Here is a 144,179-nt window from a genome sequence, read left to right as displayed (position 1 = left end):
AAAGACAAGATATTTTCTTGCGAAAACATACAAAATCAGCAAAAATTTTCAATGTTCCTTTAGTACCCTCACAATTAGACTAAAAATGAAGATATCTATGCAGAGTTTCAACTATCTATGGCTAAGTTTGCTAAAGACAAGCTATTTTTTTGCGAAAACACACAAAATCAGAAAAAATGTTCAATGTTCCTTTAGTACCCTCACAATTAGACTAAAAATGAAGATATTTATGCAGAGTTTCAACTATCTATGGCTATGTTTTCTAAAGACACGCTTTTTTCTTGCGAAAACACACAAAACTAAAAAAATGTTCAATGTTCCTTTAGTACTCTCAAAATTAGTCAAAAAATGAAGTTGTTTATGCAGAGTTTCAACTAGCTAGGGCTAAGTTTGCTAAAGACAAGCTATTTTCTTGCGAAAACACACAAAATCAGAAAAAATGTTCAATGTTCCTCTGGTACCCTCTCAATTAGACTAAAAATGAAGATATTTATGAAGAGTTTCAACTATCTATGGCTAAGTTTGCTAAAGACAAGCTATTTTCTTGCGAAAACACACAAACTCAGAAAAAAAGTTCAATTTTCCTTTAGTAACTACGCAATTACTATGAAATGAAGATATTTATGCAGAGTTGCAACTATCCATGGATAAGTTTGCTACATACAATCTATGTTATTCATACAAAAAATACACAAAGAAAAAAAATGTACAAGATTCATTTAGCACATTCGCAATTAGGATTAGATGAAGATATTTATGCCGAGTTTCAACTAGCTATGGCTAAGTTTGCTAAAGACAAGCTATTTTCTTGCAAAAACACACAAAATCAGAAAAAATATTGTTAGGTTAGGTTAAGTTAGATTAGGTAGGTTAGCCTACGTACGCGCGCATATAGGTTAGGTCAGGTTAGGTTGGATTACGTTAGGTTAGGTTAAGTTAGGTTAGGTTAGATTAAGTTAGGTTAGGTTAAGTTAGGTTAGGATAGGTTAGATTAAGTTAGGTTAGGCTAAGTTAGGTTAGGCTAGGTTAGCCTACGTACGCGCGCGTACGTAAGCTAACCTAACCTAACTAACCCAAACCTAACTTAATCTAACCTATCCTAACCTAACTTAACCTAACCTAACATAATCTAACCTAACCTAACTTAACCTAACCTAACTTAATCTAACCTAACCTAACCTCTCTGCGCGCGGACGTAGGCTAACCTAACCTAATCTAACTTAACCTAACCTAACAATATTTTTTCTGATTTTGTGTGTTTTTGCAAGAAAATAGCTTGTCTTTAGCAAACTTAGCCATAGCTAGATGAAACTCAGCATAAATATCTTCATCTCAGCATAATTGTGAGGGTGCTAAAGGAACATTGAACATTTTTTTTTCTGATTGTGTGTGTTTTCACAAGAAAATAGATTTTCTTTAGCAAAATTAAAAATGTCAATTTGAAAATATGAATAAATATCTTAAACTAATCAAAAGTTATTAGGTACTAAATGAACATTGAACATTTTTTGTGATTTTGTGTGTTTTCGCAAGAAAATAGCTTGTCTTTAGCAAACTTAGCCATAGATAGTTGAAACTCTACATAAGTAAATTCATTTTTAGTCTTATTGTGAGGGTACCAAAGGAACATTGAAATTTTTTTGTGATTGTGTGTTTTTTTGCAATAAAATAGATGTTCTTAATCAAAATTATCACTCGATATTTTAAACTAATCATATCCAAATAATTATGGTTAATAATTTTTTGGTTCAGAAAGGATAAGTGAACATTTTTTTTGATTTTGTGTGTTTTCGCACGAATAAAGCGTATCTTAATAAAAAAAGTACATATATAGTTGAAACTATTATAAAAAAAAAAAATTTTTAGCATATTTTTGTTGGTACTATAGGACAATAGAACATTTTTTCTGATTTTGTGTGTTTTCGCAAGAAAATAGCTCGTGTTTAGCAAACTTAGCCATAGATAGTTGAAACTCTGCATAGATATCTTCATTTTTTGTCTAATTGAGATGGTACTAAAGGAACATTGAACATTTTTTCTGATTTTGTGTGTTTTTGCAAGAAAATAGCTTGTCTTTAGCAAACTTAGCCATAGCTAGTTGAAACCCTGCATAAATATCTTCATTTTTAGTCTAATTGCGTAGGTACTAAGGGAACATTGAACATTTTTTTCTGATTTTGTGTGTTTTCGCAAGAAAATAGCTTGTCTTTAGCAAACATAGCCATAGATGGTTGAAATTCTGCATAAATCTCTTCATCTTTAGTCTTAGTGCGTATGTACTATATGCATATTGATAATTTTTTCAGATTTTGTGTGTTTTCGCAAGAAAATAGATTGTAGTTATAAAACTTAGACATAGCTATATGAAAGTATTTATAAATAAATTCATTTTTAGTATAATTGTGAGGGTACTAAAGTAACATTGATCATTTTTTCTGATGTTTTGTGTTTTCGCAAGAAAATAGCTTGTCTTCAGCAAACTTAGCCATAGCTAGTTGAAACTGCGATTATATATCTTCATTTTTAGAATAATTGAGTTTGTAATAAAGTAAAAATGAAAATTTTTTCTGATTTTGTTTGTTTTCGCAAGAAAATAGCTTGTCTTTAGCAAACTTAGCCATAGCTAGTTGAAACTCTGCATAAATAACTTCATTTTTAGCCTAATTGTGTAGGTAATAAAGGAACATTGAACATTTTTTCTTTGATTTTGTGTGTTTTCGCAAGAAAATAGCTTGTCTTTAGAAAACTTAGCCATAGCTACTTGAAACTCTGCAAAAATATCTAAAATTTTTGACTAGGTTCTTATTAAATAATTGATAAATTATATTTTTTTCTGATTTGTGTGTTTTCTCAAGAAAATAGATTGTCTTTCGCAAATTTAGCCATAGATAGTTGAAACTCTGCTTAAATATCTTCATTTTTAGTCTAATTGCGATGGTACTAAAGGAACATTGATCATTTTTTCTGATTTTGTGTGTTTTCACAAGAAAATAGCTTGTCTTTAGCAAACTTAGCCATAGATAGTTGAAACTCTGAATAGATATCTTCATTTTTAGTCTAATTTCGTAGGTACTAAATGAACATTGAACATTTTTTCTGAGTTTGTGTGTTTTCGCAAGAAAATAGCTTGTCTTTAGCAAACTTAGCCATAGCTAGTTGAAACTCTGCATAAATATCTTCATTTCAGTCTGAGTGCGTAGGTACTAAATGAACATTGAACATTTTTTTCTGTTTTTGTGTGTTTTCGCAAGAAAATAGCTTGTCTTTAGCAAACTTAGCCATAGCTAGTTAAAACTCTACATAAATATATTCATTTAAGCCAAATTGCTTAGTTACTAAAGGAACATTGAACATTTCTTCTGATTTTGTGTGTTTTCACAAGAAAATAGTTTGTCTTTAACAAACTTAGCCATAGCTAGTTGAAACTCTACATAAATAGAGAAATTCTTTAACCATTTAGGGTTAACTTACCTTTTTAGGGGTGAGCATTTAGGGTTCTCCTACATGCTGAACCTGAAAATGTGTTCCCCGACATACTGGATCTGAATGTGTAATTTCAGAAAAATTCTTTAACCTTTTAGGGTTAACTTACCTATGTATGGATGACTATTTAGGGTTCTCAAACATGTTGAACTTGAAAGTGTGTTCCCATGGCATGTTTAATGTGAAAGTCTAATTTTCGTGGCGAAGGACTATTCTAAATAATAAAAACGTCTCAGGCTTAAGATAATTTCAGAAAAATTCTTTAACCTTTTAGTGTTAACTTACCTTTTTAGGGGTGACTATTTATGGTTCTCCAACATGCTGAACTTGAAAGTGTGTTCCCTGGCATGTTGAATCTGAAAGTCTAATTTTCGTGGCGATGGACTATTCTAAAGAATAAAAACGTCTCAGGCTTAAGATAATTTCAGAAAAATTCTTTAACCTTTTAGGGTTAGCTTACCTGTTTAGGGGTGACTATTTAGGGTTCTCCAACATGCTGAACTTGAAAGTGTGTTCCCTGGCATGTTGAATCTGAAAGTCTAATTTTCGTGGATAAGGACTATTCTAAAGAATAAAAACTTCTCAGCCTTAAGATAATTTAAGAAAAATTCTTTAACCTCTTAGGGTTAACTTACCTTTTTAGGGGTGACTATTTAGGGTTCTCCAACATGCTGAACTTGAAAGTGTGTTCCCTGGCATGTTGAATCTTAAAGTATAATTTTCATGGTGATGGACTATTCTAAAGAATAAAAACGGTTGAGGCTTAAGATATTTATTGCTTAAACATATTTAAAACATTTGAGAAAAAATAATGAAATATTTAAAAAAAAAGAAGCTTAATCCATTTGATATGAGGTTGAGCATGTTTAGGACTTTGGATATCTGATGCATTTTTCCATGTCAGGTATCTTTTCCGGTAACCATTTAGCGAAATATCTAACTTCATCTTCTGGGTCATGGACTGAATGCAGGTATTTCTCACATTTGAAGTCTTCTAAATTGAATAATGCTATGTTTTTATCACATTTTTCGAGTAAGAGTTTATCAGTTGGTACGTTTCCCTTAACATAAACAGCTTGCACACCAAAAAAACTGAATATTTCCTGAATTTCCTCTTGTACATGTTTTATTTCATAGCCATTTTCATTATGTGGTCGTATGGTTTTAGCGTAAAAGCCATTTCGATTTATAAAATTTAGTTTTGGACTCCATCTGTTTTTCTCGTACTTATACATATTGTATCTGATGTTCCATTTATAGCAATGAATTTCACGTCGTTGATTGTCTAGGAGTAAGAAAGCTGCTTCGAATATAATGCCAGTTGCGGAATATTTCTGACCAATATATTCTGTGTCAATCACACCAAACATTATTATATCTGAAAAAAAAAGAGTTTAAATTAAATTTCATTTCTATTTTGTCACTATTAAAAGTGCTAACCCCCTCCAGAACAAAAATCATGGATTCACGCCCCCTCCCCTAAATTTAGGAAAATTGTTATAGCTAAAATCGCTAAATTTCGAAGACAAATGGTTAGACACTTAATTAAGAAACAATTATCTTTTCATTTCTATTTTTTCACTATTAAAAGTGCTAACTCTCCCCCTCCTAAAATTTTTTTTTCGGCGCTTTTCGGAGCCACAGCGCATCCCTGTGGCGCTTCTCGGGCCCCCGCATCGCTTCCCTTGATGCTTCTCGGGCCCGAGGCGCATCCCTGGGGCACTTTCCTGACCCGTGGCGCATCCCTGTAGCACTTCCCTGACCCGTGGCGCATCCCCCCGGCGCTTCCCTAACCTTGCCCCCACAGCACTCCCCGGACCCATCGGCGCATTCCGGGCTCCGGTTATTTACATAATATCCCAAAAAACCGTATTGTTAGGTGGCATAAGTCGTTTCGCCTACTCCCCGTACAGGTTGTCTATGACTCCAAATGAGCCTAGATTATTTTTAATCTCGTGTCTGCTCTGTTTCCAAGCGTATTCTCTGGGAAACAGTACAATTAAATTCGAGAACCGTTACTTCTTATTGAGGAATGTCTCTCCATCACTAAAATTTTGGCAAGACTTTGTAAGATTGAAAGTTATTTTAAAAAATCCTTGCGCAAATTACGGGATTCATATGTGACAAATAGACAAATGTGAATGATCTCACTCAGTTCCTTCTGTTGAAACTATGTGATAATCAAATGTGAAAAATATGGGGATTTTGAGTTTCAAAGGCAGTGAGCATTAATAGAAATTACCTAAAAATATTAGCTTATGATATATCGAAGCGATAGCAAAGATTAGAAAAGAGCGGTTTCTTTGCAAAAAATTACATTTAAATATATCCGAGGGAGGGGGGGAGCAGATAAAAGAGTGGTTTCATTGTAATAAATTATATTTTGATATCTCCGAGGGAGCTAAATTTAAAACAATGGTTGGGGGGGGGGGGGGTTAAAAAAACAAAGATATAATTTTATATTGGGCTTTTAATGAACTAAAAATTTGAATAAAAAGAACGGTATGAAAAAATGATGACGGGTTTATATCCCGGCTGCACTTGTGCATCCGAAGGACCAGGTAGTGCATGCTGGAGAGCCACTTCCTGACCTTGCATAAGTGGGGCAGCTCTTGAATGCCCAGGCACTGTATGATGGAAGGTGGACGGGCCGGCTGCGTTACATTCTTGTACAGATGATTGCACTTGTTTTGGAGGCTTCGGCCAGCTACCATATTGCCCTTAGCTCAGAAAAGCCTGAAATAGCAAACTATACATCCCAAATCATAATTTTCTGACAACGCATACCTATGAAAGGCTAAGAAATCCAGCTCAGAAAAGTCGAAAATAGCAAACTACACATCCCAAATCATAGGTTTCAGACACCACTCACCTATGAAAGACTAAGAAATCCAACTCAGAAAAGTCAAAAATAACAATCTACATATCCCAAATCATAAGTTTCACTCAACACACATCAACGAAAGGCTAAGAAACCTAGCTCATAAAAGCCTGAAATAGCAAACTACTCATCCCAAACTATTGGTTTCAGACAACATTCACCTAGGAAATACTAGGAAACCTTAGCTCAGAAAAGCCTGAAGTAGCAAACTACACATCCCAACTCATAGGTTTCAGACAACACACATCAACGAAAGACGGGTGCTCGGGGAGAGCCTTTGAGGGTCTGTGGGCCCCTTGAGGGTCGATGGTCCTTTGGGAGCTCGGGGGGACCTTTGGGGACCGGGGGATGGGCTTTGGGGTCCGGGGATGGCTTTTGGGGGGCTGGGTGGGCCTTGGGGGCGCCGGGCGGGCCTTTGGGTGCCTGGGGGACATTTGGGGACCGGTGTAGGGCCTTTGGGACCCCGTTGGTCTTTTGGGAGCTCGATGTGCCTTTGGGGGGGCCCGGGGATGGCATTTGGGGGTCTGGGTGGGCCTTTGGGGCGCCGGTGGCCCTTTGGGAGCTTGGGGGGCCTTTGAGTGTCCGGGGGGACAGTTGGGAGCCTGGGGGACATTTGGGGCCTGGGGATGGCCTTTGGGGGTCTGGGTGGGCCTTTGGGGGACCAGTGGAGGGCCTTTGGGAGTTTGGGGGGCTTTGAGGACCGGGGGCTTCCTTCGGGGTTGGGGTAGGAGGATTGGAACCCTTTGGGGTTGGGTTAGAGGACCTCACAACACTGTTCAAATGAAACTTGTGTATTATAACGACCACACTCAAATTCTCTTCTAAAATCTCTTCAAAAATCTTCTTTAAAAATGTCTATCTGTTTCGCCGAAACAGTTCTATAACCTGTCTAAAACGGTTTCGCCCAAATAATCCCTAAACGTAAATTAAGCGTGTTCCTTTGTTATTGGCATATCTGCGCTAACGCATTTCAAATTAATAAGAAACCTTTTCGCGCGCTAAAACAATTCATCGCTAAGATGTTTCTTGCCTAATTGTTTCCATGGCCTTTGGTTATTAATATCCTTTGGAGTTCGACCAGTAGAACTGATCCCGAGGCAAAGACATTAATGATTTGGATCTATTCCTGGAGAAATGTTTCTAGGCGAAAATTTTTAAAGTCTGACAGATGATGTCATTGATTGATTGATCTGTCAAGAAAGGGGAAATTAATTTGTTGTTTCTAAGGGGAATTATTGATTCACGATAGGTGAATTGAGGTCGACAGCACAGGTGTTCTGACTCGTGACAGCACCATGTGGTTTATGGTTTTCTCAGTGAGAAAGTTCCTGTTTTTTCAAATTCTCACTGACAAAAACCATAAAAACATACAAAAATGTAAGAAAGTTCCTGTTTTTCAAATTCTCACTGACAAAAACCATAAAAACATACAAAAATGTGAGAAAGTTCCTGTTTTTCAAATTCTCAGTGAAAAAAACCATAAAAACATACAAAAATGTGAGAAAGTTCCTGTTTTTCAAATTCTCACTGACAAAAACCATAAAAACAGACATAAATGTGACAAAATTCATGGTTTTTCAAGTGAGAAAATTCCTGTTTTTTCATTCTCACTGAGAAAACTATAAACCACGTGGTCATCGTCGGACCTCATGACCCCTCTCTACTGAGGGCTCCACTTAAAACTACGAATAAGGATCCGCTTGAAATCCTATTTTAATTTCCTAGGGGTGACTTTAAAAGCACAGTGGCATTACTACTCAAACCAAGGGACAGTAAGTATTCTATAGAGGTATTGGACAAGGGGCTTCTAATAAGGAATTTCTTTTTTGATCTAATTCTATTTTTAGGAGATATGAGCTATTTTATTGTTTATTATGGGACGTGATCGTCTCCTACTAGGTTGCTAGCTACCGCAAACCTGGATACGTAACACGCTCAAGAATTACGCTTAGGTTAAATCTCAGAAAACCGGTTTTATAACTACAAAAACAAGTGATGGATGATTCAATGCATTGGACTTAGACAGAATGTATTAGACTAGTATAATTTGGGCTATCTATTTGCACATTGGGAGGAGGGGGAGGTAGGTTGCTTTACCCCACCCACCTCCCTGATTTGCAAATATATAGCCCAAATTATATTATCATATAAACTAAAGGTCATATAAAGTTTACATTTCATTAGGATTAACCTAACCTGACTTCTTGGGTGCGTTCCGTATTATTAAGAAGAAGCAAATTTTGTTCACAGATTTGATTTCGGAAAAGCAATGAGCTTTGCATAAATCAAAGTGTAACTTCTATTTACACTATGAAGTGATGGACAAGCTATTTACTCTGTGATTTCTCATTGTTTTTTGTTTGGCACAAATAATGTGGCTTAATGTTATTTTAAATTCTGTGTTAAATAATCTTCTTTAGCATATTGTTCATCGCTGAGAATAGGCTGAGTAGATTGTGAACGGTACTTATAGGTCAAAAATAAACAAGGGTACTTATAGTCATACTAGGTGAAAAGTACGTAAAGGTCGAAAACTTTAAAGGTAAAGCATATTTACCAAAAACAGTCAGCTTCCATAGAAAGACGGGACGGTGGTGCATTACAAATTTTCATAAGAAATATTATGTCTAAACAGTTCATCGCAATAGTACCAGAAATACCCCCTTCCCTTTTGCTACTACTTATAAAATTCTTGTTAAGGTCGTATTTAGGGATGCCTCCACCTTCTAAAGTTGAAATAAAGTGTCTAAATTTATAAAACCAGCACTTCACCGATTTTAAAAGTCAATTTTTATTTTTGACAAAAGCTAGCTGAATAAAAAACGAAGATATGCTGAAATATTTCCTATTTGCTACTTTAACCAGCATTTATAAGTAGCTACTTTAAATTTTTACCCGATAAAAACAAATATTTAATATAGTACAGTATATAGTGAATGAACAGATACTTTAACAAATTTTGGGTCTTTACCTACTGTAAAGTCAATTTCATTCTTGACAAAAAGATAGCTTTATAAAAAAAAAAAGAAGAAGATTTACTCGAACATTTCCTATTTTAACCTGATTTATTTGCTACTTGAACATTATACTATTATGAACATTTGCTACTTTAACCTGATTTATGAGTAGTTATTTTGAATTTTTACCCCTCAAAAAGTTTTTAAATATAGTACAGTATATGATAAATGAAACGGATGCCGAAAAGCAAATTTTGAGTCTTAAGTCATTAGACGATCCCTGGTCAAGAAAGGTTAAAAAAGGGCTCTGGAACTTAAAAATGAATAGTCTTAGATGTCAGGTCTAAATTATAATATGTATGACGTGTTTTCTTAAGAATGCCTATAGGGGGAACTTACCTCGGCATTTCTTAGGACATGGTGACAATTTGTACCATAATATATATGACTTGTTTCGCTTGAAATTAAACATATATTTATCAATTCTTTTTATTAAAGTTCATAAGTTTATTAATCCACATTCATAAACAAATAAATAAATTTAACAATACTTTCACGCTGGAGAAAACCTATGAAGATTTGCGGTCGCGTGAAAGTCCACGTAACTACTTACCTATTAACTCAACTATTTACATAAGCCTCAACTATTTAATTAAAACTATTATAAATAAACCAAAATTAGATAAACTATAACCTATCTATAAAAAAAATAATAAAAAAATAAAAAAAAATATGGAAAAATAAACAAATAACTGAATTAAAAATAATAATAGATAAATAAAATATAAAAGAAAATAATAACATAAAACATAAAACAAAAATAATAATAACAAATCCAGTCTCCATCACTCATTATATTAAAGGGCGTGGATCTTGGCTAAGATAAGGATACATCGGAAGGGGAAAGGTTAAAATCTTAAAAAGATATAAGAGGTCAAATGATATAGCCAAGGAATTGAGAATCGGCCCAAAGAATCAGCCCCTTCATGCGTGCCTAGTTGCATTCTACTGGAATGCTCATTCATTTCAAAACGCTTTAAGTTCGGTGCCTCTCGGACGTAATTATAAATGCTAAAATAAACAACAGAGAACAAGTGTTTGTATCCGTAAAAATATCAAAATTGCCTAAATATAGTGCGTATATTTATTTGAATATTTATATTTTTTTCACTTCTTGTATTGCAAATTTTATTAACATTTTAAATTGTCTGCTTTTTGTGTGGTTACAAAAGCAATGATTCCAGATGCTGTAGAGTGTTGTAAACAGACTAGAATTTGCACCAGTTTGATTTTTCAATATTTTCTCCATAATTTATATCAAGAGGAGGCACTTCTCCGGAACAATTTAATTAATGGTAACGCGCTCTTCGAAAATTGCACCAAATTATGTACAAAAAAAGAACAAGGATGTAAAACTGGAAACTGGAATTAGTGTTACTTGCACTTCATCAATTAGTGCAGAAGAACTAATGCATGGATTGTCCTGCCAAACTTAAACGTAAGAACATTTTAGATACACCGCACTTTTTAAGTTAAGGAAAAAAACCTGACCCCAACAAAGTCCTGCTTTCTTCCCCAAAAAGACAATTTTGGCCATAAAGATCCAAATAATGTCAGATGGCAAGTCAAGTTACAAGTAAAATTTCAAAAATCTGTATTTAATAAGCTATCTCAAAATTTCAGCAATATTCTGCAATACAGAGAGGTATAATGTCCCTATGCACTTAAATAACAGCTTACGGCTGACTAATTAGAGGGTCGGAAAACAGAGCAGCAGAATCACCCTGGTAAAAGACATGAATGGAGTAATTTTATCATATCCTGGTAAAATTGACGAAAGGTGGGCTGACCACTTCGAGAAATTATTAAATAGACCAAGACCCAGTGACCGAGAAAATGTACCTGATACCCCCTTTTTACAACTTAATATAAATACAGACCCGCGAAGCTCTGCCAAGGTCATGTATGCAGCAAAAAAGCTGAAAAACGGACCAGCTCCTGGCATAGACGGATCCCAGCAGAAATGCTAAAGTATTCAATAAGCACATGCCTCTCTGTGTGGATCACCCTTTTCACCAATATATGGAATATAGGGAAGGTTCCAAGGGAATGGACCAAGGGATATTGGTGAAAATCTTCAAAAAGGGAGACACAATGGTGTGCGGTAATTGGAGAGGTACCAATCCTTCTGCAAGTACCGTGCAAACTATTGGTTTCCATTCTATTGTACAGGATACGAGAGGCACTAGATACACATCTGCGAGAAGAGCAGCATGGTTTTAGAGGTGGCAGATCGGGTTCTGACTTGATATTTGTGCTGAGAATGTTTGTCAAGGAATCAAACGAGTGCAGGGTTAAGTTATATTTACTATTTATGATTTTGAATAGATATTTGACTCAGTTGGCTAAGAATATTAATGGTCAGTACTTAAGTATTATGGGGTGCCAGAAAAACTAGTGAGCATGATAATACCCTATACGAAGAGACCGGGTACTGCGTTAAGACCGAGAATGGCACAACCATATTTTTCAAGATAATTTCTGGTGTCCGTCAGGGATTCGTACTTTCCCAATCTCTTTTGTAATTATAATGGATTACATATTAAGACGAAACTCTGGATATGGCGTAAAAGTAAGCAGCAAGCAACTATGTGACTTAGATTTTTCGGATGACGTAGTCTTGATAGAAGATTCTAAACAGAGGTTGCAGCAGCTACTTGACGCAATTACAGAAAATGCAGAAAACGGCGGGCTAAGCATAAATGTTGACAAATCGAAGAGCATGTCCATCACAAGCTCAGCGCTTGTTCTGCAGCACAAGAATAAAATTATATAACAGGTGAAAGACTTTAAATACCTAGGTGGCAGGATCGATTGTGATGGTGAAATAATGACCGACATTAAACGCAAAATTGGTCATTCAACTGGTGCTTTCATTAGACTTATGCCCATTTGGAGAAGCAGCAAATATTCCTTGCAACTGAAGCTACGTCTCTTCAGTAGCAATGTGCTCTCCATACTCCTTTACGCTAATGAGTGCTGTAAAATGAATCGGCAGCTCTAAAAGAGAATTGTTACATTTGACAATATGTGCCTGAGGAGAATTTTAAACCTAAGTTGGCAACGGAGAGTCAGTAACATTGAAATCCGGAATAAAACGGGACAGCCTCTCATTACTTCTGTTCTGAGGAAGAAGAGGTGGTAATATTTAGACCATATACTCCGAATGAAAGAAGGTCACCTTCCTCGGACAGCGTACTACTGAAAAACAGGCGGCAAAAGAAAACAAGGTCGTCCGAAGAACACTTTGCGGCGAACTTTTGATCGAGATGTGAGGACGGCTGAGACCTTATTAATATCTGAATGGGAAGATGTCACCGCTGCAGCATTGCTTCGGGACGAGTGGAGAGGCTTCGTCGACGCCCTATGCGCCACCAATGGGTCAGGAGGAACTAAGTTCTAAGTAAGTAAGTTATGCACTTGAATAGTAGTCACAAGGCCTGAAAATGGTGGCCAAATTACTAGCCTAAAATGGGACTGTGTGCTATTTGTATCTATTTATTTAATTTTAAATGGGAAGGGCAACTTTTCATTTGCCAACATTTTTATTTTAAAATAGAAGAAATAGCGAACCAATATTATAAAATTATGGGGTACGAAACAAATTCGGAAACTGGAATAACTATTGGACACGATTTCAATTGCTCTTATTAGGGAAAGAGCAATTTTATCGATTAGCAATGTTTTAGGGGTTGGCAAAAGTCTTTCTAAGGCATTATTATTAGATGTTTGCTTAAAATTTGAACTGATTTTACTTGCATACAATTTTTTTTTAATTTGGTATATTAAGCAATAATATTGATTTATACCGTTTTATTTGTACGGTGAAAACAGACCCTCTTTTCAAGGCTATACTTGTTTTATGCTTCGAAAAAGAAAAAAAATGCTTCATTTTTATAATTAGCGCATTTTCAAGTGTTTTTAGTATGACAAAAATTGTATTTCTCCTTATGTATATCTATCCCTCATAGAGGCAGCGACAGCTGTAACCTAGTAAAGAGCTAACCATGGATCACAATAACTGAAACACGTTTTGAAAAAAAAAATGATGGAACAATTTGGAACAATATTATCATTTGAAGCTGATTCATGAATGGTAACTATTGTGATTAATCTTAATAGTAAAAACGTTCTGCAAAAACACGTTTATGCTAATTTCGAAAAAGAGCCTGAAACCTCTCAAAAATGGTGTAGGATGGAAATAAAAATACACCACTAATGATCAAAAACCTATTGCAGGAGAGTTACGTTTCACCATCTTAAACAACCAGAAAAATCATTTTTTTTTTTGCATAGGAATCACTGGTGTGTCTCCTTTTTTGTTTTTGATTTTCTTCTCCGTTTGAAAAGCACTAGAACAGAGCAGTTTATGCTCTCACTTGGAAGCTAATATGTATATAAACGTGTCATTTTTATAAAGTGGTCTTAAGAGCCATCATAAAGTGCTATATAACACCAAAAATGGCAATTTTTGATGTCACTTCTGGAGGCGGAAGGCTGGGAAGGATAAAAAAAGGTCCAGCCATAGTAAAGAAAATCTTAAACTTAAGGTTTACAATCTCTCTCTAGTACACTCCCCTCCCAGTGCCCACAGGGAGTTACAACAAATCGTCTGCTGATGGCAGGACTAGGAGGTTAGTGCAATCTAGTGCCGAGATTTAAGTGCTTTTAGTGCTTCACTCCTTGTTGTAATTTTTGAAGTTGAAAGACTGAAAAGCACAAAAAGAGTAACGGACAGAAATTATACCATATATGAAGGGTTGCCCCCTCCCCAATACCTTGTTCTTCACGCTAAAGCTGTTAGCACTTTTGAAAAGCTTCCTATTCTGATTAAACGGCCTCCGTGTTTCAGTTTTAGTAAACATTCAAACTTAGAGTAAAGAGTAAGGTATTGAGGAGGGGGCAACCCCTCCTCAATGGAATAGTTTCTGTTCGTTTTTCAAATAATACTGGTAAATCTTGCTCACCCCCCCCCCGCCCTAAAATACAGACTTTAATCTGTAATCGATTTCTCAATCACTCCAGAAATGCTCCTTCCGTGGAAATGTTTTCCCATAAAATAAAACACGCGGAAAAAAGCCCCTGGATAATTCCCCCGGAAAATCTCCAGATGAAAAATTTGGCAAAGAGTATATAAGACAATAAAAAAGATTTTCGTGTAGTAATTTTGTCAAATCCCTCAGTGTAACATATATCCCCCTGGGATATTCATCCCCAGTAATTTCCTTCCCCAAAAAATATTCTTCCCATAGAAATCCACCCCAAGCACACCCCCCCCCCGCCGAAAAAAAGTCTGTATACTTCCCAAAAACAAATACTATATGTAAACAAAGGTCAAATTTCATACCTTACACGCCTCTCCCCACGGACTGTGGGGCTATTTTTCACATAAAGGCATAATTATTTGATCATGGAACTACACGGAACAAAATGGCTATCTCAAAATTTTGATCAGATAATTTTGGGGAAAAATGGGTGTGGGAGGGGACTTAGTTCCCCTCCAATCTTTTTGGTCACTTGAAAAAAGAACTAAAACTTTTTATTTCCTCTTAAATGAGCCCTCTTCTGATATTCTAAAACCATTGGGTCGATACAATTACCCCTGGGAAAACAACAACAAATAAACACACATCCGGGATCTTTCTTCTGGCAAAAAACACAAAATTCCACATTTCTGCAGATGGAGCTTAGAAACTTATACGGTTTCAAGCTTTATAATAGATTTCTCTGATACGGTGAATCTGACTGTGTGATTTTCATTAAGATTCTATGAGTTTTAAGGGGTACTTCCCGCCTAGTGTTGCCACCCTGGTCTGAAGGAATTTACTAGAACTGGGAGGGAAAATTTACTAAATTCTATATTTTTTTACTAAATGCTCCAAAATTTTTTTACGCACCGTCAAGAATCGATTTTATTAAACGAGGATAATTAATTGCATTTTCACAACCTTTTTTTTCCTTTCTTCTTCTTTTTTCCTCTTTTCTTCTTTTCTCTGTCTGTTCCTCTTTTCTTTCGTTTTCATTCAAATAAACCTGCTTCTGTCCCTTGTCACTCAAATTTTATTTAATCTTTTCTTAATTGAAACTACAGATGTCACTTCATAGGCTGACAACATCAATTCGTTGGAGTTATGGGAAGCGGAATATTTCTTTTCCCTAGAGCCGTAGAGCTACTTCTGATTGGTCGAGGGTAGGAGCGGGCTTGCGCAGCACAGAAGCAATATCCACCTTGAAGGGTCTCTTTTTTACTACTTCATTAGTCTGTTGCTAGACTAATTTCATTCGAGGGGGGTTGGTCAAGACAGTTGGAGAAGGAGAGACAACAACCTGCTGCGAATTTTCACCAGTCGGTAAACTACTGTCCTGTTTGTTCAAATCACTTCTTGCAGACCTGAACAAGTCGGACAACAGTTGTCCGTTTGCGCCTGCAAGAAGTGAATTCAAAAGGGCAACAGTTTTCTCATCACCCCTACAGTATTTTATCGGGAGAAAAGATTCTACTGGAAGCAGATTGCGAGTGATACACCGCCTAGTAAGCCCTGTCTGTACTTGACGGCTTTTTCTTGTCATCTCCTTACGGGATGCTGTCTTGGCACCGATGAAGCACTCAAGAACCTCGAATGAATCGATCCTTCTGTTGCTTTGTGCAGCTTCGTACATTACACAATGGTCTACTGTCTGAGTAGACTGCAGTTTACTGCTATTGGTAGTTTCTGGTGCCTGACAAACGACAAACTGCCGTCAAGACAAAACTTTGAAGATTCTAGCATTGATTTGAGCAGGACACTTCTTTTTTATGATGAACTTCTGGCATAAAACTATTTCTTTTACTACCTAGAGGCTATCATCCTTCTAGAAACTTTATTCATTAAAATGGTCATCTTCTCAAGATCAGTTGTTAGAACGAACCACAAATCAATTTCAGTAAATATCAGAAAATTTTCGAATATAGGATAAAAAAACGAAAGACATGCCCTTTTCCATAGTTTCCATGAAGACGAAAAAAATTCTAACCTCCCAGATGATATGACATAGGCACATCCAGACACGCCATGCAAACAGGGGCTACGTAGCAAATGTAGCAACTATTTTCTGGTAGCCAAACCACGCTCGAATGAAAAAGTGGCAACACTTTTACATCCAATTGTATGCCTGGACGAACCGTCATCCGCATTCGGTTTTCCAACAAGGTTGTTAGCTTTGTAAGTGCTCCAAGAAACGATCGGAAGAAAAAAAAACAATCTGAGCTATTCTTCAATGTTCACAAAATCTATAACCTCCTCCAGAACAGTTAAGGAAGGTGCTCGTGGTTTCCAGCTTGAGATTCTTGACACTAACTGCGGTGGTATAGAAAAAGTCGCTACTCCCCCATTTTCATTTTGTCTGCGCACCATTTATTTTGTGTTCATCATCGCAGCAACAGTTTCCGTATTTAGCCTATTCCGAAACTTTATTTTCATGTTTGATAAAACTGAAAAATGCCGTTCTGACTCAACAGACAAATGAAGGAGACAGCACAGCTGCAACATAAATTCACAAAGATCATCAAACATCGGTTCCCTCTACGATCTTTCACCAACCGCAAAATTTTCCAGAATATACCAGATTCAAAAAATGTCACTTAGTCTATTTTTCACAAAGTCTTCCCTAAGCTCTAATTTTGACCACTGCACATCAAGGATGTCTCTTTTTCCCTCTATTTTAACCAGCGGTCCCCAGCAAATTTGGAAATCGAGCCATGAGTTGTATGAGTGTTCTGACTGAACCACTCAAAACAACGGCAGGATCAATACTCTTGAGGTTCTTGAGCGTTTCATCTTCACTGTTGAACCTCTTAAGGATCTGCCTGCAGAACACTATATAATATAACCTGTAGCTTTCCCTTGTGTTTTAATTCCTCAAGCTTCAGCAGAAAACAACTGTAACAAATGACACCCTGTGTTTGGCCCGAGGTTCAATTCGCTCAGAGGAAGAACTACACTCTTTAGTGTCTGATCCTCCAGGGAGAGTTTCAAAACTTTCTCATATGCAGCCCTTTCTATCACACTGGGCCTAAAAAAGCACTTCAATAGCGATGTGAATGTAGCTTCGTTGCCATTCAGAATGCTGTGAACACGAACTACTCTGCTCTGAAACTCCAGATTGAGCAAATTGATCTTCTTCAGCGTGAAAGACAGAAAAAAAACATATACTTTGCAGAAGGCATCGTTCATGAAACGGTAAATCGTCCTTAGCTTCTCCCGACTAGCCCAATCAGTGTCAACTTTATTAGATTGATCACCTAGGAAAAGAACCAATGCACTCCACTGATCTAAAATCCTGTAAACCGTTGCTTCAAGAGAGAGCCATCGTGTTGCACTGAGAAGCAGGTTGCCTGTGTTTTGCAATATTTCTAAAGTCTTGAAACTGTCCATACTCCTTGACTCATTTTGGACTAAAACCAACATAGTTGACTAGGTCTCTAATAGCGTCTTCCGTGCTTTCAGGTAAGAGTTTTGAAGCGTCAGAAGAGCACAGTGCCAAGGAGTGACTAGAATAGCTTAAGATAAACAGGGAAGTCCCTGTTCTTTGAGTGTATAACAATTGTTGCCAAAACAAGTTTTTTGTCAGTAAGTTAAGAATTTATTATTTATTGCAAATAATTTCTTTTTCTACTTAAAATTGCATGCCTTGCCGGAGCCACGTAATAGGTAGAATTGCAAACTTAAAAAAAACTATGTAGAAAAGTTGCTAGGTAGTATTTTCTAACGTTTCAAGTCAATGTAGGGGGTCAAGCACCCCTTGGAGCTACCTATTCCTGGGTATAATCACAATCAGCAGGTTCAATATCATTGTATTCAAAACTGTCATTAAAAATAAATTACTGACTGAAGAATTGATTCCCCAATAAAAACGAAATTTGTTAGTTTTATCCACACTTCATATTTTCAAAGCTTCACGCGATAAACTGATAGTGATGAAGAGGTGGGACGGACTGAAACACAAGTTTTTGGGGTTCAACCCCTTTTTTTCTTTTCTTTTCAGATAAATGACTCATTTCCTTTTTGTAATTATATTTGCCTATAAGATAACTTTTAATCTGTGTGTGACCTTTGGGAGATTACAAGTAAGATATTTTCTACAGCTATGTAGACCAATTTTTCCAGGAACCTAGACAGGTTAGGAACAGAGTTACGAGATACCGTCATTATTATATTGACAGAGGGGTTCATTACCTTCAAGGAGATAGTTAGAGATTTTTAGTGGTGACCCGGGTTGGGCACACTCTTGGCCTTAGAATTTGGCCATTGGACCGCTCCATCACTTTATCGTACCCTGGAGCAGGGTATATTGTAAATTGTTTACTAGCAAACCTATATTACAGAACGGTTGGGGTAGGCGTGGGCTTCCAATTACAATGTTTGGCACCGCCGGGGGCTTTTCCCTCCAGCAAGTGGTGTAGCACCATTTTTGCACCAATAACTGGTGACACCCGTAAATTACTACACGATTACTGGTGGCAGTCATGGCTTACCAGTACAATATTGGTGGCTACGAAAAAGAAGCTATCAGCGGCACTGGTAGCAAAAGAACGAGCGTTTCCGAAAAGACTGGTGATAATTAGCCCTACAGTATAGGCTATAGGCTGTAAAAATAGGCACCGAAAGACAGAGTTGAAAGACCGCGAATTTAAAATTTGATGAGCCAGGCCTACCTAGGAACGACTTAGGAACGACCTAGGAACGACCTAGGAACGACGCAGTGCATGAGAAAGGGTAGAGCCCCCTTTCATTACCTCCTTTCATCAAGGTCTGGGCTGGGCCTAAACGGAAATTAGAGAGAAAAAAAACGGAAGTATGAAGATCTAAAATGGGCTGTGCCTTGTTAGACAATAATAAAAAAAATAACGTGAAATTAACTGAGTTTGAGTTTACAGCAAGGGAATCTCCGTATTAAAAAGTATTACAGGGTTTAAGAACAGATAAGAAAACGTTAAAAGTTGGGTTATTATTCGAGTGAATTGGTGGACTTAGATATAATTTTCAGTGACGAAGGTTATAAGATTATTGAAGACGGCAAATTAGGAGGATTTGTCAATTTGTGCGCAAATTGAGAAGGAATGTGGGAGGAACCTGTCCTATTAAGTAATCGGCCTAAGTGGAGATTACATTTGGAGTATGAGTATCCAGCGAGGATACGTGATTTGTTTTACAGGGTAGTTCCCCTGTTTGAGTCTAGTCCAGCTAATTCACTAGTGAAATATTCGCGCGGTTTTCCAGTTTACTTTCTCGTCCAGCCCCTGTTAATTCGTTTTTCAGAGATATATTTCACTTGCACAAAATTGTTTACTGTGAAAAAAGTTGTTAATCCTTAATGAAGTCTAGATATTCCGGTTATTTGAAAATTTGATGAATATTATTACACGGAGCTGATAATAGACAATAGTAATTGTGTATCATAATTTTTGCGTGTGCTAATTGTTGAATTTGCCAAGATTGACTAATTTATTAAGAGATAATATAATCGAAAAGGAGTATAAGCGGTAAAATGAGGGGGTATGAAACAAATAAGGAAGATATAATATGTGAAAAAACAAGACGAACTCACCCCTCAGAGGCTGTGCAAAATGAAGGGGATTTGCGGGTAAGAGATAACAGAGATACAAAACGAAGAAATATGGACTGTAAGATGCCGGTTTATTTATGGAGTAAAAGTTCGTCCACAGGTTTTCCTTCGAACATAGTTAATAATTTCGAATTTCTACAAATGATTTCTGACATCGGAGTTTTTCTTATCTGACCTTTGAACTTTTTTTTTTTTCACAAAATGTTTATCTCAAAATTTTCATAATATGGGCTTGGAAAAAGAAGGCATAAGAGGGGAGGGCTAGTTGCCCTCGGATCTCTTTTGACTATTAAAGAGTGAACTTGAACTTTCAATTTTCATTCAAATGAGCCCTATCTGAAGTTTATATGAGTATCCCTTTCATGAGAACCATATATACCCCAGGGCATAACGTACAACGTCTGCCCTGGGACCCTGGGGGTTTTGTCGACACCTGAGTTTTTATTATATAACTTTTAAACAATATTTAACTTAATGGCTATCTCCAAATTTATATCGGATGCATTCGGGATAAAAAGGGCTGTTGGAGGGGGGGGGGCTAATTGCCCTCCAATATCTTTTGACTCTCAAAAACTGAACTAGAACTTTCAATTTCCAATCAATTTAGACCTCTCTTAAGAACTATAGCATCCCTTCCATAAAAACCATATATTCTCCCAGGGCATAACTTAAACCGCCTGCCTTTGGGTCATGGGGGGTTGTGTCGAGCCCGATGTTTTCATTATATGGTCTTTCAACAATTTTTAAAAAAATGGTTATCTCAAAGTTCTTATCAGATGGGTTTGAGAAAAAAGGGCAGGGAGGGGGGGGGGTAGATGCCCCCAATCTCTTTTGACTCTTAAAAAGTGAACTAGAACTTTCAATTTCCAATCAAATGAACCCTCTTTGAAGTGTATACGACCATATCTTCCATATTACAACGCCTGTTCCTGGGCCCTTAAATTACAACGCTTGCCCCTAGGCCCTTGGGGGTTGTGTCGGCACCGGAGTTTTGTTATATGATCTTTGAACTATTTTGAACAAAATAGCTATCTCGAAACTTTTATTGGATGCATTTCGGAAAAAAAGGGCGTGGGTGGGGGGGGGGGGTTGGAGGGGGGGTTAACCTTTAGTATCTTTTGAAGCTTAAAAGGTGAACTAGAACTTTCAATTTCCAATCAAATGAGCCCTCTCTGAAGTTTATACGAGCATTCCTTCCATCAAAACCATATATGCCCCCAGGGCATAACTTATAACCCTTGCCCTGAAGACCTTGGGGGATAGTGTCACGCTCAAAGGTATAATTTTCAGAATTTTCAACTACGTTGAACAAAATGGCTATCTCAAAATTTTGCTTGGATGTTTTTGGGGAAATCGTGGGCGTGGAAGGGATGTTAGTTGCCTTCCAATCACTTTCGACTATTAAAAAGGACACTAGCCATTTAAATTTTCAATCGAATGAGCATTTTTAAAGTTTCTACGGCAACGCTTTCTATAAAAACCTTATCATCCTGAGAGTTGGTGTCCACGTCTGTGGACATCCTCGTAAAGTATTTTTTTTGCAGAGGCCATGCCGTCTAGCAAAGGTTTCGTTGCTTCAACGTGCTTTTTGGACCTGAAATGCCATCTTTGATTTTTTTCAGAAAGTTTCTGCCACTTTTAGCGGTGGTTTTACAAACTGGAGAAGGCTAAAAAAGGAGATGAAAACAAGCAAAGGCAAGAAAAAAGAAAAAAAGAAAGTTATGAGAACGAGTTGTGAGAAAAATCAGGTGTACTCTCTTGATTGTAGATAGTGCTTAGATAGTTTTAAAAGCAGTTAATTTAATACGTGCCATCTTTTGAAACTTGTAAAGCCTCCATGTCCAGGTCTATGGACATGCGGTTCCAATCGAATAAAAAGCTAGGGTTGATTTTTCGTAGTTCAAATCTCGATTCTAATGGGGATAGCAGAGGCCAGTGATTGTTTTATTTACTAAATTGGTAACAACCTATTAGTTTTAAGCTTACTGAAGCTGTTCCTTCATTGCAGTTTCCCTTGATGACGCCCTCGGAATGCTCGATGAGAGCGACCTGGACCTCTCTGATTTAGATGATGATTAGGAATGGATCAAAAACCACTCTTTGTCGTCTTCAGACTCTGATGGTGAATCAGCTGTTGCAGCCATTCCGTCATCAAGAAGTTATGCTGTTCTTCCAGATGTTGAAAGTGAGCAATCTGATCATGACGTACCCTTAGCAACCCATGCCAAACGCTTGAAGGCTGACAAAGTAGCAGTAACCTTGTCATGAGGAAGTCTCGACGGTTCAATCATCATCATGGCCCAGACGTGGGCCCCACTCACTTCCAGGACCAGGACGTACTGGTCTGGGAAGTTCAGGGTGGAAGGCATACCGCAAATGACAAGTCTAGACAGATTCTTCACAATCCGGTAGAATCTGAAGTTTGTTGTTGATTCAGAAATCTCAGACGAAGAAAAAAACAAAAATAGACTTTAGAAGATGCAGCCGATCCTTGACAACTTCAGGAATTTCTGTCTCCAGTTGCCGCGTGACAGGAACTGTTCAATTGACAAACAGATGATACGCTGCCAGGGTATGTCGACAAGCCCAATCCCGTTGAATTAAAGAATTTTGTCCTTGCCGGCTCCTCGGGGCTGATACTTGACTTCCAAGTCTACCAGGGAGCCACCACCTTGGGAGGAGAGCTGAGAGCACATGGCTTGTCAGCTGGGATTGTACTGCGCTTGTTTGAGAGCATACCAGAAGGTACATACCTCTATTTTGACCGATTCTTCTCGTCTATTAAGCTCCTCGACATGCTGGCTGAAAGAAAAATAAATGCGACCGGAACTATCATGAGCCGTTGGGCGTTGGGCACGATTATCATGAGCCGTTATCAAGAACCGTTTTGGTGCCAACGGCCCAACGCTTTTTACCGAAACAGAAATGAAAAGAAAGGACAGAAGAACCTCTGTCATGTTTGTGTGCTCAGATAGAGAAGTAGCCTTGACCCAGTGGTATGATAACAAAGTGATTCTTCTGTCTTTAAACTGCAAAGGCATAGAAGAGGAGACAGGACAAACGGTATGACAAGTGCCAGGGGTCTTACGTGCAGGTCAAATGTCCACGAGTGGTCTCCGACTAAAACACTTACATGGAAGGGGTTGACCTTGTGGACCGCATGGTTAGCTATTACCGGTTTGAGACGCGTACTAAAAATGGACTGTGCGTCTGTTTCATCATGTTGTGGATGCTGCACTAGCCAATGCATTTCATGAGCTGAAGTGCTATGGCCCAGAAGCTTCTGGTAACCTCAAACAGCTCATTGGCCTTCGTTTCAATGTGGCCGAGTGTTTTGTCAATTCAGGAAGCTCGGAGTGACGAGGTCAAGACAATAGCGACAAATAACTCTTGGGTGAAGCTCAGCACCGTATTTTGAGCGTGAAAAAGAGGCCAATCCCTCCACCACATGCCAAAGCTGCACTGCATCTGCCAGAAATTTGTGACTTGGCGAAGGCAGCCCGATGCAGAAGGTCTGGATGCTGCAAAAGGTCAAAAGGGATGTGCTCGCAGTGTAACCATTCTCTGCTTGACACGAGACAGCATCTGCTTCAATAAATTTCATGAAGAGTAATGTTTTGTTTTCAACGTTTTGACAAATCTTTTTTAGTAGACGAAACAGTTTTTACTATACATTTAGCTCGACCTCCTGTTTGACCCTGTGGACCTCCACCAGAGATAGAGATGAGGGGTCAACTTTTTTTTAGTTGATCAATGGTCAAAATTATTTTTTTTAAGTCAACTTCAAAGAAATGAACATAATCGGAAAAGTATTTCTATGGTCAAGTCTCAGGAGGTTATATGCCCCCAGGGCATAACTTACAACCCTTGCCCTAAGGGCTGTGGGGTGTTGTCATCCTCACAGACCTAATTTCCAGAACTTTCAACCACGTTGAACAAAATGGCTATCCCAAATTTTGATTGGACGTTTATGGGGAAAAGGTGGGCGTGAGAGGCGGGTTAGTTGCCTTCCAATCACTTTCGACTATTAAAAAAGGCACTATCCCTCTCAATTTCCAATCGAATGAGCCCCTTTTGAAGTTTCTATGACAAAGCTTTCTACAAAAACCTTATACGCCGCCAGGGCATAACTTACAACCCTTGTCCTGAGGGCTATGGGGGGAGTGTCCTCCTCAAGAACATAATTTCTATGTGAAAATGAACTACGTAGAACAAAATGGCTATCTCAAAATTTTGATTGGATGTGTTTATGGAAATGGTGGGCGTGGAAAGGGTGTTCTTTGCCTTCCAATCACTTTTGACCCTTATAAAGGGCACTAGAACTCTCGATTTCCAATCGAATAAGCCCCCTTTGAAGTTTTTACGAAGACTCTTTCCATATGAAGGAAAGAGTCGTTTTTATTATTCGTTTTTTATTATATTGTTTTATTAGAATAATAATAAAACATTGGAGCCGTATGGCCTTTACTATAGACAACACTATAACGTTGCCTCTGATTGAAACTCCTCCTAAACGTTCCCTAAGAGTTTCAACTTAATGTCATTAGTGTCGTTAGTTACAGTAACCGTAGAAGTAGCATCAAATGAATATACAGAGTGTCTTCTCGCTAGCTCAAGAACCACAACCTATGCAGGTATGAAGGTGAAATTTTTAGAAAATATTTCTGTTGTACTGATGACAATCTGCCATCCGTATGTAGGTTGTCAAAAGGGCATATCAGCAATATCTTAGGAACAGTTTCGTTTGCGAAATTAAGACTTACAACTTTTGTTATGGGCGATATTGAACTAACCAAAAGACAATATTTGTATCACAATACTAATGCTTCTACTCCTTCAACTACCATTACTATTACTACTGCTACTACTACTGCTACTAAAGCTAAAACTACTACTTTTAACTGTACTCCTACTGCTACTACTATATTTACCGGTGCTACTACTACAACTAATAAACCTAAGGGTATTAAGGTGAAAATTTTGGGCTATATTATAACTTATTGAAATAAATCGAAACACACTATTCCCATACAGGTTATCAAGAGGACGTATCAGCAATGCTTCAGGACCAGTTGATGGTACTAAGTTAAACAATTCATCGTGTGTTGAAGGCTATAGTGAAAAAAAGGTGCTATGTGCCTACTCTTACTAATGCTACTACTGCTACTACAACTATTGCTAAGCATAATTACTGAACCTTTGAACAATTGTCAAATAATTGATGTCTCAAAATTTTTTTTAGATATTTGTTATGGGAAATGATGGGCGTAGGGGGAGGTTTCTCTCAAATCACTATTGACTCTTAAAAGGGAACTTGTACTTCCAATTTCAACCAAATAAGCTTCTTCTAGACATAAATAATCACGCCTTCCGTAAAAACCTTAAATACCCCCTTGGCATAACTTACAACCCTTGCCCCTAATCTCTGGGGTTTGTTTCGACCCCAAAAGCCTAGTTATATGGTCTTTAGACTATTTTGAATAGAATGGCTATCTCTATATTCCTATTAGATGCATTTCGGGACAATACGACATGTGTGGGAGGGGGGGTAGCTGCCCTCTGATCACTTTGACTCTTAAAAAGAGCAATAGAGCATCTGATTACCAATCCAATGAGCCCCTTCCGATGTTTATGTGACCACGCTTTCTATAAAAACCTTATATGTCCCCTCAGCATAACTTACATCCCTTTCCCTGAGGGCTGGGGGGATTTTTTATCTTCAAAGACAGAATTTCCAGACCTCTCAAATACGATGAACAAAATTTTGATAGGACGTAATAGGGGAAATGATGGGCGGGGGGGGGGGGGTATTTGTCCTCTGGTCACTTTCGACTAATATAAAAGACACTAGTCCTCTCAATTTCCAATCGAATGAGCCCTCTTTGAAGCTTCTACGCCAACAATTTCTATAAAAACCTTATATGCCCCCAGGACATAACTTACTACCCTTGCCCTGAAGGTTGTTGGGGGTTTGTCATCCCCAAAGACATAATTTCCGGACTTTTTAACTACGTTGAACAAAATACCCATCTCAAAATTTTGATTGGATTTGTTTGGGGAAATGGTGGGCTTGCGAGGGGGTTAGTTGCCTCCAATCACTTTTGACTATTAAATAGGGCACTGGTTCTTTCAATTTCCAGTCGAATGAGCCCTTTTTAAAATTCACACGACAATGCTTTTTATAAAAAAAACCTTATATGCCCCCGGGGCATAACTTAAACCCCTTGCTCAGAGGGCTGTGGGGAGAGTGTCATCCTCAAAGACATCATTTCCAAACTTTTCAACTACGTCGAAGAAAACGGCTGTCTCAAAACTGAAAGCCCGGTGCGGGCTATCAGTAATAATATCCAACTCCTAAGGAAATTCTCAATCAAGTAGCAAAACTAAAATAATCCGCTTATTCAAATTTTAAACCTTTGTTACACTGAGTTAATTATCACCAATATATTATCTGTAGGTCGGGAAGAGACTATAATCCTTTGTCAGTTAAAAACGAGTTTAATCCAAAAAGAGGTCTTTACACAATGGACTCTGAATCACCAGTTGACACATAAGCTGAAGTTTTGGCACAAATATTAACAAATTCAGCTAATCATGCTATCACTAGGACAACACCCAGGAAAACAATTCCTAAACACACTCCTAAAGCATGGTGTACAAACGAGTGCCAAAATAAATGGAGAACAAAAACGGCAGCTAGAAAAAACTATCTAAAAAACTGTCTCCTGCTACACATTTAAATAAATTATAAGCAGAGGCTAATCTCAAGAGGGCTATAATAAATCCTGAATTATATTTTTTTTATTTAACAATAAATTTCATAAGCAAAAACAAAAAACGACTTCAGCACAATCTCCCCCATAAGGCTCCATGGCCGGGAAAGAACAGGGGGAGAAAAAAATACCAACATAAAAAAAGTACAAACAAAATCGAAAAAAATCAAGTTGCCCACCTTAATAATCCCCAACAGGACAGGCTAGGGAGGGGGTAGCGCATGATTTTACCAACCCAAATAAATTTCCAACTCAATCCAGAGACATCCACTCCAAGGGAAGCAGAAAAAACTTGCTTACTAGCTAGAAATTCTCTAACATAATTTTTGAACATGCCAGGCGAATGGCAGCTTCGTGCAGACTCGGGGAACGTGTTCCAGATCCTTTTGCAAGCTGTCAGAGGGTTGAAGTCAGACCTCACTGATGGAGTATGAAGAATCTGTAAATTATTGGAAGTGCGGAGATGACAAGTCTATCGATCAGAAACAAAAGATATATTATTACATGGGGCAGCAGGCCGTGCAACTGTAAAAAAATGAAAGAAGAACAAGAAAGAAATTAGTGAGATTTCAAATCAAGCAAGAGTTTAAGCGAATCATCGATTTGTTTCCTGAATAAGAGTCCTTGCTTCATCGTAAGGTTTTAAAAGTAGCTTCAGAGACGAGGGAAAAGTTGAAATCCAAATAAGAGAACAATATGGAACAAAAGACTGAACTAGGCTCCAGAACAAGATTCTAAGAATCGACCTTGTAAATATTTGAATTAAAATAATAACAACGACAAGTGAAACGAAAGGGAATTGATCTAAGACAATGAACTTTGTTAAAACCTTAAATGAGTACTTTGGCTCTAAGTATAAGTAAAATAAGACTTATAATAAAACAAATTATATTAAAAATATTTTCTTTTTGCTTTTTACAACATTGAAAATAAACATAAAAATTAGAGGTGAATTAAATTGTGAATTGTTGAGCTTTCAGCAATTAATATCATTATATACCAAATATTCAGTTTAATTTTATTAGCTCTTTCCAAGGCTGTTTAAGAAAAATACAGTTTCACTACAAACAAGAGTTTAGATACTGCCCCCTTCTTTAACTATAAAAGTCTAAATCCTACTCCGTCATTGGTGCTTCACTGAAAACGAATTATATTTCAAAAAAAAATTCTAGTTATTACAGTATTGATTATTACAAAATTTTTATTGTATATTAGGGGAAAAAGTGTAGGGGTTGGGGGGCTAGTTGCCCTCTGATCTCTTTTGACTTAAAAAAGTGAGCTATAACTTTCAATTTCCAATCAAAAAAGCCCTCTCTGAAGTTTATACAAGCATCCCTTCTATAAAAACCATATATGCTCCCAAGTTATAACTTACACCGCCTGTCCCTGGGCCTTAGGAAATTTTGTCGACCCCGGAGTTTTTATCATCTAGTGTTTGAACTATTTTTAGCCAAATGGTTGTGTCAAAATTCGTATCGGATGGGTTTGGAGAAAAAGAGTGTGGGGGTGCGGGGCAGTTGCCCTCTGATCTCTTTTGACTTAAAAAGTGGACTAGAACTTTCAATTTCCAATCAAAAAAGCCCTCTCTGAAGTTTATACGAGCATCCCTTCTATAAGAACCATATACCTTACAGCGCCTGGTATAACTTACAACGCCTGTCCCCGGGCCTCGGAGGGTTTTGTCGACCCCGGAGTTTTTATTATCTTATGTTTGAACTAATTTTAACCAACTGTATCTCAAAATTCATATCGGATGGGTTACGGGGAAAAGAGTGTGAGAGAGGGGGCTATTTGCGCTCTGATTTCTTTTGACTCCTAAAAAGTGAACTAGAACTCTCAGTTTCTCATCAAATGAGCCCTCTCTGAAGCTTATACGAGCATCCATTCTAAAAGAACCATATATGCCTCAAGGGCATAACTTACAACGCCTACCACCGGGCCCTAGGGAGCTGTGTAAACCCAAGAGATGTTATTATCTGATGTTGGAACTATGTTTAACAAAATGGCTATCGCAAAATTTTCATTGGATGGGTTCGGAGGAAAAAGGCGTCGGGGGGCTAGTTGCCCTCCGATCTCTTTTACTCTGAAAAAGTGAACTAGAACATTTAATTTCCAATCAAATGAGCACTCTCTGAAGTTTACACGAACATCCCTTCTATAAGAACCATATATGCCCCAACCTATATATGCTTTAAAGCTACTTTTTACATGCTTCAAACTTTTAAATGATTCAAAGTTCATAGATTATGACTGCACAAAAGACAAAAGAAAATGCAACAAGCACACCATAAAAAATAAGCTTCAACAGTCTGTTCTTGTCCCGCTTATCGTCCACCCTCCGAAAATCTCTCTCTGTGCTGCATGGCCACACGCGCGTACATCCCCACATTCTTCATATCCACTTTACACTTACTTTTTAGAATTTAGAACCATCTAATCCCTCCCATTTACCGAATCCCAAAAGTTTCTACCCCCAAATCCTTCAACTCTTTACAATTGCACATAAAGTGCTCTAAGTCATCATTTTCTCCGCACATCGGGCAAAAATATGGACCCTTTCGCGACCTAAACCTCCCCAAATACTTCCTTCTTTCACCGAAAGGCAAAAAATTACCCCTTATTTAAATGATCCACCGTATATCCTCCCCCTGAAGTCCCACATTAAAATATGACATATTTTTATGACAAGTTTTCTATCGTTTAATAGTTGAGACTCAGTTTTATCCATCTAACAAATTTATATTTGAAACTTACTTTGTGTTTTATTGGGGAGAACAGAAGCCAGTACGTCCTCCCGAAACATTCATCACCCCATGAAAAATCCCCTCCCCCGAAAGTTCCACCCCCCCCCCTCTCCGCGGAACCTGGACTTTCTTCGAACTCTTGTTTTTTTTTTAGCTCAAAGCTCGTAAAGCTCCCAAGAAACGCTAAGAGGGATGTTGAGCCAAACCAAAAGACGCTGTTATCATCCAGATTGCCAAAACAGCGGATCTGCTACGTTTCTGAAATGGCTATTTGAGGTTACGGAAAAAATACTGAAAAAAACCAGTCTGGAAAAAATTTTGTATTTTTGCTTCATATGAGTTGCTTCATAATTGCTTCAAAACAATGCAATGGGATTTCGAAGTACGAATTGGCTATTATAAAGGAGGGTTGGTTGGTCAATTTATAGGCGGAGGTGAGTAGACGACTTGAAGTTTGCAATTTAATACCCCAACCTTCCCATTATCATTGAGCCTTCAAACAAATATAGAATAAACTACGGGGAAGGAGGGTGCAGAAATTGATATTTAACCCCATTTCATTCCTATGAATATTTTTGGCTCACATCTTTTTAATTGGTGCTAGCGGGGCAACAGTTGCTCTCCCATTGCGATAATATTCTTCTATGTAGCATAAAATATTGCGTTCGCGTTCTTACCGGGATTGAAGTAATAAAAAGCGAGGTAGGGCATCCTGAGCTTTGCCAAAACATTTCTTGATGGGGAGGGGGCCTGGTACGTCCTACCAGAATCTTTGTTCTCAGCAATTTTTAATAGTAATATGTTGCTTTTAATATTTTAATAGGCTATAATGTTCCAGTGCATTTAAAAATGTGTGTAATTGTTGCAATTTTTAAACTGATTGATGATTTAGTCTCTTTTCGTATGAGTCCAATTTAAGTGACGCTGGTTATTCTCAATTTTGGTGTGTAAAGGGATCTGTGATTGAATAATTTCCTTGTTTCTGATATCTATGTATATTGGAGCAAATGAATCATTTGTTGAGAGTGATCTGATTTCAAGACCAGCGGGCAAAAGTGTTGTTTTACCGTTTCTTGTCATATTTGCACTAGTTGATATGATTATCTACTGTTTATTTATAATTCACTGATGATTGTTTGGTTTATCTTTTTTTTACCAATTCCGGCTTGATGCAATGATGTTCATATTGCTTATCTTTTTTCAGTATTTAGAAGCCTATAAAAAGAAACATGTAGCGTACCTGCAGTGCAGTGTATAATTGAGTTTTTCTTTCTCGTTTTTGTAATTTGTTCTAAGAACTGATTTAGATCTTAGCTCCAGCGTTCGTCACTAAAAACCACATGTATAACTCCTAAATTTATGTGTATTTCTTCTTTTTTTTCGCTTATTGCTCCGTCTATTCCTTTTCTGTATGACGGGTTTTCCAATAAATAATGATCATAATAATATCTTGCCCCTTCTAAAGTAACGCTCTCTGATGTGCTTAATATTAAGACATCGACCCCCTTAGGGGTGTTTTTTCCGTTTTCCAAAATTAGGTAAATATTCTCAGGTTCATAACTTTTGATACATAACGTTCAACTTGACAAATTTTATACATTTCAAAACACCGTAAGAAAAAAATGCTTTTGATGTACATATTGTTGATAACATTCTTCTTTAAAGAGTTTAGGTTTCTATTGGTCCGGGCTGCTCTTTACTTACAGTTTCTTTCCAAAAACTGTGTGGTTAGATTAAACTATAGGCTAAATTTGGAAGGACTGATATACAAATATATAATTAATCATTAGATACATTAAGTATAAATTAAAATTAATTAATTTTGATTTTTCGATCCTGCCTTAAGGCCCTGAGTTAGTCCAAAAATCCGCCTGAAAAAATTATCTTCAATAAAACAGGCGTTTATACAAATGATGCTACAGGATCTATATATATATATATAAAAACCAGAAAACTAGAAAAACGTCCGTAATAATAATCAGTAATAAAAGTTCGGCAATAAAAAACAAAAAAAAATTATTTTAAAAAAACTACTTCTCAACCCCTCTTTCTCTACACTACAGAAGCTATTATGTCTCATTGCTTCAAGATTGAATCCTCTCACTCAGGGGCGTAGCTCCAGCTTTTTCATTGGGGTACAAGAGGGGGTCGGCATTTGGATAGTCACAAGGCATGGGCTATCCTTTAGGGGAAAGCAGCTGCGGTTCTGGCCTCTTCAATTTTCTAGTACTTACAGTAATTATTAAGTATTTTTATACAAGTTTTACAGTAAGTAAGTAATTTGCTGCCAACTACAACCTCTACTGTATTTTAGTAAAGATAAAATCTCAAAAACTACCAAGTAATAATAAATGTTAGACTATTTACTTCAAATTTGTGGTCCTAAAATTTCTGCACCTGGGGCGAGTGCCCCCTTGCCCCCTCCTCTAAAACCACCTGGAACAAAGGGTTGTTGCAAAACACCCCTTTGCCGACAAAGTTTTGACAAGGTCAAACGTTTTCTTCATTTCAACGACAACGAAAAGGCTAAGAAACCTGGAGAACAAGGATTAGACAAGCTATACAAGATTCGACCCGTGCTGGGTCATATCCGTTCCAAGTTTCTCAAAGTCAGCCCGAGAAAACCATTAAATTGATGAGCAAATGATTCCTTTCAAGGAGCGAAGCAGCTTGAGACAATATCTTCAAAAAGAAGCCGACGAAGCGGGGAATAAAAGTGTTCACAAGAGCTGGTGTCTCAGGTTTTGTTCATAAGTTTGAAGTTTATCAAGGTAAGGACACTCTTGTTGAAAATGACATAGAGCCAGATCTTGGAGTTGGAGGGAACATAGTTGTACGTCTAGTGAGTACATTACTAGAGAAAATGAACCACTAGATTTACTTTGACAACTGGTTTTCGAACTTGAAACTAATGAGTTTGCTCAAAATTAAAGGGTTCAATTGTATTTGTACGTTGATCAAAGCGTGACTGAAGGTCTGCCCGCTTCTCACAGATGATGAAATAAAAAAAATAAGGGAGAGTTACTACCGATTACAAGAGTGACATTCATTCTGGTATTATTGTAGTAAAATGGTTAGATAACAACACGTTTTTTTTGGCTTCGACGTATGCAGGAATAACGCCACAGGATGCGTATAAATGCTGAAACGTTGAGGGTAAATCCAGGTTTGAAGTTTCAAGGCCAGCCGTTGTTTATTAGTACAACCGTCAAATGGGTGGCGTACAATTAGCAGACATTCTGGTAGAGATGTGGCAAACTCATATTCGAACACGAAAATGGTATATGAAAATCTTTTGGTGGCTTATTGACACAGCAGTCTGCAATAGTTGGCTTCTTTTCATGTCAGACCTCAACGCGCTCGCTTCAAGGACAGGTGAACCAATGATCCTGAGAGCCTTCAGGTCTGAAGTTGCAGCAGGGTTGTATTCATCGGCACGTGTGATGAACCAACGTAAACGTGGTAGACCATCCACAGATGTCAAAGAAATTCCCAGCCCCAATTCGAAGTTGCAAACGAATCCGGCAATACTCAAATCGATGGACTTGATCACCGGCCAAAAAAAAACTGAGAAGCAGAGCCACTGCAAACAGTGCAAATCAGAATATATCACTTTTGAGTGCGAAAAATGGGAATTTCCATTGTGCCTTACTACAAAAACAATTATTTTAAAACCTTCCACAGCAAGTGAAAATGCCCTAATTTTATATACTTGCGAGGTTTATGTCGTATTTTTACAACATGGTCTAAAATTGACAATTTTTAATAAATAGTACAAAAACATTTTTTTTTTTTTGTCAATAGTCTGACCTAGAGATTGTATGGGAGGCGTTGGAGATTTTTGCTAGTATTCGTTCCTATAGTGGCCTAACTAGGGTTAATTATCACTGCTGAGCTCCAACCGACCCAGAATTCTATTTGACTTAGCGTAATTCCATCATCCTAGAATTTTTTACTTAGTATTATACAATTTTTCAAATTCCCTAGTTCGGAGGTCGTTCATACATAGCTTCTGCTTAGGCTTTCAATTGTGCTAGAACAGAATAACTGAAAATTCAATATATAGCTTGAAGATCCAAGGACATTGAAATTATTGTTAAAATGGAAAGCTTATATAACCAAAAGTAAAATTAAGAGTTAAGAAAATATCAAGAACTCAAATTCTGATGAAAAAGACCAGTGATGCGTTATTATTTATTTATTAGATAGATACATTTTTTTATTTTTTCAACAAAAAAAACAACTCAATAAAACAATCAGAGATCCCACAAAGACTTTATGGCCTGTAAAGTAGGAGAATCACTAAATCAATTAAGCACATAAATTCAAAAACATGTAATGACAAAAATAGAAAGAAAACAAAAGAAAGACCAACAACAAAAGAGAAAACAAGCAACAAAAAAAGAAAGAAAAAAGAAGAAGAAGTGACAGAAGGAAAGAAAGTTCATTCACAAAAGAAAAAGTCGACAAATGACATACATTGTATGATGTTACATTTGAGTAACTCTGCTTGGGGTCGTCCTTTACTATATATATCCAGCTAAGAAAAGTCGAGGGTCTTTTCCTAAATAAAAGATACAACAGGAGAACTAGATTAAATAACGTTGGATGGCATCTAATCACATGTAAGCAGCACAAATAATTGACTAAAAGATGCAACAAAGTAATGGGTCTATACGCATTGCAAAGATGAGAGAGTTCAGCTCACTTTATCACTCGTATCAGTTTATTCCGCAAAAAATATTTGGCACTATTCCAAAGGAGAATTTCATTTTGTACAACAAGCTCAGGTGATGAACTAGAAAATCAATACTAAAATTAAGAGCCATCCCGCAAATACCATCAGTACCCATACTGAATTTCTTGTTAAACTTAATTATAACCATACTTCCCATCACAACAAAGTTGCTATTTATATGGGACTGAAAGCTGAAGTTAAGATTTTCAACATGTTCTGCACTAAGATTGGAAAAGGTTAGAAATTAAACTATAGAAAGTCAGGCATCAGAAAAATATTAAATAAATAAAAAACAAAAAATTCTAACTATTTATAATTTAAATTTACCCTTTAAACAATCAACCACCAGACGTTTGAATGTGCCAAATGAATGTTATCCCGGAGCAACAGCTGGAAGTGTATCCCATACTCTTGAAGAAGCAGCCAGAGAGATAAATCAAACACAAAAATAGGAGGCTGATATATAATTGTAAGAGTTCCATGTAACCGTGCAAAAGTACACGAAGCACATGCAAGGACATAAACTGAACAGAGATTTAAGAGGGGTTTAACAGCAGATATATTTGAAAGCTTTACAACTAGTCTGGCCTTCTCATAAACCCCCCCCCCCCCAAGGTCTTTCTGAAAACCCCCCCCCAAGGTCTTCAGGGCAAGGGTTATAAGCTATGCCCTGGGGGCATGTATGGTTCTTATGGAAGGAATACTCCTATAAATTTCAGAGAGGGTTCATTTGATTTGAAATTGAAAGTTCTAGTTCAATTTTTAAGCGTCTAAAGATATCGGAGGGTAACCTGCCCCCCCCCCCACGCCTTTTTTTCCCAAATGCATCCGATAAAAATTTTGAGATAGTTATTTTGTTAAAAATAGTCCAAAGATCATATAACAAAAACTCCGGTGTCGACACAACCCCCCAGTGCACGGAGGCAGGCGTTGTAAGCTATGCCATGGGGGTATATATGGTTCTTATGGAAGGGATGCTCATATAAACTTCAAAGAGGGCTCATTTGATTGGAAACTGAATGTACTAATTCACTTTGTAAGAGTCAAAAGATATTGGAGAGCACTTAGCCCCCCCCCCTCCACACCCTTTTTTCCTCAAGCCCATCTGATAGGAACTTTGGGATAGCCATTTTAAAAAAATAGTTCATAGACCATAACGGAAACTCCGGGGTCAACACAGCCCCCCAGGAACCGAAGGCAGGCGTTGTAAGTTATGCCATGGGGGAATATATCGTTCTTATGGAAGGGATGCTCGTAAAAACTTCAGAGAGGGCTAATTTGATTTGAAATTGAAAGATCTGGTTCAGTTTTTGAGAGTCAACCGCGATTGGAGGGCAACTTGACCCCCCCCCCGACGCCCTTTTTCTCCGAATGCATTTGATAAAATTTTGAGATAGCCATCAAGTCAAAAATGTTCAAAAATCAGATAACAAAAAGTCAGGTGTCGAAACAACCCCCAGGGCCCGGGGGTAGGTGTTGTAAGCTGTGACCTGGGGCATATATGATTCTTATGAAAGGGATACTCATATAAACTTAAGAGAGGGCTCATTTGATTGGAAATTAAAAGTTTTAGTTCACTTGTTAATAGTCAAAAGAGATCCGAGGGCAATTAGCCCCTCCCCACGCTTCTTTTTCCAAACCCGTCTGATGAAAATTTTCAGACAGGTATTTTGTTAAAAAAAATAGTTCAAAGCTCAGATAAGAAAAACTCCTGTGTCAATACATCCCCCCAAAGCCCGGGAGAAGGCGTTCTAAGTTATGTCCTAAGGGCGTGTACGGTTCTATGAAAGGGATGCTTGTATAAACTTCATAGAGGGCTCATTCGATTAGAAATTGAAAGTTCTAGTTCACTTTTTAAGAGTCAAGAGATTTAAGGGAAACTACCCCCCCCCCCTGCACTCTGTTCTTTCCCCAAACCCATCCGCTACAACCCATCCCGGGGGTAGGCATAGTAAGTGATGTCTTGGGCGCGCGTATGGTTCTTATGAAAGGGATGCACGTATAAACTTCAGAGAGGGCTCATTTGATTGGAAATTGAAAGTTCTAGTTTGCTTCTTAAGAGTCAAAAGATATCCTAGGGCAACTAGTCCCCCCCCCACACACACACACACATACCCTTTTTTCCAAGCCTATCCGATAAAATTTTGCAAGTGGCCATTTCATTAACAATAATTCAAAGGTCAACTCCTGTGTCAACGCAACCCCCCCCCCCAGGGCCCGGAGGCAGGCTTTGTAAATAATACTCTGGGGGCATATATCGTTCTTATGGAAGGGATGCTCGCATAAACTTGGGAAAGGGTTCATTTCATTGGAAATTGAAAGTTTTCGTTCACTTTTTAAGAGTCAAAAGAGATCGGAGGGCAAGTGGCTCACCCCCATCCACGCCCTAAATGCATCAGATGAAAAATTTTGAGATACACATTTTGTTAAAAATAGTTCAAAGTTCAGAAATCAAAAACTCCGGTGTCGACACATCCCCCCAGGGCCCGAGGGTAGGCGTTGTAAGTTATGCCCTGGGGCATATATGGTTGTTATGGAATGGACGCTCGTATAAACTTCATAAAGGGCTCATTTGATTGGAAATTGAAAGTTGTAATTCACTTTTTAAGAATAAAAAGTGATTGGAGGGCAGCTAGCCTCCCCCAGCACTCCATTCATTTTTTTTCCCAGAGGCACTTCATACAGAAAGGAACGTCATATAAAATTCAAAGGGGGCTCATTTCAAAGGGGGCAAACTTTTTTAACTTTGATATTGCTACTTAGATACGAGTTTTGATACTTTGATGAAATTATTTTTTTTTAATTTTGATTTTGAAATAAGGAATTTTTAAAAACTTAAAACTTTTTGTAATCAAAAACGAACAAAAATTCATTAAAACAAACTTTCCGAAAAATAAATGTTTCAAATAAAAGTAAAGGCCATTTTAAACTTAAGCTCAGCAGATACAAATACCAGTTAAAATTCATACTCAAAACGACAGTAATTATTATTAAAGAATAAATGAAACCCAAAACGAACAGAAATTAAATAAACAATCATAAGAAAAAACATACAAAAAGTACTAATATAAATGAATAAAAACATCTTAAAGCGAGTATTGCTTAGATTGAATATGAAAATCAAGCTTAAAACAAAAAAATATTCTGCTATTGAAGTATAAATGAAACTTAAAACGAACAGAAATTATACAAGCAATCAATGCAAACAAACATACAATAGATATTAATTTAAATGAATAAATGAATCTTAAAACGAGTGAAACTTAAAGTGAATATGCAAATTCAGCTTGTAACGAACAAAAATCACTACAAACAAGAGTTTGGGAATCGCCTCCTTCTCTCACTGTAAAAGTCTAAAACCTACATGTTTCATTGTCGCTTTATCGAAAACTATATGCGTCTTGAACAGTCTTGGAAAGTATAAGCAATATCAAATTGAACATTTGATATATAATGATATTAGTTGTTGAAAGATCCATCAGTTCAATAAGTTATTTCACTCTAATTTTATTTTTATTTTCGATGCTGTAAGAGCTGGAAAAGAAAATATTTGTAAAATAATTCGTTTTCAGTGAAACGCCAATCAAGCAGTAGGCTTTTGATTTTTAGTTACACTTAAGGAAGGGGACAGTATCCAAACTCTTGTTTGTAGTGAAACTATGTTCGTCTTGAACAACTCTAGAAAGAACTAACAAATTAAACTGAATATTTGATGTATAACGATATTAATTGCTGAAAGCTCATCAGTTCAAAATTTTACTATAATTTTAATGTCTATTTTCAATATTGAGTACAAAAGAAAATATTTGTAATAAAATTGGTTTAAAAAGCGATGATTCTTTTTAAAAGAGTCCTTAAAAAGATTAAAGGGAGATGAACTCCCTTCCTTACCCCATTCTTACCTAAAGACATCAAAATTTTTAAACAACAATTTGATTTCAGCATAGTTGAAAGGTCCAGCTGAAAAGAAAGGTCATAGTTGGAAGAATGTCATTGATGAGGACATGAGCCTCATAGTCTGTGGGGAAAGGGATATTATTCATACGTAGTATCTGTTATTCGGAAATATAGACATTTTTTGGGGGAGGTGTGAATTTTATACCGGGGGAGGATTTTCCACGGGCAAATATGATGCAAGGAGTAAAGTTTCCTTAGGAATTTACTAGGAAAAATTTTACACGGGGAAGGGGGTGATTCTTTAGCATGATTTTAAAGGTGGTGAGAAATCAAAGTTAAAAAAGAGGTGTATTTCAACTGAAAGTAAGAGCAGCATTAAAACTTCAACTGAACAGAAAATAGTCCGTATACGAGGGGGGCGGGGGTTGCCTTTTCTTAAGCCCTCTTTCTTTCCGCTAAAGTGTGACTTTTTGTCGCAATTCTTTAAGAAAGACCGGTCAAGCACAATGGTTTGATTTAAATGAGAAGCATTTTAGAGAACCTTAAGAATTTAGTATAAAGAGTGAGGGTTGAAGAAGGGGCTATCCCCTGCCCTCCCCAATTCTTCCCTTACTTAGCTGACTTTTTTTTTAATTTAATATGAACGGAACATTTTAGTAACAAAAGAGAAATACAATGCAATTCCTCATTCAATAGTCTTTGTCTTGGCTGGTCACCTTGGCTCGTATTTCCATCCACGTAGAAATTACCTTGGAATTACATCTCCTCAAATAAGTTCCTTGAAAATAGTGTCAAATTATAGAATTATGTAAATATTTTATGTTAAGATTAGAAGATGAAGTAATCATATAAGTGAAACAAAAATTCATCTGGTATTATGTTTAAAAAGATTGTTGAAAAACACTGAAATAATTGAAAGCTATAATAATTAGAAAAATTGGGAACACTGGAATCGTATAAATTATGAAAAGCATGCATTATTTTATGATTGGATGTTATGTGGTATTTATCATTTACTTGGTTTTGCTTTTTCATTTCAGTACTTGGTTGGCCGATTGGAGAGTTGGTCGATAATTTCAACGAGATGGTAAAAATATATGGATGCTTTTGAAACTGATGATTCAAATAATATGCGAAAATAATATGTGATTAGACATTTATTCAGATTTTCAAAAGCATGTTTAGTAAGAAGTCTATAATTTTCCACTCCTATTTCTTTTGTCACAGACGAAACTAGCTGGTTTTCAGCAGAAGGTTTCAAAAATTTCGTTGAGACTTCTCGCAAATTCTAACGGACATAAAGCTAGAAAAGGGTAATTTCATATCTCTTCTGCTCTCGATACTGTCCAGGGTACGAGAGCTAAAGACCAGATCGAATACTGTTCTGGTATTGGAAGAAGAGCGAAACTATTATGAAAACTGCTTTTGTTTTTCACAATATCGACGACTAATAAATATAGAATCAGTATAATAATCAAGATGGCTGGAAAGAACTAATGAAATTAAACTGAACATGCAGTATATAATGTAATTCCTAGAATTTCGGTGCTTCAAGATTTCATTTTACTATAATCTCTATTTTTATTGTTCAAAATTGAAAATATAAAAGAAAATATTTCTAATATATTTTGTTTTCAGTATGCTGGAAATGACGCAAAAAAACTTCAGACTTTTACGGTTAGGGAAGGAAGACAAATGTAGCAATGATTGATGCAATTTTTATTTCTTTTTCAGCAACAAAATTTAGTGTACAAACAATAAAATGAATCTAATTTTTAGACTTGTACCAAATAGCAGCCAGTAAGATAGGGTACGAATTGGGACTTCCATATTCAGATAGTCCAACGTCTGTGATGAATTATCATCGTGACGATGTCAAGAACTTTAAACTCCATGAACATAATATTCGGGCTATCCAGTTTAATCTAATTTTTTATTCACTTTCGATTTGCCTTTTGCCTTCTATCCACTTGCTATTTTGCTAATCTTTATTCAACTTTCAGTTTGAGAAATTGAACATTTTGGAAATAAAACTGTAACTTCAGGTTGAACAGTTTTCAATAAAGAGGATGTGACACTTATAACTTTATGGAGGTTTGCTTTAGTTTGCATTCATTTGGAGTGATTTCTATTCGCTTTGAGTTTAATAAATCCATCCATTGTATTTTTTAGGTTATGCTTTAAGACATTTGAGTTTCAATTTCATCCTCAAGTCTGTGATTAGTGGCTTACAAACCTTAATGAACCAAATATGAGGCAAAACAACCACTGTTTGCGGAATTTTACTCTCATACTTGTAATAACAAGAATTTTTTGAACTTTCCGAAGGTTTGGGTCCCAAGACTTTGCTTCAGATCTTCCAATTATCCAGACGAAAAGATTTTTTTTACTAAATTATCCTTCGATTAAACCACTGTGAAAATAGAAAGAAACTAATTTAGGAAACTCATAGGCCGCTGGATGTTTTTGTTTTTTGAATTCCCATAAGAGAAAACATTAAGAATGTTTGTTTTCTTTAAAGTGCAAATTGTGTTCTGGTCTTTAGAACTCACGGGGCCTTTGCCCTACTCCTAGTTACTGCTCGTTTTGTGTTTGTTTGAATTGGTTATTTATCGGTTTTGGGTTTCTTTTATTTATTGATGTTGATTTGATGATGATCGTGATAATAATTTTACGCTTGAGAAATCACTTATATTTATTTATGCTCATCTTTACCTTAATGTAGCTCTTAACAAAGAGAGAAAAATCTCAAAATGAAAAACAAACAACGGGTCAAGGAAAGGAAAAAATAAAGCTAAACGACAGTTATTTCGAATGTGTAAAACTAGGCCTCTTCAGCACTAAATATAGAAGACACTAATTAAAACAGTAAATATAAATTCTAAATGCTCAATAAAATCTAAAATTAAAATGGATAAAAATAAAATCGAAAACTAAAAGCCATAAAGAAATAAGAAACAGCCAAATATTTAAATATAAAATTGATACTATTGTGATTGAATATAACAGAGTATTTCTATCAACAAATAAATGCATACCTACTGTCAAAATGATACATCAGCAATATCTTAGAAACGACTTAGTGTGCTAATTTGACACTCCCAGGGCATAATAAGGATATTCAGGCAGATGTTCAACTGAACAAAAGGTAATTTATGCATACTACTACATACTACTAAATATATATATTTTTGGAGAGGGGTGAATTTTCTACGAGGTGGGGATTTTCCAATTGGAGAATTTTCCATGGAAACTAAAGTTTCCTGGGGAATTCATCAGGGCAAATTTAAACAGGACAGGGAGGAAAGGAAGGGAATTTTCTGGTTGAATTTGAAAAACGGTCAAGAACTAAACTTATAAACAAGTATTTCTTCGACTAAAAGCAAGGACAGCATTAAAACTTAAAACTAACAGACATTAATCCATATATGAGGGAGAGGGGAGCTCCCCCTTCCTAAACCCTATGCGCTAAAGTTTGGCTTTCTGGGGAAATCTCTAAGAGAGACTGCTCAAACACACAAACCGTTGAATTTTAATGAGAAGTGTTTTTAGATAACCTTAAGACTTTAGTGTAAAGAGCGAGGGTTGAAGAAGGGTAAGATTCCCCCCCCCCCCTTCCTCCCATTTTTTATTACTATTAGCTGAAAAATTGTGTTTTTCTTTTACTTAATTTGAACTCAACACTGGTTCAAGAAATGAAATTATCATGATTTACGGAAGGGCTTAAATTCTAATTACAAATATGACTCTTGTTTTCACGCTAAGAATATATAATGAAACTATTAATTTTAATTTTTCTCGTTTAGAAATGTATGCTATTTACTTTTTAAAAAAGTGAACAATAAAAAACTAAAATTCTAACACATATACGAAAGAATCTCCTGAAATTGGAGACAGTTTAATACGAGGCTTGACTTAGAATGCAATTTTTTTGCTTATATAAAGGCGAAGTTGAGGACTCTTTTCAGTTTGAAAAGCATTTGAGATGGAGAAGCACATAATTCTCTCTGCACTTTCAGTTGTTTTGTGTAAGTTTCTAAAACTTTATTTATTATCTTGTACTGCTTTGTTCCTCGATAAGAAATGGAATGTGTTAAGGAGAAAAACCGAAGTGTAGCCTACCCATCTGCTGCATTTTGCTTTTCCGTTGAGTTTAAGCTTTGAGATAGAAATTTTCTGAGTAGAATTAAGTGTCAACTTAAATGTTTTTTCATAAGTACGGGGATGAACTTTTATCAACTTCTTCAAGTTTGCTAATCAAACCTGACGCTCTGAGGCGGCCCATTTTCACTACAGAGCCTCTTTTTTACAAATCGATTATTACTAAATCATTTTAGAGGTTGGGCTTTCAAATATTGAATATAATTATTTGCAGAGCAAATGCTCCTTATTATTATCATTCACATAATATTTCTTTAAATTTATGGCTGTTTTGTAGCTAAAGGATGTAATCCTTATCCTTGGCTAGAGATCCACCTTATACAAGTACAATTAAGAAGAACGGCAGTTATTTGAGAAAACTCAGATGTAGCCTATTTTGTATTTTACCATGGACAATAAAAGTGAAATATAAAAACCATATATTTTTAAATTTACACAGCCATGTGTATCTTAAAAAACAAACTAAGAAAAGTTGAAGATTCTATTTTTGATGAAGAAGAACTTCATATGCAGTAATACACACTCGATGTATATAGCTTCTTTGAAGGTAGAGGCAAAAGCTAATTCTTCCATTGCTTTAATTAGATAACATTTCCACTGAATTTAAAAAATAGAGGTCTAGCATGCAAGGTATTCACTCTAGTGAAGAAATAAAAAAAAAGTCTAGTGAAAATTCCTACCATAGTTGACAAAACAAAAAACTAAGCTGAATAAGAATCCATGGTGAAATAGAGATGCTGAGCATAAAATACATATGAATTCTTATCCGTAAAAATGATTTACACCAAAATGTCTATAGTTTAACCAAAAGCGTAGGGAACAATAAAAAGTACAGGGAGCATTTATGATTTTTAAAGACATAAGAATCATGTAAGTCTTACAATTTATTGAAAAATAATTTCTTGACAGCATCAAACTACCTCTGTGGCTTATTTCTCCCTCCATCCCCCACCCCGCGGTTCCTCTCTCAAAGAACCCCCTTAAAAGTATTCTAGAGATAGCTTTTGAATGAGCCATTAAGCAGCTCTCTATGATGTTTTGTTGACGCGCTAGCCCTGAAAAAAAAACAACAAACAAACAAACAAAAATGGGAGACAGATCAGTGCTACCCTTGCGAAAAAATTAATTTTCCTTGTTGTTTATGGTAGGAGACTGTAATTTCCCTTTTAATGGTTCTCGACTTTGCTGAATCCAATGGTACACTTTTTATTTTGATCTGACGCCATTCTTGAGGGGTTTTAGGCTGTTTTTGAAATCACCATAAATTTCTTTTTGCAATAAACTTTTACTTTTAAGACGAACGGAAATAATAGTTACCTTGCCTGAATCAGACTGTGCTTACTATGGGCTGTGGTTTGCTCTTTACTAATGACCCCTCTCCTATTTTTTTTTTTTTTTTTTTATTGGTAGTCAAGTGAAAAATGAGCCGTGTAGTACCATAAAGGCAGAGGTTTAATAAAGAATTTGATCTGTTTCTGTGGATATTTGAATTCCGTAGGCTTAGGGTGGTAATTACCCCCCCCCCGTCCAATACCAAGTTACACCCTGCAGCAGTAAATTACAAAAAGAATGTTATTCCTTAAAAGCAAATTACACTTACACCTGCAAATTACGCCCCCTCTTCCCCTCCTTCCTCTAGAACAACAATAAAAATGCCTTTTGCATGGAAAGTAGTGATTTTTTTCTCTCTGCAGCTAGGATATAGGACATGGGAAATAGGGCCTAAGCGTTTACTAGCCCCGTCCCGCGGAAAAAAACCCTTTTGTGGTTAATGGGGACTCAAATCAGTGGCACCATTTGGGGGGGAGAGGGGCATGACCCCACGCCCCCATTTTTTGAGGAGTCCAATTTTCAACTCTTAAGCTCTTAGTTTATTCTTCCTTTTCCAAATTTGTTTTTTGTTGCTTTTGCTTTATTCGTGAAAAACCAAAAACCAGGTCATTAGAAAGCAGCAAATTGAAAATACTCAAAGATTTGCAGCAAAATTACCCATTTGAAGAATATCTCCTTTGGCATGGTTTTGTTGGATTCGGCCTGTCACATTATACACCAATCCCAAAGACTTTCAATGAAATGGCAATCTCACTGAAAGTCTTAGAAAACTTATGCCTACACATAAGAATGCTGCATTTTATGGGTGGATGTTACTTTTCTAATGCATTCTGAATGCATCTGATACATATAGATGATGTAGTGTCGAAAAAATGTGTGATAAGAACTCTGCTCAGATTTTCAAACGCAAGTTTTGTAAGAAGAATATGATTTACAACCTAAAGGGACCCCTTATTTCTTTTGCCACAGACGAAATTAGCTGGTTTTCAAAAGAAGGCTTAAAAATGTTTCGTCGAGACTTCCCTAAAATTCTAATGGATATAAGCAAGGATGTATCCAGGGAAATTATTTCGTGAGGGAAGGGGTCTCCTCTGGTTAGACCTAATCCATGTCTTACGGTAAAAGAAGACAATAGACTGGAACACAAAATATTGTATATCGAAGTTAAGAGACGTAATAGTTACACAATGAATTCACAGAATAAAATTAATTCGAAGTTTTTTTTAGCTACAAACATGTCAATAACTGCATTAGTGTTAATAGCAACGCCCCTGTGCAATGACAATAACGCTAGATCTATCAAACGTTTTTCGCCGGTTGTATTTCGTAACCCTCTTTAAAGCCGTTCCAAGGTAAAGAAAGTCCTTTTCGGTGTAGCAGTTGAAAAAGGCTAAGTAGCTACAATTGTAAGAAGGTGGCTGATGTTTGGAAAGAAATCAGCATTGCACGTATCAAGTGCAGCCGAAGCCGAGACTGGTCTTTCTTTGTTGTTAACGTTCTGCTACTTTGTTTTCCACAATTTCAGTTCGTGGCTTACGGCATCTGGCTCTGGTAAAAGGTCGGAGTAAATATCAGTATTCTCACTGATTTGTGCGTCAGACAAGTTTCTTTTGTCTAAGTTCGCAGGTATGAAGCCGCTTAAAGTTGTCAAAATTGTATGATACACCGTAAATCTCTCCTTGATTTCTGACATGAAATAGTCCATGAATGGAATGTATATGGAAGCTCTGTACGCATCTTCGGCGAACCGATGTCATAGTGGTCGTTTCGACGACGACCAACTCTTGGAAACGTCAACTCTACCTTCAGATCTCTGGCAAAATCTTCAATTTTTGAAACAACGAGTCAAATAAGGAATCTGCGTCTTCGCGTAGGCCCCAAACTGTCTGCACCACAGTTTCAACGTGGTCGATGTAAAGGGGAGATGTGAAGAGAGATGTAAAGTTACTAATTACTGTAAAGATAATATGAAATAAGGCTAAAACAAGGTAACTTTACAACTCTTCCGCTTGGGCTCGATACTTTCCAGACTACGAGAGCTGAAAACCAGACATAATTGAATATCCAGGAGAGATTAGTGATTGTCTGCAAAGTGTTATGGAGAAATTTGATGTAGATTACTAGAATTGTCATTTTTTTATAACACTTGCGCGACAATCTTCAAATCTTCAAATTGCTCCAAGCTGCAATTTAAGGTAATTTTGATCTTTTGGCCAGTGCTTTTACTTTTTGATTTCAATTTATCCCACTTTTTTTTTTATCAATTTTCCATAAAATTCCCTGTATTTAGGTCTGCTTTCTCCCTATTTTTCTAAATGGAAAAAAGAGATATTTTGCTTTACAATCTACACGAAAAAAACATAGCGCAGCATCAAATTGTTATTTTTACTTCAGATAATGATGCGTATAACATCTTTTACACTATCGAGAATACACAAAAAAACTCAAATAAGTGTCATCTCCAGAACCTCATTGCACGTAGTGTTTACCTTCGTCTTGAAGCCAGCGAAAGCTTTCGGTATGTTGACGGTGGATGAAGCTTTATCTTCGTTTTTCAACCAGTAATTGACTCGAATAAGTGAGACTTGTGTGAGATTTTCGACACTAGCTCGGATGTCTGTTCCGAATAATTTCAGGAGATTAAACAAAAGCTTAGCTGGTACATTGCTAAAAGGTAAAGAGAAGATCCGTGATATACACTTTCGCAATTCTGGGTACTTGATTTCGCCACTGCAAGTCTTCAGACTGAATATCTTCATCCATTACTGCTAAACTGGCAGGTCTTCAACTTCAGCATCTCCCAAATGAAGCTCAGTGACATCAGTCATTGCCTGTGACCTCCATTCTACGTCTGTTTTCTGGAGGCAACACTATTCTCTTAGAACAGGATATCTCCTAAATAGTGGCTTTAGAGAGTTTTGCTATAAATTTCTTGAATTCCTTGGTTCAACCAAAGCCAAAATGTCATAAATTTTGTCTTCAAACTTGAAACGGTCTTGGATCTGCTTGATTAGGACTATATTGTGTTTTCGACAAGACTGGGAAAAGAGATCAATATTATCACTTGGCTCTTGAGCATATACGAGTTCTTGCATTGAATCGGGTGCATCTATACCCATGTCTGTTTGGTCTAAAGGCAGGTACTCACTTGAAAGGTAAGGATCCAGTTTGGTAGACAAACCAACACTGCGAATATAGTCCAGTCCCTTGGAGTTAGACGCAACATCATTCACAAGTTTGGTGGCACTTGTCTTTAGGGAGTGAAGAAATGGAACGTTAGATAAAAAAAAAACTGTGTTGAATTCATTAGAGAGGCCGAGAGAGTAGTCCATGAATTCAAGATATGGCTTTGTCAACATGCTTTGTAATATTGATAAGATAAGGTTATTGGTTGCAGTTGGGTCATCAAACGTGGTTTCTATGAAATACTGAATAAAAACGACCCAAGGATCAATAAGCCTCTTTTTGCAGGCCTGAAGGAACAACCAGTGGGTCTGTACTGGTGCAAGAATTGAGAGTGCTTTGCATTGAAAGAACTCCTGAAATTCACCTTACTTATCTCATCTGGAAGCGCTTCTGGAAAAGTGGGCATGGATATTTCGCGCCAAGTCTTCTAGTGTCTTGGGAAGTGACATGCATAGGATGAACATAAGTGAATAAGATGGCATGAGCATGTCACATTCAAGATATGGGGCACCATGGCTTTCATTAGCGTTGAAGCAGATCTATTGGCTCCAAAATCACGTTAGTAGTGTCTGCACAAAATCCAACAATATTTTGCCAGGGAATCGAGTTTTTTTCAATGACTTGTTTGATGCAGTTAGTCAGACCCTCAGCCGACCAATCACTACACTACACTCACTAAAAAAAAATACAATGATAGCTAGTTGTTCATCATTAGTACAATCAGTGGTCTCATCAATTGTCACGCAGAAAAAAACAGTTTTGAGCAACTCGACTAACTGGTTGTGCAGTACCAAAGAAAATTATGTCGCAACATATATGTAGCCTTCTGTTTACCCAGAGTGACTCCTGCTAGGGCCTGGTCTTATGGAAATAACTTTTTTAGGAGAGGGATCAAGCTGTCTGCAAGACGTAATGGAAGATTATGTTCTGCCGAAAATATGCAGATGCGCTGTTCAATTTCTTTAGAATTACTGCCTACAGTCAGAAGTTTTTCAATGCTGCCACGGCCAATCTTTGTCTCAATTTCATTGCTTGCTTTTATATGCTACTTTTTCAGAGCATGCCGGGTCAACTCTGATTGTTTGACACTCTTTTATCTATCCAATTTTTAAACATTGGTAGCTGAAGCAACTTGTGAACAAACTTTTGGTCGATTTTTTTCTTTTTCTTTGAATTCTAATTCTAAAAATCATTAAATTACCCCAGATTTCCCTGATAATCCTTACTTTACCCCACATTTCCCTTTATCCCTAGACTCAAAATAAGTTTCCCAAAAAGAAGTGATTTCTCCCTAAAATAGGGTAATCTCCCTAGAATTGGAAGCCCTGCTTTTGGCATTCATTTGAGCTTCATTTGGGAGATGCTGAAGTTGAAGACCTGCCAGTTTAGCAGTAATGGATGAAGATATTCAGTCTGAAGACTTGCAGTGGCGAAATCAAGTACCCAGAATTGCGAAAGGGTATATCACGGATCTTCTCTTTACCTTTTAGCAATGTACCAGCTAAGCTTTTGTTTAATCTCCTGAAATTAATCGAAACAGACATCCGAGCTAGTGTCGAGAATTTCACACTAGTCTCACTTATTCGAGTCAATTACTGGTTGAAAAACGAAGATAAAACTTTATCCACCGTCAGCATACCGAAAGCTGTCGCTGGCTTCAAGACGAAGGCAAACACTACGTGCGATGTAGTGCTGGAGATGACACTTCATTAAACTTTTTTTATGTGTTCTCGGTAGTGTAAAAGATGTTATATGCATCATTATCTGAAGTAAAAATAACAATTTGATGCTGCGCTATGTTTTTTCGTGTAGATTGTAAAGCAAAATATCTCTTTTTTCCATTTAGAAAAATAGGGAGAAAGCAGACCTAAATACAGGGAATTTTAGGGAAAATTGATAAAAAAAAAAAGTAGGATAAATTGAAATCAAAAAGCGAAAGCACTGGCCAAAAGATCAAAATTACCTTAAATTGCAGCTTGGAGCAATTTGAAGATTTGAAGATTGTCGCCAAAGTGTTATAAAAAAATGACAATTCTAGTAATCTACATCAAATTTCTTCATAACACTTTGCAGACAATTACTAATCTCTTCTGGATTTTCAATGATATCTGGTTTTCAGCTCTCGTAGTCTGGAAAGTATCGAGCCCAAGCGGAAGAGTTGTAAAGTTACCTTGTTTTAGCCTTATTTCATATTATCTTTACAGTAATTAGTAACAGACCTTGATGAAATCACACACTGACTGTAAAGAAGACTGTAAAGTCAGTGTGTGATTTCATCAAGGTCTGTTCAAAAACATCGTACAGTTCTGCCAAGTCATCGATATCATTTTTTTTTCGACCCACAGCTGGTGTAGTTTACAAAAACCGAAAAGGAAGGGATTCAAGGATTAAGAAACATCCGAAGACAACGTAAAACCCGATAAATGATTGGGTTGTGAAAATTAAACATAAAAGGACAAAAAATGCTTGGCAGCGCAGCTCTATAAATGAGGGGTCAGGGTTAAGAGGATTCCACCTCATCTGAAGTAAAATTCTAATATGAAGCCGTATCCAAGCACTAGGTAGGGTAAGCTTGAGAGGAAGAGCTCCTAATTCATTAAAAGCTGCAATAGCTACAACCTAATAAAGAGCAAACCAAGGTTCAAAGCAAGGTACAATAACTATAACGGAAATTATCCCATATTTTAGGGGGTTGATCCCTTCTCAATACGTTACTCTTCACGCTAACTCTCTTGAGGACTTAAAAAAAAAACAACTTTGTATTCCAATTAAGCGGCTTTTGTGTTTAACTAGTTGTTTTTAAGCAGTTGGGACAAAAAGCTTAAATTTAGCTTAAAGAGCAGGGTATTGAGAAAGAGACAACGGAATAATTTCTGTTTATTTTAAGTTTTGATGTTGAACATTACTTTAAGCTAAAAAAGAAGGCTGGTTTCTTGTATTCATTTAATGTCATTTCCAGGGATACCGGGAATTCCAGGTCCTCTTCTTGAAAATATCCCTCCACTCACACTAAGACTAAAGTTCTAAAATTCCTCCCAGGTAATTCCATTGTTGCTGAAAATCCCTCAGATTTTTTTTTTTTTTTTTTTTTTGACGATTCTGTCTCAAAAATTCTCTTTAGCAAACTTTCATTTGAAAAAGAATTTCATTTCTAATCGCTTTTTAAATCATGTAAGAAATCCACCCTCCATGGATTTTTTCCCTGAAATCCCTTCAGCCCCAGTGAAAAAATTTGCTTCAAAGAAAAATTCCTTAACAGAGAATTTCACCAGCAAAAACTGCGCTGCCTAAGTAAAGAACGATGTGGGTACATTGTATTATTTTTTTTTTTTTTTTGGTTTTTGGTTTCTTTTAGACCAGGGCACATCGTATCGAAAGAGTTGTCGTAGAAACTGCAAAAACAGCTCATTTGATTGGAAATTGGAAGGCCTTGTGACTTTTTGACTTTTTCAATAGTTGAAAATGATTGGAAGGCAATTAACACCCCTCTCACACCCACACATTCAATCAAAATTTTGAGATAGCCATTTTCTTTGACGTGGTTGAAAGGTTCGGTAATTATGTCTTTTAGGATGAAACTCTCCCCACAGCCATCAGAGAAAGGGTTTTAAGTTGTGCCCAGGGGGCATCTAAGTTTTTTTGTTTTTTTTATAAAAAGCATTGTCGTGTGAACTTCAAAAAGGGCTTCTTCGACTGGAAACTGAAAAAGCTAGTGCCCTTTTTGATAGTCGAAAGTGATTGGAGGGCAACTAACCCCCCTCGCACGCCCACCATTTCACCAAACAAATCCAATCAAAATTTTGATATGGGTATTTTGTTCAATGTAGTTAAAAGTTCCGGAAATTATGTCTTTGAGGATGACACTCCCCCCACAACCTTCCGGACAAGGGTAGTAAGTTATGCCCTGGGGGCATATTAGGTTTTTATAGAAAGTGTTGTCGTAGAAGCTTCAAAAAGGGCTTATTCGATTGAAAATTGAGACGACTAGTGCCTTTTTTATTATTTGGAAGTGATCAGAGGGCAAATGCCCCACACGCCCATCATTTCCCCAAACAATTCCAATCAAAATTTTGAGATAACCATTTTGTTCACCGTATTTGAAAGATCCGGAAATTATGTCTTTGAGGATAACAAATCCTCCCAGCCCTCAGGACAAGGTTTGTAAGTTATGTCCAGGGGGCATATAAGGTTTTTATAGAAAGCGTGGTCACATAAGCTTCGGAGGTGGTAATCAGACGATCTAGTGCTCTTCTTAAGAGTCAAGGTCATCGGTGGGCAGCTATTCCCCCCCCCCCGTCACACATGTCGTATTGTCCCGAAATGTATCTAATAGAAATTTACAGTTAGCGATTCTATTCAAAATTGTCAAAATATCATATAACAGGGCTTTTGGGGTTGAAACAAACCCCAGAGATTAGGCGTAAGGGTTGCAAGTTATGCCCAGGGAGTATTTAAGGTTTTTATGGAAGGCATGGTTGTTTAATTTTAGAAGATGTTCATTTGGTTGAAAATTGGAAGTTCTAGTTCCTTTTTAAGCGTCAAAAGTGATGGACGGCATTAAGCCCCCCCCCACTACCTCTTTCACAACCCCTTCTTTTACCAAACGCATCTGACTGAAATTATGAAATAGCAATTTTTTCAAAAATAGTTCAAAGAACATTTGATAATGTCTCTAGAGATGACACAACCCCCCCCAGCGCCCTAGGGATAGGGTTGTAAGTTATTTAATGAGAGGATATGAGGTTATAATTGAATGGGCGGTAGTATAAACATCAGATGGGGCTTATTTGATTTGAAGTTGTAAGTTATAGTTCCCTTTTTAAGAGTCAAAGTGATTTGAGAGCAAACAGCTCTCCTCCATGCTCAACATTTGCCTAAACACCTCCAATCAAAATTTAGAGATAACAATTTTATTCATCGTAGTTGAAAGTTTTGAAAATTATGTCTGTGAGGAAGACCATCCCCCCCCCCCCCTACAGCTCTCAGGGAAAGTGTTGTAGGTTATGCCCTTGCAGCATATAAAACTCTTATAAAAAGCGTGGTCGTATATGCTTTGGAGGGGACTCACTAAATTGGTAATCATAAGTTCTTGTGCCCTTTTTAAGAGTCAAAGGGACCAGAGCACACCTACTCCCCCCCCCCCACACACACACAGGTCGTGTTCTCCTGAGATGTGTCAAATACGTATTTTGAGACAGTCATCAACCTTTTGAGGTTGATACAAACTACCAGAGCCTGAGAATGAGGGTTGTAAGTTATGACCCTGGGGTATTTAAGATTCTTATGGAAGGGATGGTTGTATAAGCTTTAGAGGTGGCTTATTTGGTTGATATTGGAAGTTCTAGTTCCCTTTTAAGAGTCAATAGTGATGGAGTTCAATTAGCATCCCCCCCACCCAACTACCCCTCTTTTCACCAAAAGCCTCTGAGTGAAATCGTACGATGGCAAGTTTGTTTAAAATAGTCTAAAGAACATACTACAATATTTCCAGGGTTGGCTCAACCTCCCAGAGCTCTGGGGCAAGGGATTTAAGTTATGTCCTGGGTGCATATAAGGGTTTTATGGGAACATTGTTCTCATTTGATTTTAAATTGTAAGTTATAGTGCCCTTTTTAAGAGTCTAAGTGATTTGAGAGAAACCTCTCCCCCCACCCCCAACTTTTCCCATAACAAATATCTATACAAAGTTTTGAGACATGAAGTTTTTCAGTATTGTTCAAAGGTTCAGTAATTATTATTAGAAATAGTTGTAGTAGCAATAGTAGTATCTGTAGGAGCATGCACATAACACCTTTTTGTCAACATCCCTTTCAACACACGATGAAATTTTTAACTTAATACCATCAACCGGTCCTGAAGCATTGCTGATACGTCCTCTTGACCACATATATGGGCATAATGTGTTTCGATTTGTTTCAAAACAGTTATAATATAGCCCAAAATTTTCGCCTTAATACCCTTAAGTTTATTAGTTCTAGTAGTAGCACCAGTATATATAGTAGTAGCAGTAGGAGTACTGTTAATAGTAGTAGTCTTAGCTTTAGTAGCAGTAGTAGTAGTAGTAGTAGTAATAGTAGATGTAGGAGTAGGAGCATTAGTATTATGATGCAAATATTGTCTTTTGGCTAGTTCAATACCCCCCACAACAAGTGTTGTAAGTCTTAATGTCAAAAACGAAACTGTTCCTAAGATATTGCTGATATGCCGTTTTGACAACCTGCATACGGATGGCAGGTTGTCATCCGTACAACAGAAATATTCTTTAAGAATTTAGAATTTTTTTTTTAGAGTATAGTTTTCATTTTCAAGACTATAGGGAAAGCAATTTTAGGTCTGGAAGATAAACCCGGAGATTGGAGCCAGGAAATAGCTTCATCCTGGTGCTCAACCATCCTCAGTACAAATAATAAGAGTAAAAAGTAAAAAAGTCCCCATAACAGTGTAAAAAAAAAAATAACAGTGTAAAACACAAGCCTAAAGAAGAAACACAAAATGAAAGAGAAGAAGCTGCTTCTGAAGTAATGGCCAGAAAGCAAATGAATAAAAAAAACCATGCTGAACTGAATTTTCAGTTGATGATTAATTTTGTCTATAGCTTTTCTGAATAATATAATAATATAATATAATATAATATATTGAAAACCCGTCGTATACAATAAATGTACAATGACAGAGTATACAAAAATAAGAAAAGAGGAAACAAAACGATAATAATAACAACAAAAGCAACAACCTCTTAAATAGTATACAAAATAGTACGAAAAGTGGAAACTGAAAGATAGCATACTCAAAGATTACAACAGAAACAACAACTTCTTCGAAAATAGCAACAAAGACAACAACTTTTGAAAGGAGAAAAAAAAAGTTGCTATTCAGTCTCTGACCTGTTAAGAGCTATCTGTGTTAAAAAAGGATTATATTTCGGAATCAATTAGTGACTAAATATATTTCGTCATTGACATCTGACCGGTATACACTAGTTCAATTTTAAGCCTGATTAACTTTGGAATATATTACAATATTGAGAGTGCAGACATATGATGCCTTGCTTGATTGGATTGAGTTTTCATTTGGATTGAATTATTTCATTTGGATAATTAGAAGGCGTTTATTGGAAAGATGGGGAACTTAAAAAAGCCTCCTTGCGGTCAAGTCGTTGTTTTGTGACTTTACTTTAAGATTTAATTACGCTTAGAACTACGATGGCTGAAAGTGAAAAAATTATTTTGAATCTGTTACTGAATTGTGTAACGAGAGCACTAACAGATGGAATAAAATTGGAGTGTATCGTAAAAGCGTGTGTTGCTTTCTGTACACATGAAGATTTTATAAAGGCAAAGCGAATCCTTCATACTGAGTTGAATATTACGAATCGTCTTGTTATCTACTCTAAAGATGAAGACAATATCATTGAAATATGCAAAATTCTAGTTTCAGCTGCGAAAAATAATGTGAGCATGCCAAAATTTGTCATCTTTAACCCCTGCTCGGTTCCGGTCATCGGAGATGCGGCGAATGCAACAGTTACTGCGAAAGTAAATGAACTCTCTCGGAAGCTTGATAATTTTTTGGCCACCCAGTCCGCTCCAGCCACCAGTATTTTCACAAGCAGTCGTAGTGCACCTGAAACGTCCAAGCCCAGAAACTCTACCTATTCTGTCGTCTTGAAAAATCCCCCCAAGGAGCTCAATGGCCCAAATGGCCGGAAAGCTTTCATAGACAGTTTCTGTGAAAATACAAATGACATTCGTGAACTTCGCAAATCTGCAAACGAATGGAAGCTTGTGGTCAGGTCGAAAGCTGCAGCAGCCAAAATCGTTGAGAAAGCGAAATCTTCCAAGCCCGATCTCAAAATTACTGTTCGAGAACCCCTGCACATAGCAGTGCTTCGAAATGTCCCTGAGGATATAAACTGTGAAGGACTAAAAAATATAATCCCGAATAGTACGAAGACTGAACAGTGCGGAAAATCCCGTACTTTCAAAGTGTATTTTAATACTCTCAGTGAGCTCCAACCATTTCTGAGTGTTTCGGTGATTATCGGCTAAGAGCGTCTACCTGCTGATCCGTTTAAGTTCTTGCCAAGACGATGCTATAACTGTCACAAAATCGGTCATCTCGATTCCCAGTGTACGGCTGAACCTGTATGCTCTAGATGTGCCTGAAGTGAACATCGTTCTGCGCGAGATGAACCATGCAGACAGCCGACATTCTGCGTTGAATGCAAAATCGGCAGTCACACGTTATACAGTGTAAAATGTCCCTAAAATAGTAATCCACAAAAGATAGGACTTTTGAATCTTCTGCAGATAAATGTTTATCGTGGGCCATTAATGGCTCGTTCACAAATAAAAATCCAATCGTAGAATGTTATTTTTGAGCAAAATTACGTTGCATTTTTACAAGAATATTTCGTCACAAGACGCAGTAAAAGTATTCTTAGTTTTAATAATTCAGTATTGGTTTATTCAGTTTCAGTGAAGCAGCTAAGCGGAAAAGGGCGACCCTCCAGTGGCATTGCCACTTTTGTTCGTTCGACTCTAAGATCTAGTGTATTTGAAGTCAATGATAATTTTCTAGCGATTCGTGTTGAGGTTTGTGTTTTTATTAACGTATATTTGCCTACAAATTACCATGATGAGCGTTCGGAGTGTGCTTTTACTTATTCTGGTGATAAACTCGGCCAGTGTATTAACCGTATTAGATCCTTAAGCCTTGAATGCATACTAGTTGGTGACTTCAATTGCGACTTGAATGAACCGCTCTTATCTAGGTCTTTACGTTCTACGTTGTTGCTTAGTATTTTTGGAGACCAGTTTGACCTCAAGTGCAAAGATTTAAATTTTACACATGTACACACCTCAATGTCCACATCAGATCTCAATCACGTTGTTGCATCTGCAAATCTCAGGATTTTGCCTGTCAAGGTTGTGCTTGATTTTGAACTGTCTGATCACTTACCAATACAGTTCTCAGCCGATATTCCTTGCCACAGCTCAGATACACAAACGCAAACAACTTCAAAAACACCTCCTAGGTTTCGCCGTGATTGGCGTAAAATTAACCCTGTTTTATTTCAAGAAGAAGCCGCCAGAGTCCTTAGTAAGATCCGTGTCCCTTTCCATCTTCTCTCTGGATTAACTGCTCTTTCAAGGGAGTAAACACAACTGTCAGTTGACTTTTATTGTGCAGAAATTGGCCATGCCCTTCGCTGTGCTGAAAAAGCTGCCGTCCCTTTAAGTAGACCCCGTCATCATACCCTTCCAGTCTGGTCTGAAAATCCAGAGTTAATGGATACCCATTCTAAGTCTAAATTTTGGCTTCAAATTTGGGTTTCTTGTGGACGACCCCGTTCGGGGGTAGTCAATTCAATCCTCCTGCTCACAAAAAGAAAATTAGCAAAGGAGCTAAAAGCTCACAGAAAAAAGATGATTGATATCGAATCTACATGGGCCAAAATTAATCCTTCTCTCCTTTGGCGTTTTCTTTCCTCTAAAAGCGATGAGTCTTTATCCGCATCTGCTATCCCTGATTCTGAATGGTACGCATATTATGGGTCAGAATTTTTGCCTCCTGACCCAGCCCTCAACGAAGGATACGAAGCTGAGTTGGACGACTTCTTAGATAGTTGTCCTCGGAGAGATTTTCTTGTAACGGAGGGAGCTTTATGTAGGGCCATCTCTCACCTAAAACCTAAACAATCTTTTGAGATTGACAGGATCAGTGCACTCCATCTAAAAAGTGGTGGGCCCGCTCTCATCAGTCATGTAACCCTCCTGATGCAGATTATCCTCATTCAGGGTATTGTCCCAACCACTTTCTCAATTGGAGATCTTACGCCAGTTCCTAAAAAAGGAAAAGTTACCATGCAATGCTCCTCTTTCCGTCCAATCACGGTTGCTACCACTCTCTGCAAGTTATTTGAACTTTTGTTCGTAGATGAGTTTGAAAAACTGTGTTGTAGTCCACCAAGACAATTCGGTTTCCAACGCGGCATTGGTTGTGCGGAAGCGCTCCATGTAGTTGCATATGCACTCCTGGATGCACACAAATCAGGAGAAAGTCCAGCGATCGGGGGCTTAGACCTGCAGAGAGCATTTGATTCATTGATTCATGCACGTATGTTGCTAAACTCAGCTAAAAGAGGAGTGAACTCAAATATCATCCGGGCTTTCCGTGATATTTATACTCACCTTCGCGTGAGACTCAAGCTCCCTCCCGATAAAGGCCTTCCGTCAGCCTAACGGTCAGCTTTGATACCAGTCCGTAAAGGTGCCCGTCAGGGAGCAGTTTTATCCCCCAATTTGTTCAATAACTACATTATTGAGCCTCAAGACAGCTGTCCTTCATCATGCATTCTCAGTTCCATTGACATCTCCCTAGTATGCTATGCCGATGACACGCTGAATCTCAGTCGGACGCTTAACCGCCTTTCAGAAATATTCTCATGTCTGCAGTCCAACTACGAGAAAGTCGGTCTGAGATTTAACTCCCAAAAGTCGGAAGCTTTACTTTATAATTGGAAGAATGACCCTCCTACTAATATCACACTAGGTGATTGCTCAGTAAAACCAATTGATAAAATAGTATATCTGGGGCTTCCAATAGGTTCCTCATTACAGTATACCCGTTCCCTCCTGATCTCACATCTTGAACGGCGAATATCCAGCTCCTATGCTTTGATTGTTAAATCCACTCTGAGATTTAACCGTCCACTACTGGCAAGTATTTACAACGCTACCGCTCTGCCACATATATTAAATGTGACCCCTTTCTGGAATTTATTGGCAAACCGTGAAAAGTCTAAAATCCGCTCTATATTTTTTCCGTTTTGCAAAGTACCTACTAAAATTGCAACCTTTGATAAAAAATAGTTTTCTGATTCGCCGCGATAACCTAGCGGACCCAAATCTAGCTGTTGAGACACTTATTAGCGGGCAAAAAACAAAACCAGCAATTTTAAAGCACGAGTGGGCAAGTTTGCTTGTTTAATTTTCCCTCTTGGTTCCCTTTTTATTTATTTCTTTCTTTTTCTTTTTTTTTTTTCTTTTTTTTCTCCTTTCAAAAGTTGTTGTCTTTGTTGCTGTTTTCGAAGAAGTTGTTGTTTATGTTGTAATCTTTGAGTATGCTATCTTTCAGTTTCCACTTTTCGTACTATTTTGTATACTATTTAAGAAGTTGTTGCTTTTGTTGTTATTATTATCGTTTTGTTTCCTCTTTTCGTATTTTGTATACTCTGTCATTGTACATTTATTGTATACGACGGGTTTTCAATATATTATATTATATTATATTATATTATTATATTATTCAGAAAAGCTATAGACAAAATTAATCATCAACTGAAAATTCAGTTCAGCATGGTTTTTTTTATTCATTTGCTTTCTGGCCATTACTTCAGAAGCAGCTTCTTCTCTTTCATTTTGTGTTTCTTCTTTAGGCTTGTGTTTTACACTGTTATTTTTTTTTTTTTTTACACTGTTATGGGGACTTTTTTACTTTTTACTCTTATTATTTGTACTGAGGATGGTTGAGCACCAGGATGAAGCTATTTCCTGGCTCCAATCTCCGGGTTTATCTTCCAGACCTAAAATTGCTTTCCCTATAGTCCTGAAATTGAAAATTATAATTTAAAAAAAAATACTAAATTCTTAAAGAATATTTCTGTTGTACGGATGACAACCTGTCATCCGTATGGAGGTTTTCAAAACAGCATATAAGCAATATCTTAGGAACAGTTTCGTTTGTGACATTAAGACTTACAACGCTTGTTGTGGGGGATATTGAACTAGCCAAAAGACAATATTTGCATCATAATACTAATGCTCCTACTCCTACATCTACTATTACTACTACTACTACTAATGCTACTAAAGCTAAGACTACTACTATTAACAGTACTCCTACTGCTACTACTATATATACTGGTGCTACTACTACAACTAATAAACCTAAGGGTATTAAGGCGAAAATTTTGGGCAATATTATAACTGTATTGAAATAAATCGAAATACACTATGTCCCTATATGTGGTCAAGAGGACGTATCAGCAATGCTTCAGGACCGGTTGATGGTATTAAGTTGAAAATTTCATCGTGTGTTGAAGGGGATGTTGACAAAAAGGTGTTATGTGCATGCTCCTACAGATACTACTATTGCTAATACAACTATTTCTAATAATAATTACTGAACCTTTGAACAATACTGAAAAACTTCATGTCTCAAAACTTTGTATAGATATTTGTTATGGGAAAAGATGGGGGTGGGGGGAGAGGTTTCTCTCAAATCACTTAGACTCTTAAAAAGGGCACTATAACTTACAATTTAAAATCAAATGAGAACAATGTTCCCATAAAACCCTTATATGCACCCAGGACATAACTTAAATCCCTTGCCCCAGAGCTCTGGGAGGTTGAGCCAACCCTGGAAATATTGTAGTATGTTCTTTGGACTATTTTAAACAAAATTGCCATCGTACAATTTCAATCAGATGCATTTGGTGAAAAGAGGGGTAGTTGGGTGGGGTGGGCGTTGCTAATTGAGCTCCATCCCTATTGACTCTTAAAAGAGAGCTAGAAATTCTAATATCCACCAACTAAGCCCCTTCTAAAGTTTATACAACCATCCCTTCCATAAGAGCCTTAAATGCCCCAGGGGCATAACTTACAACCCTCATTCTCAGGCTCTGGTAGTTTGTATCAACCTCAAAAGGTTGATGACTGTCTCAAAATACGTATTTGACACATCTCAGGAGAACACGACCTGTGTGTGTGTGGGGGGGGGGCGTAGCTGTGCTCTGGTCCCTTTGACTCTTAAAAAGGGCACAAGAACTTATGATTACCAATTTAGTGAGTCCCCTCCAAAGCATATACGACCACGCTTTTTATAAGAGTTTTATATGCTGCAAGGGCATAACCTACAACCCTTTCCCTGAGAGCTGTAGGGGGGGGGTGGTCTTCCTCACAGACATAATTTTCAAAACTTTCAACTACGATGAATAAAATTGTTATCTCTAAATTTTGATTGGAGGTGTTTAGGCAAATGTTGAGCATGGAGGAGAGTTGTTTTATCCTAAATCATCTTCAATCTTAGGGCGCTATAGCTCCCAACTTTAGACCAAATAATCCTCATATCAGGTTTATACGATTACTCATACCGTAAACATCCTATAGTGTTTAATAAAGCAACTTACAACCCTATCCCCAGGCGCTGGGGGGGGGTTGTTTCATCCCTAGAGACATTATTATATGTTCTATGAACTATTTTTGAAAAAATTGCTATTTCATAATTTCAGTCAGATGCGTTTGGTAAAAGAAAGGGTTGTGGAAGAGGTAGTGGGGGGAGGCTTAATGCCGTCCATCACTTTTGACGCTTAAAAAGGAACTAGAACTTCCAATTTTCAACCAAATGAACATCTTCAAAAATTAAACAACCATGCCTTCCATAAAAACCTTAAATACTCCCTGGGCATAACTTGCAACCCTTACGCCTAATCTCTGGGGTTTGTTTCAACCCCAAAAGACTTGTTATATAATATTTAGACTATTTTGAATAGAATGGCTACCTGTAAATTTCTATTAGATACATTTCGAGGCAATACGACATGTGTGACGGGGGGGGGGGGGAATAGCTGCCCTCCGATTACTTTGACTCTTAAGAAGAGCACTAGAGCGTCTGATTACCACCACCGAAGCTTATGTGACCACGCTTTCTATAAAAACCTTATATGCCCCCTGGACATAACTTACAAACCTTGTCCTGAGGGCTGGGGGATTTGTTATCCTCAAAGACATAATTTCCGGATCTTTCAAATACGGTGAACAAAATGGATATCTCAAAATGTTCATTGGAATTGTTTGGGGAAATGATGGGCGTGTGGGGCATTTGCCCTCTGATCACTTTCAACTAATAAAAAAGGCACTAGTCCTCTCAATTTCCAATCGAATAAGCCCTTTTTGAAGCTACTACGACAACAATTTCTATAAAAACCTAATATGCCCCCAGGGCATAACTTACTACCCTTGTCCGGAAGGTTGTGGGGGGAGTGTCATCCTCAAAGACATAACAAAATACCTCGTACATTGAACAAAATACCCATATCAAAATTTTGATTGGATTTGTTTGGTGAAATGGTGGGCGTGCGAGGGGGGTTAGTTGCCCTTCAATCACTTTCGACTATCAAAAAGGGCACTAGCTTTTTCAGTTTCCAGTCGAAGGAGCCCTTTTTGAAGTTCACACGACAATGCTTTTTATATAAAAAAAAAAAAAACTTAGATGCCCCTTGGGCACAACTTAAAACCCTTTCTCTGATGGCTGTGGGGAGAGTTTCATCCTAAAAGACATAATTACCGAACCTTTCAACTACGTCGAAGAAAATGGCTATCTCAAAATTTTGATTGAATGTGTGGGTGTGAGAGGGGTGTTAGTTGCCTTTCAATCATTTTCAACTATTGAAAAAGTCACAAGGCCTTCCAATTTCCAATCAAATGAGCTGTTTTTGCAGTTTCTACGACAACTCTTTCGATACGATGTGCCCTGGTCTAAAAGAAACCAAAAACCAAAAAAAAAAAAAAATAATACAATGTACCCACATTGTTCTTTACTTAGGCAGCGCAGTCTTTGCTGGCGAAATTCTCTGTTAAGGAATTTTTCTTTGAAGCAAATTTTTTCACTGGGGCTGAAGGGATTTCAGGGAAAAAATCCATGGAGGGTGGATTTCTTACATGATTTAAAAAGCGATTAGAAATGAAAGTCTTTTTAAAATGAAAGTATGCTAAAGAGAATTTTTGAGACAGAATCGTCAAAAAAAAAAAAAAATCTGAGGGATTTTCAGCAACAATGGAATTACCTGGGAGGAATTTTAGAACTTTAGTCTTAGTGTGAGTGGAGGGATATTTTCAAGAAGAGGACCTGGATTTCCCGGTATCCCTGGAAATGACATTAAATGAATATAAGAAACCAGTCTTCTTTTTTAGCTTAAAGTAATGTTCAACATCAAAACTTAAAATAAACAGAAATTATTCCGCTGTCTCTTTCTCAATACCCTGCTCTTTAAGCTAAATTTAAGCTTTTTGTCCCAGCTGCTTAAAAACAACTAGTTAAACACAAAAGCCGCTTAATTGGAATACAAATTTTTTTTTTTTTGAAGTCCTCAAGAGAGTTAGCGTGAAGAGTAACGTATTGAGAAGGGATCAACCCCCTAAAATATGGGATAATTTCGGTTATAGTTATTGCACCTTGCTTTGAACCTTGGTTTGCTCTTTATTAGGTTGTAGCTATTGCAGCTTTTAATGAATTAGGAGCTCTTCCTCTCAAGCTTACCCTACCAAGTGCTTGGATACGGCTTCATATTAGAATTTTACTTCAGATGAGGTGGAATCCTCTTAACCCTGACCCCTCATTTATAGAGCTGCGCTGCCAAGTATTTTTTGTCCTTTTATGTTTAATTTTCACAACCCAATCATTTATCGGGTTTTACGTTGTCTTCGGATGTTTCTTAATCCTTGAATCCCTTCCTTTTCAGTTCTTGTAAACTACACCAGCTGTGGGTCGAAAAACAAATGATATCGATGACTTGGCAGAACTGTACGATGTTTTTGAACAGACCTTGATGAAATCACACACTGACTTTACAGTCTTCTTTACAGTCAGTGTGTGATTTCATCAAGGTCTGTTACTAATTACTGTAAAGTTAATATGAAATAAGGCTAAAACAAGGTAACTTTACATCTCTTCCCCTTGGGCTCGATACTTTCCAGACTAAGAGAGCTGTAAACAAGATATCATTGAAAATCTAGAAGATATTAGTGATTGTCTGCAAAGTGTTATGGAGAAATTTGATGTAAAGCACTAGAATTGTCAATTTTCTTTATAACACTTTGTCGACAATGTTTAAATGTTCAAATTGCTCCAAGCTGCAATTTAAGGTAATTTTGATCTTTTGGCCAGTGCTTTCACTTTTCGATTTCAATTTACCCTACTTTTTTTTATCAATTTTCCCTAAAATTCCCTGTATTTAGGTCTACTTTCTTCCTATTTTTCTCCCTGGAAAAAGGAGATATTTTGCCTTACATTTCCATACAATCTACACGAAAAAAACATAGCGCATTATTATTTTTTACTTCAGATAATGATGCATATAACATCTTTTACACTACCGAGAACACATAAAAAAGTTTAATTAAGTGTCATGTCCAGCACTTCATCGCAAGTAACGTTTGCAATCGTCTTGAAGCCAGCGGAAGCTTTCGGTATGCTGACGGTGGATAAAGTTTTATCTTCTTTTTTCAACCAGTAATTGACTCGAATAAGTGAGACTAGTGTGAAATTCTCGACACTATCTCGGATGTCTGTTCTGAATAATTTCAGGAGATTAAACAAAAGCTTAGCTGGTACATTGCTAAAAGGTAAAGAGAAGATCCGTCATATGCCCTTTCGCAAATCCGGGTACTTGATTTCGCCACTGCAAGTCTTCAGACTAAATATCTTCATCCAATACTGCTAAAATGACAGGTCTTCAGCTTCAGCATCTCCCAAATGAAGCTCAGTGACATCAGTAATTGCCTGTGACGTCCATTCTACGTCTGTTTTCTGGAGGCAACGCTATTCTCTTAGAACTGGATATCTCGCAACTAGTGGCCTTAGAGAGTTTTGCTATAAATTTCTTGCATTCCTTTGTAAGGAAGCCTTATTTTGTGTAAATTTCGTAACTCAATTTTATTAAAGCTTGGAATTCCCTTTAGCTTCATAGATCAGAAATATAGCAACAATTTCTATTAGCCTGAATTTGAAATAACTTCTCTTTGCGTAACTAGCCATAAATCTTTTAGTGACACTCTTTGTCCAAGAATCAAACGAACTTTGAACCCGTGATATGTAAAGCCCTAATTTAGACCAGTTTTTCAAGTCCTTGAAAGACTGGAAAGAAACTACTTTTAACAAAAGATGGTTGATTGGCTAGGAGGGAGAGAAGGTCGCTAAACGGATCAAGTAGCAAAAAGAATATAACTTATGGAGGAGAGACAAATCGGGGTAGTTTTTGCCTCGGAACCAAGGAAAGAGTAAGTGTTTTTACTTTGTAATTACGATAAGCTACCACTGTCTGTCTGAAACTCTCCTTGGGAATAAAAGTTTGAAGAAAAGGGTTAAAATATGAAGAAAAACCTCTAAAAGGCTTTCTGTCACTTGGAGATAATTTTAATACGTATATAAGAGAAATTTATGATTTTGGGACTTATAGTTTCATTCGTATTTTCACCTAAACAAGGCTTGAACCATTTGGACAAAAGAGCATTTTTTCAAGGTTATAATAAGCCAAATTAAATTTCTTCCCAGAAATTTAAGCTTCGAACAACTGAGGGTTTAAAGAAGGAAGGAAACCTCAACCAAGGAAAGAAAGCTAGGAGTAGCCATTTGGGCTTCCCCTTTCAGCCTAGAGTCCCTTGAGGCTTAGCTTGACTTTATAAAGACCTTATATCCAAAATTGGAATTATCGAACCATAACATAAATTCACCCCCCCCCCCCCTTTGTGCAACCCTTAGACGTTTATACGAAGAGGAACACCGTTACCTTTTAATCACTCTTTCATTTCGTTAACCCGTACTGCTTGTTTATACAAAAGTAACCTTAATGTTTATACAGGAAGGTCAGGGGAAAAAAGGGAACAATATTACCAGCTTAAGAATTTCTAAACCTTTATGTCCAGATATTTTCAATTAAGTTTCCCTGCTAAAATTAAAGCTTATTTCTTGATCCTATCAAGAAATAATAAAAGAATCTCTTGGCTTAGGTTAATGAAAATTGGAATTAAAAGCAAGTACAGTTATTCTTAGCTTAGCTCAAAAATAACTTGAACTAAAGGATTTCTATAACCCAGAACTCAAGCCTTGACTAGCTGTTCAACTGCAACCCTTTTAAGTTGAAACATTTGTTAGCTTAGTATTAACTTAATCTTTTTTCTTTTCGGTATACATCGGTGGATGTGAACAAGTAGATCTTTTGACCTTAGAAGAGGTATGGAAATAGCCAACAGATAGAATTATAATATTTTTCATTTTATCTTATTTTATAATAAAATCAGTTGTCACTGAATTCTGAGTACCGATTCTTATCCAACGCCTCAGTCTGTATCACGCTACCAAATTTATTAGCCCTGTTACGTAGGGGCAACCTTACACCTTGGTTCAACCAAAGCCAAAATGTCATAAATTTTGTCTTCAAACTTGAAACGGTCTTGGATCTGCTTGATTAGGACTATATTGTGTTTTCGACAAGACTGGGAAAAGAGATCAATATTATCACTTGGCTCTTGAGCATATACGAGTTCTTGCATTGAATCGGGTGCATCTATACCCATGTATGTTTGGTCTAAAGGAAGGTACTGACTTGAAAGGTAAGGATCCAGTTCGGCAAACAAACCAACACTGCGAATATAGTCCAGTTTCTTGGAGTTAGATGCAACATCAGTCACAAGTTTGGTGGCACTTGCCTTTAGGGAGTGAAGAAGTGGAACGTTACATAAAAAAATGTGTTGAATTCATTAGAGAGGCCGAGGGAATAGTCCATGAATTCAAGATATGGCTCAGTCAACATGCTTTGTAATGTTGACAAGATAAGGTTATTGGTTGCAGTTGGGTCATCAAACGTGGTTTCTATGAAATACTGAGTAAAAGCAACCCAAGGATCAATAAGCCTCTTTTTGCAGGCCTGAAGGAACAACCAGTGGGTCTGTACTGGTGCAAGAATTGAGAGTTCTTTGCATTGAAAGAACTCCTGAAATTCAGCATACTTATCTCATATGGAAGCGCTTCTGGAAAAGTGGGCATGGATATTTCGCGCCAAGTCTTCTAGTGTCTTGCGAAGTGACAAGCATGTATAGGATGAACATAAGTGAACAAGATGGCATGAGCATGTCACATTCAAGATATGGGGCACCATGGTTTTCATTAGCGTTGAAGCAGATCTATTGGCTCCAAAATCACGTTAGTAGTGTCTGCACAAAATCCAACAATATTTTGCCAGGGAATCGAGTTTTTTTCAATGACTTGTTTGATGCAGTTAGTCAGACCCTCAGCCGATCCATCACTACACTACACTCACTAAAAAAAACACCACAATGATAGCTAGTTGTTTCCGTCATCAGTAGTAAAACTGATGACGGATGTTTTACTACTGATGACGGTCACTGTATATGTTATCGAAATATCTGGTATTTTTTGTGAATTTCTATACACTGTCTATTAAAAAGGATTTTATCCCTATTTTGAACTTATATTTTATCGTCATGGAAAGGCAGTATGGTCTCCGAAATTATCTACGTCATATTTATGGGGGGGGGGGCTTTTTTACTTTTTACTCTTATTATTTGTACTGAGGATGGTTGAGCACCAGGATGAAGCTATCTCCTGACTCCAATCTGCGGGTTTATCTCCCAGACCTGAAATTGCTTATCCTATTGTCCTGAAAGTGAAAGTTATACTTTAAAAAAAATGCTAAATTCTTAAAGAATATTTCTATTGTACGGATGACAACCTGCCATCCGTAAGTAGGTTGTTAAAACGGCATATCAGCAATATCTTAGGAACAGTTTCGTTTGTGACATTAAGACTTAACACATTAAGACAACACTTGTTGTGGGGGATATTGAACTAGCCAAAAGACAATATTTGCATCCTAGTACTAATGCTCCTACTCCTACAACTACTATTACTACTACTACTACTACTACTACTACTACTACTAAAGCTAAGACTACTACTATTAATAGTACTCCCACTGCTACTACTATATATACTGATGCTACTACTACAACTAATAAACCTAAGGGTACTAAGGCGAAAATGTTGGGCTATATTATAATTGTTTTGAAATAAACCGAAACGCACTATGCCCATATATGTGGTCAAGAGAACGTATCAGCAATGCTTCAGGATCGATCGATGGTATTAAATTAAAAATTTCATCGTGTGTTGAAGGGGATGTTGACAAAAAAGGTGTTATGTGCATTCTCCTAATGATGCTACTATTGCTACTACAACTATTGCTAAGAATAATTACTGAACCATTGAAAAATTCTGAAAAAATTCATGTCTCAAAACTTTGTTTAGATATTTGTTATGGGAAAAGATGGGGGTGGGGGGAAAGGTTTCTCTCAAATCACTTTGACTCTTAAAAAGGGCACTATAACTTACAATTTAAAATCAAATGAGAACCATCTGAATTTAATACGACCACCCATTCCATAAAACTCTTATATGCACCCAGGGCAAAACTTAAATCCCTTGCCCCAGGGCTCTGGGAGGTTGAGCCAACCCTGGAAATATTGTAGTATGTACTTTAGACTATTTTAAACTAAATTGCCATCGTACAATTTCAATCAGATGCATTTGGTGAAAAAAGGGGTAGTTGGGTGGGGGGATGCTAATTGAACTCCATCACTATTGACTCTTAAAAGGGAACTAGAACTTCCAATATTAGCCAAATGAGCTACCTCTAAAGCTTATACAACCATCCCCTCCATAAGAACCTTAAGTTCTCCAGGGTCATAACTTACAACTCTCATCCTCAGGCTCTGGTGGTTTGTATCAACCTCGAAAGCCTTATTATATGATATTTTGACTATTTTGAATAAAAGGACCGTCTCAAAATATGTATTTGACACATCTCAGGAAAACACGACCTGTTTGTGTGTGTGTGGGGGGGGGGGGCAGCTGTGCTCTGGTCCCTTTGACTCTTAAAAAGGGCCCAAGAACTTATTATTACTAATCCAATGAGCCCCCTCCAAAGCATATAAGACCACGCTTTTAATAAGAACTTTATATGCTCCAAGGGCATAACTTACAACCCTTTTCCTGAGAGCTGTAGGGGGGGGGGGGTCTTCCTCGCAGACATAATTTTCAAAACCTTTAACTACGATGAATAAAATTGTTATCTCTTAATTTTTATTGGAGGTGTTTAGGCAAATGCTGAGCGGGGAGGGGGGCTGTTTGCTCTCAAATCACTTTGACTCTTAAAAAGGGCACTATAACTTCCAATTTCAAATCAAATAAGCCCCATCTGATGTTTATACGGCCGCCCATTCAATAAAAACCTTATATACCCTCATTAAATAACTTACAACCCTATAAGGGCTGTAAGTTATTTAATAGGTAGCGGGGGGGGGGCTAAATTCCGTCCATCACTTTTGACGCTTAAAAAGGAACTAGAACTTCCAATTTTCAACCAAATGAACTTCTTCTAAAGTTAAACACCATCCCTTCCATTAAAACCTTAAATACTCCCTGGGCATAACTTGCAACCCTTACGCCTAATCTCTGGGGTTTGTTTCAACCCCAAAAGCCTTGTTATATAATATTTAGACTATTTTGAATAGAATGGCTATCTCAAAATTTGTATTAGATGCATTTCGGGACAATACGACGTGTGTGATGGGGGGGATAGCTGCCATCCGATCACTTTGACTCGTAAGAAGAGCACTAGAGCGTCTGATTACCAATCCAATGAACCCCCTCCGAAGCTTATGTGACCACGCTTTCTATAAAAACCTTATATGCCCCCTGGGCATAACTTACAAACCTTGCCCTGAGAGCTGGGGGAATTTGTTATCCTAAAACGACATAATTTCTGGATCTTTCAAATATGGTGAACAAAATGTATATCTCAAAATGTTCATTGAAAATGTCTGGGGAAATGATAGGCGTGGGGGGCATTTGCCCTCTCATCACTTTCGACTCATAAAAAAGGCACTAGTCCTCTCAATTTCCAATCGAATAAGAGACATAATTTCCAGAATTTTTAACTATGTTGAACAAAATGCCCATTTAAAAATTTTGATTGGATTTGTTTGGGGAAATGGTGGGCGTGAGAGGGCGGTTAGTTGCTCTCCAATCACTTTCGATTATTAAGAAGGGAACTAACCCTTTCAATTTCCAATCAAATGAGCCCTTTTTGAAGTTCACACGACAATGCTTTTATTAAAAAAAAAACTTAGATGCCCCAAGGGCATAACTTAAAACCCTTGCTTTGAGGGCTGTGGGGAGAGTGTCATCCTCAACGACATAATTCCCGAACCTTTCAACTACGTCAAAGAAAATGGCTATCTCAAAATTTTGATTGAATGTGTTTGTGGAAATGGTGGGTGTGAGAGGGGTGTTAGTTGCCTTCCAATCATTTTCTACTATTAAAAAAGTCAGAAGCCCTTCCAATTTCCAATCAAATGAGTCGTTTTTGAAGTTTCTACGACAACTCCTTCGATACGATGTGCCCTGGTCAAAAAGAAACCAAAAAAAAAAAAAAAAAAAAAAAAATTATACATTGTACCCACATCGTTCTTTACTTAGGCAGCGCAGTTTTTGCTGGTGAAATTCTCTGTTGAGGAATTTTTCTTTGAAGAAAATTTTTCACTGGGGCTGGAGGGATTTCAGGGAAAAAATCGATGGAGGGTGGATTTCCTACATGATTTAAAAAGCGATCAGAAATGAAAGTCTTTTTCAAATGAAAGTATGCTAAAGAGAATTTTTGAGACAGAATCGTCCACAAAAAAAAAGTCTGAGGGATTTTCAGCAACAATGGAATTACCTGGGAGGAATTTTAGAACTTTAGTCTTAGTGTGAGTGGAGGGATATTTTCAAGAAGAGGACCTGGATTTCCCGGTATCCCTGGAAATGATATTATATGAATACAAGAAACCAGTCTTCTTTTTTAGCTTAAAGTAATGTTTAACATCAAAACTTAAAATAAACAGAAATTATTCCGTTGTCTCTTTCTCAATTAAGTTCTTTTAAGTTCTCAAGTAAATTAGCGTGAAGAGTAACGTATTGAGAAGGGATCAACCCCCCTAAAATATGGGATAATTTCGGTTATAGTTATTGCACCTTGCTTTGAACCTTGGTTTGCTCTTTATTAGGTTGTAGCTGTTGCAGCTTTAAATGAATAAGGGGCTCTTCGTTTCAAGCTTACCCTACCTAGCGCTTGGATACGGCTTCATATTAGAATTTTACTTCAGATGAGGTGGAATCCTCTTAACCCTGACCCCTCATTTATAGAGCTGCGCTGCCATGTCTTTTTTGTCCTTTTATGTTTAATTTTCACAACCCAATCATTTATCGGGTTTTACGTTGTCTTTGGATGTTTCTTAATCCTTGAACCCCTTTCTTTTCAGTTATTGTAAACTACACCAGCTGTGGGCCAAAAAACAAATGATATCGATGACTTGGCAGAACTGTACGACGTTTTTGAACAGACCTTGATGAAATCACACACTGACTGTAAGGAAGAAAATCTAAAGCGGGTGTACAACAAAATTATATCGATTATTTCAGAAGATGTAAACCCACAAACTTCTGAAGATCTTTTGCACATGCTACTCCCTGAAATGGCTCAAATGAGAGATGCAATAAATAATTCAGATTTAGCCTTAGAATCTACTATGGCTATGCACGACCTGTTTAAGATTGACGGTGAAATTAGAAAACTTATCCACAAATCAAAACTATTTTATTTCTTGAACATCGTGAAAATAGTACAAATATACCAGGCAATGCATTTGAACCAAGAAATTTTTATCTCGGTTGTGAAATTACAAGCAAAATAAAGAAAGTTCTAATTGACACTTCAAAGCAGTTTTTGACAGTGAAATTACTTGTGAAGACGTGAATTACTCACTGAAATTCTTAGAAAACCTGCGATTACACATAAAAATGCATCTGGTACATATGGATGATGTAGTATCGAAGAAAATGTGTGATAAGAACTCTGTTCAGATTTTCAAACGCAAGTTTTGTAAGAAGAATATGATTTACAACCTAAAGGGACCCCTTATTTCTTCTGCCAGAGACTAAATTAGCTTGTTTTCAACAGAAGGCTTCAAAATGTTTCGTCGAGACTTCCCTAAAATTCTAATGGATATAAGGCTAAAACAAGTTCGACTCACCCCAGTATTATTTTTAATTTATTTTTTTTAAGCTGGAATGGTCTTAAGAAAGTTTATTAGAGGGGGGGGGGTATCCCCACTTTAATCTGCTATTCATTTTTGTTTTAAGTTGTATTTGGTAATGTATATTTTCATTTCTCTTCGATTTAGCATTCATCTATTCATCGTTATTCGATTTATATTTGAATTATATCTATCCTCTACGTTTGATGTGATTATTCATTTCAATTTATATTTTTTCAGGTTTCATTTATTCATTCCTTGTAATTTTTATGTGTTTTATGTTTGAATCATTTTATGGATCCATTTCTGCTCGTTTATTATGGCTTTTATGGCTTATTATTATGGCTTATTATGGCCTTATTATGGCTTTTTCGTTTTCTTTGAAATTTTTTTCGGAAAATATTTTTCAAGTGAATTCAAATAAAAATAAACTTGCACAACAATTTTTTTTTATCTTTTCTTGTCGATTGACTTAGGTCTTATGTCGTTTTCTAAGGCAGAACATTACTTTGGCGGAGAAAGAACGTCAGCAACAAAAGGAAACGTTATCAAACTATGAAAAAACAATAGATGAGTTGAGACTATGGAATACTGAGCTGATTGCCTACCTAAAGGAGCAACAAGCAGGTTTCTTATTATTTTTTTCTCTTTTTTCGTCAATAGGGTGGGCTAAAAAAAAATCTTTGTTGACCCAGTTTTTTTTTAGTTTATGTTACTATTGGGCCGAGTACTTACTCCACGAAATGTTTGAAAAAAAAATCATTCCGGATAATTGTTAGCCTTAATTCAATGATCTTTATGCGAAGTTGTCGAATAAATATAAATTAATCACAGGAAGTGATAACTGCCTTAATAAAACATTCTTAAAAAAGAGCTTCGAAGTACCTCCAACATCACCCTCTTTTGAAAATTGTAGGATAGGACTGTTTGACCTTCTGTGTCATTTATCCCTCTTTCTGTAATCTGGGTTTTGGATTTTCGGAAATGAGATTAAATTCAAGAAAGAATAAAGTTTGTTTTGTGGGCTTAGACGGAACTATTTAACCGATTTGCCGCAGAAATCCGTCAAAAGCTTTTAACTTATGAGAAATCATGAGGACCAAGAGAGAAACACAAGATACACTTTTGAAAACCTAAAAAGGGAAGAGGGGGGGGGATTCATAGTTACCCCGAAACTAATATTCATTAATATTAATTTGGCCATAAATAAACATTCCTTCTCAAGTAAACCATTTAAATGTTTAAACAGTGTCCCCTAGAGGTGACAGTTTTTAAAAGTTATTTTAAGAACTAGAAATCATTGTAGATTCCTTATCAGAGCAACTTGTAACAGAAAATATCTAATTTGTATGCACTTGCACTGATTTTTGGAACATACGATAAAATTCCCAAAGCTGAGAAATTATAATACATGGAACAACTTAGGCAAAAATATTTCCAAATTCTTAACATTTTACGGTATCCAGGAATCACACTCTCCACGACCTAAGATTATTGCTCAGAGCAAGTGAAGTCAAGTCCACTTATCTCAAAGACTTTCTTCAAAAATAAACAACCGGTAAATGAGACTGCCAAACTGAAGGAGCAAGAAGTTGGTTCTTATTACTTTTTTTCTCAGTTCTCTTCAGTGGGTTATTGCTAAAAAAAAAAGGGGGGGAGACCAATAGGGTATTGCTAAAAAAAAGGTTCCAAAAGATACAAAATAGTTTTGAACCCTCGGCAAGCGCATACCACTTACATAGTGAAAAATAATAATAGATATAAGAATTATAAGAACTAATAAGAACCTAATAATAGATAATAAGAACCTTAGTTATTTTATTGCACAAGATTTTGAACAAATTTTACACTGAATAATATTTATATTAATGTTCAGGTTATATTAAATACAACTTTCAAAAACTTCTTATGAAACAGAATTGCTTTTTCTTCGATTTGAAAACCCCTTTGGAACGCTTTTTTATTAAAATAATGAATTTTGTATCAAGTTCTACTGTTGAATTGAAGGACGGACATGCTTGTTTTTGAAGGACGGACAAGCTTGTTGGGAAAAACATGCTTGTTTTTCTTCGACTTGAAAACCTCCTTTGAAGGCTTTTTTTATTAAAATAATGGATTTTGTATAAAGTTCTACTGCTGAATTGAAGGACGGACATGCTTGTTTGTGAAGGACGGACATGCTTGTTTTTCTTCGACTTGAAAACCTCTTTTGAACGCTTTTTTATTAAAACCATGGATTTTGTATAAAGTTCTACTGCCGAATTGAAGGACGGAAATGTTTGTTTGTGAAGGACGGATATGCTTTCTGGGAAAAACATGCTTGTTTTTCTTCAACTTGAAAACCTCTTTTGAACGCTTTTTTATTAAAATAATGAATTTTGTATAAGATTCTACTGCTGAATTGAAGGACGGACATGCTTGTTTGTGAAGGACGGATATGCTTGTTTGTGAAGGACGGACATGCTTGTTGGGAAAAACATGCTTGTTTTTCTTCGACTTGAAAACCTCTTTTGAACGCTTTTTTATTAAAATAATAGATTTTGTATAAAGTGCTACTGCTGAATTGAACGGACATGCTTGTTTGTGAAGGACGGACATGCTTGTTGGTAAAAACATGCTTGTTTTTCTTCGACTTGAAAACCTCTTTTGAACGCTTTTTTATTAAAATAATTAATTTTGTAAAAAAAAAAACATAACTTTAAGGTCACCTTCAAAAATTCTAATAATATCCAGAACTATTGTAACAGCGGTATTAAATATAAAACGAGCCCTATTTTGGGCAGGGGTGTTTATAGAGTTCCCTGTTCTTGCGACTGTTTCTATGTTGGAAGAACTACCAGCAATTGGGGGAGAGATTATTGGAACACAGGTTCTCAATCGACAAAGCTATGGAGCTATGTCAAAGGCCTGAGACACTTGATACCGCCTTGGCTCAGCTTGTGTATGACAACCCGCACCGTTTCGTTTTATTCGATAACACCTCCATTATTGCCCCTGTTAAAGGTCTCATCCAAGTTTTCAGGGAGGCAGTTGAGATAAAAAAAAAGCACATTCACAGAAAAGTTGCTCTCAATAGAGACACGAGAGAAACCTATTTAAGCCCCATTTATAATGAACTAATTAATTCTGATCGTTTTTAGTTGAATAAAAAGAATCACATTTTGCAACCTAATCTAATCTGTGATGACGTTTTACTTGGAAAGCGTATAGCTTTTAAAAATGCTCTGTATAAATTCAAAAATTGAATTCCCGTTCAGTACTGTATTTTTTCATTCAGTTACCCTTTCACCGTTACATGGAAAGGGTCTTCAAATTTTAGTTGTGCTTTGTTTTAAGGTTTGAATTTTTTTTATAGTATCCTTGGATTTTTATTAGTAATTTTTATGTTATTATGTTTATGTTATATATGATAGTTATTAGTATTTTTTATGTTATTATCTTGCACTGATGACGGTCAAGCGGAGGTCTTTACCAAAATATTTGCATTTTAGTCCATATTTTTCACTGGTTTCTATAATCCTTGTTTTTCTCATTTTTACTAGTTTTTCGTTTTATCATGATTAGCCAGTGGGGTCTCAGAAATTATTTACTTGTTTTTTTTCGACTTGAAAACCTCTTTCGAACGCTTTTTTATTAAAATAATGGATTTTGTATAAAGTTCTACTGCTGAATTGAAGGACGGACATGCTTGTTTGTGAAGGACGAACATGCTTGTTGGAAAAAACATGCTTGTTTTTCTTCGACTTGAAAACCTTTTTTGAACGCTTTTTTATTAAAATAATGGATTTTGTATAAAGTTCTACTGCTGAATTGAAGGACGGACATGCTTGTTTGTGAAGGACGAACATGCTTGTTGGAAAAAACATGCTTGTTTTTCTTCGACTTGAAAACCTTTTTTGAACGCTTTTTTATTAAAATAATGGATTTTGTATAAAGTTCTACTGCTGAATTGAAGGACGGACATGCTTGTTTGTGAAGGAGGAACATGCTTGTTGGGAAAAACATGCTTGTTTTTTTTTCGACTTGAAAACCTTTTTTGAACGCTTTTTTATTAAAATAATGGATTTTGTATAAAGTTCTACTGCTGAATTGAAGGACGGACATGCTTGTTTGTGAAGGACGAACATGCTTGTTGGAAAAAACATGCTTGTTTTTCTTCGACTTGAAAACCTTTTTTGAACGCTTTTTTATTAAAATAATGGATTTTGTATAAAGTTCTACTGCTGAATTGAAGGACGGACATGCTTGTTGGGAAAAACATGTTTGTTTTTCTTCGACTTGCAAACCTCTTTTGAACGCTTTTTTTATTATGATTAATTAAAAAAAAATTTCCAAAAGTTTTTCAAAAAAAGTAAAGAATTCCATTAAACCAAAATGAACAAAAATAGAATCAAATAATATATCAAGAATACACTACCACAAATCAGTATCAATAAATATATTAAACCCAAAACAAAGAGAAATTAAAATAAATAACAGAGTCAAACTCAAACCGAGCAGAAATTAATCTGAGTAGGGCTCTAAACACTATGATTTCTAAAAGCCAGAATATAATTTGTACTTTACTGAAAAAAAATCCAAAAATGTGCATTGTCAGTTTAATATACATATGCTGATATATTCCTTAAAATCATAATTAATTTTTGTTTTCTTAAAGTTATAAGTGAAAACATGTAAAAGAATCTTTTTTCAGTAAGGTACAAATTATATTCTGGCTTTTAGAAAGCATAGGGTTTAGAACCCTACTCAGATTAATTTCTGCTCGTTTTAAGTTTGACTTACTTTAATTTCTGTTTGTTTTGGGTTTCATTTACTTATACTGATTTGTGGTAGTTGTATACTTAGTAAATTATTTGATACTATTTTTGTTCATTTTTGGTTTAACGGAGTTCTTTGCTTTTTTTTTGAAAAACTTATTTTGTGTAGAAAGTTTTTTTGATTAAATTCTGTTCGTTTTATTTAGACATAGTCTTTTTCAGGGAGAAAGACTAAGCCTCTTCTGAAGTTAAACAACCATCCCTTCCATAATAACCTTCATACCTCCTGGGTATAACTTACAACCCTTGCCCCTAATCTCTGGGGTTTGTTTCAACCCCAAAATCCTTGTTATATGATATTTAGACTATTTTGAATAGAATGGTTATCTCAAAATTTTTAGCAGATGCATTTCGAAACAATACGACGTGTGTGTAGAGGGGAGGGGGCAGGTGTCTCCCGATCACTTTGATATTTAAAAAGAGAATTGGAGTGTATGATTATAAATCCAATGAGCCCCATTTGAATTATATGTGACCACACTTTCTATAAAACCCTATATGTCCCCAGGGCACAACTTACAGTCCTTGCCCTGGGGGGACTTGATATCCTCAAAGACAAAATTTCGAGACCTTTCTGATAGGCTTAACAAAATGGCTATATCAACATTATGATTGGAAGTGTTCGGGGAAATGATAGGCATGGAGGGAAACATTTGCCCTCTCATCACTTCCGACTAATAAAAAAGACACTAGTCCTCTCAATTTCCAATCGAATGAGCCCTTTTTGAAGGTTTTACGACAACACTTCCTATAAAAAGATTATATGCCCATGGCATAACTTACGACCCTTGTTATGGAAAAAGGCTTGTCACCCTCAAAGACATAATTTCCAGACCTTTCAACTACGTTGAACAAAATGGCCATATCAAAATGTTGATCGGAAATTTTTGGGGAAATGATGGGCGTTGAGGGGGGGGGTATTCTCCCTCTGATTAACTTCCACTATTAAAAAGGGCAATAGCCCTCTCAATTTCCAATCGAAAGAGCCCTTTTTGAAGTTTTTACGACAACACTTTCTATTTGATATTAAATGCCCCAAGTACGTAACTTACAATCTTAGCCCTAGGGGCCGTGGGGGGCCGTCATACTGAAAAAAATAATTTGCGGACTTTACAAATACGTTCAAAAAAATTACTATATCAAAATGTTGATCGGAAGTGTTTGGGGAAATGATGAGTATGGAGAGGGGAGGTGGGGGGCATTCGCCCTCCGATCGCTTTTGACTATTAATAAAGGCACAAGCCCTCTCAATTCCCAATTGAATGAGTCCTTTTTGAAATTTCTACTACACCGCTTGAAGTTTCTGGCAAAGACCTAATTTCCAGAAATTTCGACTACGTTAAACAAAATGTCTATATCAAAATTTTGATTGCATGTGTTTGGGGAAATGGTAGGTTTGAGGGGGGGCAATAGTTTTCCTCTAATCAGTTTCGGCTGATAAATAGCACATTAGCACTTTCAATTTTCAATCAAACAAACCGACTCTGAAGTTTCTGCTACAAGGCTTTTTGTAAAGCTTTGCATGCCCCAAGGGAATAACTAACAACCCTTGATATGAGGGCTGTGGGGGGAGTGTCATCCTCAAAGACATAATTTCCGGACTTTTCCACTACGTTGAACAAAATGGCTATCTCAAAATTTTTATTGCATGGATTTGGGGTAATGGTGGACGTGGGAGCGGTGTTAGTTTTCCTCCAATTAATTTTGACTATCAAAAAGGGCACTATCCCTTCGAAATTTTAATACAACTCTCTATAAAAATCTTATATGCCCCCAAGGCATAACTTACAACCCTTGCCCTAAGGGGTGTGGGGGTGATCATCCTGAAAGACATAATATCCAGAACTTTCAACTACGTTGAAAAAAATGGGTGTCTCAAAATTTTGATTGGATGCGTTTGGGAAATGGTGGGTGTGAGAGGGAGGTTATTTGCCCTCCAATCAATTTCGACTAGCCTATTAAAAAGGGCACTAGCCCTCTCAATTTCCAATTGAATGAGCCTTTTTTTGAAGTTTCTACGACAACGTTTTCTATAAAAAAAAAACTTATATGCCCCATGGGAATAACTTACAACCTTAGCCCTGAGGACTCTGGGGGGAGTGTCATCCTCAAAGACCTAATTTCCAGAACTTTCAACTACGTTGAACAAAATGTCTATTTTAAAATTTTTAAAATGTGTTTGGATGAAATGGATGTGTTTGGATTGGATGGGATGTGTTTGGGGGAATGGTGAGCTTGAGAGGGAGGGCTAGTTGACCTCCCATCACTTTCGACTATTAAAAAGGGCACTAGCCCTTTTAATTTCCAATCGAATTTGCCCGTTTTGAAGTCTCTACGAAAACGCTTTCAATAAAAACCTTATATGCCCCCAGGGCATAACTTACAACCCTTGCCCTGAAGGGTTTGGGGGTTTGTCATCCTCAGAATCATAATTTCCAAAACTTTCAACTACGTTGAACAAAATGACTATCTCGAAATTTTAATTGAATGTTTTGGGGAAATGGTGGGCGTGAAAGGAGGGTTAGTTGCTCTCCATTCACTTTCGACTTTAAAAAAGGGCACTAGTCCTTTCGATTTCCAATTAAATCAGCCCTTTTTGAAGTTTCTACACCAACACTTTCTATAAAACCTTATATGCACCCCAGGGTATAACTTACAACCCTTACCCTGAAGGCTCTGAGGGGGTTGTCCTCCTCAAGACCTAATTTCCAGAGCTTTTAACTATGTTGAATAAAATGAATATCTCGAAATTTTGATTGGATGTGTTTGGGGAAATGGTGGGAGTGAGAGGGGGTTAGTTGCCCTCCAATTACTTTCAACTATTAAAAAGGGCACTAGCCCTTTCAATTTTCAATCGAATGAGCCCTTTTTGAAGTTCACACGACAATACTTTCTATAAAAACCTCATATGCCCCCAGGGCATAACTTACAACCCTTGCCCTGAGGGTTGTGGGGGGTTGCCATCCTCAAAGACAGAATTTCCAGAACTTTCAACACTGTTGAAAAAAAATGGCTATCTCAAAATTGTTATTGTATGTGTTTGGGAAAATGGTGGGCGTGATAGGGGGGTTAGTTGCCCTCCAATTAGTTTCGATTATTAAAAAGGTCACTAGCCATTTCCATTTCCAATGGAGTGAGCCCTTTTTGAAGTTTCTACGGCAACGCTTTCTATAAAAGCCTTATATGCACCCAGGGCATAACTTAAAACCCTTGTCCTGAGGGCTGGGGGGGGGGGGCGGTTGTAGTCCTTCAAGACCTAATTTCCAAAACTTTCAACTACGTTGAACAAAATGGCTATCCAAAAATTTTGATTGTATATGTTTGTGGAAAAGGTGGCCGTGAGAGGTTAGTTGCCCTTCAATCACTTTCGACTATTAAAAAGGGCACTAGACCTTTGATTTTCCAATCGAATGCGCCCTTTTTTCAGTTTCTAAGACAAAGCTTTCAATAAAAATCTTATATGCCCCCAGGGTATAACCTATAACCCTTGCCCTAAAGGCTCTGAGGGGGTTATAATCCTCAAAGACCTAATTTTCAGAACTTTCAACTACGTTAAACAGAATGGCTATCTCAAAATTTTAATTGGATGTGTTTGGGAAAAAGGTGGGCTTGAGAGGGCGTTAGTTGCCCTCCAATCACTTTCGACTATTAAAAAGGACACTAGCCCTTCGGATTTCCAATCGAACGATCCTGTTTCGAAGTTTCTATGGCAACGCTTTCTATAAAAACCATATATGCCCCCAGGGCATAACTTACAACCCTTGCCCTGAGGGCTGTAGGGGAGTGTGCTCCTCAAAAACATAATTTCTATCTGGAAATCAACTACGCTGAACAAAATGTCTATCTCAATATTTTTATTGGATGTGTTTGGGGAAATGGTGGGCGTGGAAGGGGTGTTATTTGGCTTCTAATCACTTTCGACTGTTAAAAAGGGCACTTTTCCAATCGAATGAGCCCTTTTCGAAGTTTATACGACACTCCTTCGACATGGGCGTAGGCAGCATATTGTTTAGGGGGGGGGGCAGTCGATAGTGTGATGGAGGGCCTTTTATCAGCTGGTTTTCCAACCATCTGCTTTTTCAGCCATATCTAATGTAAATTTGAAGGTCTAGGGCGGGGGGGCCAGCTACTCCCCCCCCCCTACGCCCATGTCCTTCGACACGAAGTGCCTTGGTCTAAAACCCCAAAAAAAAACAAATAAATCATACAGTGTGCAAACATCGTTCTTTACTTAGGCAGCGCGATTGCGCTGCTTATGATTCACATATTTATTTTCTCAATGGAATACTATCGGTACGTCCATTATTTTATTTGCCATCCACAAGAAATTATACTTGTCTCGAGTTTCCTAGAGTAATTGCAAAGTTAAGGCGCAGTAAAATAAGATTTTTGATCAATGTTCCCTTTAAAAGAAGTATTTTAAATGTTTTTCAGCAAAACATCGTAATTCTCACATAAGGAGAATTTGTATACACACTACTTATTATTTCCATTTGAAGAATACGAGGTTATCTTAAATACGAGGTTGACTTAAATACGAGGTTAACTTAAATACGAGGTTGACTTAAATACAAGGTTAACTTAAATACGAGGTAAACTTAAATACGAGGTTAACTAAAAAATTATATGTAATTTCGACCTAGCTGTTATTAAATTGCCACTACAGACCCCTGCCCTCTTTATTTTATTGTTATGCTGTTGTGGCTCCACTTTTAGATTTCGACCCTAATTCATTAATTTCCATTTCTCACATTGCAGAATGATAGTGGCCGCTCCTTTATACGTTTGGACCAATGAGAAACAGTTAACAGTGATCCAGTTTTTGCGGTCGGAAGACGCATCAGGGGCCGCGAACTCTGCCGTTTACTCTCCGGCTCGCAATGCTGGATCAGGGTTTCCTCACCAGTAATGATTCTTTCTATGAAGCCATTCACGTACAGTGAGGGAAGTCTTTGATGAATGGCCCATTATGCACCTTTAACCACAAAAACCAGATGCTGCTCATTGTCCCTTATTGGTGGAAATTCCTACTAGAGCGGCCACGATCTGTGTGCAATATGAGAAGGAAAAATTGAGGAATAAGGGTCAAAAGTTCAAAACAGGACTACGATAGCATAACACTGACAACACTGCTTTCAGTGTCCTGGTTGTCAATGGATCAGCACATTTACAATCCAGATTATGAACTTACAATCTGGTTTATTATTAGAAAAAGTCTAAAATTAGAAATTTCATTCAAGTAGCCAAGAAACGGTAAGTTTTTTGTTGATTGTAATAACGATAAAGAAATACTTATATTTGATTTTCCATAGCTGAAAAGCATAATAAATCGAAAATTTCGGCGTAAAAATTCACTTTTTGAGGTTTCACGCTTAGTTCCTCCCTCCATCTACACGATGACCCTCTGGTAACATGTGTCTCTTCCCATCTGAGAAATTTCCTGATGGCCATCGTGATGCTCTTACCCGCCTGTACCTTTCCACCAATTGTGTCAGTAAACATATGAATGTAAATGTTTATGCCACAAAGATTTAATACCATAAAAGGGGGGTTTTTCCCACAGCACCCATATTGAAGCTTAGTCAAAATGAAGAGACATTGAAGATTAATTTCTAACTTACATAAAATAAATACATCATATAATATGAATTAAATAAATTTAAGATGGATTGCAAGCACAGGGAGACAACTTAAAAAAGCGTAACAGCGTTTCACGTTGAGTAAAGAGGATAGGCCTCTTGTACTGGTCCGTAATGTAAACTTGTTTCAAATGGATTGGTTAAAACTAACCAATCATAGACAGTTTTACATACTTAAACAAATAGATGGCCCCTCTAGATCAACACTTGTCTTTGAAAAAACACTTTTTGGGGGGAATTATTTTCACTGAAAATACCTTTAATGTATTTACACTAAAAACAACGGCTAGCTTAGCCACCAAAAATATTGAAAAATAGGCTTACCCCCTCCGCCTGACTTTCGAGAATTGATACCAGTGGTAACTATAAATTTTAAAGGAGTGGGCCGATAAAAAGGTTGGAGGTTCTAACTTACAGAATTTCTTGGCGAATTATTCTTCGTGTTTTTTCTCAACCAACTTCCATTTTATGGAAGCTGCCCTAGAATGGATTAGTGAAATCAATTAGTGAAACGAATCATTTTCATACAAATCTGAAAAAGGTTATAACAGCTTTGCCTCTCACTGAGACTAACAGCCTTGGCTTTATCATCGTGTTTTAATATATCTAAAATTAAAAATCACATACAAAACGGCAATCTCTATATCTTTTATTTTTTAAATAGGCTCACGAATACAAGTTAAAAAGCTGCTCAGAATATACAACTTAATATTCAAAATAATCAGATAAAACGTACTCTGACAGGAGCACAACAACACAAAAGGGGCGTTCTCGAACACAATCATCATCACTTATAATTAATTAGTTATTTGTTTTCCAAAATTCCAGATATTAGAAAATATTGGTCAGAGCAGTCCATAAATGCAGAAAGGACCAAAACACTAACCTCTTATTATAAGCAAGGGGACGAATTTAAATTTATGGGTTAGTTCGGGATGAAGGTTATAACGGACAATTAGTTATAATTAACGATAATTGGCACCTCGAATGCACCTATAATATAAATTGTCCTTCATTTTGTTGTTTGAACATGATATACGCGATAAACGTTATAACGTTATAACCGAACAATTAATTACAATTAACGATAATTGGCATCTCGAATGCACTTATAATATAAATTGTCCTTCATTTTCTTGTTTAAACATGATATACGCGATAAACGTTATAACGTGATAAACGTTATAACGAACAATTAATTATAACTAACGATAATTGGCACCTGGAATGCACCAATAATATAAATTGTCCTTTATTTTCTTGTTTAAAAGTGACATACGCGAAGGATACAACAAATCTAGGACGTTATCATAATCATTTATATACAATGGTGTGTTCAAGGCTTTAAAGCCTCCTCTGGATTGACATAGTTCGCACTATCAGCATTATTTTTTGGAGGTGGATCATTTTTGAACAGCCGGCTATGACTGGACAGCCTTCTAAAATTTCAAAGGCTATGATTGGCTGTCTGATTGAAGCCTGCTGATAATATGAATGATGTCAATCAAGACAAGGCTTAAGAATAAATAAATGCAAGGTCTTAATAGTAGTGATGCATGGAAGAAAAAGAAAAAAAAAACCTACAATTGAGCTACTCACTTGTCAAATCAAATTACTATAAAATTATAAAATATATAAAGCCACATTGGCCTACCACGACAAAGCGAAAGGGGACAATCTAAAAAAACAATTGATATATGACCAGCATTCTATTTCTGTTATTTTTCTTAATGGAGTAGCTATTCCATATATTCCTTTTTTTATCTTTAGCTATTCCTTTTTCTTTAATCTTTTTAGATATCTTCCATAATGTTGTCATTATTTAGGATTTTTTGCGTCCCTTTTCAGGAAGGCTTGTTATATACAGACAAGATGTTTGTTTGATTGTACTCCTTTCTCTTCTTGCTGACCATAAACCCAGTGTTTTCGAGATTGCGTTCATTAATTTTTTTTTAACGCAAACAAGGCCATATCCAAAGAGGAGGAGGGAGGAGGGGGGGGGGGGGTGTTAGGGAGGTTGACCCCCCCCCCCACCATCCTAAAAAAAATATGACTCACAAAAACATGACAAAAATGGATACAAACAAAGATTTGATCCTTTTTTAAATATTTTTTGTGACCCTCCCCCCAACAAAAGTTCTAGATATAACCTTGAATACATGAGAGAAAACTGAAGAAGGGAATAAACTGCTTGTTTTGATTTTGGGTAACAAAATATTATTTTCCCCCCTCCCCTTAGATTTAGAAAAATAATTTGGTTCAATTTTTTTTTCAAATCGAAAAAACAAAAAACATTTATCACTCCCTCTGATTTTGAAAAACATCTTCGTGTATTTTCATTTAAAATTGAGAAGAAAATCCGCCCGCCCCCCAACCTCACTAAATTTTCCTGGATTAACGTCAATATCGGGTGAATAAAACTTTCAGGTCAAGTGGTATGTCTCGAGACCCTGAGAGCATTATGTCCTTGTCCTGAGAAATATTACGTCCCTAGCTCACCTACTTATATTTAAAACATTAAAGAGAGTTTGTCCAAAAATCCACTGATTAACCATCAGTGGAATAGATTATCCAAAATTTCTGCAAAATTCTGCAAACGTTTACTTTTATATGCAAAAATTCGTAACCTCATCAACTACTTGATAAGCACCTGGCCCTGCACCTACTAGCCATTCTAACTTGAGTTTCAACAATATTTATTAGATTTTCAGCAATTAAAAAGCTTGTTGTTGGATATGAGTCTCGGTCAAATGGTGACACCTTGCCCTGGTCACTGCCTCGTAAAAAATTCACGAAGTATTCTTCAGCAGGGGTACTAATTGGGGCTATTGCCCCTTCCTCATATTTCATTTCCTTCTATATTTTGAAACATCCTTTTTTGGTGAGAAGAGAAGTCCAGAACGGGAGAAGTCCCGATATTTTTGCAATATTTTTTTTTGCGTAGAATCTTAAAATTCTATATCCGATTTCACAGGGGACTAACTAAATATGGGGAAAAACTTTTGAAAATGGGCTGCTTCAAAGAGCTGAAAAAATTGCTATAACATTTTACTTTCAGATAATATTTTGAAAAATCTGGACTAAGCCAAACTTTTAAACAGGGAAAGCGAAAAGGTCCCAACCTTTATTTCATACATACAAATTTTACCTAAATTTTAACAAAAGATACGTAAACACTGTCAATAACCCTAAAAGACATCAATTTATTTTGCATAGTATTTTTTTTTGTATTTAACAGTCTCCAATATTTAATTTTTAAGTGCTATTTTTCAAAAGAACTGAGCTGAAAACTCCTGAGCATATTGATTACTGCAAAAAATTGTGTCTCTATGGCATTAGCGCATCCAGTTGGTCAAGGGCGTATTACAGAAGTTAAATACCAGAAGAAGGCAACTCGGGTGAAATTTATGAAAATAATATTCCGTGAAAATATTATTCGAAATGATTAAGATTTCGTTGGCCGCCAGGGTATATTCCAGGACTAAGAAAATTTAGCGATTAAATACGCCTCATTTTTCTTGATTACAATAGGCAATAAACCTAATCTTTGGAGTCAAAGAAATGAGTTTTATGTAGAAAACCTTTAGATACATTTTACACAGATAATTCATAATAAAAAACGAAAATACATAAATATAAAGTAGTATTAACTATTTCCTCTAATCTGGGGTATTTTTGCAATAATTTGGTCATTTTTTTGTAAAAAACTTCCATGAAAATTCTCCCGAGTTAATTTTTGGACACACAAGTTAGAATACAAAAAACTCCAAATATTCTGGTCTTAACATAATCATAATTTTTAACACAATCAGTTCCAAAATTCAGCTGTGTCGTTTCTATGATCACGGGAACCCTATTTAGCCTGAGAATAAACAAATGAATAAACGTATATGAAAAATCGTGCCTCATCATCCGTCAAGGCCGTTGGGCGAAGGCGTTAGGGCAAAATACCCCATCAAAAGTTGCCTGTATGCGCATAATGGGCACATAAAAAATGATTTGTTTCGGAGAGGGAGAAGGAAAAGTAAAAAACGGAACAAAAAATGCAGCTCGAACAACTTCCCGTGGCCCAAAAAATCCTGCTTAAAGTTGAGTGAGCTAAATGATTACTACACCTTTACGTAACCGATTTTGAAAAACAAAAACAGTATTTAGGATAATATTAGCTTTAAGGAGTAAAATATCAACCAATTCGAGTATTCTACTATTTTTACGCAAATAAAATATTCTTCTTTCAAAATCAGAAAGCAACTATCGCTATTATTTACAATATACCAGCTATTCAACAGCAGACTCTGTGAAGAGATATAATACTTTGCAATAAGAGGAATAATAAAGGAAAATAAAAGGAATAATAAAGAAAAATAAAAGGAATAATAAAAGGCAAATAAAGGAAAGTAAGATGTTGCCTCTTCTAATCGTCTTACAGCTGAAATAAGACACAGCAAAATTTGTGAATAAACTTCCTAAGGTGTATAATACTTATAGCCCTTATTACAACAATTAAGACTGGGCTTTATAGCATTCTATAAAGCACAAGTTTAATCTTTGTAATAAGAGGAATAATAAAAGAAAGTAAGATTTTCCACTTATTCCACCATTATTCCACAGTAAAAATTTTTCAAGCAAGTAGAACATTCATTGTCTCTTTAAGTCAAAAAGGAAGCATTATTTATAATATACCAGTAATTCAATAGTAGATTCTATAGCACTTACGAGAAGAGACAGTTTACAGCAATAAGAAAATGGCTTGACTTCAACTTGTTGGAAGCTTAATAATAGGCTATTTTTTTCAGTTAGCAAGCAACTCAGGGCCAATGGCGGATGCAAGGGGGAAGGAGCAGAAATCAAATTTTTAGATTGCGAATCTTTTAAGTAAAAAAAAAAGAAAATAAAAAGAAACGGTTATAATTTTTAAAGTATAGGCAACCATATTCCAACAAGCAAAATTTTGTTTTTCGTTTACCTGTAGAATCGGTTATGTTCGGAACACTGATTTCAGCTCTGAAAACAATTGTTTGGCGCTATACAACGGGTATTTGAAGCAATTTTTCTCGTTATGCAGTCAATAGGCTTCCGACCCTCACAAATGAGCAAGCCCTTCCTAATTTCGTCTGGCAATATATATAAATATATTGAAATACATCTGGTTACGGCATACCGGTAAACAAACTGAATACCGGAATAATGGTAAAAATGAATACCAGAAAAATAGATATGTACAATTTTTATATTAAAATAAGATATTCGAGAATTCTTTTTTCGAAGAACTTTTCTAGGAAATAACTGATAAGATTCTTCATCTCTTTCACTCACGCATACCAGCCTAAACTCCCTGGCGGTTGTCGCAACAGGAAAATATGAGGTCCTCCAGGGTTTGTTTAGTCCCTCCCTCTACATACCCAAGAGTTTCAAATCAATCAACTAAATCGTTCCCAACATATTTCTGATACGCTATTTCGATAACCAGGGAGCACATACTGCCTTTCAATTTACCTCACTACTTCATCATAAAACAATTCTAAGTTCTACTTGGGTTAATACTGCAAAAGCTTTTAAGCAGATTGGAGACGGAATTATTTTTGGCCCCCTCATCTCCACCTCGTCAACACAAAATTTTAAGCCCCTTGCCCCCCTATTTCCATCACTATGAAAGTTTCAACTCACTCCGCAATAATCTAGAGCAACTGATATTATCATGTCGTTTGGGAGGCTACAAGATGGGCTGTTAAGAGATGGGGAGTTTTTTCTATAGGTCATACCTCAGTCTTTAGGGCCTTATCAGAGTCTTATCGATCTCATCGCATAGCCGTGTTTTTCATTTTCTTTCCCGCCATTTTCACAATTTCATTTGCTTATCTTTTTTTATGCGCCTTTTTGATGATTTGTTTGCTATTTTAATTTTTTTGCTAATTTTTTTTTACAGTTTTATTTGGTGGATAAAAACAAATATATATTATAGTGATGCTACTTGGTTGGTTTTCGCACGACAAAATCGACTATCTTTAAACAGAAATCGACGTTTAAGGCCGTTAATTGATTATAATTATCTAATTTATTCGTTTAATCAATAATTATCATTTAAATGATCATAGTAATTAAACGTTAACAACTTTAATTAATTGTTTAATCTGATTTATTTTATTATTTTATTTAATTGACAATACTTATTTAATAGATTATATAAGACGTTTGTTTTTCTAATGAGAATACTACTGCCACACAATCTGATGACAATATCTCGGAGCAAATTATTTTTTTCTTTTTTTTACAGTAGAGGAACGCTTAAGTATTTCGATAACCAAAATACGGGAATTACTCAACTAAAGCCCTACTGAATCAACATATAAAAACAACTTACTAATATCTCACAATACACATTTCCTACACAAAACCAGGCACGTACACGGTTGTTTTTTGAAGGGGTTGGGGAGGGGTAACAAAAAAGTTCACAATTTGGATAAACAAATGACCACAAATTCGGGCAAATTCGGCCTCTAAGTCCTCATCATCTTCGGTACATCCCTGGAGAGTACAGCTCCATGTCGTCTCTGTACGCAATAAACACTGGCTGAAATCACATTAGAGAGCACATTTTCTTTTTGCCAACACAAGTCTGATTAAATGGACTTAGAATACTTTTCTTTTTCCTGAAGGACTTCGATTTTGATTTCACACGAGAATGTGCTGTCGCCACTGCATAAGATCTGAGATGAGTTCTTATTGAGCTTGGTAGAGGCAATTTGTCAATGCCATAGACGGATGTTGAACTTACAATGGCTCGACAACAGAGCTCTTGAAGGGTAGGCACTAGAAAAAAAGAAACATTATATAAAAACAATCTCTGAGCAAAAATAAATAGAAAACAAGAAAAGATATGATATACAGTATTTTGACTCATTTGACTCAAACAGAATATAAACGGACAAAACAAATCAAGATATACAAAATTAAAACAAGATTCATTTAATTGTATCAACACGTATCAAGGTGGGGTCTGTAACTTGTTGTTGGTAAAGTTGTGAGCAGCGGCTCACCAATCTCACTGAGGAGCAGTTGTGAGCAGTTGTGAGCAGACATGCTAGAATAAAAAGAGGAGCACATTTAGATTGCTGCTCTTTTTATGCTCTTTTTATAGTCAAAGTTGCATTTGTGAAAATTCTTCCCTAGACTGATGTTCCCATATGCATCCTAAGGACATATAGGCATTCAAACTAAAACCCCCACTAATATAATGAAATTCTTACTTTAAAACATACAGCATAATAATACTAATTAGATCATCATGTTTGCTTCTATTATTATTCACATTTTGATTGATTTAAAATAGTGTTTTTCATTCAATATTATATACACTATTCGGAACTATAACTCCGGCTAAACTGAATATCTGGAGTCAACACAGCGTAACCGATTTAACAATGGATCAATCAGGGGAAAGAACAACAAACAAATATATAATTAGGGCTATATATGTATCGATGGGGTGGGGGAGGGTGCATTGTGTGGGCAACGACTATAATGTTTAAAGGGACCATAAAATAAGGAATCTAATCGTACGATGTTTATTTATGTTAGTTTTGTATATAATCTATGGTTTTATAGTGGGGGAGGGGCTGGGGACGAATTGTCACAAGCAAAACTTTAACGGCACAAAAGAGTAAAAAATAAGCAATCCAAAAATGGCTCTCTTTCGTTCTGGCATGTCTCCGTCTGGCGAACCGCTATTTTAAAGATTTACTAAAACTTGTTATTATAACACTGACCGAGGTACTCAAAGCATTAAGCGACCTACACAATTTCAGAATAGTTATAATACACAGAATTCCAAAGTGGATTTTATATTTCAAAGAAATTCAGAATATATATGTACTGCCACTACTACATAAGATATGGGAATCTGAAAAGCTCTTATATTCAAGGAAAAATGTAGTCCGCGGTACATTCTCTTTCGATGAGCTCTAAATTTACCGGACCAACGGGATCCTGAAAACTGTAACTTGGCATTTTAAGTTGAGGCTGAAACATAGAACAAGGTTTTAGGATAGATTTTCTTGCGCATTGGAATGCCCTAAAGATTTGAAGATATAGCTTAAAAGACAACAAGAGAAATAGATTTTCTGCTCCAATTTCATGCTAATTTTGGGGGGCCTGCACCCCACCCTTAATATATTTCACGCTAGGTTCCTCTTGCCCCAATGACTTATGGATGTAAAATTAAAACTGACCAACAAATAGTTTTTTAGCCTATTTTAGGGCTCCCTAATGCCATCTTCCAGAGAAACCCAGTTTTTCCGAGCTTGAAGCCAACTGGAACGAAAAAGTTTTCATCACTTTTATGGAGCTAATCAATGTGATTTTGATTTATCTATTTTTTGATGTTGTTTATTTGTCGTAGAACATGAGGCTTATGCTCCATGTGCAAGTCTTTGGTATTTTTCTGCAGCGCAAGGCTTTTAATATTTAAACGTTTTAAATAATTTCACTATTTTTCATACAATGGTATATAGATGATATCTATGTCAATGGATGATATCCATGAGAAAAAATCAGATGGCATCTACCTCAAATACGGTAGCTGAGATGCAGTTTCATCCATCTATTGAATTAGATTTTTGAAATTTAATCTACATTTACTCTGCAACTGAAAATTCGTCAGAAATAAGAAAAATATTCCTATTTTTCAAACAAGCATACATCATTCATCAATAAAAAGTGTATGAAGTTGTATGCATCGTAGTATATAAAGTGTTTTAAAGTCTTTGTAGTTTTGTACAATACGGGGGGGGGGGTAAATTATAGCGGGTCTGCATGCCAAATGTATTGTATATGTACGTACATGTACGTACTATGCAATAGTGTTTGTAATATCGCAGTTCTCGCTCGGCAAATCTGAGCAAGAATGTATTTTCGGTATAAACTATAGCTCTCGGCATGTCGCAAAATGAAATTTTTCATAGAAACGTAAGCAAAAACATCTACACACACGATAAACGTGATAAATTCAATTTTAAGCATTTCTAAATGTTTATTCCAAATAAGATCTAGTTAATATCAGATCCATTCATAAAAATAATTGGTTAAATTTCAGAGCTAGTTAGAGCCAGGATTGAAATTCAAATTATTTCGAATTATAATAAATTGTATAATAAAAATGTTATTATAAACATTATCACCTCCTAGCTGCATAGGAAAAACACTGTACATGAACTTGAGCGCATGAAGATTAAATGGCATTATAAATCTTATTTTGAATATTTAATTTATTATTATAATTTTAATTTATTTATATATAATTATTTTAATTTAATTTGATTTTTAATTTTTTAACTAAAAATTTTTATTTCATTTAATTTATATTTTAATTTATTTATTTATATATAATAATTTTAATATATTATATATAAATTTAATTTATTATTATAATATAATTTTATATAATGAATATAAATTTTAGCCGGACGCTAAAATCTCAGTGCTCGTCGAATCTTGGCGTTAGCTAAATTTCGTTGAAAATGAGCTTCAGGCAAAATAAAAACGTCAATAAATTGAAGTGTACATTTGAGCGAGGGGGGCGCTAACATCCCACAACCTGGTGTACATCAGGGGACGCCACGTGTGCCATACAGTTCCGCCACATTTGGCACACTCCCCAAGCACTTGGCACGCGCCACCTGATGTACATGGTTTCTGACAAAGAGCGACCCCTTGCATTGCATTTGAGGAGCTGTATTTAGTGAGATTGATCTCTAGAGGCCATATTTAAAACCATGGAATTTTGTGGGAAGGTAGATGGAGTTCTAGCCTTGTAAAACCTTCAATTTCCTTGTTCTGTATTTTTTTACCGCAGAAAAGAATATAAAAAAAATTCAATTTCACGTGATTTTAGTTATTTGAACTATTACAAAAAGAAAAGCAGATTGGTCTTAAATACCTTATACGGACTTGTGTATTGTATGACCCTATGGAACATTATGGACTATACTTTTCGTAAGGACTTCAATAGTCCGTGAATTTGCAATCTCGGGAAGAATATAAAGAAACAGACAAATAATTGTCATATATCCACCCTATATTAAGTAAGCCCAGTGTGATGATTGCAAATCAATCAAAGACGTACTGAATATAACTGAAGACTTAACAAAGAATATCATTCTGCTGAGTACTACACAAGGTGACTTATAGCACACCTGTGTCTTACACAATTGGTTACTATGGCTAAATATAGCTAATTAACTAGTAACTATACATAGAAAAGCATTTCATTTTCACATTAATTAAAAATATAACAGCAACAAATCGATGATAACCGAACATCAAACGTATCTCTAAACATTGTGTTGGTTTATAGCCATTTTCCTTTATGGTTGAGCAAACATGCATGGGTACACCCTCATTGGACCTCATATAACAACAACAAAATCAATAATAACCGATTACCAAACATGTCTCTGAACACTATTTTGGTTTTTGGCCGTTTTCCTTGCACGGTTGAGCAACCATGCAAGGATACAACCCAATTGGACTGTATATTTTTCGACATTGGTTTACATTTTGAGACAACCTAAATTGTAATACACGAAGATGAGAATTGCTGAGGACAAGAACCCTATCCAATTCTAATACTTTTTTGATTTTGTTAAATGCATAATAATAATCGATGACCAAACATGCCTCCAAACAAACAATGTTGGAGCTAAGATTGTTCCCTGAGGCACACCACTGTCAACTTCTGCAACTTCTGAGAAGAATTCTTGCCCATTCTCCTCAGAAGTTGAAACATTATCTGAGTTTCAAGACTTAATGTAGTATTTTATGGTGTATTGTTGCGCAATATTGACTGATACATCATCCTCCAAGGTTTTCAAGCAGCAAGTTGAAGGTATTGCAATAGCACCCTAGAGAAATCGAAGCAGCACTTCTCGCCCTTTCACAGTAAGTTTCCTTGTATCTGAACCCTCATTAATAATACAAACATACAAAAAAAAGGAATTTTTTTTTCTTCTACTAGGGATTTCAGTAAAGACTATTTAGCACTCTTCCTTTTCCTCCGTCTTGATACGGCGTGTTATACTATTACGGGTTGCTACAATTTCTATGCCTTGCAGTGTATCCTTCTGTTCCAGGCACTGGATTATCCTGAGTATATTTCCAGTTCAATACTCTTTATCAGGCATTTAGCTGAGGGTGGTAGTTTGTGGTAAATGAGGCACTTTACCAATTTATTTTGAAGGGTATGCAGTGTTGGCAAATAACATTAAATAGGAAATGGTGAACAGACCCATTTTTATACCGTAGGATCTTCAATATGGGAAGGAGCGTGTGAGGCCGGTAGCATTAGAGACTTGATAAGAGAAAGGCTGCCGATTGAGGCCACTTGATCCTTCACAGATTTTGATATATTTTGGAGTGATATTTGGTAGAAACGGTTCAAATTGGTTTGGTTTCTTCTTCTTTTTCTGTTAGAAAGTAAGGGTTTTTCAGTCAAGACTATTTAGGCCTATTCCTTTATCTCCTATTATATGAGGCATGCTGAGTTATAATAGGTTCTTACTATTTATATGCTTGTAATAGCTTCTTCGACTCCAGGAACGGGATAACCCAGATGTTTAAGTGAGGATGGCAGTTTGGGGTGTTAGAAGCAATTTACTAATTTATTTTGAAGACTATGCAGTGTTGGTACATAAAACTCAAATAGGCAATGGTTAGACGGTTTCATTTTTCTTTTATATAGCCAGATCTGCAATATGGAGATGAGGGTTTGAGGCAGGTCAGTAGTATTAGGGATTTGATAAGAAAAAGGCTACAATTTGAGGCGATTTGATCCTGCACGGATTCGATTGTATAATTTGGTCAAATATTGAGTGGAAAACGGAAATATATTTTTGGGGGTTTTAAATTTAGCGGAAAACAGAAATATATTTTTGGGGGGTTTTAAATTTAGTGTTTATTTTTATCTTTTTCTTCTTCATTCCAATAATTTGCGCTATATCAAGCATATTTAAACTGAAATGTAAACCAAAGCAATGTCATACTTTTCGCAGGGAAAAGCACATTTATTCAATTTGTTCCTACCAGTTTTACAAAAAAAAAATGTCCATTCAATTCAGCCAACATTTCTCTAATCCAGCTGAATTCATAAGCATGTCTCAATGATACAGAATTCACTGACAACGCTGCCAATAAAACATAAAATCGCGAAGAAAGGAAGAAAACGTGGACAATTAACAGCCAGTGAAAAAAATGAAAAATCATGCAAATATTTCGATAAGTCCTCCGCTTGACCGTCCTCAGTGCAGAATAAAACTGATAAAAAATATAAAAACCAAACCTTAAAATAAAAACACCAAACTAAAATTGGACGACCCTTTCTTAGTAACGGTGAAAGGGTAACTGAATAAAAAACACAAGTCTAAATGGCTTTTCACAATTTTTTTTTTACGTAAAGCACTCTTAAAGGCTAATCGCTTTCCAGTTTGATTATTATCGGAGATTCTATTTGATTGCACAATATAATTTTGTGGATGTATTTAAAAATGATCAGAATTAATAATTTCGTCATAAATGGGACTTAGAAAAGTTTCTCCAGTGTCTCTATTGAGAGCTACCTTTTGGTTAATGGGCTTTTTTATTTCAATTGCCTCCCTGACAACTTGCGTCAGACCTTTAACGAGGGCAACAATGGAGGTTTCGTCAAACAAAATGAAATGATGTGGATTCTCATACACATGTTGCGCCAAGGCGGAATCAAAACCTCAGGCCTTTGGCGTAACCTCATGGCCTTGTTGATTGACGACCTATGTTCAGATAACCTCTCCCCCAATTGCTGTTGGGTTCTACCAACATAAAAACAGCCACAAGAACAAGGAATTCTATAAACACCACTACCCAGAATTGGGCTGGTTTTATCGTTGCCGTTGTTAAAAAAATTCTGTATAATACTTGAATTTTTAAAGGTGACATTAAGTTTATGTTTTTTAAGGATTCTTTTCAATTTGTCACTCAATTTTGGAATGTAGGGTACAACAGTGAAAAGTTAATGATGACTGGGTCTTTTTTTAAATTTTTGAGAATTTGTGTTTCCTGATTTTTCGACCTTGAGGAATATGTAATGAAATCAAGAATATTCTTGACCACCTCTCCTCGAAGTAAATCTGGATTTTCCACAGCACCACGTGAACCAAATATACCTGCCTCCACATTGGAGGCTATCTCTGAGAAATGCACTTGTGTTTGAGGTAGGCAAAATTTAGGTCCCTAAGACAAAACATGGGTTTCTTCCGGATTAAGAACTTTAGAAGATAGGTTCTCAGTGGCCGGACCAGGACAAAATCTAGGAAGAAAACATCTGGAATTCTGAAATTTTTCGTATTCTAAATTTTCAAACTTTTCTGATAAACAAGCATTAGCCATCTGAACATAGGTCCTCAATCGACAAGGCCATGAGGTTGCGCCAAAGGCCTGACGTTTTTGATTCCACATTGGCTCAACTTGTACTTGAGAATCTACACCATTTGATTTTGTTTAATAAAACTACCACTGCTACCCCAACTATAGGTCGCGTACAAGTTGTCAATGATACAATTGAAATAAAAAAGCATCTTCACCAAAAGATAGCCCATAGCATAGGTACTGGATAAACTTTTCTAAGTCCCATTTATGATGAAATTATTAATTCTGATCGTTTTTTACATACGTTTTTTACATACATCCACAAAATTATATTGCACCTTCAAATAGAATCTCCGATAATAATCAAACTGGAAAGCGATTAGCCTTTAAGAGTGCTTTACGTAAAAAAAAAATTGTGAAAAGCCATTTAGACTTGTGTTTTTTATTCAGTTACCCTTTCACCGTTACTAAGAAAGGGTCGTCCAAAAAAGCACATTCACCAAAAGGTAGCTCTCAATAGAGACACTGGAGAACCTTTTCTAAGTCCCATTTGTGACGAAATTATTAATTCTGATCATTTTTACATATATCCGCAAAATTATATTGTACAGTCAAATAAAATCTCCAATAGTAATCAAACTGGAAAGCAACTAGCTTTTAAGAGGGCTTTACGTAAAATAAAATTATGAAATGCCGACCAGTGGTTTGTATTTACGTTACCCTTTCATCGTTACTGAGAAAGGGTCACCTAATGTTAATTTGGTGTTTTTATTTTAAGGTTTGGTTTTTATATTTTTATAAGTTTTATTCTGCACTGAAGACGGTCAAGCGGAGGTCTTGACCGAAATATTTGCATATTTTTTCAATTTTTTCACTGGCTGTTAATTGTCCTCATGTTCTTCCTTTCTTCGCGATTTTATGTTTTATCATGATTAGCCAGTGTGGTCTCAAAAATTATTGACAACGCTGCCGTCCTAGAATCTTGTAAGCAACGACTCCAAGAACTTCTAGACTAGGTCAGGAAGAAATTAAAACTAGTACAGTGTAGACTACTCACCCTGGTGTGCTCTCCATAAGCGTTCCATACCATTCCTTCGTAGCGCTCTTCTAGCAAGCTCCCCAAAGCTTTCCATAACATTATAATTGCACAAAGGACTAATTTCGAAATAAGACATGCCATTTCGTCTAGCATATGTTTCTGCTTCCTCGATTTGGATTGCCCTTCGAAATTCCAAATGAAGTCGATTTCCAACAAGGACTTTGGGCACTCCGGGTGCATGCTGCAGAAACAACAGATAACATTTAAAGACAAATATCTAAGGGTAAGCATATTTGAAATGTTTTTCTTTACAAAGTAGAGATAAAAGAAGACTCGCTCAGACAGGGACATACCCGGGAAGTTGGAGCCGAAGCTCCTCCCCAAAATCCAAAATTTTCTTGATTCTATGGGAACTCCATACTCAATTTATCAAATAAAATTTGCTTTCGTATTATCCCCCCCCCCCCACCGAATAGAATGTCTGGGTAGGTGCCTTCGCTCAAATAACACAATTGACAGACTAATGGAAAGTTTGAATATATTATTTGATGGCAAGGAAAAAAAAAATCCACGATAGAAACGTACTGTGCAGCAAAGAAAAGACGAATCCATAGATACCTTCGTAAGTAATTATATTATCATTTTAGTATATGCCAGAAAAAGAAACCGAATAAGATAATTTAGACCAGTAAATAGAACGAAAAATTAAGTTTCAGTTGGTTCTCCTGTATGAAATTTTGAACAAAAAAAAAGAAACAAATTTGTTTGAAGAAGGTAGATTTTTTTTAAAATCACTCTGTTTTTGCAGTTTAACTACATGATTAATACGCAGAGCTGCTTCATCATACTATATTCAACATTTTCAAGCATGAAGTTCATAGTTTCATTAAAAAAAAGTAAAATCAAGCATACAATTTATTATTTAAAAAAAGCAAAAACAAACATAAGGTTTCGCAAAAAAACACAAAAACTTCAAAAATAGAATTGGCCGTTTTATGACTCTTGTCGTTATTCGTACAACAACTACCAAATTCAATTTTTACAAGCATTTAGGAGATCAAAATTCCCTAAAATAGACTGGAAATAGGAATTTCAAGATTTGTTTCTAAAATGAAAATTTTTGCTCATGACTTTTCGTACTTTAAATATGGTTCAAAAAAATAAAAAGGTTACATTTTCAATCTCCTTCAACCACCGGTCCAAACCATCAAATGACCACCTGTTTGTCAGGTCAAAAACCAAAAGCACTCCCTGTGCTCCTCGTGAGTATGACCTAAGAACAGTACAAAATCTTCCCTGACCAGAAGTATCCCAGACTTGGAGGCGAACACGCTTACCGTCTAGTAGCAAAGTTGTAGTTTTGTGGGCTGAAAAAAGAAATACACAGTTAGCAACAAGTTGTAAGGGGGATAAATATACACTAAATCATGTTTTTCTTTGTTTCATGGTTACTTGTCTGCTTAATACGCTCTAAGACCACACTGGCTATACATGACGTTTGCTAAAAACTAAAATAAAATCATTAAGAAACAAGGGAGGGGAAAAAAGAAAGCAAAAAGACAAAACCGATAGTTCGGTTTTTCTGAACCGATAGTTCGGAAAAAAACACTAACCTTCTGAAATAAAATCGAACGAGACGAGGTAACCTCGTTTCTATGTTCCTGAATTGTTTTTATATTTTTTTTATTTTTTCATTTTTTCATGTTTTCTGTCAAATGTCTTGTCTACTAAGCTGCATTTCTTAACCTCAGCATTTCAATTGCAATTACAAGTCACAGATTACAAGGCTTCTTACAATCAAACACCAATGAAACAAATACTTCTACTAATCACCCAACATAGCTGAATTTAGCTCGCAATTCTAGCAGAAGAAATCTAGACACAAACATGGAACATTCGGACCCACCTAAGGGGAGTTTCCCTTGCTCCTCTCCTCTTTGTACAGGTCAAATCAAACACTTGCGGTAACGGACTGTACAAAGGACCAACTTGTGCTAATAGTAACCGTATCTATATATAACAATACATACATCGAAAGAATCGGCTGTTTACAATTATTCTAAATATGTACAATTTATTAAGTTTAAAGTTACCTACCAAAAGTTATAAGTTTGACATTTTTTGTCCGAGTGACCTTGATGAAGTCTGAGAGTGATCTTGATGAAGTCTGAGAGTGACCTCGATGAAAATTACATGACTAAATTCAGCATATTAGATACTCCTATTACAGAGGTTTCAAATCCCTATCTACAACAACAACAAAATTATATTTGCTCCAAGAAGGATGATTACGGACGTGTTTATTTTTGTTCAATGAATGATTGTGTCAAACCAATGGTCCTTTGAGCATCCGTGTAAGCTTCCTTCGATCGGGAACTAAAAGCTCCAGTGTCGTTTTTAAGCACCAAAACAGATTGTGCCACAGAGGAATGGCTTTTTCCATTTATGGACAAAACAACGTTTGAGACTAAAGACGGCCAAAAATCTATCAATTGAAAATTTTTGGATAGCCAATTGATCTAATATAATCGAAAAATTATACATAAAACTTCCTAGTGTCAGTGGCAATAAAACTGCTCGGTTGCGAAGTCATTCCTAAAGATACGCAGCCTTCATCCGTAGCCATTATTATTATTATTCATTTATTGCCCGTCAAAAAAAGGTACAAAAGCTACAGTAGACGGAGTAATCACTAAAGAAAAAAAAAAATAAAAAAAAAAGAAGAAAAAGAAGGACAAAAACACACATTGAAAATTCAGACACATGACAAAAGAAAACTCTTCATTACATTAATACGAACAGTGACTATATGCATTACATTAATACAAAAAAACTATTGTGAACAAATTGTTGACCATGGATGATGAAACTTACTTTGAAAACGGGATACAGATTTATTAATGCTAATATTAGGGTCAGATAGCTTATACAAATGAATAATTTTACGGTTTCTTGTCCAAGGGGGCAAATGTAGAAGATATTTAGCAAATCTGAAGAAGATTGATCGTAGGTGCTTTTTTTCTGTAACTGTAAAGAATCTCCAGAAAGGAGCAATGTAAAGCAGATGAGGAAGGGCTGTGGCGTTGTAAATGGATGCTAGAATATAACGGTTGAAACGTAGTTTGCTTTTTACGATTACAGCGTAAGAAATGCTAATTTTACGCTCAACGTGAGAAATCAGCAAACGACGTGTGTGGCCTATAGATGTGCCAATTGGGAGGCCCAGGTATGTAATATGGTCTGAGGGTTTAACAAGAGAACCGTCCATATTTATAAGAGAAGTAGAGGGATTTCGCCAATTGAAAAGGATTACTTCGGATTTCTCAGGATTAAAAGACAGACCGATTTTTGAATATTCATCTTTGAGGATTTTGAAATTCTGCTCAATGCGCTGGATCGTACGGCTGAGATTCAGGATGTCATCAGCATAACAAATAAGAGACATATCGATTCTCCCAAGAATACATGAAGGAAGACACTTTGCCTGCGCTTCCAGGACACTGTTATGGAACAGGGTTAGGAAAGTGATAGCTCCCTGTCTAGTCCCCTTCTTAACGAGGATGGGGTACTGAAAATTCACAAGCATATTCGAGGGAATCAAAGAGTTTGGCCTCACATGAGAATTAATGCAATTATATAGGGAAGGATGAAGAGCTGACTGCAGGGGAAAACAAGATGGAAGTTTTAAACGCACTTTTAGATTCCTATATAAATCCCTGAGAACACTGACAACTGATGGGTTTACGCCTCGCCTTGCCATATGAAGAAGCATCAACAAATGAATTAAGGAATCGAACGCACGTCTAACGTCATGTCCGGCGAGGATCATACTTTCTCCCGAAGATTCCGCGTCGGCGAGGGCAGTAAAAACTGCTGTAAGAGCATGAGAACAGCCAAGATTAGCCTCAAAACCGAACTGATATGGGGGAACGTAACATTTCTGTCTTAACTCATCAAGAAAAAGAAGCTCGAAAAGTTTGCATGTTGTAGTAGATACGGTGATGGGACATTGGTAGCGCATTGGTAGCCATTGGTAGCGCACAGGGCGTCGACGAAGCTACTCCACTCGTTCCAAAGCGATGCTGCAAAGAAGACACCTTCCCCTTCAGTTATTAACGAGGCCTCGGCCGTCCTCAAATCTCGGTCAACATTTTGCCGTGAGACGCTCTTTGGACGACCTCGTCTTCTTCTGCCGTCTGGTTTCCAGCAGTAGACTGTCCAAGGAAAAGCTCTGGTTGCACTGACCAAGCCTGTGTTTTTAATCTCGGTCATTATGGCACCATCACACTCAATCACTCTTTGACTCTTTCTAAATTTTCATCCCTGCAATACAGAACATGCAGTGAGCTTGTGATGGACACACTCTTTGATTTTTCCACATTGATGGTTAGCCCGACATTTCCTGCATTTTCTACAATTGCGTCTAATAGCTGTTGTAGCCTCTGTTTAGAATCTTATAGCAAGACTACATCATCCAAGAGATTTAAATCAGATAATTGCTTACTGCTTACTTTTACTCCATATCCAGATTCGTGTCTTACTATGAAGTCTATTACAACTACAAACAGAAATAGGAAAAGTACACATCCCTGATGGACACCAGACATAATCTTAAAAAATCTGGCGGTGCCATTCTCAATCTTAACAGAAACTCAGTCTCTTGATAGAGGGATATAATCATGATCACCAGTTTTCTGCTCTCCATAAAACTTGACTCTCCACAAGCATTCTCGGTCAACTGAGACAAACAACTTTTCGAAGTTAATAAATAGTAGATACAACATCAAATCAGAGCACAATATACCAGTTCTAAATCCATACTTCTTTTCTTGCAGATTTGTATCAAGTGCATCTCGTAACCGGTGCAATATAATACAGAACAATGGTTTGCATGGCACTGGCATAAGATTTATACCTCTCCAGTCATCACACAAAATTGCCTCCCCTTTTTGAAAATTTCCACCAATATCCCCTTGGTTCATTCACAGGGAACTTTCCCAATATTCCATATATTGGTGAAAAAGGCTAGCCACAGAGAGGGGCATGTTATTAGTTATTAGTGAATACTTAAGCATTTCTACAGTCACTCTATCTATGCCAGGAGCTCGTCGGCTTTTTTTTATCTTTTTTTGCTGCATACATGATCTCGGTAGAGCTTGGCGGGTCTGTATTAACATGAAGCAGTAAAAAAAAAGAAGTGCCAAGTACATTTTTCTCAGTCATTGGAGGTCTATTTAGTAGTTTCTCAAAAGGAAAAAGCCCATTTTTCGTCAACTTTATCTGGATCTGATAGAAATCTAGAAAGAAACACTAAGTCTATACAAACCAAACGGTTAATATATAGATATTTATTTCAAAGCTTTGTTTTGCTAAGTCTATTCAATTGAGGCTTGACGAAATCATTCACAGTGAGGTATACCTGCGCATCAGCTATTACGGAGGAACACGGGACGTTTTCTGTGTAGGTACAAGGGGGGGGGGGGGTTAGTGTGTCTGATAATTCAAAACGTACTTTTGTGTCACTAGATTTTCTTACTCTATATGGTCCTTCAGAAAGATATAGGAGGTTTGGAGGGGTGGAAATTAATTGGAGGGAGGATAGATATATAATTTCACTTCATTCCAAGGAACATTAAATAAAAACACCTCTCTTAACAACGACATACTTTCAGTGCAACCATGATCATCCACCAAGGTATTCCATAACTAGTGGTTGCCTTAGTTAGCCAAAACGTTTTAGCTACCACGTGGCTGAGCAAACCTCGGTTGGTATCTATTCCAGATTATACCTGGGAAACTTAAAAGCTATTTGTACAAACAGCCTTATCCAGTTTCGCCCAAAATCCATCTAAGAGATCCCCTCCCCCCTCATCACAACCACCTAATTCACTTTTTTCGGGTTTCGATTCCTATATACATCACATCCCCTTAAAAATGACTTTCCAAGGATTGGACATGAGTGTATGTATGGATATAGTCCACGCTAACAAAGAAATACTAAACCTAGAATAACATATAATAACATCAGCCCTTATCATATTGCTCATTGGCCTACCCAAAGCTTGGGCAATGAGCATTTTTCGTAATTATAAAATAATTGGATTGATAATTATTTGCTGAGCTTCAGCTCTAAGGAAATGCAAATCCGTGGCATCAATTCAAGAAAATTTAGGGAGAGGGGGCAAAATTTTTATGTATGTCTATTCATATTTACCTGGAAGAAAGTATATTTAATTGTGCGAATCATAAAGAAGACATTTTTGTTTAATCCATATCATTTTTCATAATAATTCACCCATATCATCATAAGAATGACAGGTCACCAAAGATTGTCCTTGTCAACACACCATCTAGGGCCAAACAAAAGGCAGGTCGTCCCCAAATAGGGTGGGATGATATCGTAAGGACCATAAATACATTTGATCACAAGAATAAGGCTTTCTTATATATGGCAACTGTACAGTAATAGTCCTGAGCAGCAACGTCCTTGTTCTTTTTTACCAGCAAGAGATTTAATCCAAAACAATGGCCTTCTCATATATGGCAGCTGTGGAGCAATGTCCATATCCATTTCCTACCATCGATATTTTTGATTGCAAATAGGATATGACCTTTGCATATATCACAACTGTGCAGAAACACTCCTGAACAGAAACTTCAGCAATACATTTTATCAAGTAATGGCCTTCTTACACATGGTAACTGTGCAGCAACGTTCATATTTTTTTTGTCATAAATAAATTTGATCACAAGTAGAATGTGACCTTCTTATATGTGGCAACTGTGCAGAAACACTCCTGAGCAGCAACGTCTTTTTTTTACCAGTAACAGATTTTACCCAAAGTAATGGCCTTCTTATATAGTATAGTCTCAGCCAGGGTTGCCAACTTGCACACTTTTCGTGTGAAAAACACTCTTTTTTTTCATTGCACTCTTTCACACCACGGACCGGATTTGCACTCTTTTTGCCCGTTACGTGTTAGTTGCACTATTTTTTGTACACTTTTATGAAATGATGATAAAAAAAAGTATTAAGCGAAATAAAAAATAAAAATTAAACTATTTAAGCGCAAAAGATAGAACAGTTAGCAGGTATGATCTTTGTTATCTATGCCTGAGCCGTCTCCCAGGCCTCTTTCTCGTGTTTTCAGCCATTTACCAAGAAGTAGATCAAAGCATAGATAACCAGGAAAAACGTGGGAAATTCAAATCAAGTTTTATAGAAGGAAGTTGAAAGCTGTTAGGCACAACTCTTCTTCATGGAAATGGAAAAGTGAGTGTGAAACATGAAATAAGGCGCTTCTAAAAATGTAGAAACAACAACCAAAATAAACCTACTAAAGTCTAATCTCAAACTGATAAAATTCTGCAAAGACTTTAGGCCTGTGCTCCATTTTAAAGCGTGAATGATCCATATTATTTTTGTGATAGCCATTGTTTCTGAAATAAACATCTTATCTTACCAGCCAGGGGGCAAGAATTTGCTTTGGATGGGACCCATACTATCAAAATGATATAAAAGGGTAAATTAGGAAAATATTGGGTAGCCTAAAATTGTAGTTTAGACTTTAGACACTTCTTGCTACCCTGGAAAGCAGTTGAGTTAGGTGAATGACACTTTCAGAAATGAATCCAGGGCCAAAAATATTTGAGCCAATTGAAAATGACAATGAAAAATGGGCAAATATTCAGCAGTTCATATTTTTGACCTATGAATAAAGTGAACATACCATTCGATGCCTTTTCTTATGCTCTTTTCGAATACGTTTTTGGCACAAATTCACTTCACCCCGCCCAAATATACTAATTCAGGGTATATATTTGCACATTGGGATGGGGGTGGGGGTAAAGTTCAAACTTACCTCTATAGTCAGAATTGCATCCTGAATCCAAATTTAACATTTTTTTGCATCAGAATTGAACTTTACTATCCCCCCCCCCCTAATGAGTAAATATATAACCTAGGGGTTGGGAGTAAAGAGAATTTACGGCAAAAGCCATTAGTATATTTCTAAAGAACATAAGAAAAGGCATCGAGTGGCATAACTTTACTCATAGGTTAATAATATGAACTGCTCAATATTTAAAAAATGAACAATATAGAACCAAAAAGACAGGTATACTAAAAAAATTATCCTTTTCTGTGGATGCTTGAATTATTCGGGCCTGTCTTATGTTTGATAAGATTTTTGAAGATTCAAAATTTCAGTTGGGGGAGGGAGCAAACTGTGGCCAGGTATTAAAATCATCCACATCCATTTCGCTTGCTGAATTTTAAGCAGGACTGAGTTCAAAACATCTTTGTCTTTGCCAAGTTTTGCTTATGGACAAAGCTTGGCAGAAGTACTAAGTGCTTAAATTCTCAATTTTAAACAAAGCTGATTGTAGAATAGGCTAATCACCCCTTTTAACATTCCCGAGAGCTTATATAGTAAGCAAGTAATTTTGTACAAGATACAAGAAGAAAAAAGGTGCCTATTATTTCTATCCAAGCCTTTTTCCTTTTTTGCATACTGATTTCAGCCTTTGTTTTAACACTATTAAAAAAAACAGGAAGTTTTTCCACTGTAAGTAAGGAGCAACATAAGAACTTATGACGAACAGAAATTACCACGTATTTGAAGAGGGCCGCCCTCTCCCCAACACCCTGCTCTCCACGCTAGCGTTTTTTAGTACTTTTAAAAAAGCTTCTTATTGTTCTACTTAAACGACCCTTGTGTTTCAGGAGTCTTTTTTAAAGAATAGGGACAAAATTCAAACTTTAGCGTAAAGAGCGAGGTGTCGAGGAGCAGGCAACCCCTTTCATATACATTGTAATTTTTGTTCGGTTGAAGTTTTAATGTTGCTCCTTTGTTTTTTTTATTTCATCATTTGTTTTTTTTTTATTTAATTTCTGATCGTTTTTTAAATGATGCCAGGGCTTAGCATACTGTAAAGTGTGTTATAAAGACATAATTGGATGTTTGGCAAACATGAGGCGCCATCTTAGAACAAACTTTCACAAGAGCAGGGTTCAGAACAATCAGACGTCAATGCTGCAATATGAAGACCTACCCAAAAAATTACATGCTGAATCTATAATTGAAGCCAGCTTGAAACTTACGTCGTGGGTCGTCTTGGAAGACATTCCCATTACAAAAATGGACACTTTAATCCCAGTCCTGAAAAATACTTTTGGACACTCAGAACTTTGTAAAAGCTTCAATCAGGGCAGAACTAAAACTAGTGGGATCATTAGAGACGTCATTGCCCTTGTAGAAAGAGATGTGCTTTCTTGTGAACTGAAGACTTACTCCGCTGGAGATAGAGGAGCCAAAGAAAAGGCTAAAAAAATTCTTTCTTTTAGCCGTGATTCATCTGTGAAAGTTATTTTGTATTTTCTTTCATTTGTATTATTAAAAAGATCAATATACTAAACAAAGAGTTTCAAGCTGAGGAAACACGGATTCACAGGCTTTTGGAAACATCGCGACAGATGTATCTGTTGCTTTTCAAGTGCTATGTCAAAAAGAAAGAAATAGGGCGGGTACAAGATCCATTTAAAGTTCGGTTGAGCCCAGCTCATTTTCTTGCACTTGATTGTATAAAGTTGGGACCAAATGAATTGTGACTCATGAGAAGGCTGCAAAAAACTGGCCTCTTGACTGCTTAGCAGGTTCACTCATCCAGATGAGCGGTCTGATTTTTTTTAGAATTGTACTCACAAATGAGCAAACGGATTGACTACAATGACCTAACGTTGGAAAATCTCAAATACTTAAGTCCAAATGTCGCCTTATCGGGAGATGTGGACACTCTTGTGCCTCTTCTTCAACGGTTTCTGAATTTGCTGGGTGACACTGAGGCACAACGTGATAAAGTGCAAATATAAATACAATAAGTACACAATTTTGTGTGCTGTTTTGAAGAATGATAAATCCGTTTTGTTTCTGCTTCCATTTTTTTTTTACTGTGCTAGGGCACAGTACTTGACTTGATTACTGTCAAGTAAGCTATAGTTCACAACTAGTTACTTGGACCTCTTATATTCCTTTAAAAATTTTTGGATAAAATGGAGACAAAACTTTTAACTAAACATTGGATGCACTTAACTATAGTTCAGCTAAAGATCTAAGCAATTAAAATAAGCATCAGCAAATTTCATGCAAAGCATTACCTTTTAAGCGAAAAAAAAGAATGATAATCATTATCTAACTTATTATTTAGAGGTTGATTTCCTAACTTTATTTTAAATACATTTGAATAATTTATTGACAATATTTTTGTTGATTGAAAGATAGCTGGTAATTATGTGTAAATGGCGTAAAAATGGTCAGAACAGTGAAAGGGGCTGTGCGCCCTGCGGTAGCCGCGAGCGCGCAAAATTTTTACTTGCACACGCTTTTAACAACTTGCTCTCTTTTTTGCCCTAGATTTGCACTTTTTTTTTACGTCGGCAGTTGGCAACTCTGGTCTCAGCCTTCATCGGTCATTCAGAGCGATAACATCTATTAGTTTAAAACAGTTAATACACAATACAGTGCGCAAGGACGGGGAGAAGTTAGCCACGCTCCCCAGCATAGCAGCGTCTCCAAATAAAGATTCATTTCTTTGACAACTAAGGAAGAGAGCACTACAAAGCTGTGTCCCGGGCTAAAGCGGGACGCAACGAATAAACTCTACTGCCGGAGAATATTGCTGGCAGAGAATAAGGTAGGCAATCTTAATTATCTTGAATAAGCAAGCAGAAATGGAGGGGAACCAGATTCAGCCCCTTCAACTTCTAGATGCATCAGATCCGGACGCTATTTCTCAGTTTATGCATGAAATAAATTTCAAACTGGATTTGATCCCACAGCTCTCAATCAGCTTATCCGGTATAGAGTCAAAAATGAATAGTTTTAGTAAACAGCTAGATACAACAAAATCAGAAATTTCAAGCGATCTAGCGGAAATGAGGAACAAAGTCAGGGACTCTACACTGAAAATTGACTCATTGGAGGCAGAAATAAAGCGTTATAACCTCGTGTTTTACAATTTCCCTGTGACCGGTCCATCACAGGCGAGTTTGAAGGACGAGCTTTGCGAGTTTCTTAGCTGGTGCCTCCCGAACCAACAGCTTTCTCGGAGGAACATAAAGGATGCTTTCCGCCTGAGATCAGGCCCTGTAATAGTTAAGTAGCAAGACTTGGAAATACGAAATGTGGTTCTCAGGAAAAGTTTTGTATTGAAACAGAACGGCGTAGGGGTGGCTCCGGACTACACTACGTATCAACGCATTTTTTTTTTTTTTTTTTTTTTTTAAGCCAGTGCTGTCCCAAGCCCTTGTAAAAGGTCAAAATGCGCGACTCAAAGGCGATAGGCTTATCATTGAAGGCAAAACGTACACATTCGACCGTGAATGTCAAAAAGTAAAAGAAATGACGGTAAGCCACCCAATTAGGTCCCCTAATCCAGCGCAAAGTAACTCAGAGATCAGAGGTATAAATGCCGCTAATGTGAATAGAAATAACTAGAGCTCAGTCCAGAGTTGCCCTTCAGATCAGTCAGACTGGTCTGGTAATGAAAGTGACACTAACACGATAGTTGAAAGAAACAACAACTTGCCGAAAACAGTAGGAACAGAGAAAGGTCGTAAAAGCAGCAAGTTTAGCCCTGTCGATAATACTTACAGCATAATACTGCACCGCTAGAAATGTACGGCAAAGAAAAGACGAGCCATTGACAAGCCGGGTTACTGAACGGAATTGGCCACCAATTTACACACAAAACACACGCCCGTTCGGGCAGCTACAGAAAAATCAGCCTTGGCAGTACAGGGGTATTAACAGTCCTAGGAGCGACGATTATTACCGGTTAGCTTAACCCCCAAGTGATTACGGAGCCCAATAGGATCGGTAAGGCCATACACAAACCTTGAAGTTTGTATCTTGGAATGTACCGGGTATAAAAAATATGTTAAGTTCTGTGGAAAGTGAGTTGTCAAATTTTGACTTTGTAGCATTAATAGAAACCTGGCATTGCCCAAGTGAAACTCCAAAAGTAAGAGGTTTCAATGTGGAAAGTTTATCGCGAGAGTTAGCTTTGAACAATCGTTATTTTGGAGGCCTGGTACTGTTGATAAAAGATGAGTCTTTCAAAAGTTATACACAGCTGAAAAGTAAATCAGAAAATGTTATTTGGATTAGATTGGAATGTTTGGATGGACTGTGTATTGTAATAGGATCGATTTATATTCCGCCTCAAAATAGCTCGTACCGAAATGAAGATATGTGGAATTTGTTGGTAAAAGAAATAGAAGAGAAAAGAGCTCATTTTGAAAATGATACGACTGATATTAATGGGTGATTTTAAAGCTTATACTAGTGATAAAGTTGAATTAAAAGATGTGTTAATTCCAGGTATTCCGTCAGCAGTCCCAGCCGTCTACAGGAGCTAGCAGAGATGAAAAAAGAAAAATAAATCAATGGGGAAGAAGGTTGCTGACACTATGCGCAGAATTGGGTTTGATGATTAGAAATGGAAGATTTGGAAAGGAAAAAAATAGAGGTGAGTCCACCTGCATATCCGGGGCTAAAGCAAGTTTAATTGATTATGTTTTGGTGGATATTCGCTGGGATCCGAATTACCTTAATGTGGATGTGCTTAAGCTAGTAGGATCGGACCATCTACCGCTATTTTTAGAAATTAGATCAAGGAGTGCTCCCCATAGGAGGGATATTTCAAGGGAAAGTCGTATTTATAATAAAAATGTTACACGTCAGATACCTAGAGAATGGTCTACAGAGGAAAATGTTAAATTAAGTGAAACGTTTTCAAAGGATGATGTAGCTATAAGGCTAAGTGATTTAAAGAAGATAAATAACCATGATAGATGGATAGAAGAGTTCACGGAGATTTTACATGAAATAGCAGGCCCAGTTCTAGGAAATAAAGGAGGTTGTAAGGATATAGAATTTTTTTATGAGGAATGTAGAATAAAAAATTAAAGACTGGCTATTCAAAAAGGTAAGGAGGAGCTGATCCAGTTTTATGACAAGAGCGATATGCGGTCTTTCTGGAGAAAGATGAAAAAAAAGGGGCCTCCATAGCCCAGCCAAAAGTACCTGAACATACTACAACGACGCGGTTCAGGAAGACTATTCGTTTGACTGCTGGTTCAGCGACGAATTATCGAACACAGAGAATGAGACCAGCCTCCCACTGAAAGAACACGATTATGATCTGATAAAACCCACATCGAAAGAAGACATCGAAGAATGCATAAGCGCCATGGAAGTTGGATCAGCAGCTGGTAGCGATGGAGTTCCAACAAAGATCTTGAAACAATTCCAACTTCTATTTATGCCCATCTTCTTGGCTATCTTCAACTCAGTTCTGGCTTCTGGAGAATGGCCCTCGCCGTGGAAAACATCCCTGATTTTGCCGCTGTTCAAAAAGGGAGACCCAGCGGATCACATTGTTCTTTTTGGATCGCATCCAAAAAAAACACCATGTGCACTGTGAAAAAGTTCAGATTGGAAATCGCCTCAATTTGTGAGACATAGACATTTTTCCTATATTCTGTGATTTTTCCCATATTGCATAGACCTAGAGTTTTCATTAAATTGTGATTTAAATCAAATTATAAATCCGATTGCTGTGTTTAAAGACTATTCTTTTAAATTCCCTAAGGAATTGAATTATTTGCCGATTACCATATAAGCATTGCCACGCCACAATTTAAGAAATTATTTTCGGGCGGAACGGAGAAGCATTTCACGGGCAGTCCGAAAGTCAAAAAGAAGAGGAGTGCTTCTTAGATCCCCTCCCAAGTCATCAACTTCTGTGAAACATGCTAGTATCCGTAAAAACCAAACAGCTGAAAAAGAAAAAACAATCCAAGCTACTAAGAACGAAACACAGCCAAATATTGAAGAAAACATAACCAAAACAGATCCTATCTCAGTTTTGATAAGGAAAACTAATGGAGAGCCGTTTCAACAAGAAGAGATCCTAAATTTAAGGAAATTAATATTTCCGGCTGCAAAAGCTAATTTTGATGTGTGTCTTCTTAGATCAGGTAGGGCTGAAATTTATTTTCAAAATGAAAATATAGCAAACATTTTGATTCAAAATTCTAACACGTTATCTTTTGCAGGTACCACACTCAAATGTAAAATTGTAATAAAAAAGGCCCTCCACAAATATGTGGTATATGGACTTGACCTGAATCTTTCTAATGAAGAAATTCAGCTTGAGCTACTAGATGCATCAGGATGGCTAGTAGAACCAGCAACTGTAACTAGACTTTGACAAAAGAAGGATGGTGATCAAGTGGACAGTAAATCTGTCCTGATAACCAGCCAAAATGAGAAAAAAGTTGAATTGAATCTGTACAGCCAAAAAGTATGGTACAAACAGTACAAACCAAAACCGTTCCAGTGCACTGTTTGTCTGATACATGGCCATGCCAAAAATAACTGCAAGCAAACGATTCCTGCATGTCCACAATTTGGAGGAACGGGTCACAAGCGAAATGCTTGCACAGCACGAGAAGCATACTACAAGATTTGTAAAGCATATTGGCCCTCTTCCCTACAAAAGCAAATGTGTCCTTCCTATCAGAAAAGAGCTGTTACAGTAAGGATGCCACACCAAATGAGACTTCCATGCTTTGTGGTAGCAGCAAGAATTCCCAATTCAGAATTAGCTCAAAGACTGACAACAAGACCAGGTCCCTCCACACCGAACCCCCCGAAAGAGAGTGTGAGTCAACCTCACAATAGAGATTTAAAAAGCAGCAGAGGTGCTCACCAAAAACAGCAAATATATGGCATTACACCTCTGCCATCAACAAAACAAACAAAGAGAAGACACACAATCTTCTCAGCATACACCACAGGCAGCCTCAGATTCAAGCAAGTTGGAAAAAATTGCAACTTATTTAACAGTTAGCCATCTGATTCAATCCAGTGGAGAAACGCAGCAAGTGAAGGCAATTATGACTAGGAAAGCCACCACAACACTTCTTGGCCCAACCATTTGGGCTTCAGCAACTGCTGAATTTCAGCTCCTGAAAAGTGCAATAGCCATCCCCATTTTGTCCCAAAAAAGTGAAAACGAAGAGGCAGATGGAAAAGATTTGGTAAGCCTAAAGAAAGTTAGCAAAGGGAAAAAAGCACCTCGTACCCAAACTAGTCAAAATCAGCAAGCAGATAGAGAAAGGGACGACGATCTCCTCTCTTTTGCAAGCGACAGTGAAACAATGGATATGGCAAATCTATATGGAAATGATGGACCATAATGCACTGAAAATCCTCCGATGGAATGTGATTTCCTTAAGCTCGACTAAGCTTCTAGATTTAACAAATTGGCTAAGCAAAAATAATGCCGACATTGTATGTCTGCGAGAGACAAATCTACATGAGATAAAAAAGATTAGCATTCCTGAATTTAAAATACATGTCTAATGTTATTGTTAATTGTATAAATGGATTAATGGACCATCCTTCTTTTAATCATCCCTCTAAACGTAAAAATCGATGAAGATGGCATAGGAAAAATAATATAAAAAAGAATATAGATTTAGAAATCTATTTGAAGGATTTGTGCAAACTATTTGAGTATAATGGTATGGCTAGAATAATAAAATGTTTAAATAAGTTATCAAAAAATAATTTAATAAAATTATTTTGGAATGTAAATAATAAAACACCATGTAACTCAAAAATTAAACTGATTTATGATACAGTATATATTCTAGCTAGAACTAAAGGAAATTAAAATGAAAAAAAGTCAGATAAGACTGTTAATAAGGAAAACAGATTATGTCTTCCTACAAATTTTATAAGTAAACAAATAGAGGTTATAAATTTACCTAGAATTTTAATCCAGGCTGATGTAAAGCAGGCCTTTCCTAGTAATTTGAAGCATAAGAATAATCCGATTATAACATATAAATTTTCAAAAACGATAGAACAAATTATTTTTAATTATAATTTAATACTTAGGAACTTTGACACGGATAGTAATTGGAAACCTATTTGTAAGTGTGACCAATTGTTATCGTTTGTTAATCCAACTTACGAACATATTATTACAGGTGATTTAACAATAATTAAGCAAATTGAACTGCAGAATATAATGAAAATTGGGGCTAAATTCCGTCTTTCAAATCATCTCAAACCCTCGAATCTGCTTAGAGGGTTAAATAATAATCTCGAAATATTTATTGATAATTGGTGCAAAAAAGAGAAAATTAATAAAAATAGTTTTCAGAATTGGAAAAATTTAATTATTAATAAGGTTAGAAATAAGATATATAAGAAGACAAATAAGCATGGTAATGATGTTGTTTTTTACAATTCTAAGATAAAACAAGCAATTGATAATATAAAGAGGCATTTTGTAATTGTACCCATTGATAAAGCGAATAATAATTTTGCAATAATTTGTCAGAAGCTTTATTGTGATGTTTTAACAAAGGAGCTTAGTACAACAAATACATATAAGAAGGTTCAAGATGTTAATAATAGTCTATTGAATGGAATAGAGGATACACTTTTATAACAATTAAATATGAAAGTTAATGATAATGATAAAAATTTTCTTTTTTTATATGGACGGCAAAATTTCATAAAAATCCCCCGAAACCACGCTTTATTGCGGGAGCAGCAAGGTGCCCGACCAGAGTTGCGGCTACTAACTTGTCGTGTATTTTAGGAGAAATTAAAAATAAGTTTGAGGCATATTGTTCGGGAATTAAAAATATTTCTAAGTTTAATCCATACTGGAGTGTTAATAATTCGCTGCAAGTAATAGACTCTCTTGCTTTAGTTTCAGTCAAAAGAGTGGACTCGTTTGATTTCACTACATTGTATACAAATTTACCCATTAATTTAGTATTTATAAATTTAAAAAAGATTATTAAGAAAGCTTTCCTTTTGTCTAATTTGCCGTTGTTAAAAATTGATGTGTATAATAAGAAGGCGAGATGGACTAATTATTTTAATAGTACAACTAGCTCAAGATGTTATAGCCTAGATATGATTTTTGATCTACTAGAATTTGTTCTATTTAATACTTATATAAAATTTAATGGCAATCAATATTATCAATGTAATGGAATTCCTAGTTGGGGTAATACCAGTCCAGTTCTAGCGGACCTATTTCTAAATTATTTATAATATGATTATATGACGGATAAAAAGAATCCAAGTAATATAAAGTATTTTCTCTCAAATAATAAAATATATTTAGATGACCTTCTGGTGATAAATTGTTCAAATTTTTTAGAGATTGCAATTCAAATATATCCACCAGAGTTAAAGCTGGAATCCAGTAATGGAAATGGCAAATATGACCATTTTCTAGATTTAGAGATTAATGTGGTACCTAATAATACAATAAATTTTAAAATATATAATAAAACAGACGATTTTAATTTTGAAATAGTTAATTTTCAATTTAAAAAAAGTAATATTCATTCAAATATAACATATTCATCGTATTTTTCCCAACTATTTAGATATGCAAGAATTTGTACTAATTACATCGATTTTAGAAATAGATGTATGTTACTTAGCAAGAAGCTAATCATAAGAGGTTTTTCTGCCAATAAACTTGCTTGGCAATTTAAAAAGCTTTGTTTTAAGTAGAATCAGCTTTTACAAAAGTATAATAAAAGTTATCAAGATATCTTGAATGATATTTTACGGTAACTTGTTGACGGAATTGGTTTATCTTCCCGGTTGTTGAGGGTTGGATTGTGACACCTGTGGTAAAGATTATGGTGGAATATTCGGAATTTAATTCTTAGAATTTGAGTGAAAGTGAAATTGTTCCGGGTGGAGGATTAGTGGTATTTATTTGTTTGTATTTAAATCGGTTAAGTTCGGCTCTCAGTGTTATTTGAAGGTTGGTTAAGAATGTTGGAAAAAAAATTTCTGAGGTATATATTTTTATTTTTTGGATGTTTTGGATTTTGTTTATGTTTATTCCATTGGTGGTACTATATAGGGGTATGCCAGATTATGGCATGGTGCGCTCAATTGCCTGGGTAATGAAATTTAAGCGCCGAAACCCATTTAGGCAATGAGTTTTCATCTGACGAGCCCCAATATATGGTGATCACCTTGGGAATATAATCTTTTTGTAGATTTAAGGTGCTATAGCTTGGTTTTGGAACATAGACGTATGCTTATTGATGCTGATTTTGCTCTATTTTGGACTTGATTTTCGGACTGTCGGATTGGTTATACTGTTTTTTCCTGGGGAACTGGTTGGATGAGTAGGGTCTAGACCTTGTTCAAGTGCTAATTTTTTTCAGTTAATAAATTAGGAAGACAGTTTTTTTTTTTTTTTTTTTTTTTTTTTTTTTTTTTGCCAGGTGATTACCGTAATACACTATATGATTTCAGGTTGGATCTTGTGCTGGTGGAGGAATTGTTTAAAAAAATTTTCCCCGACAGACCTTAACCCTGATCCAGGTTTTAACCTGAGACGGATAATTGTTCGGGGACGTCAGTTTATTTTTGGTTTTGGGTTGTTTTTTGGTGTTATGGTTAATGGAAATATGCTTGATTTTTGGATATGATTTGGATTTTGTTTTGTTTGTTGTTTTTGGTTTTTTACCTTGTTCTTAATGATAAATTCGAATGCTAGTAAGATTCAAAGTGGTCTACCGGATATTGGTAGGTGTACTGGTCGTTGTTTTATCTGCCGAGATTATTTAACCCCTAGGGCTATGGTACAAAGCACTTCATATAATAAAAAGTTTCATTGTTTGTTTCGGGGTAGGGTAAATTGTAAAACAAATAATATCATCTATTTTTTGGAGTGTAAAATTTGTGGCTTACAATATGGGGGGGAAAGTATTAATAACATATATGAGAGATTTTCGGGGCACAAAAGCACAATTAAAGGTAAAAAAACGAATAGCTATCTAGTACAACATTGTAATAATGGTACCTGTGCTTTAAGTTATTTAACCATTACGATTTTAGAAAATTTGGAATTAAGTAATCGAACTAAAGAAGAGAAAAATATAAATTTACGTAAACGAGAAGACTATTGTATCCATAACCTCGGTACTGCTTATCCGTTCGGGTTGAATGATCGAGTGGCGAAATATGGAGACATGTTTAATGTTGTTGTTAATTGTATAAATGGTTTAATGGACCATCCTTCTTTAAATCATCCCGCTAAACGCAAAAATCAATCAAGAGGCCATAGGAATAATGATAGAAAAGAGATTATATATTTAGAAATCTATTTGAAGGAATTGTGCAAACTATTTGAGTCTAATGGTATGGCTAGCATAATAAAATGTTTAAATAAGTTATCAAAAAATAATTTAATAAAATTGTTTTGGAATGTAAATAATAAAAAACCATGTAACTCAAAAATTAAACTGATTTATGATACAGTATGTATTCTAGCTAGAACTAAAGGTAATTCAAATGATAAAAAGTCAGATAAGACTGTTAATAAGGAGAATAGATTATATCTTCCTATAACTTTTATAAGTAAAAAAATTGAGGATATAAATTTACCTGGAATTTTAAACCAGGCTGATGTGAAACAGGCCCTTCCTAGTAATTTGAAGTATAAGAATAATCCGATTATAACATATAAATTTTCAAAAATGATAGAAAAAATTATTTTTAATTATAATTTAATACTTAGGAACTTTGACACGGATAGTAATTGGAAACCTATTTGTAAGTGTGACCAATTGTTATCGTTTGTTAATCCAACTTACGAACATATTATTACAGGTGATTTAACAATAATTAAGCAAATTGAATTGCAAAATATAATGATAATGGGGGCTAAATTCCGTCTATCAAATCATCTAAAACCCTCGAATCTGCTTAGAGTGTTAAATAATAATCTCGACATATTTATTGATAATTGGTGCAAAAAAGAGAAAATTAATAAAAAATATTTCCAGAATTGGAATAATTTAATTATTAATAAGGTTAGAAATAAGATATATAAGAAGACAAATAAGCATTATAATGATGTTGTTTTTTGCAATTCTAAGATAAAACAAGCAATTGATAATATAAAGAGGCATTTTGTAATTGTACCCATTGATAAAGCGAATAATAATTTCGCAATAATTTGTCAGAAGCTTTATTGTGATGTTTTAACAAAGGAGCTTAGTACAACCAATACATATAAAAAGGTTCAAGATGTTAATAATAGTCTATTGATTGGAATAGAGGATATACTTTTTAAAAAAATTAATATTAAAGTTAATGATAATGATAAAAGTTTTCCGTTTTTATATTGGACGGCAAAATTTCATAAAAATCCCCCGAAACCACGCTTTATTGCGGGAGCAGCAAGGTGCCCGACCAGAGTTGCGGCTACTGACTTGTCGTGTATTTTAGGAGAAATTAAAAGTAATTTTGAGGCATATTGTTCGGGAATTAAAAAAATTTCTAAGTTTAATCCATACTGGAGTGTTAATAATTCGCTGCAAGTAATAGACTCTCTTGCTTTAGTTTCAATCAAAAGAGTGGACTCGTTTGATTTCACTACATTGTATACAAATTTACCCATTAATTTAGTATTTATAAACTTAAAAAAGATTATTAAGAAAGCTTTTCTTTTGTCTAATTTGCCGTTTTTAAAAATGGATGTGTATAATAAGAAGGCAAGATGGACTAATTATTTTAATAGTACAACTAGCTCAAGATGTTATAGCCTAGATATGATTTTTGATCTACTAGAATTTGTTCTATTTAATACTTATATAAAATTTAATGGCAATCTATATTATCAATGTAATGGAATTCCTATGTGGTGTAATACCAGTCCAGTTATAGCGGACCGATTTCTAAATTTTTTATAATATGATTGTATGACGGATAAAAAGAATCCAAGTAATATAAAGTATTTGCTCTCAAATAATAAAAGATATTTAGATGACCTTCTGGTGATAAATTGTTCAAATTTTTTAGAGATTGCAATACAAATATATCCACCAGAGTTAAAGCTGGAATCCAGTAATGGAAATGGCACATATGACCATTTTCTAGATTTAGAGATTAATTTGGTACCTAATAATACAATAAATTTTAAAATATATAATAAAACAGACGATTTTAATTTTGAAATAGTTAATTTTCCATTTCCAAAAAGTAATATTCATTCAAATATAACATTCATCGTATTTTTCCCAACTATTTAGATATGCAAGAGTTTGTACTAATTACATCGCTTTTAGAAATAGATGCATGTTACTTAGCAAGAAGCTAATCATAAGAGGTTTTTCCGCCAATAAACTTGATTGCCAATTTAAAAATCTTTGTTTTAAGTATAATCAGCTTTTGCAAAAGTATAATAAAAGTTATCAAGATATCTAGAATGATATTCTACGGTGACTGGTTGACGGAACTGGTTTATCTTCCCGGTTGCTGAGGGTTGGATTGTGACACCTGTGGTAAAGATTATGGTGGAATATTCGGAATTTAATTCTTAGAATTTGAGTGAAAGTGAAATTGTTCCGGGTGGAGGACTAGTGGTATTTATTTGTTTGTATTTAAATTGGTTGAAGTTCGGCTCTCAGTGTTATTTGAAGGTTGGTTAAAAATGTTGGAAAAAATTTTTCTGAGGTATATATTTTTATTTTTTGGATGTTTTGGATTTTGTTTATGTTTATTCCATTGGTGGTACTATATAGGGGTATGCCAGATTATGGCATGGCGCGCTCAATTGCCTGGGTAATGAAATTTAAGCGCCGAAACCCATTTAGGCAACGTGTTTTCATCTGACGAGCCCCGATATATGGTGATCACCTTGGGAATATAATGTTTTTGTAGATTTAAGGTGCTATAGCTTGGTTTTGGAACATAGACGTATGCTTATTGATGCTGATTTTGCTCTATTTTGGACTTGATTTTCGGACTGTCGGATTGGTTATACTGTTTTGTCCTGGGGAACTGGATGGATGAGTAGGGTCTAGACCTTGTTCAAGTGCTCATTTATTTCAGTTACTAAAGTAGGAAGGCAGTTTTTTTTTTTTTTTTTTTTTTTTTTTTTTTTTTTTTTTTTGCCAGGTGATTACCGATATACACTATATGATTTCAGGTTGGATCTAGTGCTGGTGGAGGAATTGTTTAAAAAAAATTTTCCCCGACAGACCTTAACCCTGATCCAGGTTTTAACCTGAGACGGATAATTGTTCGGGGAAGTAATTTTATTTTTGGTTTTGGGTTGTTTTTTGGTGTTATGGTTAATGGAAATATGCTTGAGTTTTGGATATGATTTGGATTTTGTTTTGTTTGTCGTTTTTTGTTTTTTAACTTGTTCTTAATTTTAAATTAGAATGCTAGTAAGATTCAAATCGGTCTACCGGATATTGGTAGGTGTACTGGTCGTTGTTTTATATGCCGAGACTATTTCACCCCAAGGGCTATGGTACAAATCACTTTATATAATAACAAGTTTCATTGTTTATTTCGGGGTAGGGTAAATTGTAAAACAAATAATATCATCTATTGGTTGGAGTGTAAAATTTGTGGCTTACAATATGTGGGGGAAAGTATTAATAGCATATATGAGTGATTTTTGGGGCACAAAAGCACAATTAATGGTAAAAAAACGAATAGCTATCTAGTACAATATTGTAATAATGGTACCTGTGCTTTAACTGATTTAACCATTACGATTTTAGAAAATTTGGAATTAAGTAATCGAACCAAAGAAGAGAAAAATATAAATTTACGTAAACGTGAAGACTATTGGATCCATACCCTCGGTACTGCTTATCCGTTCGGGTTGAATGATCGAGTGGCTAAATATGGAGACATATCTAATGTTGTTGTTAATTGTATAAATGGTTTAATGGACCATCCTTCTTTTAATCATCCCGCTAAACGTAAAAATCGATGAAGAGGGCATAGGAAAAATAAAAGAAAAGAGAATATAGATTTAGAAATCTATTTGAAGGAATTGTGCAAACTATTTGAGTCTATTGGTATGGCTAGCATAATAAAATGTTTAAATAAGCTATCAAAAAATAATTTAATAAAATTGTTTTGGAATGTAAATAATAAAAAACCATGTAACTCAAAAATTAAACTGATTTTTGATACAGTATATATTCTAGATAGAACTAAAGGTAATTAAAATGAAAAAAAGTCAGATAAGACTGTTAATAAGGAGAATAGATTATGTCTTCCTATAACTTTTATAAGTAAACAAATAGAGGATATAAATTTACCTGGAATTTTAAACCAGGCTGATGTGAAGCAGGCCCTTCCTAGTAATTTGAAGTATAAGAATAATCCGATTATAACATATAAATTTTCAAAAACGATAGAAAAAATGATTTTTAATTATAATTTAATACTTAGGAACTTTGACACGGATAGTAATTGGAAACCTATTTGTAAGTGTGACCAATTGTTATCGTTTGTTAATCCAACTTACGAACATATTATTACAGGTGATTTAACAATAATTAAGTAAATTGAATTGCAAAATATAATGATAATGGGGGCTAAATTCTGTCTTTCATATCATCTCAAACCCTCGAATCTGCTTAGAGGGTTAAATAATAATCTCGAAATATTTATTGATAAATGGTGCAAAAAAGAGAAAATTAATAAAAAATGTTTCCAGAATTGGAATAGTTTCATTATTAATAACGTTAGAAATAAGATAAATAAGAAGACAAATAAGCATGATAATGATGTTGTTTTTTATAATTCTAAGATAAAAAAAGCAATTGATAATATAAAGAGGGATTTTGTAATTGTACCCTTTGATAAAGCGAATAATAATTTTGCAATAATTTGTCCGAAGCTTTATTGTGATGTTTTAACAAAGGAGCTTGGTACAACAAATACATATAAAAAGGTTCAAGATGTTAATAATAGTCTATTGATTGGAATAGAGGATATACTTTTTAAAAAATTTAATATTAAGGTTAATGATAGTGAAAAAAATTTTCCGTTTTTATATTGGACGGCAAAATTTCATAAAAATCCCCCGAAACCACGCTTTATTGCGGGGGCAGCAAGGTGCCCGACCAGAGTTGCGGCTACTAACTTGTCGTGTATTTTAGGAGAAATCAAAAATAAGTTTGAGGCATATTGTTCGGGAATTAAAAAATATTCTAAGTTTAATCCATACTGGAGTGTTAATAATTCGCTGCAAGTAATAGACTCTCTTGCTTTAGTTTCAGTCAAAAGAGTGGACTCGTTTGATTTCACAACATTATATACAAATTTACCCATTAATTTATTATTTGTAAATTTAAAAAATATTATTAAGAAATCTTTTCTTTTTTCTAATTTACAATTTTTAAAAATTGGTGAGCATAATAAGAAGGTGGGATGGAATAATTATTTTTATAGTACCACTAGCTAAAGACTTTATAGCCTAGATATGATTTTTGATCTACTAGAATTTGTTCTATTTAATGCTTATATAAAATTTAATGGCAATCAATATTATCAAAGTAATGAAATTCCTATGGGGGGTAATGCCAGTCCAGTTATAGCGGACCTATTTCTAAATTATTTAGAATACGATTATATGACGGATAAAAAGAATCCAAGTAATATAAAGTATTTTCTCTCAAATAATAAAAGATATTTAGATGACCTTCTGGTGATAAATTGTTCAAATTTTTTAGAGATTGCAATTCAAATATATCCACCAGAGTTAAAGCTGGAATCCAGTAATGGAAATGGCAAATATGACCATTTTCTAGATTTAGAGATTAATGTGGTACCTAATAATACAATAAATTTTAAAATATATAATAAAACAGACGATTTTAATTTTGAAATAGTTAATTTTCCATTTCCAAAAAGTAATATTCATTCAAATATAACATATTCATCGTATTTTTCCCAACTATTTAGATATGCAAGAATTTGTACTAATTACATCAATTTTAGAAATAGATGTATTTTACATAGCAAGAAGCTAATCATAAGAGGCTTTTCCACCAATAAACTTGCTTGGCAATTTAAAAAGCTTTGTTTTAAGTATAATCAGCTTTTGCAAAAGTATAATAAAAGTTATCAAGATATCTTGAATGATATTTTACGGTAACTTGTTGACGGAATTGGTTTATCTTCCCGGTTGTTGAGGGTTGGATTGCGACACCTGTGGTAAAGATTATGGTGGAATATTCGGAATTTAATTCTTAGAATTTGAGTGAAAGTAAAATTGTTCCGGGTGGACGACTAGTGGTATTTATTTGTTTGTATTTAAATCGGTTAAGTTCGGCTCTCAGTGTTATTTGAAGGTTGGTTAAGAATGTTGGAAAAAATATTTCTGAGGTATATATTTTTATTTTTTGGATGTTTTGGATTTTGTTTATGTTTATTCCATTGGTGGTACTATATAGGGGTATGCCAGATTATGAAATTTAAGCGCCGAAACCCATTTAGGCAATGAGTTTTCATCTGACGAGCCCCGATATATGGTGATCACCTTGGGAATATAATGTTTTTGTAGATTTAAGGTGCTATAGCTTGGTTTTGGAACATAGACGTATGCTTATTGATGCTGATTTTGCTCTATTTTGGACTTGATTTTCGGACTGTCGGATTGGTTATACTGTTTTGTCCTGGGGAACTGGATGGATGAGTAGGGTCTAGACCTTGTTCAAGTGCTCATTTATTTCAGTTACTAAAGTAGGAAGACAGTTTTTTTTTTTTTTTTTTTTTTTTTTTTTTTTTTTTTTTTGCCAGTTGATTACCGTAATACACTATATAATCACGATGTAGATGTGGTTGGGTCATTCTTCACTTAAAAAATGGTGATCACCTTAAAATATGTTCATTTTATCATCCCAATGGAAGGAATCCAATTTTTGATGTATTACCATATGATGCCCATAGTCCCCTGGTGATTTTAATGCCCATAGTCCCCTATGGACACATGGGAAGATGTAAATCAGTGAAACACTGCAGGAAAGTGCATTGAAAAAGTAATTCTAGAGGTCTCAGATGCTTTAGTCCTTACACCGTTCGGTCTAAACACCTATTACAATATAAGGAACGGAAGCTTTTCAACAATTGACCTACAAATAGGACCAGCATATCTACTTCCACATGTAACAATCCACAATGTAATTCTGCAATTCTGACCACAATAAATGATACAAGATGTGAAACTGTGCCACCTACCTTTAGATTTAATTATAAGACAGCTGATTGGCAAAGGTTCAAACACATCTTAAGTAATACAAATTATGAAGCGGTTCTTCAAGCTCTGGAGGGTGACCAAAAGGCCGAAATCCTAACACGTGTTCTAAAAAAAAGCTGCTTTAGAATCCATTCGAAGATCTTCCAACCAGCCTACACTGCGCCAGCCAAAAAAGACAAACAAAGTATGGTGGAACGATGATTGTAAAAAGGCCGTCGATGAAAAACGCAAACTTAGAAACAGGTTTCAGAAGATTCCTAGCACAGAAAATCTTATACATCTCCGTAGAGCAGAAACTAAAGTGAAAAAAGTAGTCCTAAATGCAAAGCGATCAACATAGAAGAATTCCTCAAATAAACTAGACGAGACACTGTCAAATGTCCATGCCTCATCAATCGATTAGAGGGGGAAAATCCAAAATATGGTGTTATACCGGCAATGCACCATAATAACATTCTCTTTACCAGTAACCAACAAAAAGCAGAAGTCTTTTCCAAATGTTTCGAACAACCAGCCCCCATGTACATTTCCTCATCTCACCCCGCATGTCTGCAAACTCCACAACAAAGCAAAGGCCAAGGAGGAACTTCTGGAACTATTTACATAACAAGAGCTTCTCGAAGTTCTGGAGGAAGTGAATGTGGACTCAGCATCTGGAGAGGAAGAAATAAGTTACTTGATGCTGACCAATTCAGAGCCAAGATTTAGAAAAGCTCTAATCGATGTATACAACGAATCCTGGAAGCAAAGTACTTTTCCAAAAATTTGGAAGAAGTCAATAATTACTCCTGTGAATAAACCGAACAAACCACCAGAAAGGCTATCTTCTTACAGGTCTGTATCACTCTTACCCATCCTTGGAAAAATTATGAAAAAGTTTATGAAGAAAAAGCTTGAACGGTTTTTGCGAATATAAAGGCCTCTTCTCACAACATCAGTGTGGTTTTAGGAAAAGTTTCAACACAATTGATTGTATACTTATGCTGGAGGAGTCTTTAAAAAAATGCTAAAAGTCAAAAGAAGGTCCTCGCAGCAGTATTTGTTGACTTCGAATCTGCTTTTTACAAAATATTAGAGAAGAAACTATGTCAGATTTTAAAAACAATAGACTTCCCGGACAAAGTCATCTATTTCACCTCTGATTTCCTCAATAATAGAACATTCAAAGTGAAGATTAATGAAGCTATATCCTCCATTTGTAGACTCCATCAGGGTTTACCACAAGGATCGCCACTTAGCCCACTTTTTTTCCTCCTCTTTCCATCGGAGCTCGAATTTTCAAATGAGAGTTTAGGGCTAGCAGCCTTTGCAGATGACCTCACCATTTGGGAAGTAGGATACAGCAATAATGAAGCAATTGGAAAGTTAAACGCTGCTCTGAACGAATTAGTTCGATTCTCTAAAGCATTCGGAATGAGTGTATCAGCCCAAAAAACAAAAGCGATGATGTTCAATAACAAAAACATTCCCACTCCAATGGCTCAAATAATTATTTGAGGAGAGAGACTTGATTTGGTAAAAGAACGCAGATTACTGGGATTGAAAACAGACCATCTATGTACTTAAAATAAACAAGCAGAGGTGATGAAAGAGGTCTGCCTGAAAAGGATTGTAATTCTAAAAAGACTTTCCTCTACAAAATGGAGAAATTCACCAACTGTATTAGGAACTTTTTACAAACAATATATAAGGTCAAAAATGGAGTATGGGATAGTTGCTTATGGCCATACCAATAAAAAAAATATGTTGAAATTGGAAACTATCCAGAACATGGCGCTCCGACTGGCTCTTGGCTTGTACCCACACACTTCCAGTGATCGTACCAGGAAACTAGCAGGAGTTCGCCCTATAAGCGAGAGAATAGACAAAGCCATTTTTGAATATTATACCAGGATTCAAGCCTATGGGAAGCGGCACCCCGTTTTCACTCTTTGTCATGGGAGCACTAGACAGTAGAACAAAATTAGGAACGCATCATGGCAAGCTTTTTTAGCAGTCTGTCCAAACTGGTCATTAGATAAAATTCAGGTTGATTCTTTTAAGTTTCCTCCTCATTGGTTTTGCCAACCAAATATCAGTCTAAAGCTTATACTAGACAAAAAGGAGAATATCCCACACCAACTAATTGCGGCTGAAATTTCAAGAAAAAAGGCTACAGAGTTTAAAGATCATCTGCACATTTATACTGATGGATCCCTAGTAGGGAATAAATCTGCCGCAGCAGTAATAATTCCACACACCTCTCTGTCCATTCAAAAGCCTCTCCCACTGAACTCCTCAGTGTTGATGGCTGAACTGGCAGCAATAGTTAAATCACTAGAGGCGGTCAAAATTACATCTCTCCATTTCAGCAAAGTAGCAATCTTCTCGGATTCTCAGACTGCTCTTGAACTAATCAAAACCTTAATCTGGAACACAAAGGACACTGATTTGCAGGAGATAAGAGAACAGCTTGATTCTCTATATAAGATTGACATAGCAGTGGCTTTCCAGCATATTCCTAGCCATGTAGGCATCCACTATAATGAAAAAGTGGACATTCTTGCCGCAGAGACTGCAAAGTCTATCAACCCACAGCTTGCTCAAAATTATTCAATCGCACTTAGAGATACAATTAGAAACCGCCATCCTTATAGAAAGCCTCCTCCTGCTTTGGCTCCAATTTGCAAAGAGCCTGAAATAAATCGGGTGTACTTTAAAATAAAAAGCTTAGCAGTAGCCTAATACTGAGAAGAGAAGAATTCAGATGGAAGCAGTATAGTGACCCAAATCGTAGACTCTGCAACCTGACTGAAGAAACTTTGCAACACTTTTTCTTTGTATGCACTGCAAGTACTCCTGGAATTTATAAACTACATACCCCATCCCAAAATTTTAAACTTCCGCTAGATATTAACCTGATTGTGGATGCTCCCTTGCCAGCCTCCATTGAAAAGAAGTTTTACAGAGAGGCAATTGATGTGTTAATAAATTTAGATGTTTTTTGAGTGAGTAACATTCTCCGAAGTATTTTAAGTTTAAAGAAGAGGGGTCGACAAGCAGAAGAAGGGGAGGGTCCTGTCGCAAGAGCCGTAGAGGTACCTACCGAGTTCACTCTTAAATTGCGGGGAAATGGTAGCAGGACCCTACGCTTCGCTTGTTTGGCCCTTATGAAAAAGCCAATTTAGTTCTCTCCCCCCCCTTGGAAGAATATAAATTTAATGACATAGAGTAGAATCCACCAACTTGGAAGCCAGAAAGACACCAAATGATGGAGTCCAAGTGATTTCTAACGAAGGAGAAGAGAAGTGCAGTTAGAAGCCAAAAGGAGTCTGTTTAGCATCCATGTGCTTTTCTTTTAAGAAGAAGAAGACAGTAATTATCAACCGATACCTTTAGTACCTAGTTTTAGCAAAATATTAGAAAGAATACTAGATGCTAGATTAGCTCATTGATTAGAAAAATATAGGATTTAGATCTAGAAAAGGCCTTTGACAGTATTGATAGGATTCTTTTGTGCTTAGAACTGTGAAAGGTAGGTTTACCAAGACTTTTTGTTAGGATATTAGCTGATATGTATAGAAAGACATTTGATATAGTTAAAGTTTTAGGGAAGGGATTATCGTCGCCGTTTGAAATTAGAAAAGGTGTAAAACAAGGTAGCAGTATTTCGCCTAGGTTGTTCACGTTGTATATAAATGATATTGTTGACCTTTTTAAAAAGGTTTGGGCCCCTACGGTGTCACTAGAGAACCTGACGTTATCTCTGTTGCTTTTTGCTGATGATGCAATGTTGATAGGCAAGTCACCACAACTCCAAATCTTATTCAGTATATTAGAAGAATATTTAGATGGAAAGAAACTAGTGTTGAATATAAAAAAGACTGAGATTGTGGCTTTTAGAGGAATTTGTGTGAATAATGATGATCAAAAAGTAGAATTATTATAAAGGTGAAAAAGTAAAAGAGAGCAAAAATTTTAAATATTTGGGAGTAACACTTTCAGCAAATGGAGGATGGAAAGATCATGTAAAAGAGATGATTAAGAGAGGGAAAGCAGTTTCTGCTGCCATTTTACGTAATTCAAGGCTTTCAAGTATAAAAGATCTAAAAATGCATAAATATGTTTTTAATTCTAAAGTTTTACCTACTATCCATTACGAAGCTGAACTCTGGGGGCATGACCCGGCAGCACAATTGGAATCAATTCAGCTGCAACACTTTAAAAGATTAATTCGTCTTCATGTAACGACCCACAATCAGGCAATAAAAGGTGACCTAGGAATATTTTCGCCGAGAATGAGTAGATTAGCACAGATGATCCGGTACTGGCTAAAAATTCTAAGTCTGCCAGAAGATAGGTTAGCAAAAGCAGCATATGTGGAGATGCTACGGTCAAAACGTAAAAGATCGTGGCCGTATCAAATAAAAAATGTTTTAGATGAATTAGGAATATCCTGTATTTGGAATGAGGGGCTAGGACCCTCAGATCAGGGTGAGCCATTTTTGGCTATGATTATAGAAAGATTAAAAGACCAGGAAGTCCAAATGTGAACCCAGGCAGTTAAAGCATCTGAAACATTGAAGTTTTATTCCCAAGTAAAAGAGATATTTGGATTTGAATATTATTTTAAACTAGGATTACGGGGGGAGACATTGAGGACTTGGTTTCGGATCCGAGTGAATTGCCTGCCACTAAAAAATAGAAAAGAGTATTTGAAAGAAAAAGGGTGGCCCCAGATAAAGATGCAGATTACTCTTGCCCCAGATGTAACCTAGGTATTGAGGATGTGGCCCATATTCTCGCCGAGTGCCAGCAACTTTCTTTATTAAGGGTAAAGTATTTTGAGGGTGGTAACTTGGAGTTCCCGGGTATCCTGAAAACGACTGTAAAAAGGACAATCAGGCAGTTATGTAAATATGTAAATGAAGTGTTGACATCAATGAGTGAAACTTGATATTTATGTTATTTTTCTTGTGGAGTGTAATTAAGAATACTGTTCTGTATGGCCTGTTTTTTGGCTTATAATAAATTATTATTATTATTATACAACAATAATGCTGGGCCAAGTAGAAACAACACTCTTTTCTTGGAGTCTGTCATGGTACTTATGCAATGTTTTTTGAAAAATAACTCGTATCTGAAGTGTACTGCTGTGATGGACGCCTTCCTAATTAAATAGTTTAGCAGAATTTTAAGTACTTCCACACTTTACATAAAGCTTTACTCTTTGATGTCATACAAAACAATAGCTCTAATATTATATATTCTCAAACCCAATTCCCTACATTGGCAGCTTGCATTAAGCTAAGGACAGTTCTACTCCTCATTGATAATGTTTAACAAAAAACAGAAAATGTAACAACAACAAAAAAATAATTAAAAAACAACCAAGAATACAATGGTGATTTTCAGCAAGTGGAAAAAAAATTAAGCAAAAGGACAAAAGCAGATATTTCAGCAGATGTCAAGCCATTCTCAGCAGTAAAAATAAACAAAGAAAAAAAAAAGAACAGATAAAAAACTTATCAAATGAATAGTGGCAAAGCAGAAAGCTACTTTGAGCATGGAACAGATGCAATATCTCAGGAGAAGAATAGGGGCATTAAGTTGAAACTTTCATGGAAAGTTGAGGGATTTAAAACTAAATAAAAAGATCCTATGTGTATCCAGACCCTCAAAAGGGTGAAGGATTAAAGACATGAGGTTGAATTTAACACGGCACGTTGAGGAGGGAGGGGATCAATTAATGTTTGCCTATAATCAAGGATGTAACACGACAGCGATCAGAATGGCTTCAGTCCCATAGAAGCCCAAAAATTATGCAGATTTTAAATCCATTTACTGGCATAATATATAACACACCATCCATCCAAACTTCTATAGCACTTCAGTACTATGGTTACTAAGTTGAAAATTTCAGGAAATACTGAGGAGATGTCAAACAAAACCAAAAGACACTATGTCAATCATGATACTAAAAAAGAACGTATCTGCAATATCTCAGGAACTGCTAAGAGTATTAAGTTGAAACTTTCAAAGAATGCTGAGGGGGATGTTGAACTAAATCAAAAGATCTTGTGTGCATAAATTATAGTCAAAAGGGTATATCTGTAATATCTAAGGAACAACTAAGTTTATTAAGTTGAAACTTTCAGGGTATCTTAAACTAATTCAAATCAAATTATGAGGATCCATGTAACCAAAACGACATGCCTGCAATATTTTAGGAATAGCAAAGGGTAATGAACAGAAATTTTAGGGTTTGTTGAGGGGGATTTTTAACTAAATCAAAATACATTATGTGTATCCAAGTGGTTAATAGGAAGTATCTGCAATACCTTGGGAAGAGTCTAGGGTATGAAGCTAGATCCACCAGGTCACGCTGAGCTAAATCAGAAGACACTATTCACATTCAAGGTGGACAAAGGGTGCATCAATAATATCTTAGGAACAGCTAAGGGAATGAGATTGAAATTTTCAGGACATGTTGGGAATGAGTCAATTAAAATTTGTCTTTACTCAAGGTTGTAATATTATTGTGGTCAGAATGACTTTAGCCCTATAGAACCCCAAAGATTATGCAGATTTTTAATCTTTTAGAGTTCTAGATTACAGCTATTATTAAAATTTGTTGCAAAATTTTGTCCAAAATACAAATAACAAGCCCAAATCCTGAAACCAAAAAAAAAACTTTACAAATAATTATGTTATTTATAAATAAGAGAAAACTATGTCCTATTAATAACAAACAGAAAATAATCTTAAAATCCAAATAATCTTAAAAAAAATTCAAAAATAAAAGAAACAAAAAACACTATCAATTTAATATATGAACCACAAAATAAACAGAAATTATGATAAAGAATCAAGTCAAACTTAAAATGAACAAAAAACTACCACAAATAAGAGTATGGCTAATGCCCCCATTCCTTCTAAAGACTATAACATATCTGAAATCACTGAAACTTTCACCAATGAATATCATAACATATTAAATTGCAAATCTATATTTTATTAGTTCTTTCCAGTAATCTTAGGTATTTTGGTGATTTTTTACTTTTTTTGTTGATCTTATGACAAATAAAAACACATAGCTTGAAATTGAAATTTTTTTGAGTCTAAGGTACAAGTGATGATCCAGTCTTTAGAAGACATGGAGGGGGGGGGGGAAATATAGCCCTTCTGTTTGTGGTAGTTTCTGTTTGTTTTCAGTTTGACTTGATTATTTACTGTAATTCATGTTCATTTATTCAGTGATAGTGATTTTTGTTTGTTCAAAAGCTAACTGTATTCATTTTTTATAAAAAAAAAAATCCTTTTTATGCATACCTGGTCCACTCATAAAAGACGTGTCTCCAGCTGCCTCATCTTTAAGATTATCCAATATTTCATGCTTCCCTACATCAGAATCACCAACCAGTAGGAACTTTAGCAAATAGTCATATGGTTTTGCGTCACTATTCCTCAATAGGGATCTTGGTGACTCTGTTGCAACCAACTCTGAGTCTGGCAACACGTTCATCACTTGGGTATTAATAACAGGCACTGACAGGTCAGATTCGAACACTTCACTGTCTGGTGTTCTTGAAGCTTTTGAGTAGTCAAAATTTGATGTCTCATTCATACTGTCATTAGACTGGCTTGGAGTCCAATCTGATGAGCCAACACTATTTTGAGGCCACACTTTCAGGTTTTTCTTAGGTCTTCTGGGTATTGTGTGTAAAGCAGATGTTGATGAATAGGCACATGCTAAGTTCTTTGTGTAGCATTTGTCAGGTGTACTGTCAAGACAACACTCACTAAAGCTCAGGCAATTTCTTGAAGATGTATTATCACAAGAAGGACCTGGCAAGGATTCCAAGTCAAGTGAGTTTGGGTGAGAGTTAGAGCAAGATGGTTGAACTTCACTAAAGGAAGCTAAACTATATTCACTTGCTAAATGCTTTATTTCAGTCTCCCTTTTAATATTATAGAAGGAGAGCTCAGGTAGAGGGAAATCTAGTTCAAGGTCACTAGCTGCATTGTTTTCAGAAAAAGTGTCAGCTGTGAGGTCATCTTTGTAATATGTTATTTCCATTCTGTCATTTTGGTTTCTGAAATAAGTAGATATTGATTAGAGCTAAAACATTTTTTTTTGATTCAGCAACAATAAAAAGGGGCATCATCTTTGAGGGGGATGGCTTTTCTATGTAAGTAGTTAGTTGCACAGATGCTTTGTACAGTAAAACAATAAAGGTTTTAGAGTATGAAAAATGGGTGATGAGTTAATTATTGATGAAATAATTATTTCATCAATTTTTATTTCTACAAACCTTGCTATCATTTTTTTTTAATTCAGCAACAATAAAAAGGGGCATTTCTAGTCAACATCTTTGAGGGGGTTTTCTAGTCAACATTCTAGTCAACATCTTTGAGCAGATTTTACCAAATTTCGGGTTATATTTACAGACTGATTCTATTTCATCAATAATTAACTCATCACCCATTTTTCATACTCTAAAACCTTTATTGTTTTACTGTACAAAGCATCTGTGCAACTAACTACTTACATAGAAAAGCCATCAATGAAGTATTGACTAATAAAACCTTGCCCAAAAAAAGAACAGTTGTTTCACTCCATTTTTGGTTGGTAACTTGGAAATCACTTTCATAGAAATCCTACAATTTGCATTAATTAATTGCATCAGATCTACCCCAAAAGAGCTTATACTATAAAAATTGATCAGCCAAAGAGAAAGTATGACAAATAAGAATAATGAAAAAATAAGAAGGAATATTCTACCTATACTCCAAAATATATGAAAATATTATCCTATAGCATTTATTTTTCCATCTTTATTAAATTTAATTATTTTGCTTTTTGGGGGGTTGAGTTACAATAGCAGGTTAAGATTAAGGTTAAAGAATATAATTCGAAAATATAAAATTAGTGGCAACTGTAGAAGGGTTGCCTTATGATATGGAAGTGCACACACTCAAGAATTACACTGTGTAAGATCTGACAGAACCTCGGTTTGCCTCTCTGGAATTGGTTATGATTTGCTTATTTTTAGTGAGAAAAACTACAATGTAGGTATATTTTTATTAAATATCATAGGCAGCGCAATAGTGCTGCCTAAGAAAAGAACAATGTTGGCACAATGTATTTTTTTTTTTAATCCATACCCAGGCACTTTGTATCAAAGGAGTTGTTGTAGAAACTTCAAAAAGGGTTCATTTAATTGGAAATTGGAGTTGCTAGTACCCTTTTTAATAGTCAAAAGTGATTGGAGGGCAATTAGCCCCCCTCCCCCACGCCCATCATCCCCCCAAACACATCCAATCAAAATTTTGAGACAGCCATTTTGTACAGCATAGTTGATTTCAAGAGAAAATATATTTTTGAGGAAGACACTCCCCCACAACCCTTGGGGCAAGGGTTTTAAGTTATGTCCTGAGGGCATATAAGAACAATGTTGGCACAATGTATTATTTATTATTGTTTCCTTTAGAGCGGGGCACTTCGTATTGACAAAGTTGTCATAGAAACTTCGAAAAGGGCTCATTCAATTAGAAATTGGAGTGACTTGTACCCTTTTTAATAGTCAAAGTGATTGGAAGGCAACTAACACCCCTTTCATGCCCACCAGTTCCCCAAACACATACAATCAAAATTTTGAGATAGCCATTTTGTTCAGCATAGTTGATTTCCACATAGAAATTATGTTTTTGAGGAGGGTACTCCCCCACAGCCCTCAGGGCAAGGGTTGTAAGTTATGCCTTGGAGGCATATAAGGTTTTAATAGAAGGCTGTTCGATTGGAAATTCAAAAGGTTAGTGCCCTTTTTAATAGTCAAAAGTGATTGGGGGTTAACTAGCCCCCCCCCACGCCCAGAAGTCCCCCAAATACATCCAATCAAAATTTTGAGATAGCCATTTTCTTCAGCTTAGTTGATTTCCGGAAGTTTGTGCCCTGTGCCCTCCTTAATAGTAAAAAGTGATTGGAAGGCAACTAACACCCCTACCATGCCCACCATTTCCCAAAACACATCCAATCAAAATTTTGAGATAACCATTTTGTTCAGCATAGTTGATTTCCAGATAGAAATTAGGTATTTGAGGATGACAACCCCCACAACCGTCAGGGCAAGGGTTGTAAGTTATGCCCTGGGGGCATATAAGGTTTTTATAGAACGGGTCGTCATAGAAACTTCAAATAGGGATCATTCAATTGGTAATTAAAATGGGTAGTGCCCTTATTAATAGTCAAAAGTAATTGGAAGGCAACTAACACCCCTTACATGCCCACCATTTCCCCAAACCCATCCAATCAAAATGTCGAGATAGCCATTTTGTTCCACGCAGTTTAAAGTTCAGTAAATTATACCTTTGAGCATGACACTCCCCCCAGAGTCTTCAGGGCAAGGGTTATAAGTTATGCCCTGGGGGCATATAAGTTTTCCGAGGCCAAAACATAATTTGCACTTTACTGAAAAAAATACAAATGAATGTACATTGTCAGTTTAATATACATATACTGATATTTAGTAATCAAAATGTTAATATTATTTGATTTACTAAAGCTATGAAAGTAAAAATATTAATATTTTTTTTAGTAAAGTGCAAATTATATTCTGGCCTTGGAAAGGCATAGGGGTTTTGAGCCCTACTTATGTTAATTTCTACTCGTTTTGAGTTTGACTCAGTTATTTATTGTAATTTCTGTTTGTTTTGAGTTTCATTTATTCAACAATGCTGATTTGTGGTAATTTCACTCTTTGTAGATTATTTGATTTGATTTTTGCTCATTTTTTGTTTAATGGATTTCTTTGAAAAACTTATTTTGTGTAAAAAGCTTTTTTTTTAATTAATTTAATATATAGAGGTGGTAAGGGGTTAGGTATTTAATATAATGCATTCTGTACAGCCTGCTTTCCATATTTTTTTGTTGTAGTTCCCATAATTTTGTTTCTAAAGTATTATATTATCATCATGTTTTGATATTATTCATTAGGATTAACCTAACTTCACTAACTGGGTGAGTTCTGTTTAACAGACAAGTACCAATGATTTTTCACTTGACTTACAAACATCTTGTCAAACTCAGCACTTTTAGATTTAGTTTATAACAATTTGAGAGCAACTTTACACCAACTTGATGGGAATTTTTTCCATACTATATAACTATCATTTCACCTCCCATTTAATCTGTTCTGTAATTTTTTTTACTCCCCTTTCAAAGCTTCTTACAAGTTGGAGTTACCATCCCTTTATCTTACCCAAGTTAGGAGTTCAGTGCCTTTGGAAACAAGACAAAAAAATAATTTTATTAGACTATATTTTTGTCAATCAATTGGCCAGTTTGAAACAGGTTTGAGAAGAAAGGTGAAATAGAATTTAGTGCATAGTTAGATTTCTCCTGAGTACTTGTGGTTTTGTGAAATTAGCTTGGATGGTAGTTGTTCAACATTTGCTTTAAAATGTCAAGTGCTGATAAGAAGCATAATGTTTCTGTAACCAGATCCAACTAAATAACTGTCATATGCTGTGAATGTGATGCTAAAGTAAATAAAGACTATTTTAAAGATCATGTTCATTGTATTCACAACAATCTTGAAGAAGCACCAAAATATGTGATTGTGCTGTTGGTGAAAGACCTGTTTACAGCATCAAAGAAGCAAAAGCAAGACGACAATGTTACAGTCACTACAGCTTTTGTCAGTGAAAGCATTTCTGTGGTGATAACTACCTCACCAGTTCCTAAGGCCCTGCTGCTACCTGATGCTGTAGTGAGTAGAGAGGTTGGCTTAAAATTAAATTTTTCAGGCATGAAATCTCTTTTTATCCCAATACATATTGACAAGAATTTTGTTCTGGATGTTAAGGGGTTAAACAAGTGCATCATTTCTGGCCTAAGGTTGGAGGAGTGGCAGCTTGAATTATTGGAATTAATTTGAATGTAACAGAGCATCAGTGATTCTGCCATTTTTATCCATTTTTGACCATTCTCCATTCTTTTGATCTGTTTGTCATTTCTCATATTTACTAATATCAATTTACTTTGCATGAAATGCATGATTACATTTGTCAATATTAGATAAAAAAAATATTTGTAGCTATGATCTTAGCCATTAATTTGGAGAATACTCTTGTCCAAGTACATCACAATTTACTACATTATCAGTGCATCATAGAAAGTTAAAGCTACCACCTATGATCCACCAGTGGCTGCCATTTACCCCTGCCCCCTGGAAAATTGTCCCTTGGAAAATACTCCCCCAGTGGCTGGTTGGACTACAATCACTTTTGACTTAGAAAAAAAAAAGACTTTAACTCTCAATTTCTCATCTAATGATCATCCTCCAAAGTTTCTGCAACCATGAGGTGGAGTTGCAGATGAGGAAGGGAGTCCCCCTTCTATACTAAAAAAATTCTGCTCGTTTTGGGGTTTAATGTTACTCTTTACTTTCACAAAAACAGTGTAGACCATAAATATTCCCAGAGATCATAAGGGAATAGATATCAATTTCAGATTTTGATCCATTTTTTAAAGTTTCCTTTGTACTCCCTGCCCCCCCCAAAAAAAAACCCGCCCCCAAACAAAAATCCTTGTTACAGCCCTGGGAATTTTACATCAATTTCTACCTCCATCCTCCCCTTGTCTCTCTGTTAGAGCGAATTCTGTATTTATCTGATGGCTCAATGAGAGCTGGGATGTTTTGGTATTAAAATACACCATTTGAGGTACCGTATCACCCTCCATCCCAAGCCACAAAACAATCAGAAAACACCATTGTAGAAGTTTAAGTGCATTAAGCTTTGTTATTTGTCCATTGCTTACAGATAGTATTTGTAATTGGGAAACATATGGATATTTTTTATAAGGAATTTTTCTTTAGGGGGGGGGGGTATTCTCCAGGGGAGAATACCATGGTTGCTTAAGACTGTATGTAATACTAATTTTCAAGTGGTGGAATAAGAGTGGGGTATAGCCCCCTTCTCCCTTTGGGTTTTAACTAATTTTGGATGAAGTGGATTTGAATGCCCAATGGATATAAACTGATTAGCTCAAAAGATCAAATAGATTTTTGGATGAAGTGGATTTGAATGCCTAATGAATATAAACTGACTAGCTCAAAAGATCAAATAGATATTTGGTCAGTGTTTTATTTTCAGGTGTGATGATTTCAGAAGCATTGTGAAGGGAACAAAATCCAAAATGTTAGTCACTCTACAGCAGAAACTTTTGAAATTAAACACTAAAGAGTGTAATTTTCATATGTTTACCTTTTAAAAAACTTGTTTTAGTAAGAAAATATCCTAAATAAGGAATATTATGCAATGAAGAAGCCAGATTTCATTCTCTTTTTGTCATTTCATCTGAACTTTATTGGGGAAAAAATGACAACCAAAAATCCAGAGGGGAGGAACAAAGGACTGGAGAGTACAACTGCCCTCTGCCCCATAGAAATTTATGCCTATGGTTTTTTTTTTGTAATATAGTTCTTTCTTTGAAGAAGGTCATGCAATTAAGGAGGAATGGTCTGGTATGGTCTAAAGGATTCTATTAATGATTATTTATAAAACTTTGTATATAATTGCTTATTTTACAAAAAAAAGAAAAACTTTTTCTTGAACCCAGGGATGTGAACTTCAAAAAGCACAGAACATTTAAATTAGAGGGAAAATTCAAGAATATTTATCATTAAAAATGCTAAATTTAGATAAAATAGCTTTTCCATGCCATAAGATTACTTTTTCTGATATTGAGCTTGCCAAAAATAATTCTCTAACGCCCAGCATTGTTTTGAGACTGAATTGCTAACCAATTACACACACAAATGTTTTGTGATCACAACCTTGAAGTAGAGTGGGGACCCATTCCCAAGGCAATCCAGACAAGGCTGGTTTTTACTCAGTCTAAAAACAGTTCTGTATGAGCCTCCAGCCATGGTCACAGTTGCATTGCAGAGTGTTGTTCTACATATTTTTGGGAGCTACCACGTTGATATTGTCCAATTATTTTGGCTGTCAACATGTCAGACCAGGAATTAAATGTGAAATTTGTAGGAGAAGTGGAGAAGCATGAAGAGCTGTACAACTATAAACTTCCAGCATACTCAAGGAAAGATTTCTTTTGCTGCTAAGAAGCAGACAAAAATTTGCATTCTTTTCCAAGTAGGGATGGACCCAATACTCTCTCTCAACCCTACAAAACCTGCAGTACTCACAGTAATCAATTAAGTCTTCCTTGTCAGAACTCAACATAGTTAACCACCCTGTACTGCTCAATTAGATAAACACAACTGATCTACAACCACTTGCATCTGTGGGCAGACATATTTCATTTTGGTTGTAAACCAGTTGCAAATGAGACTACTTTCCATCCTTTGTCTTGAAACAGTCGCCCAATGGGTGCTGGGCCTAAGAGTCAAACACAAAATAAAAGACAATTGTGTAGAAAATCCTAAAAAAAATTCTGCTACTTTGCAGCAGCAAGACCCTGATGTGAGCCCCTAGCAATTCTTATCAAAAACCTAGCTACACCCCTGCTGCTAAGTACTTGAGAAATTAATAGTGAAAATATATGCATTTGATAAACTTTAGCCCCACCTCTTAAGAAATCCTGGAACCCACTTTTGCAAATATTTTGTTAAAGTGACAGAGGTTTCATGCCTAGTTGTCTAGCTAGTATCCTGATACACAACCAGAAGATCAAGAGGGTGACTTAGCAACCACAGCCTTACAACAGAATTTGGCAGAGGGCAAAATGACTAAGGGACCATCAGGCTTGCAAAGCTCATCCCATTCTTTCCAGCAGCAAATGGACAATATTTCTCTCAAGTTGGAAAATTCCATAGGTTGTATATCACTAAACAGTCCCCAAAAAATGTTACCAGAAGATCCCCTTCATTTAGATTTTGTTAACTTGTCAGTGATTCAAAAGCCAAGCCCACTATTGAAAGCTGCATTGGAATGATACCATAGCTAATTTCTGATGGAGAAAAACATGAGACTCTCTTAAATGAAGTCCGGCAATCTGAAATACTTGATGAACAAGATATTTTGGGTTAAACTTTTTAAAGTTGTTGAAAGCATATTGTTTGGTACCCTTCAAGTTCTTCATTCCTTCTTCACTGGAGGCACTAAGTGCTTTGCCTATTACAGAGAGGCCATGGAAAAGGTCAAGGGCAAGCTTCAGGTGAAAACTTTGTCAGAGACAAGAAGGTGTGCCAGACATGAGGTTTTACTTACAGTGTGGAGTACATTGCTAGAACTCACAGAGCTTTTTTTGACAATGAAAAATAAAACTTGAATAGACACTGACATAAGAAGCAAAGCCCAAAGCCTCAGTATTGCTACTATGCAAGTTGATTTCCCTACTGAGCTTCATGAGACTTTTGCTGAAACAAATGAACAGTCTCATTGTTTATCTCCAAGCTGAAAACCTTGATATTCTAGCTGCTACTTGATTGATGGAAGCAAGCTTAAAATCATTTGCAGACATCAATGATACAGACATCAAAAGAGAGATTGAAGCATTGATGATTCTCACTGAGTATCATTTTAGATCCAAACATGGAATCTAACTGTCTGGATGATTACAGCCCGGAAACAGACTTCAACCACCACCACAGACTATGCTCAAACAAACAGTTTGGAGCAACCTGTAAGTAAGAAGAAACCCAGCTCAATAGTAACTGAAACTCTAAAAAAGGAATTTTTATGCGAATGGATACATCAAAAGAATCAGAATTTTATGCTGATTTCAAATATATAAGTTTCATCAAGTTGAGTCTTACCTATCAAAAGTTACCAGGGAATATTTGCCTTATTTTCGAAAAAAGGGGAAAACACCCCTAAAAGTCAAAGAATCCTAATGAAAATCACACCATCAGATTCAACGTATCAGAGAACCCAGCTGCAGAAGGTTTCAAGCTCTTATCTGTAAAAATGAGGAATTTTGTATTTTTTGCCAGAAGAAAGATCACAGATGTCTGTTTATTTGTTTTTTTCCCCTGGGGGTGATTGTATCAGCCCATTGGTCCTAGAATATTGTGGGAGGACTCATTCAAATGAAAATCAAGTTCTAGTGCCCTTTTTAAGTGACCAAATAAAATAGAGGGCAACTAGGCCCCCTCCCATGCTCATTTTTTTCCCAGAGTCACCTGATCAAAATTTTTATATAGCCATTTTGTTCAGCAGTTTCAAAAAATATAATAACTATGTCTTTGAGGATGACTTAATCCCCCACAGTCCCTGGGAGAAGGGCTGCCAGTTATGAACTCTGCCCTATGTTTACATATAGTATTGATTATTGGGAACTATACAGACATTTTCAGGGGAAATTTTTTCTAGTAGTGGGGGGGATTGGGGGTTATGTGGGAGGATCTTTCCATGGAGGAAGTTTTCATGGGGGATGGGACATTTCTATGAAGGGGGCGCCAAATTTCCCAGCATTATTTAAAAAAAAATCAGAAATTTAAAAAAAAACAAGTTTTCAACTGAAAACTTTTAAACATCAAAACTTAAAACGAACAAAAACTATCATTATACAATTGGGTTCACCCCTAGTTGATACCTTGCTCTTTACATAAGTTGATTTGTAAGTTACACATATTTATTACTAATAAAAACACTTGTGAATAAAATTAAACAACTTTCAAGAAAGCCATTTAGCCAAAAAAAGTAAAATTAATATGCAAATTTCATTTTAATTATTCATGTATAGTGAGCCAAAATCAAAACCTGCAGTAATTCAACAACATTCAGGAATTAAATAGAAAAACAAGTTTTTTCTAACTGAAAGTAAGGAGCAACATCAAAACTTAAATGAACAGAAATTATTGTGTATATGAAAGGGGCTGTCCTCTACTCAATGCCTCACTCTTTACATTTGAAGTTTGACTCTGTCTCATAACTTTATTTTTTAAAACAATAAAAAATTTAGCATAAAGAGCCACATGTTGAGGAGGGGACAGCCCTTTCAAATGCAGAATAATTTTTGTTTGTTATTAAGTTCTAATGTTGCTCCTTACTTTCAGTTTAAAAAAGTTTTTTTTTATTTAATTCCAGTAAGATTTAGAGATGCAACACCTTCTTCAGCTGCTCACCACTTGATATTCAAAAAGTTCTACACTTAGGAAATGCAATCAGTCATAGCAGTCCTAGTCTCAGAAATGAAAGAAACTGTCAGAGACACAAAATTTAAATTTTTTTCCTATTGTTGAGTGCCTTCAACTGTGAAATCACTGAGTGCAAGAATCACTGAGCCTGAAGAATAGCTCATTAACAGAACATTTAAGAATGGTTTCACCATTAGAAAAAACTGAAAAATGCTCTCCTGTTAATATGGAAAGCATTCCAGGTGGCAAAGACTGTTTCTGTGACATCAGCTAAGGAAGAAAGAATATTTAGCACACTGAAGTTAATGAAAACTGTTCTTAGGACTACAATAAATGAAACATAACTTGATCACCTGCTGACACTAGCCTGTGAAAGTGATTTTTTGGGCCAGTGTATCTTGTCTCAGATAGTTCAAAAATGGAAAGGAATGAAAACTTGGTGAATTCCTCTCTAATTATAATCTTATACATATTATTCAATCTCTAGATATTAAAATATATTTAAAGGTCAATCTTTTTTTATTCAGTTAAAATCAGGGGTACTTGGGCACTATATGGACCTTTACAAGGAAACCAGTTACAAAAAAACTGTTTTTGACAGGTGCATAGTGTGGTTTTCATTATGTTATGATATTTAAACTGTTGTTTGTTTTTTTTTTTGGGGGGGGGGAAGGTACCTAGGTTAGGTTACGTATTTAATACATGCTATGCTTTACCCCTCATCCCCCTAATGTGCAAATATATAGCCCAAATTTGTTTATAAACTATTATATATTCATCCTATTTAGTTTTATTTCATTAGCATTAACAAAACTTGACTTTTTAGAAAGGCCCATATCATGCACAAGTACCAAATCAGGTAGCAATTTGGTAAAATCTATAAAGTTTGCCCCCCTAATTAGGAGAGACTAGGGATACCACTGGTCTCAGTCTTATAGATATACCTGCTTCAAGAGGTATAATGACATATTTCTAATATGTTCCAAGCTACTCAGGCATCATAGGTAATCATCATGCTGATGAAGTTGTAAAAAGTCCCTAGATATTGACCAGCTAAGTGGGAGACCAATCCCCTTTACAGATATAGGCTAGTTGTATAATAATAAACCAAATTTATCTCCTTTCCTGAATAAGCACTATTCCAAAATCTATTACAGAATCTGTTCAGGCTTATATGGGCTAAGTTTTCAGGATTTGTCCAGTCATTTTTCAAATCCTACTGTTTAACCCCCTCTTTGTAAGCATTGCAATACAATAAATAAAACAATTGACTATTGCCTATTTGAATGTAGCCTAATAAACTGATGTCTCTACAGGTTGTCCTTCAAACTAAAATGTTTAAGTGCTTTTAACACCACAAGATTTAACTATCATCTAAGAGTCTAGCTGATCCAACCTGTAAACAGAGTACTGAACTCAATGGATATCCATGATATTTCAATTTTTAAACTAAAAAAAAACTACTGCAAGCTATACAATCAAAACAGAGCCATTGCAGGAAAAGGGCTGGATATTCTTGGCTGAAAAGCCCACTAAACCCACAATAATAAAGAAGTAGAAGCAGGAGATCATTAATGGGTAAGATTCTACTTTAGCTACTTTTGAATATCTTGGAAAGGGGTTAGGTTAGGAAAATGAAACTCTCAGGGATAGGTCTATAGGCTAAAGTATGTCCAAGGAATGTACTTTGAAGTACCTACCTCTACTCTTTCTCTCTCTAAAGGGTCCTGACCTTTGATGACCTTTAAAAATATGTGAGTTAAAGAAGTGAAACCTTGCAAAATAGATCTTCTGCTTAAATGAAGTACAATAAAATTGTTTACAGCTTCACAACTTTGCTCAATCCCAATTTATAAGGTTTTAAAGATATGCAAATACATTTCCTAAATTTTGGAAGTAAAATATTGATATGGCTTAAAATCCTGCTCAAATATCTGAAATTGTATATTCAGAGCTAAAGCCAGAGAAAAAAAAACTGATAACTGAGAATTAAGGTAAAATGTTGTTTTGTCAAAATTTCAATGGGTATATAGACCTGTCATGTAGGCAAATTTCAGGACCCTCTAAAGGGAGGAGTGGAGGTAGGTACTTCAAAATACCTTCCCAGGACAAACTTTAGCCTGTAGAGCCACCCCTGAAAGTTTCAGTTTCCTAACCCAACCCCTTTCCAAGATGGCCATAAGTAGTTAAAGTAGAATTTTACCAAATTTTACCTCTTTTGTTTTTTAGAGGTTATTAGCCTAGGGTTATATCGGGGACAACCAGGTGAGGAGGGGGACATTGTCAGAAAAGCAGCCATTATAGTTGGAAATAAAATAGGAAATCAATAGGCATTACACTTTCTTGTTTAGCATGTTTCCGGCAGAAGTAGTGAACCATCAAACATTTACTATAAATACAATATCAAATAAAGAGGCCTAGCCAGGTATTTTCCAGATTAGAATGAAACAGACTGTATTGTGGCTTTGAATGGAAAAATTTAAGAAGGTCACCAATTTTTTTATCTTCCACAATGCCTCATGTATACTCACAAATATATTTTGGATAGGTACTGTTAATCCAACAGAAGGTCTAGCCTGCAATAATTGAAAAAGAAAGCCAATCAGTATTGTGTTGATGGTAATGAAAACGGATGTCTTTTCTGCATTGCCGAAACGAAATTTTCATTGGGGCCAAGCTAGATTAATTTTTATCTGCCTTACATTTATTTGCCGTTTTGTGATTAAAATACTTGGATAATAATAGACCCCGAAGCCGCGCCGAAATTTCGGTGGCGCGCCGCCGAAAAAAAAACGGCGGCACGCCGCCGAGCTTGCATCAGCGCGCTGAAGCCGCCGCTGATTCTATCGGCGGCGGCGTCACTAATACGCCGCCGTTTTTTTTTTTTTTTTCCATCTTTTTTGGTTATCGATATCGATCTCCGGGCTTCAACCGTCATCCCGTTTCTTAAAAATAAATACTTTAATCTTGGGCTCGCCATGTATATTGGTTCATAGGAAGGGGAAGAAGAAATTTTTCTTGAAACAAAAATTCTACCTTCCACTTTAAAATTCTGTTCATTTTTCTTTCTGATTTCTCGGATGAAAAGAGGTAGGTAAAAGAGCATTAGGCAATTCAGGATGTTGTCAGAGGCAGCGCAATCGAGCTGTCCAAGTAAAGAACAATGTTGGCACAATGTATTATGTTTTTTTTTCCGTACCAGGGCAATTCGTATCGAAGGAGTTGTCGTAGAAACTTCAAAAACGGCTCATTCGATTGGAAATTGGAATAACTAGTGCCCTTTTTAAAAGTCGAAAGTAATTGGAAGGCAACTAACACCCCTTCTACGCCCACCGTTTCCCCAAACACATCCAATCAAAATTTTAAGATAGCCATTTTGTTCAGAGTAACTAATTTCCAGAGAGATTTTTTTTTTTTTTGAGGAGGTTACTCCCCCACAACCCTTAGGGCAAGGGTTTTGTAGTTATGCCCTGGAGGTATATAAGAACGATGTTGGCACAATGTATTATTTATTATTTTTTCCTTTAGCCCAGGGCACTTCATATCGAAGAAGTTGTCGTAGAAACTTCGAAAAGGGCTCATTCAATTAGAGATTTGAGTGGCTTGTGCCCTTTTTAATGGTCGAAAATGATTGGAAGGCAACTAACACCCCTTCCATGCCCACCATTTTCCCAGACACATACAATCAAAATTTTGAGATAGCCATTTTGTTCAACGTAGTTGAAAGTTCTGGAAATTAGGTCTTAGAGGATGACAACCACCCTCTCAGCCCTTAGGGTAAGGGTTTTAATTTATGCCCTGGTGGCATTTAGGGTGTTTATAGAAAGTGTTGTCGTAGAAACTCAAAAAAGGATCATTCGTTTGGAAGTCAAAAAGCCTAGTGCCCTTTTTAATACTCAAAAGTGATTGAAAGGCTTGGAATTTTTCTAGTAAAGATTGATGTGTATAAAATGTATCTTTTTTTCGCTGTTGTTTTTGTTTAGACCAGGGTACTTCGTATCGAAGAAGTTGTCGTAGGAACTTCGAAATCGACTTATTCGATTCAAAATATAAAGGGCCGATGCCCTTTTTAATAGTCTAAAGTTATTTGAGGGAAACTAACCCCCCTCCCACCCCCACCCTCCCATTTGCCTTTATGTGTAAAAAGTAAATGTTGCCTTAAGAATAATTCAAGATGCACTGTGTTTATGCTAATTCCCAATATGGCATCTCAGCAGTATCCCATGAACGACTGAGGGTATTAGGTTAAAACTTTCAGGGCTTCTTCTGCTCTTAAAATTTGACCAAATCAAAATAGCGTAAGTGTATCCAAGCTATCAAAGAAAGTAAACAAATTTTTTTGCGAATGTTATCAAATTTTCCATTTCAGGTCAACTAGAGGAGGTATGAAACTAAATTAAACACTACTATTTGTGTTCAGATTTTTATAAGGGTCTATGTTGTTAAATTTTGCTGAAAATTGTTTTCCAGCATACAAATAGCAGGCCAAATCCTTCAAAAAACGAAAAGATTTAAAGTATGATTTTCTTTTTCCCTGAAAAGACTATGTCAATATAAAACAAACAGAAATTAGTTAAAGAAACTGTTTCCAAAAAATAAGTTTTTTCAAAGAAAAGTAAAGAACTCCATTAAACCAAAAATGAGCAAAATTAAAATCAAATAATCTACCAAGCGTGAAACTACCACAAGTCAGCATCGATAAATAAATTAAACCGAAAACGAACAGAAATTACAATAAATAACCGAGTAAAACTCATAACGAGCAGAAATTAACATGAGTAGGGCTCAAAACCCCTATGCCTTCCCAAGGCCAGAACATAATTTGCACTTTACTGCAAAAATATACAAATGAATGTGTATGGTCAGTTTAATATAAATATACTGATATTTAGCAATCAAAATGTTAATATTATTTGATTTATTAAAGTTATAAAAGTATAAACATTATATTTTTTCAGTAAAGTGAAAATTATGTTCTGGCCTTGGGAAGGCATAGGTGTTTTGAGCCCAACTTATGTTAATTTCTGCTCGTTTTGAGTTTGACTCAGTTATTTATTGCTGTTTTTGTTCGTTTTAGGTTTAATTTATTTTTCGTTGCTGATTTGCGGTGGTTTCCCGATTGGTAGATTATCTAGAGCTAGTATAGAAATATATCTACAGTAATGAATTACATTTTTTTTGCACAGTTAGCAGAGCACACTGAAGTTGAAGTAGCCTTAAACTTTGACATGAAACGTTATAACTTGACCACTTCTTTCAGAAAAGAATTTCGGAGGGTTATTCCGTGTTGATAAGAAAAGAGGGTAAAGGTGC

At 36.0% G+C, this 144,179-nt stretch overlaps 1 protein-coding gene across 1 annotated transcript; it reads right to left on the bottom strand.

Moving 5' to 3' along the window:
• Window positions 1–83,223: 83,223 nt before the first annotated feature.
• Window positions 83,224–141,522, bottom strand: Rab40 (RAS oncogene family member Rab40). Its single transcript, XM_089103548.1, has 5 exons — window positions 141,398–141,522; window positions 129,091–129,854; window positions 96,811–97,004; window positions 95,656–95,878; window positions 83,224–88,016 (listed from the first exon to the last, which is right to left on the bottom strand). Exons 2-5 carry the CDS (start codon window positions 129,836–129,838, stop codon window positions 87,784–87,786), a joined length of 1,398 nt encoding a protein of 465 aa, XP_088959674.1. The 5' UTR covers window positions 129,839–129,854; window positions 141,398–141,522; the 3' UTR covers window positions 83,224–87,783.
• Between the last annotated feature and the right edge of the window lie 2,657 nt (window positions 141,523–144,179).

The sequence above is a fragment of the Artemia sp. Qi Xiang Cuo genome, chromosome 17, assembly GCF_049724085.1.
Source record: "Artemia sp. Qi Xiang Cuo chromosome 17, ASM4972408v1, whole genome shotgun sequence".
NCBI lineage: Eukaryota > Metazoa > Arthropoda > Branchiopoda > Anostraca > Artemiidae > Artemia > Artemia sp. Qi Xiang Cuo.
The sequence above is the reverse complement of the archived record's forward strand: the minus strand, read 5'-3'. Positions and strand labels throughout refer to the sequence as shown.

Coding starts and splice junctions, on each gene's coding strand:
- Rab40 (XM_089103548.1), bottom strand. CDS start 129,838: ATGGAAATAACATATTACAAAGATGACCTCACAGCTGACACTTTTTCT. Junction 95,879..96,810: donor GGTTGAAGGAGATTGAAAAT/GTAACCTTTTTA, acceptor TTGTTTCTGCAG/CATGCACCCGGAGTGCCCAA. Junction 88,017..95,655: donor CTTATGGAGAGCACACCAGG/GTGAGTAGTCTA, acceptor CTTTTTTTCTAG/TGCCTACCCTTCAAGAGCTC.